General features: G+C 51.8%; 1 protein-coding gene across 1 annotated transcript; it reads left to right on the plus strand.

Annotated features, from left to right (window-relative positions):
- The first annotated feature begins 10596 nt into the window (after positions 1 to 10596).
- MGAT5B (alpha-1,6-mannosylglycoprotein 6-beta-N-acetylglucosaminyltransferase B) lies at positions 10597 to 73296 on the plus strand. Its single transcript, XM_050319470.1, has 17 exons — positions 10597 to 10819; positions 17117 to 17229; positions 33646 to 33790; positions 44104 to 44216; positions 45204 to 45277; positions 46752 to 46922; positions 47763 to 47927; positions 48587 to 48756; positions 57835 to 57966; positions 58851 to 58984; positions 59677 to 59807; positions 61984 to 62139; positions 62811 to 62957; positions 64507 to 64623; positions 70800 to 70874; positions 71318 to 71592; positions 72682 to 73296. Exons 1-17 carry the CDS (start codon positions 10752 to 10754, stop codon positions 72878 to 72880), a joined length of 2385 nt encoding a protein of 794 aa, XP_050175427.1. The 5' UTR covers positions 10597 to 10751; the 3' UTR covers positions 72881 to 73296.
- The last annotated feature ends 41546 nt before the right edge of the window (positions 73297 to 114842 follow it).

A 114842-nucleotide genomic window follows, 5' to 3' on the forward strand; every position in this document is an offset into this window, starting at 1 on the left:
GTGCTGGAGCTGGCAGGAATGCACAGCCCACCACCAGGTAGTGGGTACCCCAAGCATCCTCTCTGCCCCAGCCTGTATCCCACCCATCAGGAGATGGAGAGACCCCTGGGAGCAGCTCCTGCATTCCTGTGGGACAACTTTCTGGGCAGAGAGGATGGTGCTGGGGGAACTGAGCCTGTCCCAGGTCCCTCCCTGGGGCCATTGAGCCTCTCTGCTTTGTGAGATCAAGGCTGGGGAGGGCTGTGAGGTGGTGGGTGCAGGAGCAGGGTCAGGGTGGGAGTCAGTGTCCCCTGTCCCCTGGAGGTACTGTGGGGATGGATGCTGGGATGGAGGAGCACAACCCAGCCTTGGGACTGAGGTCCTCGAGGTGTAACTTGCCCTCTAAACTTGCCCTCCAGCTTCCCACACCCACCACCGACGGAGATTTCTGGAAGGGAGCGAATTGTGAATAACCACGATCACAGCTTTGCAAGACTGCCATAAAATATGAATGCAGGAGAGCATCTGCATAAATTATTCAAGATAATCAGCACGGGGGATATTTCCCCGGCAATTTCATGTGGGCTCCCGGAGCTTGATTGTCCCACCCGCGGGGTGTGTGCAACCCACCACCCCCCGCAGCAGAAAGGGAAGGTCCTGAGCACCCCAGGTCTCCCAGCTCCTCCCCTCCCTCTCCTCAGCTTGCCCACTGCTCTCCCTCCTGCCTCCAAGTGCTTTCCCCCAGCTCCCAGCGCTATTAACACCTCTAATTAGAGCTGCCTATTGATGCGCTGCTGTTTATCTAAGTGCAGCTGATCAAGGCAGGGAAGCCTCCGAGCCGGAGTGAAATCGCAGCTCCCCGCAGCCTGCACGCCCAGCACGGCGCTTCCCTGGTCCGGGGGAACCAGGAGAAAAGAATCCAGATGGGGAAAAAACCCCGTGCAGAACGAGCGTGTGCTGCCTGCCCGGTCTCTGTGCAAGGGGCTCCAGGTACCGGCACTGGTCCTGCCGTGAATGGGCTGTGGGTGCAGCACCCTCGGCAGAAGGCTGTGCCCTGTGGCCGTGCCTGCGGTCAGTGTCGCCCTATCAGGAGTGCCCTGTGTCAGCAAAACCCCGCTGGAACTGGGGGTGCTCCGAGGAGGAGGCGTTTTCTTCTTCCGAAACACCCTCCCAGTGGGGTCACCCAGCATGTGTGGAGGGAGGGATGAGGGGGTGGGTGGGTTTGTGCTTGCTGCAGGACACCCATGAGCGTGTGGGTTTGAGCGCTGGGGCAGGATCCAAACTCCTGAAATCAGCTGGACACTGGATTTTACCCTCACAACTGGGGTGCTGGGAGCCACGATCCTGCTCTCTCCTCCTAGTGCAGGTACTTGGAGGAGCCTGTGTGTTTGCACTCCATAATGCCACCACCCCCTCTTTGAGAGCAATTCCCGGTGCCAGGGCAGTGCTCCAAGGATGTGGCTGCTACTGCGGTGAGGAGAAGAAGGAAGGATTAATGCAGCACTGTGAGAACACAGTGCTTGGGCTCTGCCTCCTTCCAGCGGCTGGGCAGGAGGCTGTGCAGTGACCTGTGTGTGCTGAGGTGGCTTTCCTGATCTCTTCACCATGTTTTGAACTCAGCATCTCCCCCTGGGCCACAGGAGCTGACACAACAGTGACACTTGGCTGCAGGAGTCAGGATGATGGCTCTGCCTGAGCCCCCTGGCACCTCTAACCATCGGAGGTCCCATCCCAGGGACAAGGTAGAGAGGGTGATGCGCTCCAGAAGTGTTTCCCTTCCCCCTTGCCATCGGGTTTTATTAATTCCTCACTCGGTGAAGTCTCTATTAATAATGGCTCGAGGATATGGCTGGGAAGCTGGGTAATGAGATTCTCTACCTGCTGTTCCTGGGCTGCTGTGATTGTGTTTGGAGGACAAAATTCTAGGTGGATTAATTAAAATGGAAAACAAAAGGAAAGGAAAAAAATATAGAGAGTTGTTTGAATTATTTACTAGTTTCCAGGAGACAAAGCAGTAATTGCAAGTGTCTTATTGCAGGTGTTTGGAGGGGGATGCTCCCTCCTCCAGGCAAGGAGCAAAGTCTGGTTATTTACTGGTGTTGGAAGAGATTTATCAATCCTCATGAAGGCCGAGTGCAGCTCTGATTGCTCCTCAGTTTGCTAATTCTGATTCTCTCCTCTTCACTTTGGACATTGAGGAGAGAAGGGCTCCAAGACACCTTTGATGTGGGTAAATGTGGGAACAAGCTCTGCCAGCAGCAGTGCTCTTCCCTCCTGAGTAAGGCAATGTAGAGGTAAAAACCTAAACCATCCTGCCCTGAGGAACTGCCTGTTCTTGTTTGACTTTCCATCCCTGCCAGGGCCCCTCTGGATCACACAAATGCCTTGTGCTGTCACTTTTTGGCTGGCTGTCATTCCAGGGGATGCTGAGCCTGAGGAAAGGGCAGGACAGGAACAAGTGCCCTCTGGGGCTGGCTGTGGTCTCGTCCCTAATGGATGCATTTACATCCCTAATCCATGGCTGGATCTGACCCCAGGGAAACCCACCCTGTGCTGTGTCACAGCTGTCCCACCTATTGGGACCCTGGGAAGAAGGGTTGATATAAAATCAGCTGTTAAAACCCTGTCTCCCTTCACAGACCCTCCTAGCTGATGGATCAGCAGCATTTTAGGGAATTGCTCTGTGCTTTTACTGTTCTTTGACTCAAGTGCTTCTCCCCTTGATTGCCTCCGTCTGTCTCCTTTCAACCAAAGGCCTCGGGAGTCACCTAATTGATTTCAAAGGGAACAGGACTTACTTAAAATTGAGTTTTGCATTCCTCTCTGCCCCTGTGACAGAGCACCTGGTGGCTCCATCCCCAGCTCCTGCAGCAGTTCACCTTCACTGGCTTTTCTGCAGGAGAAGAACAATAGAAAAAGAGAAAAATGGAGGAAAAGGGTACAAAAAATTCTGTTAAGCATTATAGGGTGTGATCAATATTCCTTTGTCTCCACACTCAAATCCTATTCAGATCCTGTGGAGGAGAAACAAGCGGAGCTGTCTCACTGGAAATGAGAAATTAATCTCTAAAACCACTAAAGATTTAGGGCAGCGTAATTGCTTTAAGGTTTGATACTTCAGACTACTCAAACTTTAAATTTTTAACCCAAGGACCTCAATCCTTGGCAATGGGGATGGTGTGGGATGAGGAGCAGTGACACCCCGGCGTCCTGGAGAGAGCCCATGGTGACACTGTGTGCCCTGGGATGGGGACCCTCAGGGTCCCTCATGGTGGTGGAGGAGGTGGGAGAGCTGGGGGCTGCCTGTCCCCGGGAGCATCAGCAGTGAGTAGAGCAGGTGAAGAAGAGCAGGGTGGGACAAGTAAGTGAGTGCTCTCCAGGACCAGCCCTAATGTCGGCAAAGCACCTTTGCAAAACCCCTTTCCCTTCCCTGCTGGATGGAGGGAAGAATTAAATCCCAATCTTTTCCACTGTTGTGGTTTTACAGTGTTTATATGGGAAGGGAGCATGTTAGCGGTGAGGTAGATCATTATGTGCTTATATTATCAGCAGTAAAGCAAAGTTGCTTTTAATTCCTAATTCCACCATTGTCTGACACATTTCTTTGTGAGTTTCCTATTCATCTGTATTTTTTTTCCCTGGGTCTCCACTAATAGAAATTGCTTTGTTGTTAAACTCAATTTCACTCTTGACTGGATTGAAATATGCTTATTTCCCTTCTAAAATAATAATAATAATAATAATAAAAATCTAAAATTATTTCCACTCATTGTATGTGAAAAGCAAGCATTTTTCTTCGTCTGGCCTCTCAGGTTTAAACATCTGAGGGTTTCAGAGGTTTATTTTTTAACAGTCTAATTGCATGATCTCAACCCATAGCTGGGGGGGGTGGTGTTGTAACATTTGTTGTTTCATGAATTTGGGTAAGTCAGGACAATGCATGATTTCCTGTGTGGCTCCCATCGTGTGTGCCAGCAGGAGAAGAGCTTTGCCTGGGCTACACCAGCGTCTGGGGGGAGCTGAGACAGCTTCTGTCCCCTCTGATGGGATAAAAAGGATGGTGTGGGGGACACACAGACCCTCAGCTCCCCTTGGGCTGTGGCTGCACGTGGGGCTGAGGCAGCAAACTCCTTACAGAGCCCACCAGGAAGGGCCGTGAGCGCCGTGCAAACAGCGGTGAGTCTCCTGCAGTAATTAAAAGGCTGGACAGTTCTTGCTCTTCTGACCCCTGACATGATTTTCTTTAATTACAGCTGAAGCTTGACATGTCTTCTCCCTCTTAATTTGGCTAATGATGGTGCAAGCCTTCCTTCAGCATCCTGCTGGCACTCCCAAGACATGTTGCAGGGGGTATAAGAGTCCTGCCAGGCTCGCTTTGGGACCTGAACCCTGGGCCCATGTGCATGTGAGAACCTGTCAGGGGGGTTATAACCTCTCCCTTCCTCCCAGCCCTGTGGTGCAGCACTTTTCATCTTGAGCTCAAACACATCTCCACGCTGTGCACGTTGATGCCACCAGGTCAGTGAGCTTGTTCAGCTGAGGGACACGGGGGACATAAAATCCATCCAGTGGGATGGATGGGGGGGCACCTGGACACTCCTGGTCTGGAGAGGCAGCAGTTGTTGCAGGAGCTCAGGATAATGTGCTAACAAGCCTGGAAGGCTCCTCCAGCTGGATTTTTTTTTGCCCTTTCAATGCTAATTCAATGGCTGAGCAACAGAGTGTCCTCCTGGGACTGCACCAGGCTGGGAACTGCTGCTCAGCTGAGTGTGACAGAGGCAGAGAGGGAGGTAAACCTGAACTGGCAGCTCTGAGAAGTCTGCCCGGCAAAGGGACAGATCCAGCCCTCAGGGCTGACTCTTTCCCTGATTTTTTTCCTGCTCCCCTTCCCTGTGGGGGCTCTCTGGGGGGTTAGCCTCAAATAACCTCACCCAAAGGGAGGAAGGATGCTCTCTTCCCTTCAGGAGGAATGGCTCAGCATCTCCCACCCTGCCCTTTACCCCGGACTTGGTCCCTTCTTTGTTCCTCTTCCCTGCCTGGACTGAGCAGGGCAGAGCTGCCCACGGAGGGAGCTGTTCTCCCTGAAGGGGTCAGGAGTTCCCCCCCTTAATGCACTGCAGCAATACAAATGCATCTCCATTCTCTGCTGCACAGATCTTCCTCCCTCTTTAATTTTTAATTGCTGCTCTTGTTTCCTCTGAGCATCTCCCTTTGCAGCAGGGCAGCCAGGAGCCCTTTCTGACTGATAAAGCTGGGTCAGGCTTTCATTTCACCTTTTGTGTTTTCTTGGTGAAGCCAGGGTGGTCAGTGGGTTTAATTAACACAGTAAGAAAAATACACTAGTTTCTTTAACCAAGAAGAGAAAGGGAAATTCAGCTTCCTCGCTGCTCTCGAAACACATCATCCTATCGGGAGCTGAGGAGGGATCCTCACCTCGATTATTTTCCTTTGCTCTAAGTGGATTAGCAGCTAATGAAAGCGAAGGATTCACGGTGCTGACAGGCTTGCAAGGGCAAGAGCTTCCCAAATTCCCCATGAGAGGCTGTGCTGACATGGCCCTGTGCTGACGGGAGCTGTTGAGTCCAATGTCTGACACCTGACCTGGCTGTGCACCTCCAGCAGGTACCTGAGCACCAGAACCACGTGTCCTGTGCTGTGCTGCCAGCACCATGGGCTGCAGCATCCGTGGTGATCCGAGGGCTGGAACACTCCTCCTGCTCCCCAAGTGGCATGGACAATCCGGTGAGCTCGGAGAATCCAGCCTGGCTTCTGAGGGCTGCAGCCAGCCTCTAACCCTGTACCTGGGGGATGCTGCTGGCTCTGACCTTCAGGCAGTGCAGAAGTGCTGTACATCACCACTGGCCCCCCAGCTGCTGTCCCAGGGAAGGAGGGCCCTGGCAGAGATTGGTGTCTGCTTGGGGTTACCTTGTACCCTTGCACCTTGCTCAGCCATGCAGACAGCCCCAGGGACCAGGGAACAGCCCCAGGGACAAGGGAACAGCTCCAGGGACCAGAGAACTGCCCTGGGGACTCTCACAGTGGGTAAAACACTCCTCAGTGTAGTGTCAAGTGCCCTCTCACCGCTGCCTTTCAGCATCTTCTGGAGGCTGCAGTCACAGGGACTCTAAGCCCATGGATGAGTCTTCACTCCCTGCTGGTTTGATGCTCTGTCACCAGCAAGGCCATTTGTCTGCTTGCTGCTGGAGAATGTCCCATCAACCACAGTCCCTCCTGGTTTCTCCTGGTCCCTTTCTGCAGTCTTGGAGAGCTCCTGATTATCCTGTGCCTGGGGTTGCACAGGTGGCTTCAGGACACTGCCATCCCCTCCCTGCCCTTTGCTCGGTGCTCTCTCCAAACACCGACCTATGAGCGACTTCAGGGCTGTTTTTGCTGCCCCTGGGAACAGGCAGAAAGCAGGGGTGGAGCAGGGCTGCCTGTACCAGCCCTCCAGTGCCTGTGGGAGCCCCCAGCACAGTCCGAGTGGCTGGTGATGCTCAGCAGTGAGGGAGGTCAGTACCAGGCTTGGAGCTTTTCCGCCTGGTTGCTACAGAGATGGGCAGAGGCGTGAATGCAGCGATTGAGGGTGAGCCAGTGACAGAGAGAAGTTGCTCTTTATCAATAAAGAGCTCCTTGTCCCCAGCAATGTCCCTCGAGGGGCACGGAGAAGTTGTGGTGACTAAGTGATCTTATGCCCAGAGCATTTGGGCATTGCAGCTCCTGCAATCAAATTATCTCTCTTATCTCAAGGGCAGGATTGTGTGCGGGGAGAACTTAAGGAAATGGCCTGTCGTAGCACATTACAACTCGGTGGCTTGCTGTGATTCTCCCCCTCTGGCATCATTATTTTTCCATGAAGGACCAAGTAGCTTGAGGCTTGAGAGGAGGCTCCAAGAAGAAACTTGGGCAGATCCATCTCCCAGGCTTTGGAAAGCACTGGAGAAGGGTCCCAGGCTGGAGTGGGGAGTCTCTGGAGGGCCCTGGGATGATTTTGGAGCCCTGGCACACGGACATCACTCACCAAAAGCCAACATAAATCCTGTCAGTGTGGCTTGTCTGGAGGTGCCCACAGCAGAGCAGTGATGAGTGTCTGTGCTATTTGCAGTACTGTGACATTTTAAGCTTTATTTCTGGTGGGTTACAGCCCACCCTGCATTCATAGCCTGTTTTCTCCAGCTGTGGTGATCTAAACCTTTGCATTCTGCCCGGCGATGCCTCCTCAGGGAGCTTTAGGACTCAGGGCAACATGGCTACTCAAGATCAGTTGAAAATTCCCAAGGTCTTCTTCTGGGCCAGGGGTACAGGGTGAGTCCTGGCTGCCAGAGGATGCTCTGGTGTCAGAGCTGGAACTCTGGCCTGCCCCAGTTACAGGCAGTGCTGTGGAGTGGCTGCCTGGGGCCCGTACTGGAGATGCTCTGTGTCTACCTCTGGCTGGGCATGTGCTCTAACTGGTGGAACACTGGTTTCTTTTGTGCCAGCTGGCTGCTGAGCTGGTGCTCTCCATTCCCTGCTGCTGCTGAATTCGGAATAACAAACATGCATATTGTGTGTGTGTGTGTGTATGTGTAGTGTGTGTGTGTGTGTCTGTGTAGTATAACTTCAGAATATTGATTTTTGGGGCCATTGCTTCTCAGCTGCTGTAGAAGATAATTCACTGCTTTATTACCATCCTTGGATTTTAGATTTATCCCTCTAAACAGACAGCGAGCTGGTAGTTAATTAAGCTTTTGTTTCAGGCAGCAGCACAGGGAAAGGACTGTCTGCTGCAGTGCTTCTCCTCAGGGATGAGGGCCCTGGGGGTGCAGTAAATGCCACATTCCCGTCCACGGGGTGATGGATCCTGCACGGATGATTCTGGCTGGAGGCAGGAGCAGCAGAGGTAACTCTGCCTGGCTCCCTGGCCAGCACTGTGAGTGCAATTGCTCCCTGCTGACCCCAGCACCCTGCCAGGATGTGCCTGGAGATTGCCAAGAGCAATTTTATTCAGCGAGTTCTGTATTTTATTTTATTTATTTTATTGTTTTTTTGTTATTTTATTTGATATTGTTTCCTGGCTGGTGCTGCAGGAGGCACCTGGAGGACGCCATGGTAGCTGATCCCATGCTTTCTGCTGCCCAAGAAACAGCCAGACCCCCAGGAGGCCATTTCCAGCCCAGGATCAGCCCTGGGGGGAGGAATGGGGAGATTTCCTCCATGGTCCCTTCTCCCCCTCAGTATCATTGAACCCTAAACCTTAAGAAATCAGTGTGTAGTACTCACCACAGCCCAGCCTCTTCCTGCAATTGGCCTTGGGGAAAAGCTGCCACTCGCACGATCCAGAACCTGTGGGATGCACAGAAGGACCTCGGCATTATCCTTGAGGAGTTGAGCTGGGGGATCTCACTCCACAGAATTCATCCCACAGTGGATCTCTGGTAGCCCCCTTCTCTGCATTCCCTGGGATGGGATGATATCTTTTCCTCACAGGCTCTTGGGAGAGTGCAGCTGGCTCCTGCCACACTGGAGGCAGCGATTTGGCTGCTCCATTGACCACTCCATGCAGTGTGTTTATGTGCATTTGGAAGGTTTCCAGCCCCACTGAGCTGAGCTGATCTCGGAATGAAGGGCTCTGCCTCCTGCTGCCAGCTGGAGCTGGGCTCTTGAGGGCAGCAAGTAAGGAAACACCAGGTTTTAGGTGATTTACAGCTCAGACGGGGACTAACAGTGTCCTGTCAGAGCAGCAGGAGCTGGAAAGCGGGGGAGCAGTCAGGAGCAAGGAGATCAGGAGTGGCAGGATCCCCACAGCCCTTCATCAGCCTGCTGCTCCTCTGCTTGCCCAATGACCAGGTGAAGAAAACCAGGTGGTTTTTGCAGAGAAGGCCAGATGCTCCCAATTGCACCTCAAATGGCAAGGACTGAGCACACCAGCTGGATCTGTCCATGCAGTGGTCACATCCATTAGGTCCACACAGGATGGGCTTCAGAGAAGGGTGTCCTTGCCAAGATGTTGGGCTGCCTCTATTGAAGCTCAGGGAGAGCTGACCTGAGGGTTTGGGTTTAGCTGGCTGCTGTTCCTGAGCCACACTTCCTGCAAGTCCTCAGCCTGTGTGTCCATCTGCCTCAGCCCACTATTATCCTGCTCAGATCCAGTGTGGCAATGACTCCTTCCCTGTGGGGGAACACAGAAATCCTTCTGTATTTATGAAGCCCTGAAGAATACATTTTTGCTTTTCACTTCTGCTTGAAAAAAATTTGCTGTTTCATGGGGAGAAAGTACTGTTTCGTGGTAGATTTCCAGCTGTGGCTGATGATGTTGAAGCATGTGCTCCCCGGAGCTCTGATGACCGAAGCCCCCCTGGTTTCCATCAGGGAGAAGGAAGCAGTGTGAGTGTCTGGGATCCCTATGGAAATCAGAGTATCACGGCAGCATTTCCTCTTCATCAGCCTCGTGGGAAAACACTAGGATTGTGCACAAGCAAGGGAGCCCATGGTTAGTTTACATGGAGGGGATTGTTGGAGATGGGAGAGTGTTGAAATTGCTCAGCACTTGGGGGGGTAGATTGCTGAGCCATTCCAGGCAGTTGGGGCTGGAGGAATGTTTCTTGCCCTGGGAGGAACGGATGAAGAAGTGCTGGGAAAGAGGAGAGTGTCCCCCAGCAGGGAAGGCAGAGGGGCAGCTTTCCCTCAGTGTCAGCCTATGCTTTGTGGTGGTGGGCAGAGAGGGACAGCCAGCCATGGGGTCAGCATGGCATGAGGGGGCCCTGTTGGCACCCCCAGACCACAATCTTCCCCACCCATCCTGTCCTGGAGCCTGGCCAGGTGAGCACACCAGGAACAGCGTCCTCCTCCCAGCTTTCTGCAATCCCGTGCTCCTCACCCAGGGTGCTGCATCCCCTCCCTCATCCCTGGTGAGGGATGTCTCCAAGCTCTGGGCACATTCGGCTCCTTTAAGTCCCAAGCTTTGGGAGGCTTTTTGTGCCTGTCACCTTTCACTGGAGAGCCGGGAACACCTCTGCTGAGCTCAGCAGCTGCTCCTCCCGCCTCAGCTCTCGCGGCCCCTTTGTCTTTCCCAAGGACACCACCCGGGTCCTTTCGGCAGCGACCAGGAATGTCCGGGGACTTTGGGAAGCCACATCATGGGCTGTGACTGTTGCCCCCCGGAAAGAAAAAGAGGGTGATGGGGCTGCAAAGCCGCAGGCTGATGCTGTCAGAGCCAGAGTCCAGACCCCCCGTTCCTAAGAAAAGAGGTTTGCCCTGCTCCTAAAGTCCCCCAAAGCGAACAGCACCCGCGGGAGAGGCATTTCTGGGTTGACTCCCCTACCCCATTTTGCCAAAAAGAGACATCCCCACCTCCCGAGGTCCCCACGCCGGGGGTCCCCCGCCCCGGGATGCGGCCGCGCTCTCCGCGGAAAACCGGCCATCCTCCCCCCCCCAAAACGCCATCCCCTCTCCTCGGGGGGCTGCCGCACGCCCTCCCCGAGCACCCCCCCAGCCCGGGCACCCCCTCCGCGGGGCCGGGTTGCCGCTAGATGGCACGCGGAGCCCGGCGGAGGCTCCGCGGGGCGGTGCGGGGCGGAGCGGAGCCGCTGCGCGGGGCTGCGCGGAGCGGAGCGGCCCGGCCATGGGCTCGGCCGGCGCCGGGCAGGGGCAGGGGTAGGGCGGGCGGGGAGGTGCCCCCCACCCGCACCCCGCCATGCGCCCCCGCGGAGCCCCGCGCTCCGCCCGCTGAGCCCCTCGGAGCGTGTCGGGGGGGGTGCGGGGGCCGCCCCCCCCCCTCCTCCCCGCAACTTTGAACGATGATCACAGTCAACGCGGATGGGAAGATAATGGTCAGAAGATGCCTCGTCACCTTGAGACCCTTTAGGTAAAGTTGCCGTGTTTCCTTCTCTCCCTCGCTCCCGCCTCGCCCGGCTCCTGCGGGTGGGAAGCGGGTGGCGGAGCGTGGGGGGCTGCGGCTGCACGGGGGGTGTCTGTGTGGGTTGGGCGCAGGGGAGGATGGCAAAGGATCCAGGCAGGTTTGCCCGCGGGTCAGCCTGCGGGTCCTGCGGCTGGCGGCCCCCGGTTCACCCCTCCCGCCGGTGTCTTTGGGGTTATCACCGCGCTGTTCGCCGCTGGCTTTTTTGGTACCGTCCTCAGGGATGCTGGCGCTCGGGGGGATTCGGTTCCTCTGGTTTAAACCTGCTGGTGCCGATGAGGATTTTGAAACCCACCCTGAACGGGCAGCAGGGCTGGGGTCGATGTCCAAACCTGAACCCCTCCGGCTCCAGCACACCCTTATCGACCCATTGCTTTTTCCCCTTGGTGTCACTCCTCGTGTTTGCCTCCATGCATTCGCTTTCCCTCTCCAGTCCCTCCTCTCATCTTTCTTGCTTCGCTGTAGATGCTCTTGGGTTACTCCCAGGCTGGAAGACACATGGGAGACCCAGGTAGTTGCTTGGTTTTTCTATGGGGAGAGGCACCAAAAACCCACGGAGAGGATGGTGCCGGGGGACGAAGCTCAAGGTGGGATTATCCCAGCCCAGCGGTTGCCGTCGCACCGCGCTGTGTTTGAAGGTCTGGGGTCACCGGAGGGTTCTGGTCGCTGCCTTTTTCCTTAGCCCAGGCTACCGCCCGGAGCTGGCACGGAGGACAGGCTGTGCTTGTGCCCCTCTCTTGCACTCTGGAGGTGCTGACTGCCTCTCCCCGGGAGCTGCCTGGCTCTGCAGTGCTTGCCTGGAGGGATTCCTGCTGCTGGATCGTGCAGCAGTGCCCTGGGACTGGAGAACTTGGCCAAGGGGATGTCAGAAAGTGGTGGCAGAGGCGTGATGGTCCCCACGGCTCAGCTTTGCTCTGAGTGTGGAGTGGGGAAGGGAAGGATTGTGAGAGAGATGAGAAGACACACATGCCCTGGGCTCTTCACTTGGCTGTTAACTGCTTTCTTTTCACTTGCTTTCTTAACTGGGTTTGAAGTCCATAATGGGGAAGTGACTGGCCTGAGTATCCCTGTCCCCTGTGCCCTGGACATCACTCCTGGGGCAGGGGAAACCCATCTTCAGCAGAGACCTGGACTCAGGGTGGGGGAGCACAGGGAGCGTGTCGCAGGGTGATCAGAAAGTCCCACTGGAGATGAGGATGTGTGTGGATGAGGGGTCTGTAGTGGCTGGAGGGTCCTTGGTGTCTGTAGCAGTGTGGAGGACCTGCACCATCCTGTCTGTGTTCCCTGGGCTGGCTTCTACTCTCAAACCAGTACAGACCAATATCAGTTCCATGGGAACCAGCAGGGCTGCCTTTGTTAACCATCAGGCTTTCCCTGTTTAAGAGGAGAAATTCCCAGGACCTTCTCTTAGCTGTCCCACAGTCTCCAGGACCTCTGCACCTCCTCCATGCTGCTGTCATGGTGAGTGTGACCCCCCCATGCCACAGTCCTGTGTCACCTTGCTCCCAGCCCAGCGTGGGCAGGTGTTGGCACTGCCCTGCTCCTGGCACAAATCAGCACTCCCTGCCCAAAAATCAGCACCCACATTCTCAGCTGATGTGGATCACCTACAGGAGTGGGAGTAGATTGTGACAGTCAGGATGTAAATTGGTTCCTTGCTGCTGGCTGGGCAAAGCCTGGCTGCTCCAGGGAATCCCTGGGTACGATCCCCTGCCTGGTGTAGACTCCTGGCGGCCCTGCCCGTTGTCAAACAGCGAACAGGAAACCTGATCCTTTGCACCAAAACATTTCATTAACCATCCTCCAGACATGCTTAGCAAAGCAGTGTAAAGCCCTGAGCTGTGAGAGCTCCTGCAGCGAAGGGAAAGGGAAGAGAGAGCACATCTCTCCATGCGTGTGTCACGGTGCCAGATTTAGTCACGAATTCACTGTGGAGCCCTGGTCCAGCTCACCCAGCTCTTGGCTTTCTAGAACTTGGGGAGTTTAGGCAAGTTTGCCAGCTGGAAACCAAAGCTGGACTTTCCATCTGTTGTAACCCTGGTCAGTAAGAGAGTTCACTCTGGTCCCTTTTGTAGAGGACAGTGCCCACGGCTGAGCATCAGTTCAGCAGTGCTGTGATGGTGTCAGGCTCTGAGCAAAAAACGTTTGCAGGAGAAGGATCATCTTTTATTAACTTGATTGCTGCTGCTGGTAGGAATGGTGGCTCAGCCTCTGGGCTTAAGAGACTTGGGTGTTGAAAACTTGTCTAATAAAAGATGTTGCCTGTTCCTCATAGCCCTTGTTTTCCCCTGTGCATCTGTGCTATGTTCTTCCTGTGGGTCCCAGCTGGGTGATGCAGCACTGTGGACACAGTCCCAGTGTCACAGCCCTGTCCTGCTGGGTGCTCCTGGCCTTCTCCCCCCCCCACTGCCTCCCAGCTCAGCACTCAGACCCTCTTGGTCACATCCAGCTTTCAGTTCCATGGGCCAAAATCTGCCACGACTGGGGCATCACTTCCAATTTTCACTAAAGACTCAGGGAATTTGGCTTCCTTGTCTTCTGGCACCAAGCCAGAACCCAGAACTGTGAACATTTCAGTTTTGGGAGGATGTGGAGAGGGACTTGGCACCAGAACTGTGCATGGGAGATGAATTAAACGTGACGTGGGATGACAGGCAAGGCCAGCATGCAGGATAGATGTTACTTGTTCATTGGAGCTCCATAGTCTTCAGGGAGTCAGACTTGATTTTGAGGCAGAGGACTCAGTGCCTCTGGACAATTTGGAATATCTGGGGACTGGTATGTTTTACCTACTTCATAGTATTTGTTTTCTGCATGTAGTGTGTGCTCAGTTAAGGCTCGGCCAAGCATTTTAAATCATCTGGAGAAGATCAGGAGAAGTAAAAGAGATGGGGTCCTTGGGCTGAGAGCTCAGCTCTGCACCTTCCCTGCTCCCTGAAGAGCTGCTGCTGGGCTGGATCCACTTCTCTCCCAAACACAATTCCAGTTAGGCTCTTATCCTTCTTTTTTTCTAGGGAGAAAGCATCTTGCATCTCCCCTACTCTCTCTGTAATCCAGTCAAAATGAAAAAGGTTTTGTTTCCTAGTGAGATAGTAGAGCACCTTTATACCTTTTTCTTCCCTTCCCCTTTTTGTTTTCTCCCCCTTTTGTTTCACTTCCCCTCTTTCTTTCTGCTTGGTGTTTAACCACCACTCCTTGCAGAGTATAATTACGAAGATTAAAAAGCGTAAACAAGGGCTTGCATAATGATGAAGGTATTGTCAATAGGAGGGGTGAGAGCAAAGAACAAGATCAGATCTGAGTATTTAATCAGGTGATGCTTTGTTAAAATGTCCCTTGGGGGAGGGGGCAGCTGACAGCAGGACGGGCCTTGAGTGTGTTTTGTACCATGACGTCCTCCCAGGGAAGACCCTCAGTCTCAGGGCATTGCTGGGCTTTGACCTCCTTCAGCTTGTTGTTGTCCTGTCCTGCCAGGGAAGTGCCATGGCCCCCCTCTGCTGCTCTGAGGACAAATTCAGCCCTCCAAAGCCAAGCTGGGTGCTGCAAACCCCCTCCCCATTGTGTTCCTGAGAGCCTTTTCCAGACCCAGCACTGCGCTGTGTGGCTGGGAACAGGGTGTGATAATGGGGATGCACTAATGTCCCCAGATCACCCCCTCTCCAAGCTATTTATGGGACACCACGTTGCTTTGCAGCATCAGGGATGCTCTGCTGCCTCCACAATCGCCTCCCTGCTGGAGCTGGACCACAGCTCTCTGGAAACCCTTTTCTGAGGTCTGCTTTGGGATCGGGACTGAGGTCTGTGGTTATCTCTGCGTGCAGATGCTGCAGCTCGATGGTTTATCAGCATCTGCTGGGGAGGGGATGGCTGTCCTCCATTAGTTACTGCTTGTAGGGCACTCCAGCCATGCCTGCAGCCAGGCCTTTAGGGATGGGAGTCCAGATTAGCAGAGACTTATGTAGCTTGTTTAAACTGCTTTCCATCCTTCCAGGGCAGGCTCATTCAGAAATGAAAGGGACCTGGAGTGCCTGCACAGGGGTGTCAGGCAATTTTAGTGATGCACTTGAGCATCCCCTCTCCCAGGTGGGTCAGATCTCCCGGCCTGGCTGTCAGGGAGTGTTTGTGCTGGTGCTGAGTGTGCTGCTGTCGGAGCTTGTTAATGCTGACGAGCCCAAGGTGTTGCTTTTTCTCTTGATTAGGTGAGAAGGGGGTGGGGAGCTGCACAGTGCTGCTCCCCCAGAGCCCATGGCCAGGTGCCTCTGATCTGCTGGGGATGGGGCAGGGCTGATCCCTGCGAGCAGGGGGATGGACCGGGGTTAGATGCCTGTCTGCTGTGAGCAAGGCTGATCCTCCTCGGGGTAGGGAGAGAAAACCCTTTGTTCTTGCACTGCCACTTCCAACTACCTGTGTTGTCTGTGCGACAGCAGCGTCGGAGCTGATGGGATGGAGGTAGGGAGCTCATGGGGTCCTGTGGAGGTGCCATGTCCTGCCCAGGAGTCTTTCCAGGCAAGGAAAGCCTGGCAATGCTGTGCTGGGACAGTGGGGAGCTGCTCTGTGAGCTCTTCCAGGAGATCTCCCTGGGGAAGCTCAGTCCTTCTTGAACTGCTTGACCCTGTACTTCAGCTCTCCACAACATCTCCAGTTGCTAACAAGGGCTTTGAAGCAGGTCACTTTATTTGCCAGCCCTTTTCAGCAGCAGATAATTGCCATGCTGGTGCATTGTAGCTCAGAGGTTCCTGATCCTCTGCCTTTTAACTGTGTAGTAATGCTTAGATGGGGGCTCCTTTGCAAGCCTTTCTCTGGGAAAGCCTGGTTTGGGTGTTGGGTGGCTGTGCTGTGGGTCTGTGTGCACAGCTCCCGAGCCCTGTGGATAATGCTGCGAGCTTGTAAAGGAGAGTTGCTGGTTCCTGTCCTCCATGGTTTGCTTCCCTTTGGCTCAGGGATGCTGGAAGGATGCAATGCCAGTGGACACCCTAAGGTCTTCCTCAGCTCCCTGTCCCACATGTGATTTCTTTATCAGATGACAGACCTGTTGTTTCACAAGGCCACCTGGCAGATGTCTTTTTTCCTTCACCTTCTTGAAATTTTCCCTGGGTTTGGTGGCTGAGATCCCTGGTGCACCGTGGCTCTGGGAGCTGTTGTACATGGCACCTGGCAGTGGCTCTGCCAGGGCTTTTCCCGTGTGTCTGTTGGAGGATCCTGAACCTCCACAGAGCCTCGGAGATGATGGCAGCATCTCTGAGCAGTGGAAGGAAGCCAGGCATCCATCCCTTGGCACAGTGTGCTCTGCTTTATGCTCCCTGGTGCACAATAAACCCTCCTGCTGGCACAGACCTCTTGCCTTCAGCCTTTTAACTCTCCAAAAAGTTACTGGCCTGAGCAGGAGCAGTGTTGAGAGCTCCTGCTCCTCGTGCAGCTGGAGGTGACTGCGAGCTCAGGTGACATCCTGCCCGGTGTGTCCCTGTGGGAGCTGCTTTCCTGCCAGCCTGGATGAACAAAGCAGTGATGGGATGGTCCCAGGCCACGTGTGTGCTACCAGTGCAGGTCCCTCCTCGTGCCCCTGTGCACAGGGCTGCCCGTGCTGCACACACCGCGCCAGACACAATGGCAAATGCTGGTGGCCTAGTTACAGGGCAACAAAAGATCTTAAAGAAAAAAGAAAAGGTGGGTTTTTTTGGTTTTTTTTTGTTTTTTTTTTAAAACCTTTGCAAGGAAGGGAAGGTACAAGGCCTTTCTTTACTCTGGATTCTCCCAGGAGGAACCATGGGTATTGTTCATTGTAGTGGTTCCTGCGGTCGAGGTTGTAGGGCTGGATCTAGTGGAGCATCGTGGGGGCAGCTGTGGTCTGGCTCAGCTTCCTCCACTGCCCCTTCAGGACCTGCCTGTCAGGGCAGGCTGCAGGGATTTTGGAGATTGTTCTCAGGCAAAACCTGCCTGCTCAGTGCCAGGTTTGGGCAGAAGCCCCCTGGGGCTCTTGTGAAGCCCGTGTGGGTCTGGCCGTGGTTGGGGTGAGGTGCTGGTGTGCTCTCGTGGGACTGGGGCTGCAGAGATGCTCCTTGCCTGTGCTGAATGGAGTGACCCATGGGGATGAAGCAGCTGGGAAGTTGGGATGGTTCCAGACACCCCAAAATGAAGTGGCTCCTGCTGCTGTGCAGAGGGGTTACCCCAGGGGCGGAGGGTGGTGGAGCTGGCCCAGGAATGAGCTGGTTCCTCATCCCACCTCCAGCTCTGCTTTCTCTCCCACAGGATTTTCGTGCTGGGCATTGGATTTTTTACCCTGTGCTTCCTGATGACTTCTCTGGGAGGGCAGTTCTCAGCCAAGCGCCTGGGGGACTCGCCCTTCACCATCCGGAACGAAGGTAAGCGCAGCTCCACGTCCCTCCTGTCCCGTGGGATGCTCCATGACCCTCATGTACCTGATGCCAAGGATGCAGGAGGATGGTGCTCGGATCCTCCATTCCCACAGGTCCCTCCTGACCCGTTTCAGGAACGTCAGGATGGCTCAAGGTCCTGTTGGCCCTTCTTGCCGTGGTGTGGGGCCCTTTGCAGCCACGTGTCCAAAACCTGGCTGTGTTCACATCCAGAGGTGTGACACAGCTGGGACAAGTGCTGGAGTGTGGATACCGACCCTGGCTCGCAGCAGAGGGATGGGGAAGCAGTGGGATTAGACCTTCAGCTGGCAGCAGTGTGGGTTGCGTGGGCTGCACCTGGTCTGCCACGTGGAGGATTTGGCTCAGGTGCTCGGAGGGGTCAGTGGTTTTGAGCAGTTTTGGTCTGCAGGGAGTGGAAATTTTCTTAGGGAAGGGAAAATGAAAAGGCCTTTGTGGTTTTGTGGATCTACTGAAACATAGAAGAGAATAATCCAATTTTTAGCAAGTGTGTGTTCTGTTACATTTTTTAAAACGCCTCTTTTGGCGAGACATGAAGTCAGCTCAGCAGACAGCTTCTGTGGTGGGAGGGTCACGTCCTGCCCTTGCTCTGGGAGGACGCTGCTACCAGCAATTGAGCTTCCCCCTGACTTTTCCTCTGCCATTCCAGCCGACTGAACTGCTCAGAGGGAAATTCCCAGCTTGAACTCCACTGAGCAGGGTGAGATAGGCTTGGTTAGGCCACCATGGTCTTCTCTTCCTCTGTACCAAAAGCATGGAGGGATCTGAGCTCCACAGCCTCACCTGGAATGTGATTTTGGGACATTAAATCCTTTCCTTTTGGTGCTGAGGAAGTGCTAATTGCTTCCTTACAGGAGTAGAAGCTCCCAGACCAACCCCTTCTCCAGACCTGGCTTTCCAGGAGCAGCATCCTGCAAAGACTCCTGAGTTTGAAATTAAAGGTGTCACTGTTACAGCTGCTCTCTGTCCCAGGAGAGCTCCAGTGTCCCCAGGGAGTTTGCAGAGAACTAGAAGAAAGGCAAAGAGGGCCTGATTAACTGTGGGACCAGCATAGCTGAGACGTGGCACAGGTCGTGCTGCAAAGAGATACTGCGGAAGCCACTGGTGTCACCCCAGAGGACCTTAAAGTTGGGGTGAAATGGTGGCAAAAAGACAATTATTCATCTCTTTATCCCCTTTCTGGATGCCTTGGGGTGGAGTAGTTTTCCCATCTGTATTCTTGCCATCAGTTTAACCCAGACCTTTGAGTGCACTGATTCCATCCCTGCCTGTGTCTCCTTTATGGGTACAATGTCAGTGCAGTGCTGGAGCTGGATCACAAGAAACCTCGTTTTTCAGGCTCTCACCTTTGATTTCTCCAGGTTTACTCCTTCAGGTGGTTGAATCAAGGTGTGTAAATGGGTTCACCTTCTTGCACTGAGCCCTTCCAGCTCTGCTGAGGGCTGTGAGCACCAACCTGGCTGGTTGGGGGAGGTGCTGCTTTGCTCTGAGGTGGTGGAGGTTGAATGTTACTTCTGGTAACGCCTGGTTGGTCTCATTTAAAGAAGAAAAGAAATAAATCATGATCTAGATCCTCTGATTTTTCAAGGTTTTGGTCTCTTAGGTTTCTAACTGGCTAAGGCAGGTCCCGCTTTGTTAGAAAGCTCAAAAATTCAATGTAAACCCAGTTTTTTTCCTTTATTCTGTGGATTTGCCAAGCAAATTATTGCTTCCAGATAAATTGCTGCACATTTGGCTGTTGCTGTGTTTCTTATTGGGGAAGATATGGCTCATTCATGGTCTCACATACTGTTTTTGAACACAAAGCATCCTCTCTGCTGTCTCTGGAGGAAGGATGCCAAATTGGAGGAGGGTTATATTCTTTGTCCCCAGGACTTGGCAGGTGCAACCTGAAAGGTTTTTTTCCAGCTCTTTAATACCGGTTTCAGCCTTTCCTGTGACACTGGTACGTAGGGACTGGCTGTCCCACAGGGGGGGATGTGGAGATCACATGGAGGAGGGTGGGAATGCACATCGAAATCAGGGGGATGGGAAAAAAAATGGATATGCTGCTTATTAGCTCTGTGAAGTCTCAAAAGGTCTGTTTGAATAACAAACTGGCATTTAATTAACATGTGTTGCGGATCCCAAGGAAACCCAAGAAATATTCCTGGTGGTTGCTGTGGCTGTTAAATGCACAGTGCTGGGCTGAGGGCGAGCTCAGAGGAGCAGGTTAATTTTGCTGGGCCGATCAGCCCTTGGTGTGAGGAGTGGTGGGAATCGGGCTGGTACTCCCACAAACCTGGACAGGTTGAGGGCTGATGGCTTTGGAGGAGTTCCTGGGTGTGTGGCCTCACGTTTGCCATGCCTGGGTTTGAGTATCACTTGGGACTGGGGTCTCGGTGGGGAAGGAGCCTGATCCCTGCTGCTGTTCCCTGCTCCACCTGGACTCATGGAAAGCAATGGATTTATGGGCCCTTCTCAGCATTATTCATTAACTGCTGGATGTTGCAGGGAAGCTGGCAGCACCCTGTCCCAGGCACTCTGAGGTGGGCTGCTCTACCAGCAGAGCTGGTGTCCTTAGCAGGGTAGGCTTGTGGTTTGTGAGCGTCAGGTCCTGTGGTCCTTCCCGGGGCTGATCCCAGCTTTTAGGGCTGGTTGTGCTGCTTGTTGTTTCCACATGTCCTGCCAAGCTCAGCAGTGCAGGGGAAGCTGCCCCTGTGCTTCCAGTGCCTGCAGGGTTGGGGTGGCTGCAGAGTAGCAAGAGGTGTCAAAAAATCCCTTGCTTAAAAATCATTTGCATCCAAGAGGTCCTTTTATGTTGTGGGTAAATGCTAAAGCTCATGATCCAGTTTAGGCTGGGGCTGTTCCTGTTTCTCCCTGGGTGTCCTGAGCAGCCCAACCCTGGACCTCAGGTGTTGCAATCCAAGGGGAAACGTGAAAATCTCCCTGCCCTGCCCAGAGCTTTCTTGGCTTCTGAGCTGCGCGAGCAGCCGATCATAACCAAAATAAAGATAGATGTGAGGCAGGAGCATGAAAAGGAGAAATGGATAATGTCACAGTCCAGAAGTTAATCCCATTTAAAATTTGATTTTTTGTATGTGAATCCCTTTCTTGGCGGTTGTCTCCAAAAGCCAAGTTTCTCGGTGTGTGCCAGAAATCATTCCTCAGATGGATTCTCTGCTTGGTGATTCGATGCAGCAGAGGCTTTGCATCTTGACTATAAATAAAAAAAGCCTTCTGAAATGCAAGTTATTTTATCCTAATCCGCTGCTGTCAAGTAAACACAGACAGAGGTTCCTTTGTTTTGAAATGGCCACCGAGAGAATTTGTTCTGCAAACAAAGATGTAGATAAAAAAGGGAACAGATAGGTCTATAAATTTTCAGTGTGGGAGATGTTTTGGGAAGGGCTCTAGACTCCAAGAGATTGAGTTTTTTGTGTCCTCTTCTCTCCTCCTCTTTAGAATTTAAGATGTTCCGGTGTTTCTTTTTTCCCACGCATCTTTCTTGGGGTTGTTTTACTGCCAGAGTTAAGGGACGAGGGGCTGATCCTGAAAAAGTACCAAAATCTGTAATCCTGGTGCTGGCAGTGCAGCCAGGAAGGATTTGGCAGTGGTCCCCCTGCCCATGCCCCAGGCTGGATTTGGTGGGGATGTGCATCCTGCTGGTGGAGTTTGCTGCTGCAGGGGATTAGCAGAGGAAAATAGGTTATTAAGTGTTAAAACGCCATTAGATGTGGCTGGAATATTGCCTGGGACGGCTGTAGCTCGTTCAAAAAATCAAAAGCCTCTGGATTCCTCCTGCTGTTGGTTCCTGTGTGGTTGAGTGTGAGGTGCTGGAGGGATTTGCTGCAGACCCAGGGGATGTGTAGGACAGGTCCTGATATCCCAAATTGGCTGGAGTTGAGCTCTGCCCTCCTGCTGGGCTTCTGATTCTTGCCAGAGGGGGGGTCTGGTTTAATTTCAGCTGACCTTGGTGGTGCTTTGGTACAAGGGCTTTGAGAGATAGAAGTGTTTGGGGTCTGTGAGAACTGCAGCAGCAGCTCTCATGCTGAAGTCCTTGAATCCCGATGCCTTTGGGAAGCGGGGGTTTGCTGAGCGACTGGAGTTGTGTGTTTACTGTCTTTTTAACCTGTTTTCAAGTGTTTCCTGCTTCTCAGCTTGAGAGCTCAGCACCTGCCTTTTCCCACCCCAAAACAAGCTTCCCAGCAGCATCTCCAGCTGTTTTCCTGTCAGTGACCACAGCTGGGTTCCTGCGTTGTGTTTCCTCAGCGGCCTTGGAAAAGGGATCAGTGGGGATGGGATGAAGGAAGGACAAGGGTGGTGGAGAGCTGATTTTAGAGCATAAACTGGAAAATATAAGCAAGCAGGGGTGAAGCACATCCTCTGCAAGGCTGTTGCACCTTTTCCTAGGTTGCCAAGATGTCTTTTGGGGTTTGATCTCCTCAGGGCTGCAGGTTATGGACTCTGATGGGATAATAACCAGCTTGTGGACTGGGACAGGGGGTTTCCAGTCCTACACTACTGGGACTTTCTGCAGCAGGGCAAAGGTAACTTGACCTGGAATCTTTCTGGGGGTGGCCAGTGCATCAGGGAACAACTTCTGCTGCAAAAACCTCTGAAACTTGAACATTCATGTTCACTTTTGAGGGAATAGAAAAAAATCTGGAAAAGCTGTGGAGAAAATCTGCTAGGGAAGCCCCCCTTAGGGAAGCCCCCCTTACTGGCTTGGGGTGTCTTGTCCTGCATGCAGGCCATGGGGGAAGCTGAGCACTGCAGCTTCCTTGGGGTGTCACAGTGGCTCTGGTTTGCCATGCTGGGCTATCAGGAGAGGTCCAGAGACAGCAGCCAAGGCATGTTGTGCTGGAAATGGTGTTTAACATGACCTGGCAGGAATCCTGCCCTGTTCTCCACAAACCCAGCACCCCTCCTGTATTCCAGCTACTGGAGTGCTCTGCCTTTCCTGCAGCTGATGCTTGCTCCAGTTCCTGGAATCTCACCTGCTTAAAGTGATTTCTTCCATCAGTGAACACAGAAGAGGTGAGAGGGAGACTGTTCAGGGCTGTGCAGCACAGCTGAGTGCTTTGTTGTTTGTGCCTTTTGTTTCTCTCCAGAGCAGGGATGTTGGTGGAGGGGTGGGAATTGTGCTGCAAAAAAGATAATGTTGAAAGTTGCCCAGGGTTTTGTAGGGCATCTTCACTCTCTCAGAGCTGTAGCCCTGTGAAGCAACAGGATCTCATGTTATTTCAATCCCTTGAATTGCTCCCCGAGGAGCAGAGCAGAGAGGCCAAACAGAAATGTGAGAACCTGCATGATCTCCTCAGAGGGGTCCTTTACTCCTGCTCCTGTCTCTGCTGCTTTCCCTTCTGCTCTAGCAGCATCCCAGCTGGGTTAACATGGCCAGGTAACATTGACATTTGTTCTCACAGAAGATGCAGAAAGGTCAAGCTTGGATTTGCCAATGCTTGGAGTGAGCTTGAAAAACTCCCTGTCCTCCCTCACAGTCAGCTGTGCTGGGAGAGGAGGAGGAGGAGGAGATCTGTGTCCATGAGCCTGACCTGCTGTGCATCCTCTCTTCATGAGGGATGACAGCAGAGGAGAGGACAGCTTGGTTGGGCCCTGTCCTGGCTGCAGTGAGATGCTGCTCAGCCTGAAGGAGCTTTAAAGCAAAACACGGATGTGTTCACCCTCCCATCCCAGTTCCCTCTCTCTTGGGAAAGGTAATTTCAGGACCCGTTTGCAAACTTGGGTCACTGCCACTTATGACAGATTCCAGTCTGCTTCTCTCCAGAGCACACACTTCTTCTGGCAGGAGCTTGAGTTGGGCAAAATACCCAAAAGTTGCTTTGTGGCTTTGAAAATCCCTTTTCTTACCTGACCTGGAGAGCACCCAGGAGCGAGGGCTTCGACTGCTCCTTCCTGGAGACATGGTGCACAGATGTGTAATTCCAGGGATGCTCGCGTTCCCTTTGCTTTCAAAAAGCTGTGTGAGTTATAAATTTATCTTGCAGCCTTTAATGCACAGCGAAGGTGACAGGAGAACCAGTTGTGAAGGCTCGTGTAAGCAAGTGACAGTGACGGGGGGCATCAGCAGAGGAGCGAGGGAGCCGGGCAGGCTCCGCTCAGCAAACTCGGTGCTAATTATTCCCAGTTTCTTCCTGAGTGAGTTATAACCCTCTCCCGGGCTGCCTGTGTCATGTTTTGATGTTGTCTGCTGATCAGCCCTGGGTAACTGCAGCGGTGGTAAGCAGCTTGTCAGGATCAGTGGATGCTGGAGCGTGTCTCGCCGGATGGCGCTGGATGCCGGTCCAGGCAGGGGGATGAGGCTTCTCTCAGGATCTGAATCCAGAATTTGCTCGAGCAAAACTCTCTCTGAAGGCAGCAGGAGTTTTCCCTCTCTGATCACCTCTTCCTGCAGTGCCTGTGGGGCTCTATCTAGACCATTTTCCCAGGTCCCTGTGGAGAGGGTGTGGGTCAGTGGGTGTGTGTCACCTCCTCGGCACCAACTGGGACATGCAGATCCTGCATGTACCCAGTGCTTCATTTTTCTGTTGCTGCATCCAGAGCTGGATTAGAGTCTCCTGTGGGTGCCAGCCAGGGGGAACCCGTGGGGAGGAGTGTGCTGGGCAGCTCTTCAGTGACTGGGGCTCGTTTCCAGCCTCGCTGCATCCATCCCTTCCAAAGCCACTCCAAGCTGCCCGGGAGGCTGGAGCAGCCAGCTGATGCTACGAGAAATTGGCTGGTTGGTGCCAAGTGGAGGTGGTTGGTTCTGGGAGGATCTCCTTGGTGAGAAGCTGTGCTGGGGGGGCTGATGGGCTTTTGATTTTCCTGGGGAAGTGGGGGTAGCTCTCTGGCAGCTCCCACCACTTGGCACTGTTCTCCCCCCTTCCTTGTTGTCCAAGAATCGGTGGGCAGAAGGGAGTTAGTAGAGAACCCAGGATGAGGGCTTTCTGCCTCAAACATTACCTTTTGCCAGCTCCTGCTGGATCCTTGGTTGCTCCAAGAGCTCTTTTAAGTGGGTAGCACAGCACCCATGAGTGCCATTGGCTCCACCGTGCTGGGGTTGCACCCCCATGGCCAACTCAGGGATGTCCTTAACCTGCATTTTTTTGGGAGCAGACCATTGTTTTGTTTGGGTGGAGAAAGTGGGGGTTGATTAAAAGCATGTGTCCCCTCCTGCTGCTGCTGCTGTCCCCCCTCAGAACGTGCACCGTGCTCCCATCCCCAACCCACGCTTGGGAAGGGAGTTACAAATGGAAGTGTTCAACTTTACTGCTCTTATTAAATTGCTGTTGCAGGCAGGGAAATGATTGCTGTCAAAATAAGGAAAGTAAAGGCATCTGCGGGGGTTACTGCCCACTTCTGTGGGAATATGCTGGGTGAGCAAAATGCATATTGAGGGGGGTAAAAAGAAGTGTCAAGGCTGCTGTTTCAGTGTTTAAGACTGAATCCACCCTCTGAACGTTTCTCTTACTGAAGAAGTGCCTGTTTGGTAGAAGTGCTGCTCAGAATTTGATGCCTGCAGGCTTAAAGAGAAGAAAAAAATTATGCCACCAAACCTATGGGAAGGTAGTAGTGTAAATTCCTGAGTCTAGGGGGAGCAGAGGTGAAGAACTCGGTGCAGGGATGTGCACTGGCCCCTTCCCTGCTGTCCCCACTTCGGAGGAGGCAGGAACAGCACCCTGCTGCCCTGGCACTCTGTTATCTCCGTAAGCAACGACTCCCAGGGAATGATTAAATCAATTAATTGATTTTCTATAGCTCATAAGGAAGTCAAATGGCATTTTCATCAATGCATGATGAGCCAACACCCCACCATGGCCAGGAGGAATGTTAATGGCTCTTTATGCTTTTATTACCCCTTCTCACTCCTAAATCAAAATTCATCTGGAGCCTGGGAGGCAGCAGGTACTTCAGAAAATAAAACTAGCACAGTGGGAACCATAGCAGCCTCTGTAAAAGCTGGGGTTTCCCATTGATTTATTTGTTTCTCTGCCTTAAATGAGAGTCCAGGGCTCGGTTCAGCTCGAGCAGAGATTAGCTGAGGCTCATCCTGCAGGCTCTGCTTGGGGCTGCTGCCCCACTGCGCTGCTGCCAGAGGGATCCAGCCACTGGGCTCCGTGGAGATGGATGGGGTTGGAGGAAGGGGATGATTTATTAGCCCCTGGAAGCAGGGTGGCAGGATGCCCAGCACTGTTTGGCCGATATTTTTGGCTGAAGGAGGAATGGTAATCATTTTGGAAATGTTAAGTGAGTGAGTTCTGCTGTTCCTGAAGCAGAAGTTTTTAGGGACAGCTGTAAATGCGGCTGTGGGCTCGAGTGCTGGATGTGCAGAGCTGGAGGAGTGGTGCTGGTGCTAAGCTTCCTGAAACCTTCATCTGGCTGCTTTTGGTGTGTGCAGATGCTGCTTCAAATCCTTCCTTTCGTGCAATTCTTGAGGCGTTGGCTCCCAATAGCGCAGTTTGCTCTGGATCAGCGGTGGGGGCTGTTAGGAGAAGAACCAGTTGAGTCAGTGCTGATGCCCTTGTAGAGAAGCCTCTCTTGTAAAGACCAAGAACCCAAATGAAAGCTGATGCCTGTCCTGTGTGTGTGCTGCTCCTCACCTGGAATTGGGGGTCCCAGCTGCAAAACCAGGGTCTGGTTTTGCCTCTGGTGTGCCAACAGCATCCAGCCCAGTGTGGGGTCCAGCCGTGCCCCAGGAGCTCCCGTGTCCTCTGGGCTTTGCTCCAGCAGCTGCCCTTGATCCATCCCTGTGCTGGAGCCCCTGTGTTTTAGGAAGCAATTTAAAATCGATGTTAATCTTGTAATTTGGAGGCCTCTCCTGCGGTGTGAGGTGTTTGAAGCACTGCAGAAAAGCTTAAAATGCAGTTTAAAATAGTGCTGGCTGGCAATGGAGAAGCAACTAAAAATTCCCTGCTGCTACTTTTTAAAAAGAGAAAGTTAAAGGGGGATGAAAAGGAGGAAAAAAGATGGGCTAAGAAAAATATTAAATGAAAGCTGAGCTGCAGCTTGTGCTGGGGTTGTGTGTATTCATCTCCTCTTCCACAGCTCCCCCAGCCCATCTCCTGGGGCTGCTGGGGAGACGAGAGGATGATCCTGTGGGACTGTCCCCATGTCCCAGAGGCAACACCGGGTGTCTGGTGTGTGTGGGGAGGTAAGAAGTAGTAAAAGCTGGGGGAAACAGCCCTGTGCTTTCCTTTTGCAGTAATGAAATGCTCCTGGCTGGAAGTGTAAGTGTCTGTTTGTATTGCTCAGCTTTGTGCCTTTTCTTATTTGTATGGAAATAGGAAGTGTTTGGGTGGAGATGGAGCTGCAGGCTGCTCCTACAGGCTTTTCCTTTCAGATGCTGGAACAGCAGGAGCTGGTTGGGGTAGAGAAGCATCAGGAGCCCCTTCTGCAGGCTCACCTTGGGGTCCCACAGCTGAAGGGCTGCCCTGAGGGAGGAAGGAGACTCCAGACCCAGCAGGGTTGGTGCAGGAACACCGGGCTGGCACTGCTCTCCACACTCAGTGCAGGCTTGAAGAAGGCTGGTAGGACCTTGGGTGGAGGCTGAGGTGTGTTCAGGACCTCTCTGTGGTTTCCTCTAACCAGTCTCCTCCAAGAAACCTGTGGGGTATTGTCCTCCTGTGCAGCATCACCCTGCTGGGAGGACCTGCAGCGTGCTGGGGTGGAGGAGGCTGAGGCTTTCAAAAGGAGCTAAACCCCCTCAGGAGCATAAAAATAGCACTTTGGGGATATGATCCCTTTAGCCAGGATCCCTTTGGACTGATTCAAACCTGCTGGCCCTGTGGGAGGGGAAGGGAGGTGCAGCTGCTCATGAAGCCATTGGCAGTGCTGGATAACGGAGCCCAAGGATGTGACAGTCTCCAGGAGAGGTGGGCAGAGCAGTGCCAGGCTGTAGGGGTGACAGGATGCCTCCAGGAGAGATTTATGGGACCAGACAGGGTCATTTCCCACCTGCTGGTGCTGCTTTGGGCACCGTGTGTGCCATGGCATGGCCGGGTCCCCCTTCTGAGAACTTCTGTGGCACATGGGTCACCCCTCTGTGGACCCCAGGCACTGCTGGGGGGGAAGGAGGGGCTGTAGGAATGCTGGGGACTCAGCAGCAGGTTGATGGTGCAGCTGGAGCTGTACCAAAGTGTCTGCTTCAGTGGTAGCCCCCTCACTGCTCTGTGTGTGCCTCCAGGTATGTGGCAGCTCCTGGTGCTTTTTTCTGTTGGGGCACTGGCTGAGCAGGTCTGGATTTTCTCTGCATAAATTGATAGCAGTTTAATGGCAGATGTGGGTGGATTTGCTGGTGGCAATAACTGGCTGGGAGCCCGTGCTGGTGGGTGGATGCCCTGGAGGGGTACAGGCACTCAGTGGGACCTCGTCCATCCCTGGAGGAGCTTCCCCTAAGGGATAGGAATGGAAAGTGGCCATCACTGGCAGCCTGAGCCTGGCCTTGGACTTTCTTGTTTCCAGTTAGTGCTGGATCTCTGGGCTGTGATTGTAATGGATTATGTGTCAGGGTTAGCCCTTGGCTAGTTGGCTGTTTGGTCTTTTAATCTGCTTGAATCAAAATCAATAGTGAAAGTAAATAGAGGAACATGAGAGGGGCAGAGAACTGAAAGGCTTTGCTCCCTGGGAACGTGCTGGGGTGGGTGCCCTCATGAGAGGGTGGGCTGGGAACAGCCCTGGGTACCACCACCTGAGGAGCTGGGCAGTGGGGTCTGGGTCTGGCTGCACCATGTTGGGGATCCAACAGTTTCTTCTCTAATAAATCCTTCCAGATAACATTGTCCTTTTTGAGGGGTTTAAGTAGCCTGGAGTTGTTCTTTAAAGGAGGAAACCAAAACCAAGCAAATGATGCTTTAGATTGAAATTAATTCCGCTGGTATTTTCAGTGGATGTAAAGAACATCTGACCATCTCTGAGCAAATTCCCTTCTTGGACCAGAGCATTTGGAGATGGCCAGGCAGGGATGTGCCTGATGTTTGAGAAGGGAGGAACCAACAGCAAACCAGCCATGGAATGGACAGCAGGGATACAGCATGGAATTGCATTTTCAATGTCAGGGAGATGCTTTGGGTGCTGTTCACATGGGTCTGTGGAGATGTGGGTCGAGGCTGTGCTTTGATCTCCCTGCAGTACATCAGTGATGGGTAAGGGAGGCTTTTGCTGCCCTTGAAATGACTTGGATTTGGGTGTAAAAAATTTTTTTTTTCCCATCTTCTCAGCATGAAGGTGATGCTGAGCATTGTGAGCCCCCCTGGAGCGGGATGGGGCTGAGTGACCCAGGGACAGGGAGCTGCCATCAAGGTTCAGCAGCTCTGCAGGGCAAGGAGGTTTGAATCAGTCCAAGTGGCTGAAGGGACCATGCCCCCAAAGTGGTAGATTTGTTCTCCTGAGGGGTTTTAGCTCCTTTTGAAAACCTCAGCTCAAGCATCCAAGAGCCCTACATAAACTTGTGTGACAGGGTGACATCCTACACGCTCCATCCCTGCTTGTGGGGATGGCTTCCCAGTGGGAGCAGTGGTGGGATGGTGTGGGGGGAGGATGCTCAGGATCCCAAATCACAGTGTCTGAGAAAGGAAACTCCTTCCCATTTGTTCCTTCCCCTGTGGCACGACCTGGACTTTGTCGGCGTCACTTCACATCATCCCCACTGGTCCCAGCGCTGCAGGGAGTCCCTGTGCCAGAGATGCTCCATGAAATGGTGCTTTCTCAGCTGCTCCCTGTTCCTGCAGTCGTAGAATCATGGAATGTCCTGAGTTGGAAGGGACCCACAGGGGTCATTGAATCCTTGAGGCATCTGGCATTGAACTGAATTCACCCTCGCATTCAGGGTGAAGCAAAACTCCCCTGCACACTGGTCCTGGCTCCCGTTCCTGGAGGTTCCAGTGGCAGATAGTGGTGGGGGGGTGATGCCTGCCCACGGCTGTGTTCACTCCAAGAAGGTATTTTAAAGAGAAGTGCATCATTAGTGAATTCCCTTGGGTTTCAACCAATCCAAATTTGAGCATATTGGCTGTTGACTATTCCATTGGTTTCACAGAGATACTATTCCTTTTTCCACAAGACATCACCCTTAGGGGATGCTTTCCTTTTTTCCCCTGATTTCATCCAATTACTTAGCTGTATGCTCTTCTGAAGCACCATAAATTATTCTCCTCCCTCTGCTGTGTTTACCAGCATGTCTCATGAAATCCGGTAAGATATGATTGATTGCAATCATTATTTCCTAGTGCTGCTATGAAAACCTCTGTCAGTTCAGTGATTGCCTTGAAAGCGTGGCTGCCACTCAGGAAAACTGTCAAAACCCTGTCACACTTTAGCAAACTCCAATTAATCTGTCGATCGGGTTTACTTGTATTTTCTTTCCCATCGTTGCTGATTATCGAGGGAAATTAGAATATTTTTCCTTGGTAATTAGCAGCTTGGTTAAAGGAAGTGGTTTGCAGGGCTGTTTTACTGGGGTTTCGTGCTGTTGAGTCAGGTTTGGGGTATCCTGGCTGCCTGCAGTGCTGTTTGGAAGTCTCTTTGGGGATCTTCATCCCTGGCTTCAGGGAGAAGCTGGGGGTCCTGGCTGGGCTTGCTTTCCATCCTCTGAATCCCCATCGATGGCTCAGGCAGCTGAGCAGCCCTTTGGCAGGTGTCTGGCTCTCTGCTGCAGGTTAACAAATTAATCCTGGCTCTTGCATTTTTAAAAGGGTCGCTTCAGCACTTTTCCTCCTTTCTTTTGCTTTTAATGAGACACACTTTCCAAGAGATGTAATAATCATTGCCAAAAAATGTCAGGTCGTTGTTAGCCTCCTTAAGCTGCTGGAACAACAACAACATCAACAAAAACCAGGAATAGAAAGAGAGAGGTGTTGATGAGGGAAAGCTTCGACTTCATCTCCGAGTGCCGGGGGAGGGCTGTGGGGGGATGTGCCCCTGCACAGCTCTACTTTTCTGGCAGGGTGCCCTGAAAGATAACGCAGGGGAGGCTGGGATTTTTATTTTTATTTTTTTTAATTACTATTTTTACTTTAGGATTTGGTTGAGTGGTGGTTTTTTTTTTTTAATTTCTTTATTGGAGAAGGAATATCTCGTCTCACTGTTGACAGCCAAGCTCAGAGCCTTGCTGTTGAAAAGCATCCTGGAATCGCTCGAAACCAGCTGGGAAATTGGATGGTGGCAGTGACATGAAGGGAAATCTCAGGGAAACCAGTGGGAGAACTGGGAGGGGCCAGGCTTGCTGCTGGCTTCTCTGGGATCCGAGGGGAAGTGGTTTTGTTCCCCAGTGGGAATATCCTTGTTCCTCATTAGCGACTTGGGAGCAGAACTGTCTTGTTAGCTGTGCTTCTGTGGTGAGGACTCGGAGCAGGCATACTTGCCAGGAGTGTGGATGTGGCCTGAACAGCAGGAAATCTCCATCTCCATCCCCTGGTGATCCCTGGGGACCTTAGTCTGGGCAGTGGGGACTTGACACTGAGCACCCTGGGGTGTCTGGCACAGACATCAGTTCACCTGCTAGAAATGTGAACTCCGTGCCTCAGTTTCCCTGTCCCCCTGCCCAGGCCAGCATTGGGCTCCCTTGGCGGGGCTGGAGAGGCTCCTGGAACCCATCCCAAACTCCTCAGGACCCCCCAGGTCTCTTCTGCAGGGACCAGCTCTGCCCAGGCTTTTAGAGCAGCCACTTAAAATTCAAATGAGCTGCACCACTAAACAGGCCTCTGTAATTCACAAAATGCAGCCTGGCTACAGACTGGGGTGACAGCTCAGTCTGAGCTGCTAAAGCAGCTCTTGGTCATCTCCATTGCCTTCCCAGGCATGTGTCCTCCAGCAAACCATCACAGCCTGATCCCCTCCAAACAAGCTGGGATTCATATCCTTGGGCCAGGGGTACTGCTCTGTCCATGGAAACCTGATGGTTGTGGTTTCAGCCTTTCTGGCCAGCTGTAGGGGTTGTGTTAGGTCCCTTTCCTGACCTCCAGCTTCACCCACCGGCACAGGAGAATCCAAGAAGGTTGAGCAATCTCTGTGTCACTCAAAAACTGAGTTCAAGGTCTAAGCTCTGGTCATACTGGGATGTCAGAGCTGGAGCAAATTCTGAGTGGAAATCCCCATTTGGGGGGTGGTCAGTGCTGGGGTGGGCAGAGGGTGCTGGGAGCTGCTATCCATGAACACAGCCTGGCTATGGGAGGGATGTCACTGGAGTAGGTTCAGTCTGTGAGCAAATGAGTAATGTGGATTTTCTGACCTAAGCTCGTCTTGGAGCTTTTCTGTTTTCCTTGGCTATGCTTTTGCCTAATTTGCTCAGCTGTGTTTGGGGTGGCTCCTGTCAAAATGGAGCTCCAGAGTCTCCACGTTTCCACTCCTTTCCCCCCACAGCATCTTTTAATTGCAAGTTCGTTAGTGCTGCTGCTCCTCAGTGGGACAGGCTGTGACCCAGATCTCACCCAGGGGACTGGGAGACCTTCCTGGTGAGATAGACAAAGGTGGCTCCTGCATTCCCAGACCCACCTAGGGAGGTCTGGGCACCCACCAATTCAAGTAGAAGCCACTGACTTCTTGCCATGGGACTGCAGGGATGTTTGGGGAAGAGCCCAGTTTTGGTCTCCATGAATGGTGGTGGGTTTGGTTTTTTGTTTTTTGTTTTGTTTTGTTTTTTTAATATTTTGAGGAATTGCTTTTGCTCTCCGTGTTTCTTCCGTTTGGTTAGATAGCGTCAGGAAGAATAACACATCGCTGATAATCTCAGCCAAGCGTGGGAGGCAGCCCTTGGTGAGGTCTGGCTGGCCCAGTGTCAGCTGCTTGGAGGGGCTGAGGGTTGGCTCCTAACCCTGTGCTCGTGTGCTGCGTGTCCGGCAGCGGCACGGCCGTGGGGATTGATCCGACGCTTTCCCAGCGCCCGCCGGGGGGAGAGCCGGGGTGTGCGGGTGCTGGAGTGCCAGTGCAACCTTCTTCCATCAGAGCTGGAAACCAACCCCTGGCTCCAGCACCACAGCATCTGCAGCTGGAGTTAGTGGGTGAATTACTGGGGGAGTGGGGATGGAGCCGGGGCTGCGGCTCTACAGCAGCTGGATCCCACCACAGCTGCTCTCATCCCAAACCCAAACCAGCCAGGCCTTGCATTCAGGCCTTTGTGCTATTCGATGTTCTCAGCAGCTTGAATCAGCTCCTGTGGTGAGGAGAAACCCGTGCCAGGGCACACAATGCCATGGGGATGCCCATCCCACCGCCTGAGCTGGGTGCATGGGGCTGTGCCAGGCTGGGGGATCCCAGGGATGCACCAGCACAGCCACACTCTGGCTCTGCACGACTGGTGGTGCCTCTGTTCAGGGATGCAGGAGGTGTTCCTCAGTGCTGATAGTCACCTGATAGCCACCCAGGGTGTCCAGCAGGCGCTCGCCTTCCCAGCGCCGCCCGCCCGGCTCCTGCTGCTCCCTAAATTAAATATGTGCTGCCTCTTGAAAAGCACATGTGAGTGGCACGGCGGAGATAAGCTAAACGGGAGAGGTTCAGGGGATTATGCACTGATTAAGTTATTACCAACGTGAAATGAGCCGCTCTGAGATGAAACAGGAGCTTTATTTTCCGTTCCCTGGCTCCAGGCTGAGGCTGCCTGTCACTAGATGGCAAATCAAACTGGGAGCCAGGGGCTCCTGTGTGTCCCCAGCGCTTTCAGTGCAGCAGCAGGTCAGTGCCACTCAAACCCATTGGACCCAGAGTGGGAAATGGGGCTGGGAACTGGGGGCCTCTTCTGCTTGTGGGGGGGAATTGGGTTTGCTGAGATGAGCGTTTGAGACAGAGCTATTTCCAGTGCTGGACCACCCAGCCCACAGCAGATTTGGGTAGGAAATGAATTCTTCTCTGTAACAGGAAAATCCGGTGCTGCTGAGAGGATGTCTTGGGGGATGACCACCTATTTGCTCAGTTTCCCATGGTTTTTCCTTAAGCATCCCCTGCAGGCTGCTGTCAGAGGCAGGATACTGGGCTAGGTGGGGTCTTGGAGAGTGAAAAATAGAAGTGCAAAATGAAAGGCTGTTTGGTTAGTGCTTGGGAATAAAGTTAGTTTCTCATAACCCCTCGGGACAGGCTGGATAATTCAGGAATTCATACCTGGAGAGGCCAGTGAGAAGGCTGGGTCCGGGGCTGGTATAACTGCTGGCTCTCAAGAGCTGGATTTGGGCACAGACAGGGATATTCACCCTGCTTGGGCAGGATGTTGGGCTGTGGGTCTGTTGGAAGAGCCGGGGAAGGGAAACTGGAGACAGCAGAGCACTGATATGCTCCGTACACCGAGCCCACCTGTGGGGCTGGGGAGCACAAGACCCTGGGCAGCTGTGGGGCTGAAGCTGTGGGGAGGGAGATTTTCTGGGTGGGACACAGCAGTGCCCAGCTGTGACTGTGCCTCACTTGCTCTTTGTGTGCCTGCAGTGATGGGCGCACTGGAGTCCCGAGGGGTGCTGCGGAGGATGAGCGACATGCTGGAGATGCTGATGAAGAGGATGGACATCCTGGCCAGGCTGGAGAATAGCACTGACTTCCACAAAGGGGATGAGGCACGATTCCCTCTGGACAGGTCAGTTGGCTGATGCCCCGTGCAGACCCTGAGGAGCAAAACACCCCGGTGTGCTGAGCTGTTGTGTGCGGAGGGTGGAGCCCACCAGGACAAGGGGCTTGGATAGATCTTGTGTAGTCTTGTTGTTTGCCACTTCTGGAACCCTTTTCCTTTGGGATTTCGGATTTTACTGTGATTTTTTTTGAGGTTTCTTGAGGCATCTGTCCTGGCTGCCGGTGTTGCAGTGTGGGAGGGTGCTGTGCTGGGATGGAGCTGGAGGTGGGACTCGCTGAGGGCTGGAGCAGCACCTGCTACATGGGCTCTGTTCCCTCTGTCATTAAATCCAGAGTGAGCTCAGGACACTTTGTGCCCATACCCTCAGGCAGCTGTGGAACTGATTGTTACTTGAAATCCAGGGCTGAGATGTTTAGCCTTGGAGTTGAGCCAGGCTTAAAATGTGCAGAAGGGCTTATAATAGTACCCTGGCTCCCCATGACACACATTTCGGCCGGCAGCTTAAGAGATGCCATCGGACCTTCCTGTTGTGACATGCTGGTTTGCTAAAGAGTCATTTCCCTGTGCTTTGGGAGCCTTTAAACATTTACTGATACTAATTTGAGTGCCATGCCGAGACCTGCAAAGATGGTGACTGGAAGGGCGGTGGAGCAGAAATGAAAAAAACAAAGGTGGGCAGCACTGGGGACAAACTGCAGTGTGGAAGAGACACCAGAGTGGGTTTTGTTCAGGTGGAGTCACAGGTGACACATGAGAGCTGGATGGCGGGGATGTGACATGCGGTGGTCACTGTTACATGCCACCAGTGCAGGAGCTGTGGTGCATCCCGAAGGCTCCCACCTGGCATTCCCACCTCCACCTCCTGCCATCTCTGTGCTCCACAGTCCACGGGGCTTCCCGTGCTTCCCTTTCCCCATCACCATCTCCGTTTCTCTCCCTGTCTTTCCTTACAAGTCTCTTCTGCGCCTGCAGTGGAAAATAGAGTAAGTGAGCCTGTAATTAGGGGCCGAGCTCTGCCATGCTGCCTGCACACCTGACTTAGAGCTGCACAGGCAGCCGTGGAGCGCCTGGGCTTGCCTTTTATGTAGCATCATTGCAGCCACTGGAAAAAAAAACGTGATTTACCTTGGTAATGGCAGGCACTGGGGATTTTGTCATTATGAGTCTGGCTGGTACCCAAGTGTACGAGATCACCAGTAATCCCGGAGAGGAATGGCCAGGGCTATTGCAGCAGCCACTGCGAGGTGCTTGCTCGCGTTTGATGTTTTTCTTGGCCAGTCTTGTGTTAAAAAGAAGCAGTAACTTCAGGTGGTGGTAATTTCTGTACATCAGCAGCCAAAAGATAAACTTAAAAGCATTTGTGAGGACTGGCAGCAGTTGTTGGCAGTGGGGATTTGGTGTTTCAGATCTGCTGTGTGGCTGGTGACTCCAAGGCCATCACTTGGGGAGAGCAGAGAGGGTGGGAGCTTATGGACCCACATCAAAACAGCCTCGAGTTTTGTGTGTGTGCTCAGATGGGCCTGAGTGGTTGAGATTAACATGTCTTGGTTTTCAGGGATAAAAAATCAGAAATCAGTTTATCACCTTTTGCTCTTTATAAATCACCATTTGCTTCTTATAAATCAGTTGAATTCAGGTCCCTTCACTCGATCCTGCATCCGAACAGAACTGAAACCTCTCCTTTTCCTCCTGTGGCTTCTGAAGATCAGGTTCTGGTCATGGGGCAGAGCATCTCCAGAGGAAGCAACAACTCAGATGGGGTTTCTTGTGGGTGGGTTCTTGCTGTGACAGTCTGTAAAGCACTGGCAGTGTTTGCAAACACATGTGAAGCCTTTCCCAAGCGATTCCCTCCTTCCCTGTAGCCCTGGTCTGTGCTCGGAGGAGATGTGTTGGAAGTGTTGCAGCTTTGCTGGGTTCTAGCGGCTCCATCTCTGCTGCCGCTCCTGCTCCCTCATCCTTGGTGTCCTTTCTTGGCTTGTCCCAGTCCCTGCTACCCTTTGCAGGGTACATGAGGCAGCTGAAAGGGTGTAGAGCCAACACACCCTGTCTGCCACCCTGCTCTGAGCAGAGCCTGGCTCCATGCTGACCCTGCTGGATGCTCTCCAGAGCTGAGTGGAGCATCCTGGGGGGAATCAAATAGCACCTGGTGCAAAACCTGGGCTGAGACCCTGTGGAATGGGGGTGCTGAGGTCCCTGTTCCTTTGGGGGTAACCTGGAGACCCCCTCTGCTGAGGAGGAATGGGCACCTCCAACCCCCCTGGGTATGAGCAGTGCCTCCTGGGCCCCGATCGGCCCCACGGAGATGCCCGGGTGCTGTTCGTCATTAGGACCCCGGGATTCCACCCAGGGCTTCTTTCCTTCCCTCCCTCTCTCTGTCTCTTTGATCACCAGTGACCGACTTGAAGCTGTCAGCGAAAGATAATACAATTAAAGGGTGCTAATTTCAAAGGGATTTTAGTCTTCAAAGCGTCTCTGGTTTGCACGGGGGCCGCCTTCGTGTCCTTCCCGCTCAGCAAAGCCGCCAGCGGGGGCTTTGTGGTTCCACTTGCCCAAAAGTGGATTAATTCTTGTTTTTACAAAGTGCTCCCCTGCTTATTGCTGGATCTCTGACAAAATCAGAAGGGCTTGGTTTTGCAGAGCTCTGGCTGAGAGGAAGGAGGTGAAGGCTTTGGTGGGCTTTGTGGAGCGGTCTGTGAGCGCTGTAACCACTCCAGCAGAGGGCTGGGATGGCTTTACCCCTTGGAAAGTGCAAGGAGGAATTTAAATATACAGGGTGGAATTAATGACCTGCCTTGGAAAGCCTGCCAGCTGCCAGGGCAGGCAGCTTCATGTGGCTGAATGTTGCTCTAAGAGCTTTCTTGCTCCGTGGGGGCTGTCTGATTGAATACCACACAGGTGCCCACCAGCCTCTTGAAACGCTTCAGATAAAGCTCTTGGAAAACCCAAATGTCCAACATCCTCCTTAGAAGAGCTGCCCCAGGGTTCTGTGGGATGTCAGGCTGGGATAAGGACACAGGCTGCACCTGTGAGCCCCGGGTGTTGCTGGATCCCTTCTCCAGCCCTGCCTGGGCTTCCTGCTGCCTGCATCCTGCCTGCATCCTGCCTGCACCCTGCCCGTGCTGGGAAGGGAAGCGATGGATTCCCTAACGAGGGTGAGCAGCCTGCCAGTCAGCTGCAGAAAAATCAATACTGCTGTTAATTGAATGCAACCCTCGTAAATCATCAGAGGGGAAGGAAATTAGGAGTACTTATGGAAGCCTCCTGGAGAGCTGTTTACTGGGCAAGGGAAATATTAGTTTGCAGTGGAAGTGTTGATCTCTCGGTGGAAGGTGCTTGGGAGGGAGGAAGGCGAGCAGGGGGTCTGAAGTGGCTGACCCCAGCTGGCACCACTGACAGTGTTGGGGCTCAGAGAAGCCCTTTTCCAAGAGCTGGGCTGCCCCTGCCCACCTCATCCCACAAGGATGTGGCAGAGGGAAAGGCTGAGGTCTGCAGCGTTGCCATCCCTGGTCATCCCTCTTCCCCACATAGTGGTTAGCCTGCAAAGGGTGTTATTTGCTAAGGACTGATTAATCTTCAAGCTTAATTACTGCCGAGGCTCAGCTAATTTCCACACACTTTAAGTATTTGTTCTTGTAATCATTACATGACTCCATATTCCCCCAGTAATTAAAAGTCTTGCAATATGACACTAAATGGATGATGTTCCTGCATCCTGCCAGCCTGGCTCTATTAATTCCTGAATTGTTGCCATTGGTAAGCTGGCTGGAGTGAAATCACTGCCAAATGCCATGATCCCTGGCTACCCAGGTGAGCCTAGAGTGGTCTGAGACCCCCCTGTGCATCTTCTCCCCGTCTTTTCAGCGCACTGTGGGGCTCAGTGAGGGCACTGGCAAGAGGGGGTGGTGCCACAGGGTGTGAAAGCTGTTTGGAGCAGCCCATGGGGAAAGTAAGAGCTGTCCTGTGATGAAAGTCCAGCTTTGCTGGGTGTTTGTTCTGCTGAGCAGAGCTTAGCTACAGGAACAGCATCAAGGGTGCATCAGGAGACAGGAGCCATCCACCCTGCCACTTGTTTTCCTCGCAGGTTCCACAACCTATTTCATCCTGGCAAGGGTTGTGAGTTGTTTCTTTCCAGCTCCTGAGGGCAACTCCAGCCTGGTCCTGGATGGTTTCAGTGTTAGCTTGGAGGGGATGGGCACAGCTCAGGGGGTCACTGAGGGTCTGGTGTCCCCATTAGGGTCAGGAGAGGACACACATGGGCAAATTCATGCCTGGGCAGCTGAGATAAATTGCTTTTCTCTCCGAGGCAGGATGGAGAGGTGACTCTGTGCCATTAGCAGGGGAATCAGGGTTCATCCATGTGCTCCCACCTTTCCCAAGGGGCTGTGGCCTCATGGAAAAGCCCCACAACCAGAGGGTGATGGGCATCACCAGCACAGTGGGGGAATAGGTGCCCAGGTCACTCACACCCTTCCTGCTCCCAGGCTTGTACCTCCACCAGCACTTCCAGCTGGATTTGCTGATCCTAATTCTGTGATAGGCTTTGCTTTCTGTTAATGTTGTGCCTTTCCATGCCAAAGCATTGACGTATCAGGGGCTGCTTTATCACAGGGCTTGCCAATGAGGCTTCTTGATGCATTAACACCTGGAGGCAAAGAGCAGTTGCTTGTGTTGTCTCGGGTGGCTTGTACAGGGACAACTCTGGGCCCCAGTGCCATCAGGACAGTGCTGAGGGACTGGTGGGGTGGGGTGGGGAGGAGTGTGGCACCAGTGTGCCTTTTCCCAGGCTGTGTCTGCTTTACCCTGCAAGGAAAACCAGATCCCATCAACCCTCCATCAGATGTCCCTGATCTCAGAGCAGCTGGGAGCAAACAGCCCCCTCCAGAGGGATGGGCTTGGGGGCTTCCCAGCTAGGGGGCATGGAGAGGGGTGTCTGGGGAGGCTGCAGTGCTGACAGTGGAAACACAGGCTGCCAAAATAACCCTGCTAAAATTAAACAGAGCGTGACCATGAAACAGCTGGCAAAGGAGATGTGAGGCTGAGGGCTGTGTCTTGCCCAGGGATAGTGATCAAAACTAATGGGTTTGGTCTAACTTTTGGGCATGTCCCGTTTAGTCAAGACTGTGAGGCTGGCAATGCCTTCCCAGCTCACTGGAGGTGGTTTCTCACAGCCTGCCTCAGGCTACTCAAGCCTGTAGATAAATACATCTGATTTATGCCCCAACAAAGTGGCAATCCCGTAACCCTCCTTTTCATGGTCCCTTATATTCCCATAAATAAACCCACTGCTGTCCAGGCAAGTGGCTCAGTTTGGTTCTGCTCTGGGAGTCAGGAGGAAAACGAAGATTTGGGCTTGTGGCTTCAGCTTCGTATTCTACCTGGGAAGGATCTGTGATCACTTTGTAACATTCATAAAATATTTTAGCTAATTGTATTGGTTATACTTTTGCTGGCAATTCCTCCCTGTGTTGTTGAGCTACAGGGTTTGCTTGGAAAGTTGGTTTTCATCATTTTCATCATTTTTTTTCACAGAATTTATTGCCAGCTCACTAGAATGTCAGTGTCCTCCCCTGGGATGTGCAGCTGTGGGCTTTGGGTTAGCTCTGGTCTGGTTCTCTGAGAAAGTATTTGTGTGAGAAACATCACCCACAATCAACTGAAATGAAAATAAATGGAAGTACTTCAGTGAGTTAAACACTCTGGTATTTATTAAGTGATTTATTATGGAACTTGGTGTTGGAGCAGTTCAACCAGGGCTCTGCCTATGCATCATCTGGTATTTGCTTTAAATGAGTTTCCAAGGAATGCTCCCATCCCAAATCACCTCCTTTGGGATATTTTCCCTGTGAGCACAAACATGGCCAGAGCGAACTCAGGTCCTTTTTCAGGTGTTTGTGGAGGGGAAATTGAGCTGTTTAACTCAACCCTGAGCTGGAAAACACTGCATTATATAGAGACCCCAGAAATTACACTGGAAGCCAACACTTTTCTCTGACTTTTTACAAATATTTTATTTTTCACTTTTAATTTTTCATCCAGCTGACTGGCTGGAGCTGCCTGGGAAGAATAAACCTAGGGGAGTAAATCTCTTTATTAGTTCATCTTCTTGGAGATTTAAATCACTTTTTTTAGTGATTTATTTATACTTTTTTTATCCATCACTTGCGAGGGCTTTTCCCCACATCCCTGTGACTTTTCCTGGGCTTGTCCCCCCCAGGCTGTTGGATGAGTCTGAGCTCATGCCATCTGCATGGATGAATGGATGGGCAGAGGAGCCTGAGCCCTCAGGGTGACCTGCTGGAGATGCCCTTGGGGTTCATTTCTCTGGGAGGTATCCCAGCTATTTTAACAGGCAACACCTCAAAAGCTAAAGGAGCCAGGAGGATGGGAAAGGCCCTTTTTCCACAGCTGGGAAGAGTTTTCCATCAATGCTGCCTCTGGGATTTCAGCTCCCTGTCCTGGACAGTGAGGCTGTTGTGGGGTTGGATATCAGTGGGTGATTTGTGTCTTCAGAGTGGGGAAGAGCTGTGAGAGCTCAGCACCAGCCCTGGGCACCCTCCCCTCCCTATTTCTGCTCTGTTTTGGGTCTCTGGGCAAAAAAATTTAATGCATTTAGAGAGGCAAATGGCAGTGCAGACCTTGTAATGAGCAAGTTGAAATCCTGTGGTAAACTGCTCTGTGTGAATGTTGAATTTGTTGACGTATTATCTTCAGAACATCTGCTTTTCTCCATCTGTATTGGCCTTCCCAAAGCCGTGGCTTTCACCAGTTTATAGCAAGAAATATCGGATGAGCAAGCAAATATGTTTAGGGCTTGTATTATGAAGACAACACACAAATAGAAAGAGATTCATCTTTTCATAATGCCACTTTTATAAAAGGCAATAAAAATACAGTGGCTTGTAAAGGGATAAACAGGCTCAATCCGAGCTGGTGCTGTGGGGTTGGGGACAAGAGACAAAGTGAAGGCAACCAAATTAATGCATAAAAAAGTGGAGGAAAACTCAACCTCCGGCTGTATTATATGGCAAATGATCTGCCAGTGGGGAAAGATACATCTTAATGTAGTTTTTGAAAACGAGATGAATACTGTATACAGAGCATTATAAGGCACAGTGTGGTCTGAATCTTAATCAAGGCAGGGAAATATAAATCTGAAAATAATAAAGATGAAATCAATATTGATGGTTAGGAGTAAAAGTACTGTATTTGCTGTAGTAAACGGTTTTAAGGTCCCAGGTTAAAAATTGTTCTAGAAAAGCCGTAGTAATTCAGTGTACTTCCAACAGCTGGCACAGCGCCAGCGCCTTTCGGTGGCATTTAAAGTGTCACTGTGGAAAAATTTAAAAAGCAAGAGGGAAGGGGAAAAAAAAAGGCAAAAAATCTGCTCCCTGGGCAGTGGTGGTGCTGGAAGCGAGGAGTTCTTTCCACTGGCCATGCTTGGATGGAACTGCCTGCTGGGATATCTCCCCTCTGCTTAGCTGTGACTGAGCAGAATAAACCACTTTTCTTGTCCTTCCCAGTGTCTCCCGTTACTCAGAGTGAGGCATCAAGTTCCTACGAGGCACGGGGAAACCTCTTTACGTTTGAGATTTTGCTTTCAGTGTCTCATTTCCTTGTCCTCTGCGCGGGTGACAAATCGCTGTGCTCGTGGGTGATGTAACTTACGCTTAACCTGCCCGTCACCTCCTCACTCCGTTACACGAAATTTGCTGCTCGAGCGATGGCCTTGTTACCCAGCAGGTACAAACACGAGGCCTGTCAGTGCTCCTGACGTTGGGAGCTCTTCACCCAACTCTGAGGTGAAATCTTCGTGTTTGGGCAGCAGCTGTAGCTTTACAAGAGCTGGGCAAGCTGTCAGAGATGCTGGGCCAGATCCATCACCCGGTGGAAACCAGGACCAGAGCTCTGGCTGTGAGGCTGAGCCTGGAAGAAAGCCATTTATTTAGGATAAGGGTCCTGATTTTTGTTTGAATGTGTTTGTGGGTGCTCAGTGCTCAGCCCTGGCTGAGCTGAGGTGAGGAGGTAAGGACCGAGGTTGCTATTGACTTTTGAGATTCACCTAATTACTTGAGTGTTGGGGAGCAGGTTTGGACACAAGTCAGAACTGGGATAGCTTCTGGGAAGAGGCAGAAGCTGGACTGTGGGCTAATCTGGGTGCTCTGAAGTGTGGGAGCAGTGCTGCTGTACCTGTGGTTGTACCCTCTCATTGCTATAAGTGTTGGAGAAACCTGGGGAACATCTTCACCAAGCCAGCATCCCTCTCCTGTTGGAAGCAGGAGTTTGGGCTCACTGGCTCTAAATTCGCTTCATCCATGCAATGTTTGCTCCTAAATTGCCCTTCCCAGCTGTTTACTGAGTGCCTTTGCATCACTTGCAGGGTCTGACAAGCTGCTTGCTGGTGGCAGAAGGGTTGCAGAAATGGGGGTTTGTAAACTTTCAGGCCTGGCTGAACCACACTGCCCTCAGAGGCGGATAATTTTGTCTCCTTAGAGCCGTGCTGACAAACAGAGCTTCTCACAGGTTATTTTTGTGCCCATATTTTTCCAGGGCCTCAGGAGCAACCTGCCTGCTGCAGTGGTTACAGCGGGATACCTGGGGTTTATTCTCTGCAAAGGTTGGAAGTGACTCGGGGGCAATGGTGCCCTCTGCATTTAATTATTATTTCTTAAAAGCCCAAGATGGGTGGCTCCCTGTGGAGTTGTGCAGCCTGAATATTGATGGTCGTAAACCACGCCAGGAGGAAAAATGTGGGCTGCTCACTGCTGGCAAATGGACTTTAAATCAACAACCGAAGCAGTGTCGGTTCATAAAACCAGGATTTTTTTAGCCTTGAGGACAGAGGTACTTTAAATCCCAGCCTTTGGGTTCGCTGATCTGCTGGAGAACAAACATAAAACTCCACCACGGAGGACCTGACATCAGCACATATTTTTTGTGCCACGAGTATTCAAGGTAGCCCTTTTGGTTTTACTCACTGCATATGACGTTTCCTTGTATTATAATGATCTCGGCGGCAGCAGGAGGGAAAACTTACGACCCAAATGCGGCGGGAGGGGAAATTATTTACTGTGATAACCACGCTTGTCGAGATGGGGTGGCTGTTTGTGATGGAAGTGGCAAGAGAGCTCACTCCTTGTCAAGCCTGGCAGGACACCACTGCTGATGGATCGAGTTCTTTTTGCCCTTTTACAGGTTGCACCAGGTTTTAATTGCCACCCAGCCTCTTCACAGCACTCTGTAGTTCAGCCTACACGGTGTGTTATGTGGATGAGTTTAATGGGGCTGTTTACCCAGGACAGTATTGACTGCCAGGTTTAATTCCATAGAGGCATGTGCAGCTATTCAGACTGGTGGAATCTGATCACAAGGTGGGAAGGTGTCTGTGGGCTTTGCTTGGGCTGTGATCCCCAGCTCAGCCCCAGCTCCTGCTGTGCTGCCCTGGCACCCTCTCCCTGCCCTTACTCCTTGGTGGGCTCCTGGAAATCCACTCCCTGAATCATGGAATCATTAGGGTTGGAAAAGACCTCTCATACTATCAAGTTCAACCATTAACCCAGCACTACCAAGCCCACCATTAAACCATGTCCTTAAACACATCTATATGTTTTTGGGCTTTCGTGGACGGTGATTCCTCCGCTTCCTTTGGCAGCCCGTTCTGGTGCCTGACCATGCTTTCAGTGAAGAGATTTTTCCTGATATCTAATCCAAACCTCCCGTGGTGCAACTTGAGGCTGCTTCCTCTTGTCCTAGTTCTTGTTACCTGGGAGAAAAACCTGACCCCCCCACCTTTGGTGGTTGGGCTGGCTCAGGCCATCCATGTGTCCCGTGTGTTTTGCATCAGTCTGCTCCAGGCCCACGAGCTTCCTCAGCCCTCCTCGCTTTTACCTTCTCTCCTCTGTACTTTCATTCTTTTTCTCCTTTCCTTTCTTTCCCTGGCATAGCTTCCTACGTGCACTGCAAAGCCAATAATAACAGCAGAGGGTTTTCAAACACAGCGCATCTGAAATATGAAAAACAGGTTTTTTTCCCAGCCTGTTTAACATTCCCCCACATAAAATGCACGGGCGCATCCGTGTTTATCAGCACGCCGTGAAGAGTGGCACAATTTATATATAAATGCTGATTTACATACATTTTAAATCAAACCTCTTGGAAGGCAGAGTGACTTCTTTGCCTGTTAAATGCTGGACCAGGAGTTCCCATGTTGCATCCTGGAGCTGAGTTCAACCTGCTGGCAGCTTCCAAGGGCTTGAATTTTGCCCTGAGTGTCACCAGTGCGAGACATTAAGTTTTCAGGGTCAGTTTGGTTTCCTCCCCAGGTTGCAGCCAGCAGCGGGGTTGATGGAGAGGATCCAGGCTATAGCTCAGAACGTCTCGGACATCGCAATAAAAGTGGATCAGATCCTCCGGAACAGCCTCCTCAACAGCAAAGGTGAGTGCCCCTGGGGCTCCCCGTGCTCCAAACCTCTCATGTGTTTTGCTGATGCAACAGGAAGATCCAGCCAAGCCTACCATGAAAAATTTGGTAACAATGCCAGGAATGGATGCTGATATCTGAGGTTTAGCTTCTTTGGGAAACTCGTGCCTGCAGGGGGGAGGAGTGGTGACAAATCTGAATAGCTGTCAGGTAGAAATGCCAGGGAATTAAATGCAAAATTGAAGATGAGGAGCAGTGCCAGCACAGACACCTGGGCAGAAGAATGTGGTGGTTTGGATCCAAACTCCCAGGGACTGATGGGATTCAGCACTCAGGAGAATTCCCATCCCACTCTGGCACTGCTGAGAGGGCAGCTGGGTTCTCCAGATGTTTCTCCACGTGGCTGCTGGTTCTTGGGCTTTAGGTAGGAGATCTTTCCATTACTTCTTCCACCTGAAGCCTTTTAAGTTCTGGGCAAAGCAGGGGCTTGTAGGAGGGGTGGAGGCTTTCATTAACCCAACCACAGAGGGAGAAAAGATCCTGTTACCTTTTTAGCTACTTTATGCCTTATTCTTGAGCTGACCCTGGGGGCTGAGTCTTCTTTCAGCAGCTCAGCAGGACAATTTCTATTGCAAGTTTACACCATAGAGGCTGTTGAATGCATCCTTTGATCCTGCTTACAGGATAGGTGGGATCGTGGGGTCTGGACCAGGCTGAGGGCAGCAGGGAGGTGCTATAAATGGACCTGCTGAGATTTAGGAAAGGGAAGCACTCTCTCAGCATGGAAGCAGGGTGTATTTCCTTTGTTTCCTCCCTGATTTGGGGGAAGATGCTTCATATCTTGGTGTCCTGCTCCACTCAGTGGGATGGGGCTGGCAGCTGTGGTACTGATGAACATGCTTGGGGGCTGCCAGACCCACCCCATCCCCTCCCCTCCCAGCATTTCTGTCTGCCCCACTGGCACATCCCAGCTCTCCCTATGCCTAATTTGTCTCTCTGCAGTGATGGAAGGCAGGAGGGACCAGTGTGAGGTGCCCAGGGACCCCAAGTACCCTGACTGTGCTGGGAAGGTGGAGGTGAGTGTTCTGTGTCCGGGAGAGGGTCTTGACCTGGAATAGAAGCTGCTGGGAAGGGCACAAAGCAACAACCCCTGGGGTTAAACTGGGAAGGGCAGTGGGAAGTAGGATGCTTTCTAGAATAAAACTGGTTACTTTAATGTGGGAAAGGTGCAGGAGGAGGAGCAGAGCTAAAGATGCAGAAAGCAAAGCAGGGCTGTGCTATACAGGAGAAGACACAAGGAAGGTGTCCAATCTCCTCTTGCAGCCTTTGCTGCAGAAGTGTAACTATTTTCCCCCAATAATAAGGCTTGTTCCTCTAGTTTTAGTCATACAAAGCACTGAGGCCATAGAGTATCCAGTGGTGTTCAGGCAGCAGCAGAATCAGTTCTGTGAGACCACCTCTACCCGCAGCCCTCCCTGCCTGGAGTTTCTGTGTTTAAGGCCAGAAGCACAGCGAGGAGGAAGCACTGTCACACCGTCTCTAAATACCTGGAACATTCCGTGGTGTCTGGGGAATAACCTCAGCACTGCACAGAGCAGCATCTTGCTCAGGTGGCCAGGACCTCCATCTGAAGTGGGATGTCCTACCTGACCCAACCTGCTCTTTACACCTGAATGCAGCCTGGCATTTGGCCCAGACCATGATGAATTTGTCAGAGAGCATATTTACATGAACTAATTAAAAGCATCTCCCTTTTCCCTCCCCTTCCCAACCTCCTGCTTCAAGCTCAGCTTCTGCAGGGCTGAGTCTCGCTGAAAAGATGTTGAAGGGTATATGAAAATGATATGGGGGGGCTGTATTTTTCTCTTCCCCTGGTGCTAGGCATCCTCTCCTTCCACAATTTGAGTAAATTCAGAATGTAATGTAATTGTGGAAGGCTGTAATCCCATCTCCTCTCCTGGTGATTGCTGTGCTTTACATATTGGGCGCAGCGACCTGTCTCTGAGTAGATTTGTTTTTGTAGTTGAATTAGGAAAGGGCTGGCAAGAGCCGTGGTGGGGGATGATAAATCACTGCTCTGGTCTCTGGTTCTTCTCCTCCATGTGAAATCATCCTTGGGGACTGCCAGCAGATCTGTCTCTGTGCCCCGCTGTGCCCAGGGCAATGAAATCAGCAGCTCCTCTTGCTCCCTGGCTAAGCCAGCGGGAAGAAATCCCTGTGGTGTATCATTTCCTGGGGGTTAATGGCTGTGCCCCCAGGGAAGGCGTGTGTGTTGGTGCTGGAATCAATGCTAGGAACCCAGGGAGTCCCCAGCAAACCTTTCTGGCTGTTCCTCTGCCCTGTGTGCTGTGAAGGCACGGGTGGGTCAACACTAACACTGAGACAGGTGCTGGGTTTGCAGCCTTTTTTCCACTCTCTGCCCTTCATTTCCATCTCCCAGGTAAAGGGGATGGAGAACAGAGGTTTCCCACAGCAGGGCCAGCTGGCAGGGCTGCCACATCCCCTCCTGGCCGGAGCATGATCCCCACGTGTTTCTTTGCTCCCTTGCAGTGGATGAGGGCCAGGTGGACCTCTGACCCCTGCTATGCGTTTTTTGGCGTGGACGGCACCGAGTGCTCGTTCCTCATCTACCTCAGCGAGGTCGAGTGGTTCTGCCCTCCCCTGCCCTGGAGAAACCGGACAGCGGCTGCGCCTTCGCCCCCACCACGGCCCCCTGTGCAGGTAAGGTGGGGACAGCCTGGGTTCTGCCCCTCTGGGAGGGTCTGGGGGGAGACATCAGCTGGAAATAGATGTTCCCAGAGCAGCAGTGTCAGCAGGGGCATGATGCCTCTTGTGGGTTTTCACGGGATCACAGGATGGTTGGGGTTGGATGGGACCTTTAAAGGTCATTTAGTCCAACCCTCTGCCATGGGCAGGAGCACTTTCCACTAGGCCAGGTTGCTCCAAGCCCTCTCCAACTTGGCCTTGAATGTTTCCAAGAATGGGACATCTACCACTTCTCTGGCAAACTCGTACCAGTGTTTTATCACCCTCATCGTAAAAAATTTCTTCCTTAAATCTAGTCTGAATTGACCCTCGTTTAGTTTAAAGCCACCACCCCCTTGTCCTGTCACAGTAGGCCCTGCTAAAAAGTTTGTCCCCATCTTTCTTACAAGCCCCCCTTCAGGTATTGAAAAGGCTCAAGAAGGTCTTCCTGGACCCTTCTCTTTTCCAGGCTGAACAACCCCAACTCTCTCAGCTTGTCCTCATAGCAGAGATGCTTCATCCCTCTGATCATTTCTGTGTCCTCCTCTAGACCCACCCCAACATGTCCACGTCTTTCCTCTGCTGAGGAATCTGGGATATTGTGAGGTGGTTGCTCTGGGTGCAGTGAGGCCTTTGGGATTTGGTGCATGAAGTGGAGGAGCTGTGATGGCTCTGGGGAGTGCTGTCCATGCAGGAAGGACCCGCAGCACCCAGGCTGTGATGGACGAACCTCCCGCAGCCCCTGGGGCAGCTGGGGGGGCTCCTCTCGCGGCCGCTTTCCCTACACTCCCCATGCAGAGCGTGTTCCTTTCCTAGGCAGCTCTCCGGAGCGACCTGGCTCAGCTCCTGGACCTGATTGGCACGGGCAAGGAGTCGCTCAGCTTCATGAAGAAGAGGATCCGGCACTTGGCCCAGCAGTGGCTGCGGGCGGCCCGGCGCCTCGAGCAGAAGCTGAAGGGGCGGCAGCGGGACCAGAAACACGTACGGGCAAATCGCACAGCGGGGGTTTGTGGTGTGGAGATGGGACAGCTGAGCCCTCGGGAGCACGGAGAAGTGGAGGCAGCTGGGATGTGAATGAGCTGGAAGGAAAATTCGTTTATGGAAGCACTCGGGCCTGCGGGGTCGGTCTGTTGCCTGCGGACGCGGCTCCACATGAATTCGGGATGTGGCAGGACTGGTGTGGCTGAACACTGGGGTGGATTTTGGAGTTGGGTCCTGGTGGGTGGGAGACAGTGTCCAGCTGGCAGCCAGCCATCAGCAGGGGGCAGGAGTCTGGCATGTCTCCTCTGAGGACGTGTTGAGGTTGCTGGTGCTCCCCTTGGTGCATTTGTGGTGCCCTTCCCTTCGGTCCCTGTGTGCTGGGAGATCTCCCTCCAGTCTGTGATTCACACTGCGGTGTACATCGGGAATGTGAGCCTGGTCCCAGGACACAGAGCACCAGACAAGGGGAGCTGGCAAACTCTGACCATTTGGTCTTTGCTAGTTGGGCACAGATCACTTGCCTTCATCCCTGACTGATTTCCCTGCGTAATTACAGTGTGCAAAGGACCTGGAGGGACTCAGGGACCATAAGTCATTTTGGACTGGAAAACCCAAATTGTCTCTTTCCCCAGTGCTGACCCCTCTCCTTGTCTCTCCAGATTTTGATCCATATTGGCTTCCTGACAGAGGAGTCGGGGGATGTTTTCAGCCCACGGGTGCTGAAGGGGGGCCCGCTGGGTGAGATGGTGCAGTGGGCTGACATCCTGGCTGCCCTCTTCCTCCTGGGACACAGCCTGAGGGTCACAGTCTCCCTGAAGGAGCTGCAGAGGTGGGTGCTGGGTTCTGTGGGTGCTTGGGCCCCCCCAAGAGGGTCTGCCCCCTGCATGTGTGTGGGTTACCTCGTGGTCTGATGTGAAAGCACAAGATCAGAACAGGTTGCATGTGGCTTTTCCCTAACCTGCATCTCAGGCAGTGCTGGTGCTGTACTGGTGCAAGCGTTGGGGGGGTGCAGACCACCAGCGTCATGGAATTGATCCCATCCTTTCTGCATCCCAAGAAAGTGGGAAGGACTGGTATAAAGTGATGCTTTGCATGGGGCTGCTGTGGACCTGTCTCAGGCAGGCACTTTGGTCCTGGCACTGGATGTGATCCCCTGCTGCCAGCACACAGCATCCTGTCCCCTGACACCTGCCTAGAACTGGGCATGGGAAAGGCTCCCTCTCGCCCATCATTCCCCAGGGATGCTCTCTGTGGGGCTGGTGGCCCTGTGGCTGCAGGATGCAGGTGTCCTGCAGTGGCTGGCTCTTCCCACTGTACATGGCTGCACTCAACCCCCATGGCTTTGCTGGTGTTGTTTGAGCAGTGACTGTGCTCTCTTCCTTCCTTCCTTCCTTTCTTCCTTTTTTTCCCTCCCTCCCTTCCTGCTCTGCCACAAGGCAAGCAGCTGGTGTGGCTGCCAAATAGAACCTGCATCCCTTGCAGGGGGGTGGCAGCCCCCAGGGAGTTCCTCCTCAGGAGGTACTGGGGCTGCCTTGGGGACCTGCAGGGGAATTTGCTGCTGCTGGAAGCACTTCCCACAGAGGGATGGTCTTTTTGTGATGTGGGACATGGGGCGATGCAGGGTGAGAGTCTCCAAGAGGGACCAATATTAGATGGAAAAAGTAAGAGGGAGAAGCGAACTACGTGCCACGTTCCTCTCTGCTGATGCAGTTTTATTACCAGGCTGACATTGCTGCCTCCTGTAGCCTCACAAGGTTTTCTTGTCATCCTGAGTGGAGGGCAAGTGCCAGAGAAAATGCAAATTAGATGGGTTATAAGTCAAGAAGAGCCTGAAGCTGCCTCAGGGACTGGCCAGGCTCTGGGACATGCTAAGCCAGCATCGGCCACATAATGAACCGTGCTGAAAAGGGAGTGATAAGACCGAACAATCCTGAAGAAAAAAACAGCAAAAAAGAAACCCAACCCAGCCCCTGTGGCACTCAGAATTAATGAATGGAATTAGCTCCCGACTAATTAACTCAAAAAAATAATCCTGGTCTTAATGCAAGAGGCAGCAGCTCCTCAAAGAGGCGTGCCCGCATCACAGCGATGTGCGAGGTGTGCTGAGCTCAGCTGAGGTGCTAAAATAATACCCATGCACTCAGGGATGAAAGAAGTTAATGGCTGGGAGGGTTGTGTTGTTGTTGCATGGCTCTTGTTTGTGTTTTTTTAATGAAGAGCCTCGTGGTGGTTGTTGAAGGAGGGGAAGGAGCTGGTGAGTCTTACAGGGGGTTTTGCAGCATCCAGTTCCCTCTGTGAGCGACTGGAGAGCTGCGTTGCTGCCTGTAGTATTTTGCCTCTCTCAGAAGTGTGGGAGCTTCAACGTCAGTTGGCAGCGATGAGATCTCTTCTGACGTGGGTTTGGATGTGTCCCCTGGGATGCCTGGGAACGGCAGCTCTGTCTCTTCCCCTTTGTAGCTGAGATGGGAAGTGAGTGAGCTGGGCTAGGACTCCATGTTTCACCCTTCTCTGTGTCCCAGTGATAGAAACTATCCCCACCTCCCCAAGAGCGTGTCCTGTGCCTGGCTTTGATGACATTTTAAATGCTGGACACCCATGCTAAGTGCCCACTTTCATGTTGATGGGGCTGGGGCCAGTGGAGGCAGGACCTGAGGCTGTAGCCATGTCCCCTCTGTCACTTTGAAGACTGGGCCCAGCACTCACTGGGACCCTCCTGCAGCCCACCAAGAGATGGGTTAATGTGGGTGTCAGAAGCGGGGCAGAGGTACTGCCCAAGGGGAGGACTGAGTGGTTCCAGCAATCCTGCTCAGTGCCTGCAGATCTCTCAGCAACATCCCTGCTCTCAGGCTGGTGGCTCTAAGGAGTGTTGGGAAAAGCTTTTGCCTGACCAGGAGCGAGTGGGAGGCTTAGCAGAACATGTGTAATTAATCCTGAGTCATGCTAATAGTTAATCTTGGGCCCTTTGTTAAAGCCCAGAGGGGACTTTACCTGTAGCCTCAGCTTTTGGCAGAGCTTATTTGATGCTCAAGTGGCTGGGGTTTTGCCTTGCTGTAGACTGGGGCTGAATTTGTCCTCTCCCATCCCAGGTGTCTCTTGCTGAGCTTGTAGCAGCGCAGGCACCAGTACTGGGATGGGCTCAGGGATATTTTGCTCCAGCAGTGTGAAATGTTGAATCCACTTTCTGTGTATTTTTCCTTTGGCAACTCCTGATCCTTTCATGGCTGGGAGCTGTAACTGCTCCTGCCCAGCACAGCCTTCACTGGCTCTCATAAATTATTCAGCATGGATTAACCTCTCTGCTGGTTTGTTTTTTCGTCTGTTCAAATTTCTGAGCTGATTTTTTCTGTGAGTATTGATCATTGGCAAGGGATGGCTGGAAGGTTTTGCCTGCATACACTTCAGCCAGTGGTTATCTGAGAGCTGTTCATTATTAGCATCTGTATTGATTGCAATGCAGCAGTGCCTGGAGGGGGTGGTCAGGACTGGGTCTGGAATGCTGGAGATTGGGCAGATGAGGAGGAGAAATAAGACCCTGGTCAAAAAAACTGGTGATGGAGGGCTGGGGATGAGAACAGGCTGTGAGCGTGACTGGGCCTTAAAGATCTGTGAATTCTCCTATGTCCTACCTGGGGCTAATTTTTCTCCTGTAGCTGAACTAAGTTCAGGTATTTATCCTCTTTTGCATTTCTCAGTGAATTTATGAGGTGCTTCTGATGCATCCTGAGAGGCAAGGGGTGAAACACAGGGTTATCTGGTCCCTTCCAACCCAAACCGTTCTGTGACTCTGCGTGCAGCTCCCTGGGAGGAAAGCAAACCGTTGAGGTGGAACAGGGAGCCAGGAGCTGTTTTCCATCTGAGATTTGTGCTGGGTTGGGAGCCAGCAGCATTTTGAGTCCTGTCTTGAAGCAGGGAGGGAAGAAACATCCGGAATCTGAATGCAAACACTTTATTCTTGCTGAAGACACGTTGTCTTGTGTTGGTAGCTCAGAAGTGCTTGCAGGGAGGTGAGAATCCAGGCCGGCGTTCGTGTGTGCTGCTTGGTAGGGGTGGAGTGGGAAGTGCCTGAAAGCCCTGAGCTGGGTTGATAATGAGGCAGCTCATGAGTAGATGTTGGAAAATTACAAGCAGCACTTTGGAGCAATGGCTGTGCCAGCACAAAAGCCGCAGTAAGCCGAGGCTTCTCCTCTGGAGCACCCATGCTGTGGGGTCAGGCATGAAGCATGTGCTCAGCCTTTGTCCCCAGGAGAGGGGGCACCACAGGCAGTGCTGGGGCCTCTGGCTCTTACTCCCATCCTTAGGTCATGGCAGTGGACATCTTAGCATCTGCAGCTGCTTTTGTGGGGCTGAAGGAGAGGCTTGGGGAGACAGGGCTGTGGTGCTGCTGAAACCACGGGAGTGCTGATCTCAATGACGCTGAAAGGTGCTCTTTGCAACGGTCCCCTTGAAATTAACTGCTCATAAGGCAGGACAGAAAGTCGAAGAAAATGGGATTTGATGCCTCGTGGGGTCAGAGCTTTACAAAGCGTTCCCGGAGCTTAATTGCTCCTGTGTCGAGTTCTGGGCTCGTAACACCTTCCCTGGCAAGGCACTTGATTTTCAGCACATGCTTTTATCCTGTGCTGGCAGCCCTTCCCTACCCAGCAGTAGGTGTGGCCAGTGTGTGGCTTGGGTGACGAGCCACCCTCCCTGTGCTGGGGTGATGTGTCTGGGCTGCATCAGGACTGGCCCCACGGTGGTACCAGCTCAGCTCCCGCTGCCACCCCTGCGCCTGGCACACGGTTAGAGCTCCCATTTTCCTGCGCTCTCCACGCTCACCGAGGTGTGTTCATGCTGCAGAAAGAGCCATTCAGATGGAAACACAGTGTCCAGGCAAATACATTTCTAATTATTTCCTGGCAGATAAAAGCCATCTTTCTGTCTTGCATCTGTTCGCATGAAAACCTGCGCCGTGCCCAGGCTCCCGGTCTCACCTCCCCTCGCCAGCTGGCAAACACAGCCCTGCTGTTGTGTGGGAGAGACAGGAATTGCTTGTGGAAACAGCCAGAAGTGACCAGTTGCGTGTGATCCTGGTGGAGCTGCATGGCATGGCTGTGGGATTCATCAGCTCTGCACCAGTGGGCAGGAACCTTCAGCCTTTAGAGCAGCATCAGGTGCTCCTGGTACTTGAGAGCGAGTGTTTCTGGAAGCTGATGGGGCTACTGGGTTGTTCTTTTTCTGGCCAGGCATTGACGTTCTTGCTGTGTAAGGGCTGTTGTGGGCTTTGGAAAGGCTGGGTTTTTGGTTACTGGGCTCAGGGGGAGCTGAAGATGATGCTCATGATTGTGGGTACTTGACAGCTGCAAACCCTTGCAAAGACAGGGATGATGAAGACTGAACCAAGAGGTTACATGGGCTCTGGACACAACACTGTGTGTCTGAGCTTCCTTGGCTTCTCCACTCTGTAATTTAATCAGGACACACTTCTAGCAGATGTATCTGGTGGGCTGGAAGGGACCTTGAAGCTCATCTCGTTCCACCCTCCTGCCTTGGGCAGGGACACCTTCCTCTAGACCAGGTTGCCCCCAGCCCAATCCAACCTGTCCTTGACACTTCCAGGGATGGGGCAGCCACAGCTTCTCTGGGAAACTTGTGCCAGTGCCTCACCACCCTCACAGGGAAGAATTTCTTCCTGTTTTTTAGCTCTGAAGCAGCTGGGACAGCAGGAAACAGCCTGTCTGTCGCAAGGTCTGCTCAGGCGCCACGAGCATCTGACTGTTCAGTTTCTGCTGCTCTCTGAAGGAGCCCAAGTGTTTATTTCTCCTTTTCTGGGAAGTTTCTTCATTATTTGCTGAATCTCTGACCAGGAAAAAAAAAAAAAGTTTGCTCTGGCACCCTCCTGTGCATCTCCAGGCCTTGGAAATAAAGAAATGGATTTGTGAACTACCCCCCCACCACCACCAAGATGGGTAGGGCTGTGTCATACAAGATCAATGATGGGCCAGAGAAACAGTCCAGACACACCTTGCAAAGGTGAAACCATTGCAGGTGCCTTAAAAATCATGCTGAAATTGCTTGAAAATCCTTGCTTCTAGCAAGTGTTCGTTCTATCAGGGGGAAGAGCTGGGAGCAGAGGGCAGGCAGTAGGATGTTCATCTTGTGGGCTTAGATTTGCGCTTTAAATTGGTTGTGATGGGATTGTCACAGACTCCCCTGAGCTGCTCAGGCTCAGCTCTGGCACCTTTCACCCCTGGATAACAGCCCTCTGTGCTTGCTGGGCTCTTGCAGACATGGAGAAGGTGAGTGAGCAGCGAGGGCAGGAGCTCTCCTCCATTCCCCCCGTCTGCCTTGCTGATGGCAGCAGATGTGGGCAGAGGAGATGCAATTAAATATAATAGAGGATATTGGCCCAGGCTGCCAGGAGATGCCCACGAGATCCATTTAGTGCTGGACTTAGCAGCACCAGGAGTGATAAAGTGAAAGAAACGTTGGGTTAATTTGAAAATAGGTCAATGGGATGTAAAGATAACCCCGCAGTCATCTGATTTCTGAGCGCCTGCACCGCGCCCGGGGAGGGAACAGTCCCCTGGTTTGATTAAAGTCCCTATAAGAGGAAAATAGCAGGACAAGAAGCTGCTGTAGATTTATTCTGGAGTAGGCACAGCTGGTGGAGGCAGCTGGCAGAGAGGCGAGCTCGGCTCTTGCATCCACTGGATTGAAGCCGCTTTGGCTGTGCCTGCCCAAAGAGGAGCGATGAGCTAATCCGGGATGTCGGGATGGGACAAGCCACTGGATCACCATCTGGGGCTCTGGAGGTGCTGAGCCGTGGCCTGAGCTGGTCACCACGCTTGGCTGGTCTGGGAGGGGAGGTTTCTCCAGGAGCTGGGATCAAGTGACTTCCAAAACAGGTCTCTGGGCTGCGCCGGCTGAGGAAGCGGCATTCGCGCTCATCAATTTTATTTGCGTAATTTCAAGCGCCATTAATAGTACATGGCACGAGGAAAAATCAGGGAAATTGCACTCCAACCATGAGTGAAATTGGGTTTAGTAGAAAATTAGTTGACTTAACTGGCAAATGATGAAAGCTTGAATAAAAAATGTTTAAATAAGGAGGAAGGGGAAAAAAAAAATCCCCCCCTGCCATCTCAGAGGTGCAGCCTGGATTTGCATGACTGGAATATTAAAATCAGTGGTTATGAAGTGTTTAGGGAGGATAAGAGGGGTAAATGGAGAGATGCTCTGCTCAGAGACACTGGTCCTGCTCTTAGAGCTATTCCTGCCACACAGCCATGGCACTGGGAGTGTAAATGGATGTGGCAAGTCCTGAGCACCTGGAGAAGGGATGTGTTGCAGATTGCAGTGATGAAAGGAGCTGGGGGAGCCAGACCTGCTCCACCTAATTGGTGGAAAGTTTTTTGGAGGCTTCAGAATTAGTTTTGCTAATTGCTTTCTCCCACAGCCCCTCATCAAGCTTGGTTAGGGCTTTCTTAAATTAGAGATTATTTTGTAATGCAGTGGCTCATGTGACATGTACCAGCTGGAGGATGGGGTATGCTGCAAGGAAAATGTAATGGTTTGGGGATTTTCAGTTAAATACAAGGTTTAGACATTGGCTGAGTTGCTTCGGCCACAGTTGCCATGCTGGTGTAAATCACTGTTTGGCTGATGACTGAGGAAAAAGCAGCATGTATGTGAGCAAATCTGATGTTTAGAATTGCATCTCTATAAAATCTTGGGGTGTTTTTACTGGCTTAAAAATTCCCCTTCAGCCTCCCCAGGAGGGTGTCTCCTCGTTGCCCTATTTATCGTAGCGAGGTGGCTGTGGGAGGTGAGAGCCTTTCTATCCCTGCCATCTTCCCAATCAGTCCTGTCGTGTAAAATTGTGCATAAAAGTGACAAAACTGCGACCTGTTCCCCCTGCAGCCGCCCCGGCTGGGCTGCCCTGAGCTGACGCTGATATTCCTTGTGACAAGAGCAATGAAGCAGCTGCAAAAGCAGCTCTTCGTCCTTAATTGAAATGCTGGGGTTTTCCTGGCTTTGTTGTTCCACATTTACGCACTTTCTGTGAGTCATAGTCAGAAGTTTAGGATGACCCTTCACTGGTCTGAGGTTGGGATGGGGCTGGAAGAAGGTGCTGAGCGCTCAAGGGCTTGCAAGCCATGTAGAATCATGGAATAGTCTGAGTTGGAAGGAACTTTTTAAAGGTCTTGTGGTCCAACTCTCTGTAATGAACAGGGACGTTTTCCCTAGATCAGATTCAGAAGAAGAGGGAGATAGAGCCAGGAGCAGACCAAGAGCCCTTCATTAGTATGGCAAACCCACTTCTGGCTCCTTATGACCACTTCTGACGTTGGGGAAGAGTATGAGAGACTGGAGAGCAAATGCTTGTGATAACTGTGTCCCTTGGCTGTTCCCCAGGTGGAAGAGCCATTGATTTCCTCTGGAAGCAGCCATAGGATTGATAGATTAGATGCTGAAGGGCTAGGGAAGGGATGAGGATTTTGTGGAAGTGCTCATCAGAGGATGGACCTTTGGGCTGTGGGTTCATTTGAGCTTCAGCTGAGCAACAAATAAAACCCAAGTAGGGCTGGAAAGAGGATTCTCATGTTCAGAAGGGAAAATGCAGAGAAATTACGAGAAACAGTAAGAGAGGGCATGTAAGAGGGAAGGATTCAAAGCCTGGGAGTTTTAAGACTTGGCCAGAACTTTTATTCTGAAGAGAAGTAAAAATACTTACAGGCGTGGCTGGGATAAATTCCCATCTCCAAATAGGTGCTAGGAGTAAATGAAGAGCCCAGAAGAAAACAAAGACAGACGTCTTGGCAGGCAGGAGTGAAGGGTGAGATTTCACAGTGTCTGAGCTCAAACTTGCAAAATAAAACAGGAATTCCTCAGCCCTGCTGGAAGGACTGAGAATGAAATGGGACAACTGCGTGGTGAGAGTGAGACAGTCTGGGTGGACCAGATCAGCTCAATGGTCTGGTTTTCCATAAGAATGTTGCTGTTGCTTTTTAGGTGTTTGTGTGGTTATGAGGGTGAGGAATTATTGTCTTTAGGGGGAAAAATTACAGAGCATTAAAACTGAAGAGCGAACCATTTGTATTTCTGAACAAACTGGCACTTGGAAATCACAAGTACATGTAACTAGGATTTTTGAGAAACCTGCTGAAGCTGGAAGGAGTCACAGGTTTTTTTCTGAGAAGGAGGAAACATGGTCCAGACAAGCAGATGGGCTGCCAGTCTGACATCAGTGGTACACTTAGTGGAACAGCTTTGGAGAGAGGGATTCATTGGTTCAGAGAGGTAACTGAAAATGGAAGGAGACGCACCATGGGTTTACCAGCCTTGTATCTTGCTGGATAAATCACATCTCACCTTGGCAGTGAGGTAACTGATGGTCTTGATAAAGAGATTGCAATCAATCAGTCGAGTTTATCTGGGTTTTCTTCCACTGGAGGAGGGAAGAGGGGCTGAGTATGGCTGTTGTAAGGAACTGGTAGGGAATTTTAGGCTAAGCTGGGAGCCTTGCAGGCAGAAAGGTGAGAAAGGATGTAGTTTTACAAGTCTGTCACTGATGTGATTGCAATGAAACCAAATGAAATCTGGTGTCTTCAACAAGAGACATCCAAGGGAGTGTGTGTGCTGACTGAGATGGTGGAGAACCCTGTCTGGGATTGCTGTGCAAAAGCCTCACAGTCCACGTGGAGGAACAGGAACTCAGCTGGAGCAGGTGCAAAGATGGGGAGAGACCATAACTCCCCAGATCTTTGGCCCAGGAAATAAAAACTGGGGAGAGGAAAACCATCTGCATCCCCATCCATCAAAGAGGGAGCTGGTTGGTGGCTTCTGTTCAGTGCCTGGCAGGGAAATGAGTGTTTGTGTTTCAGGGCTTTCATGGTGCTGGGCCCTGATCCCTCTTGCTTCTCCTCAGCCACTTAGGGGTGCCTCCAGGACGGGGAAACTGCCCCTTGACCAGTCCTTTGCCTTTCGACCTGATTTACACCGACTACCATGGACTCCAACAGATGAAGCAGCACATGGGGCTCTCCTTTAAGAAATACAGGTAAGCAAAGCCTCTGCCTGCTCTTACTCTCCTTTTCATTAATTAGCAAGCAAAGACTAATGGTAATGACCTCGAGGGATAGCCCTCCCCATCTAAGGAGCCAGACCCTTTGATTTTACCTTTGATTTTTGCCTGGCTGGTGCCTTGCCGTGTCCCCTGCTGCCGTGGCACGAGGCATTCCACTCACTCCAGAGCCTCACGTGTTTAAGGTAAAAACTCATTAAAAGAGACTGAATTGGGAAGACACCAAACCCTGTATGTGCCTGGGAGGTGTGTGTGCTTCCAGTTCCATGCCTGCAGCCAGGGGTGGGCACAGCTCAGAGGGAAGTGTGAGCCTTATGGATTTGTAAGGAGCCCTGTCCATGGCTCCTTCAGCATCAAGACAAATGTCATCATCCCCTGGTACATCACCAGCCAGGAAAATATGCGATTTAATTTAGTGCTGATAGTCCTGCTATTTATTATGGTTTTTCCCCATCTCTTCCACTATCCTACACAATTTTATTAGAGAGAAAAATGACAGGCTGCGTTATTGCTTTTATTATAAATGCATTTGCTCTCGCATTCAGCTTGTTTTGCTCTTCCCTTGCTTGTTGTTCCCCTTCTCTCCTCAGTCTTGTGCTGGTAATGCCTGCCTCAGCATTCCCAGGATATTGGGAAAAGCATTAATAAGTCTTCAGGAGACTCATTGTTCTCACAACTGCCGGGGAGTTGAGAGTCCTGCAAGGCAAAATTGTTCCTTGCAGGAAGGAGCAGGGAGTTGGGAAGGGCTCCTTAGGATGTTCCAGGGTGCAGACAAGGGACAAGCTGCCTGGGGCCACCAGAAGTCCCTGGAAGTGGGACTCTCTCACAGTGAGGTCCCGGGGTCCTGTTTGCTCTGGCAGGTGCCGTGTCCGGGTCATCGACACCTTTGGGACGGAGCCGGCGTACAACCACGAGGAGTACGCGACGCTGCGCGGGTACCGCACCAACTGGGGCTACTGGAACCTCCAGCCCACCCAGTTCATGACCATGTTCCGTGAGTGAGGTGCAGGGGCACGGCGGGGTGGGCTGGGGGGTCTCACAAGTACCCCAGAGGCAGGTCTGACCTCCTCTGGGAGGTGATGCACAGGCAGTGCCGTCCTCCCTGGCTCTGCTTCTGCTTCCTCCCGTCTGCAAGGAGCTCCCAAGTCTGCTTGGCCTCCTCTTGGGCTGCAGAAATGATTCCAGGCTCCTTCCACCATGGTGGGTTGCTGGCTCCAGCACAGTCAGGGCACAGCCAGCAGCTTCCAGCTCCAGGGAGGGGAAGTGCAGGGTGGTTTTGGTTGCAAAGCCTGGTTTGATTTCAGCTGGGATGCTAAAGGTGAGAGGCAGCTCAGTGATCTGGATTTGCCTGTGGCACAGTCAGGAGACGTGCTTGTCTGCAAGGAGCCCAGTGACCCGTTGTCTGCTGAATGAATCAAGTGTTGCTTTTTCCTGGCTGGATAAAGCCCCTTTGGCAGCCTTAAAAATGCCTCACTTTGTAAAGAGCCACCTGAGTGGCTTCTAAAGCCTGGATTTCATGAGCTGCTTGGATGGGCATTCATGCCATTTTTCCTCCCAAGCTCCAGCAAGGCTCTGGAGCCGGGCTCATCCCAGCCCCTGTGCTGCAATGTGGCTGCCTCCTCAACCCTGGGGAGGTCTCAGAATGCATCTGTCCAGCCACGTGTCTTCTCCCCTTGGTGCCCACAGCTCACACCCCTGACAACTCCTTCATGGGCTTCGTGTCAGAGGAGCTCAACCAGACAGAGAGGCAGCTCATCAAGTCCAACAAAGTGAGCAGCATGGCAGTGGTGTACGGGAAGGAGGCCAGCATCTGGAAGGTGGGTGTCCTTGGGATGGTGGGGAGAGCCCAGGCAGGGGTAGCTGTAGGCACGGCTGGGAGGCAGCAGCAGCAGCCTCTGGCTTTTCTCAGTGTGTTTGCAGAGGACAGTCCTTGTCCTGTTCCTGCAGGAGGGTTGTGACACATCCAGTGCCTCTGAGCAAACAGGGAGAGGCTGGTGAGGCGCCATTCCCTGCTCTTTGCTCTGGGCGGTGCTTGCTCCCAGCAGGCTGCTGAGGTTGAGGATTTCATATCAATGATTTTATGTAATTAATTACAACGATTGCCGTTAATTAATTACAATGATTGCTGCGTTATGATGGGGATGGGTTGTCTCTGCTTTCAAGTGCCCAGTGAAAAGGGATTGTGCTCCCTCCATCTGCCCGTGCCTGTAACACCTGGGGGAGAGGGTGGGTGATTGTATGGGGACAGCACCCCCAAAACATCCCCCCTACATCTCCTACAGGGGCTGTGTGTGCTCTCCCCCTGCTTACCCAGAGCCAGCAAGCTGCTTTTCCTTCCAGGGCTTTAGAAAGGAGCTCATTCTCACTGTCTCTTGATTTATTTCTGTTTTTCCCCTTCATGCACTGCCTGGGGCTGCTGCAGTTGCAGGTACTGTACCTCGCCAGCTGCTGCTGGGCTTTACCTCTGCGCTTCTTCTCGGGAGTCGACTTTGCCTTGACGTGGGCTTGGTCCTCTGGAGCTGCCAGGATGGATGTGGGTTGATGCAGTGGGGGCTGTATCTGCTCCCTTTCCCCATCTTTCCTGATTAGCAGCCGCTAATTAGCAGGGATGCTTGTGGTGGGCCAGGATCCAGCCATACTGTCTCCCTAAAAGACCTGCTGAAACGCACTAAATCTCATTTTAGGGGGAACTGTGATATCTTATCTTATTTTTCTACCATTCCCCCGCACTTCCCTATCCAGAAGTTACATTTGAGCTTAGTTAGGTTAATTTAGGAAGGCACTAAAGAGAGTTAAAACCTCAGAACAGACATTTCCCTCCACCCTGGGTGCTACAATCATTTGTTCCTTTTAGTCAGAATTCACAAACAACATCAGTTTCCACAAAACTGCATATTTGGGGTCATTTATTACTATGTGAAGGGGCTGGAGCTGGTTCTTGCTGGTGGTTGGTCCTTGAGGCCAGGCTGCCTGGGCTTTGCTTCACATCTTGTGCCGCCCCATGGAATAAAATAAGGGGACAGAGGGATTTGTCCTTATTTTGAGTGATCTGAGGTCTAGGAAGGCAAAGAACACCTCCATCTTCTGGAGGCATTTACCAACCTTGGACCAAACGCTGTCTTCCAGAGCAGGATGGTTTTGGCATTTAGAAACATTTCATTAAACCTGCCTTTCCTATATTTCTCATTTCCTACCCCTCTGAACTTCTCGCCTCTGGCTTGCAATAGGAGCTGAAGTTTTAATAAAGTGAGAAAGGCTTAGTTTTAGCCTTGGAGAAGTCCAGGGATACATGGCTGAGGGCAGTTCAAGGAAGCTTTAAGGCAACAGATCCAGTTTTCCCAAATTCCCCTTTTATAACTCCTTTTTCCCTCCTGGTCTCTGCTCTTTCGGGGCCCATTGCAGCACTGGAACAAGCTGAAAATGCAGTGTCCAAGGACTGGTCCCTTTGTGGTTTTTTCAAACAGAAGAAGTTCTGCAGTAGAGAAATTGCTAAAAGGAAAGGTTGCTTTGCAGAGCAAAAGGAGGAAAGGCTCCAAAAGAGGAGAATTGATGACCCCCTTAATTTTCCAGGCAGTGAAACAGGATTAAACCTGACCAAGAAAATCCTGGGTACTTGTTACTTGAAATAAGAGGCTATTAGCAAGGTTTGGTCTTTGCAGACTTCCTTCTGAATCCACTGAAGTCTTTAATTCAGCAGCTCCAGAGTGGAAGTTGCCCTTGGAGGTGGCAGGGAAGGCAGGAGCTCGAGGTGCCACTGTTCAGGGTGGTGGATCCTGCACTCATCCTGGCTCTCTGGGAGCATAGGGAGGTCCAGGATGTGTTTCCAAGGAATGAGGAGGGGAGGGTGTGGATTTTGCTCTGCTGTGGGTTTACCTGAAGCATCACAGGTGCTCTGGAAACAGCAGTGTGAGAGTTAAATCTCCCCCCACAACCGCGGTGCAGTAGGTCAGGCCCGTCTTCTGGTGCAGTTCACCCCTCTGCCTTCCTCCCCAGGGCAAGGAGAAGTTCCTGGCCATTCTCAACAAGTACATGGAGATCCACGGCACCGTTTATTACGAGACGCAGCGGCCGCCCGAGGTCCCGGCGTTTGTGAAGAACCACGGGCTGCTCCCACAGCACGAGTTCCAGCAGCTGCTGAGGAAGGCGAAGGTGGGGGAGAGTCAGCTGGGGCATCCCAGGACCCTGCTCCCCGCCCCCATTACCTGCCTTCCAGCCCTGTAGCTGGGATAATTAACTGTGAGCCTTTCAGCCCGGCTAATTAGCCAGGAACAGAGCAGAACTCATCCTTCCAGATCAAGATGTGTCTGATGAGTTTGTCCTTGCAGACTGTCCGCAGGCGGAGCACAAAGTTTCCCGATTAATTCGTTTATTGCTAAATGGGAGTGTTGTTTTTTGGTTTTGGTTTTGTTTTTTTTTTTTTCCCCACCATATAGCTGTGATAAAAATAAACGGGTTTCTCAGAGGGAATGTGTGGGTGCAGGCACATCCCGGTCGCCTTCAGCTGGTGCCTGAGGGGAATATTCTTGATTCACCAGCCCAAACAGCCTTGGCAAAGGAATGTTGCTCCATACAGAGGCAATCTGGTGGTTGTGACCACCATGGGGGAACTTGCAGCTCCTGGACACCCCATGGCCATGTACATCTAAGCTGTAGAGCAGGGGGAGTTTTGAGCACATGTGAGCTGTGGGGCGTTGAACTCCTTTAGAGGCTTGGTGTGCAGGGGCACAGCAGCAGAGGGGGGTGCTGGTGGGTTATTTGGGAGACTTCCCTGTGGGGTCAGCCATGTCCACTCACCAGCCCGTGGTTTTTCTCCCTGGCAGCTCTTCATTGGCTTTGGGTTCCCCTACGAGGGTCCTGCCCCGCTGGAGGCCATCGCCAACGGCTGCGTTTTCCTGCAGGCGCGGTTCAACCCCCCGCACAGCTCCCTCAACCACGAGTTCTTCCGCGGCAAACCCACGTCCAGAGAGGCAAGTGTGGCAGCAGGAGAGTGGATGGGGTGGGATGGATGGAGCCACCCCCTTTGCACCAGGGTTTGGGCCAGCCTGGGGAAGAGCAGTTGCTAAACTGAGATTCTTTTGGGATTTTTTTTGGCGAGATTTCCTCCAAGTGCACATGTGCAGATACCTGCAGGTGGGGTCCCCTCACCTGTCGTCACATCATCTCCATCCAGAGCACTTGGATGCAAGGGGCTCTGCTGTGGTTTTGGGGTTTCCAAGGAAAAGGTGGTGCAGGAGCCTTCTGCAGACCCCAAACCCCAACTCCTTCCCCACCAACCCAGATCCACGCACACCTCACACCCTTCTCCCAAACCTGGGCAATGCTCCCTGTTCATCCCTTTGTCCACAGGGAGGGGACAGCAAGACCTCCATGTTTTTGCAGGGGTATAAAATCCCTCCCAGGCTTGCTCGTCACAGGGAATTCAATCTAAGTAGAGCAGGAACTCTTTAAAAGTTAAAGGCTTGAGAAAATTGCCTCTTTTATTATTAATAAAGTGGATAAAGCAGTGCAGTGCTCAGGGAGCGAGCTGGGGGACCAGGCAGCTCAGCCCTGCCACAGCCCTGCTTGCCAGCACCACCATGGGGTGGGGAGCACTGGGCTGTCCTGGCCCCCCATGTCTGCCCCGTGAACCCCCTGAATTAGCTGCTGGTGTTATCACCCATCCCAGTGGGTGCTGTGGTTGTGCTTCAGCCTGGAGCTGGGGTGGCAGCCAGGGGCGAGGGCTGTGAAGTGCCTCAGGGTGTTTGTCTGCCGGAGGGGAAGGAGGAGATCAGTCTGTCAGGAAGGAAATGAGAAAGGACAGCAAGCTGGAGAATAAAACACAGAGCGTGCCCTGCTCTCCTCCTCCAGCTGCCAGGGGTTCAGGCCCCTCTGCCATGTTTCATGGTGCCCCCAAAATACCTCCTGTGATCAACAGCCTCTCTCTTCCCTTCCCAGAGGAGATCAGGGCTCTGGCTGCCTCACAGCCATGTGGAGCTGAAAAAAAAGTGGTAGATCACCAAAATCACCTGGCTTTGGGGTACCAGCCTGGGGGCTGCCTGTGGAATCAGGGCAATGTGGCTTCCAGCACTGCTTTCTCCCAGTGCCAGACTTTCCCAGCCTTCAGTGGTGGTGGATTTTCTCTCTGCCTTGTTTCTGGAGCTGGCAAACCTGGGAGACATGGTGCCTTCACACACCTTTCCTGCTTTGGTCTGTTTTTGCCATCCAGACCCACAGATGGCTCAGGTCAAAGTTAAATTGAGCTTTTATTATAGAGATATTCAGGGCTGTGGAGGGATTTCAGTGTTGTTGGGAATGGGGCATCCCAACCCAGTGGGAATTTTAGTACATCAGCCTGAGGTCGGGGGGGCAGCTGGGTTCAGAGGAAACCTTTTTGCAGCAGCACCTCCCTGTGTGCAGTGAGTTAAAACTCAGTGTGTCCATGCCTGAATGATTGCTGCTCCTCTACCATCATGGCTGTGAATGGGACAGAGCAGCTGTTCCAGTAGGGATTGCAAAATTGACACTGCTGTGTTTTAGGTGTCCTCCCAACACCCCTATGCTGAAGACTTCATTGGGAAGCCACACGTGTGGACTGTTGACTACAATAACTCTGAGGAGTTTGAAGCTGCTGTCAAAACCATCATGAGAACCCAGGTATGACTCAGGGCAGGTGTTGGGGTGATCTCCCTGCTGCTGGGTTTGGACAGCAGCAGCAGTTGCTGGTGCCTGGCTCTCCCTCTCAGACATTAGTGGCTTTTCTTTCCTTTGGAATTATTTGCACGTGCTTCTCCTTTGGAATTATTTGCACATGCAAGGCAGAAAATCCTCCTCTCCTGCAGCCTCAGGGGGACATGTGCTTCCACCTTGCTTTGGTACCGAGTATTGTAGGCAATTCCCTGGGGCAGAGCTGTGCCTTTGAAGGATCTTCTGGGCAGAGCTGGAGCAAGGGGGAGCTGAAATAAGGCAGATGAGATTTGGGAGTAGGAGGCTGAGATTTCTAGAGATGTGCAGCAGTGCTGAGATCTGGTGTCATTCAAAGAAAAACCCAGAAAGCATCTCCCTGCAAGAATCCAGAGAGCTGCAGACCCCTGTGCCTGCCATTTCCTCATTTCACTGTTGATCATTAGTGTTCAGATGGAGCAAATCAGTAGGAATAACTTCAAGAGTTGCCTCTGTGAAGGATGAAGGGATGTAGGGAAGGGGGGAACGTGAGGACCCTCGGGGAAGGCAGCACTCCCGCTGCGCCCGCTCTGGAAACGCTCCCTCATGAATATTTACCTCCTGCCCTGTGGCAGGAGCCTTTCAAGTTGTCCAAATTATTAAAGTCAATTTTCCTGCAGGGGAGAAAAGTGCTGATAGCCATTTTGCTTGCAATTTGCTTCGCCTGGGATGAGCCCTCCCCTCGTGAGGACAGGGATGTGCTGTGAAACCAGGGCTCTGCCTGGGGCTGTGGGGGCTCAGGATTCGCAGTGCTGGGCAGGATGTGAGGGGGACAGGGGTGCTGCTGGTCAGAGAGGTGACATCCTAGCTTTTGTCTGCACTAGAGGTGGGTGTCTGTGACAGTTTGGGGGCTGTGTTCAGCTGCTGTGGCCATGCCATCAGCCTGGGTCTCTCACCTTATCACAGGCGATTGCCGCAGCTCTTCACCTCGCGCTCCTTTTCTCTACGAATTCGCGAAGGCAGAACAAACCTAACTTAGGAAAACAGTTGTTGTTTGGTGCATTCGTTCCTGTATCTCGATTAGAATTAAATTAAAAATAATTACATCCCTGCTGCTGTGCTGCTGGGCCAGCTGTCAGCGCTTGACCCTCCACCATCTGGGCTGGAGACGGCCCCGAAGCAAAGGCAGCGCTGTGGGCGGGCGGCCGAGAGCTGTTTTGGGAGAGAGAAGGAGGTTTTCAGCCTTTCCAGAAAAGAAGAAAGAAAATAGTGAAACCTGGTGCTGCCATGCTATTAAAATAATTAAAAAATGATTGGAGAATTAAGGAGAGGGCGGGGGGAAAGGGCTGTGCTGGCTCCTGAGCAGCTGCGCTGCGATGTCGACTGGATGTGCGCCAGGTCATTTAGGTGCTTAATGATAATGTCTGGTTAAAAATGAAAGAACTAGAAAGGACTTCAGGGAAGGATTTAGTGGTGTGATGGGAAGAGCTGATGTGGGGACCCACTGTGTCCATCACCAGGCACTCGCCAGAACATGCCATGCCCATCCCTCTTCAGCCCAAAAACAAGCTCTGTCTCAGCTCTTCTCCCCATTCCCACTCTTGGACTGAGGACCACCCTCCATCGCAGTCCCTTCCCACGAAGCATCCCAGATCCTGGAACTGCCATCAACAGCTGAAGGTCAAAGTCTTAAATTTGCCCCAAATGAATAAATCCAGTTGCTGACATCCCCCCTGCATTGTGACACACAGTCACTCTGGAGAGGAGTGATTCCTTCCCTCCAAGAAGCTAATCCCACAACTCACCTCTCTGGGGTTTTCAAAGACGTTGTATAAATCCTCCCAAAGCAGAGCAGGGAGTGAGTGTGAATAACTTACAGCAACCTCTTTCCCCCCCCCTGCTTTTTATCTTTCAAATAGAAAGGTCTGCTTTATTAGAGATGCTGTCAAGGCAATTAAGCCTAAATATTGACCTACCTTACAGGTTTAAAAGCCTTATTATGGGCTTTGGCTCCAGGAATCCCTGGGTATCTTGTCTTTAAAATACTGTTTGCTACAGCAGGAATTGAAAACAAGGGCATTAGCAGGAGGAACAGCAGAAAGCTGGTGGCTGGACAGTTTAGTGTTGCTGTTCCCAGCCAGGTATTGGAACTTGGAGAAATTATTTTACTGATTCCTTTTTTCCCCCCTGGAGGTTTTGTTCCCCTGGGGTTTTGTTATTGGAATATCTAACAAATTTGTCTGTGTTTCAGAATAACCACTGTCAATTTATTTTTTCTTTTCTGTCAAAACATTTCATTTCAAAATTACTGGAATGAAATACTATGGTTTTGTTTCCCATCTGCCTGCCTTTGTTTGGAAATACCCTGCCAATTTATTGAAAGGAATGGTCGTATCCGAAATGATGCATTTCCCTTTGCTTCACCAACTCAGACAGATTGAACCTGAAACAAAACATTTTTCCCCTCCTTGATGGGTAGAAACACTGGAAAGTGAAAACTGACCTGAAATTGATTTTATTTAGTTTGTTGTTGTTGTTGTTGCATGGCTGAAAAATCGCCCCACAGCTGTGGTTTTGCATCTTCCAGGCCAAAACTCATTAAAACATTTTTGGGGGTATGGGCTGTTGTGGGAAGCTGTGAGATGATCTGCCATCAGCTTTTCCTGGTGGCAGTCGTGCTGGGTGCTGGGAACCAGAGTGCCAGGGACTGGGAACTGAGATGCTGAGTGCTGGGAGCCACTTTGGGAGCTGATTTCGTGAACCTGGCGGTAATTCTGATACGGTCAAGCTGACAACAGGCTCCTGGTTTGGTTCTGGGGGGCATTTGCTGATGCTCAGGAGTATTTTAGTGTGTTACCTGCGGCTGCCCCAGGCTGCCTGTGCTTCTGCAGTCGAGGTCACTGCTGGCAGGGCTGTACAGCACCCCAGTTGATCCTGCTGACACCCAGGGCTGCAGCTCGGGGTGGGATGTGCCATCCCACAGGTCCAGCCCTGCCCCAGCTCCTGCCGGGCTGGCAGAGCTTCCCGTGGTGTGTTTGTGCAAACAGAGCAGTTGGGACGCAGCTGGAATCCTTCACCAACCTAGTTTTGCCTGAAAGAAACTTCTTCCTTCTGGAGAGGGAGCTGAATCACGGCTTGGACGTGGCTTGGGTTTGCAATATGTGTTTTTTTTCCCCCCAGTAAACCCTTTGTGCTCCCCTCTCTTGTCCTTTCAGAGGTGGCACCCGCTCAGGGTCACCCTGCAACTGCTGGGGAAGGCTTTTGGCAAGCTGTGCCCCTGCCATTCATCCCACTTGGAGCAGTTCTGGGTTTCCCTGGTGGCTTGCATCCCTGACCTATTTATAAGGAAAATTGAAAACGTGGAAGCACCAAACCCCCTCTACGCCAGAGATCAAATCCTGGCACGGTGACATGGGGCACAGAGACAAATTGTGTCCCCCTGGGAAAGGTGATGCTGGGAGGTTGTCCCAGTGATGGATCATGGCTGTTATCCACAGGTCACAGGCTGGGGAAGGAGAGGGGTTTGCAAGCACCACCATTTTCTGGGCCTTCAGCTTTTTCCACTGTCAGAAACAGTCCTCGCACAAGCAATTTAATAGACCCAATATTCTGGTGTAGTGAAGGGAGAAGGCTTCATTATATTAAAGTCAAACATACAGGACTATAATGGAAAATTATACATTTCAGACTATGCCTGAAAGAGCGGTGCATTAAACATCACAGCGAAAATAGCTGGTTAAAATGTTCCAGCCTGCTGTTACGTGCCAGCAGAGAATTGCATTATTTTTCTACTTATTTGTCTGATGACGTTGGGATTTTTTCCTCCCATTTTTCCTTTTGAGTGAGGGAGACTTACTGCTCTCTTCCTGCTGGGGACTAGAAAACCAGAGCTCTCGTGGTGGTATCCCCATGGGACACCAGTAACTCCCTGTTTGGCTGATGGAGAGTGCTGGGGCTGGAAAGTTCTGGCTCTGTGTTCCTCACCTGGGGCAAAGGGTGGCAAAGTCCATCTTCACCAACCCCTCCACTGGTGTGGTGTCCTGTGCATTGTTCTGCCAGGCACTGGTCTCCACCTCAGAATCCCCCACTTCCCCCCTTCCAGGGCTCTGGTGACATCCTGAGCTCCCAACACAGGGAATGCCATTAAGGATGTGGCTGTCAAGAGGAGGCCAAGCCTGTCAGATTTTAATTAAAAAATTATCTTCTCAAAATTGGCATTTTCTATCAGCCCTGGATGCACGAGCTGAATCCTGATGAGACCAGGAGAGGGGACTAATGGGGAGCGAGAGGCTTTGGGGGAGAGAGGCTGGAGGAGCAGGGGCTGCAGAGGACTCTGCCCCCAGCCTCCTGCTGCCCTTGGACCCCACAGGGCCCGTGGGAGTCTGTGGGAAGAGGGGATCACATGTGGAGCATCACCTCTGCAGGCACGAGGAGGTTTCCTGCCTCCATCCTGCAGTGATGTGCTGCGTCGCCCTGGGTACCACAGTGGTGTTTTGGGGGAATAAGCTGATTTTTGGAGTTATATCTGCTCTGTGCCTGGCAAAGCAGGGCCCTGGGAGAAGCCCCCCAGTGTTGCAGCCATGAAAGCAGCGCTGAGATGAGACTGAGCACTGGTGATGCTGAGCAAGGGGTGGGCTGTCTCCCCCAGCCTGGCTCTGTGCAACTGAGACGGGCAGTTTTGCTTTGCTTTTTTTTTTTTTGAGGACTCTGCCCCAGTTAAGTGAGAGCCCATCAGGAATTCAGAGGCAGGATTGGTGCCTGTCACTGTGTCAGCTCTGATTAGTGTGCACATCTGTAATTAGGCAGAGCAGCTGTGATTTCCAGCCTGGCTGAGATCTCAGGTGGGATATTTATGGCAGGGAGATGCTTAGAGGGTTCTCAGCAGACTGAGCCTTTGAGCTCGGGTTTGACGGGTACTTCAAAAGGAAATAGCTATTTTGGAGGTGCAGAGCTCAGAAAATATAAGCAGCAGTGTTTTCTGGATTAATTATCTTTGGAGTGGTTTTGCTTATGATCCTTTTGCATGAAGCTCTGCAGAGATGCACGGAGGAAAGGGGGGCTCACAGGACCAGCTCCTTCCATGCCCCAACATCCTGCAGCTCATGTAACATCTCTGGAAAAATAAGGGAGCATGGGAAAATATGTCTTCCCAGGGCAGAAGGTTTCTTAAAAATTAATTTGTTCCAGAGGGAAGTGGGGCATCAGTGACACAGTCCTTGTGGCAGTGCTCTTCCCATGGGGGAAAATCAGTCTGGACCTCGGGGCAATGGCAGCAGCGTTTCATAACCCACACTAAAAATACTCCGTGGTTTAAGCACTGGTGACTCTGTAAATAGCATTTATCAACGTGGAGGTGCAGTGACAGCACCGACATCCACGTGGGCATCAGTGTTTGCTCCATCCTGGCATGCAGGTGGCTGCTGCCTCCCTACCCCATCCCAGCCCGTGCCAGCAGGGACTGGCAGAGATAGGGCTTCCACCCCATCACAGCCAGCTGTGCTGGGCAGCAAACCCTCAGCAGAGTGGCAATGGGAAAGAGAGATGTTTTTCCAGGTATTGTTCACAGCCAGTCCCAGCCCTGGGCTTTTCCCTGGCCTGGTTTGGGGGTTGGGAGTGCCAGGGCAGCGAAGCCTGGACTTTTCTCCCTGAGCAGGCTGAGCCGTGTTGAGGTCAGAGGAACAGAGGATGCTAAACCAGACCTGAGGCATCACTGGGATGCTGTTGCTCTGGATAAACTTGGCATCTTTACCAGTCCTACCAACTCCCCTGTATTTTAAAATTGCTCCCCCCTTGCCCCCAGTGCTGAGTGTTTCTTGGGCTGAAACAGTTCATACTTGAGTTCAACGTGACCTATTGCATGAAAACTGATTTGATTTGATATGATTTTATAACTTACCTTAAGTGGAGAAAAGGGAGACTGAAATGGAACAGTGACTTCATTTTCACCACTACACAGGTTGAACCCAAAGTACTCCTTCTCCCTCTTTCTCTAGTGCTTTAATGGCTTGTGAGGTTTCTCCAGCCATAGGATTCTTCCCTGCTTGCTTTATTGGACAGACATGAGCTGTGGGCTTCAGTGGGTGGGAGAGCCATGCCCAAGGCCACTGGGCTCAGGGGCAGGGCTAGGCTGTCCCTGCTTGCTGCCTGTGCTCTGCTCTTCTCCTTCACAGGTGGACCCTTACCTGCCTTATGAGTACACCTGTGAGGGGATGCTGGAGCGGATCCACGCCTACATTCAGCACCAGGTTGGAAGAGAATCCCTGTCCTTGCTGGGGAACCATCTCTGTACTCCTGGCCAACCTTCCCTCTTCTCCCTGGGGAACATCCCTGCCCTCCCATGGGCACTGTGCAGCCAGTGCCCTAATTGCAGAAAGCACCCAGGAGATGGAGCTGGGGGAGGTTTGTCATGAACCAAAGATGCTGGGGGTTGGTGGAGGATACCTGGGGGTGTTGGGGCTGGGTCAGGGCCTCTCTGCTGCAGAGAACAAGGCAGCATTAGGATAAGAGGTGTCCAATGTGTTTATCCCCCATAGCAGGAGATGCCATCTATGCACGCAGGTGACCTCAATCTGATAAGCAAACTCATCATCCCCAGTGTCCTCCTGTCCTGCCAGCAGGCTCCCTTCCCCTTCCTTACCATCTCTCCCTGTCCCTCAGCTCACTGACCCATTGTCTTCTCTCCCACTAGGATTTCTGCACCATGTCATCTCCTCCTCTGCCTCCCAAGACCAAGAGTCCTGCTATGCAAAGCCCTCCGAGCCCGCTGGTGCTGTCCCCCAACGCCACTCACCTGGTGTGGTCGCCCAGCGCCAGCCGGGACCCCCAGGCCTGGCCCCCCGTGGACTCCCTGCAGGTGTGGGTGTCGGAGAGCCAGCACACCTGCACCGAGACGTGTCGGCGGCACGGGCTGGTCTGCGAGCCCACCTTCTTCAGGTTCCTCAACAAGGAGGAGGTGTTTCTCCAGTGAGTTGTGACCTTCTCAGTGAATTTGGGGAGGGGGCCAACAGCCAGACAGTGTTCCCTTTGCTCCCTCCATCTCCACCACCCATTTTCCTCACGTGCCCTCTAATGGAATCCCATTGAGGTGCCTTCGTGCCCAAGGCACTGCAGGCTGGGAGTTGCTTGTCCAGCTTCACTTAACAACAGCCTTTCCAGGCCCGGTTCCGCCTCTCTCCCGCCCTATTCCTCTCCCCCTCCTCTGTGCTCTCTATGTTTCTCTCATTTTTAATGTCTCTCTCTGTAAAACTGCATTTTGAACACACAGCGGTAAAGTTTTAATAGCGTATAAATCTGCCACCGGGCTCTGTGCTGCTCTGTGGGCAATTAAAATGCGAGCCTTGCCGGTGCTGTCACACTGGTCAGGCAGGCGCTGCGCGTCCCACTGACATTTTTATATGATAAATTAGAGCTGGGACTTGGGTTTCACTCTCTCCCTTCCTTGTCCTCCTCCAGAACTTAAAATGAGCTGGCTTGGGGACTGAGCAGTTGAGAGGAGTTGGTGGGAGGGTGATGCCGGTGCTGCTGCTCCATCTGCATCTGGGAGGGGAGGGCTGTTGAGATCTGCACTGGGCACTTATGCTGCTCCTCGGGGCATTTGCTGATGCCCACCCCACTTTTCTGGCTAATCCCAGCTAGCAGGGCACATGTGGGCACCTACTGAGCTCCTGTCCAGTCCAGGGAATGTTAGCTGCTGTAGGTGGTGTCCTTGGAGAATGGACTGACCTGTTGGTCAGTGAGGGGCTATAAAAGAATAGTAGAATATCCCGAGTTGGAGGGGACCCACAAAAATCAGTGAGTCCAACTCCTAAGATTTATGTGGGGTTTTATGGGTGATCCCGAGCCACCCACTGCTCACGCAAGGGTTGAGCTCCAAGGTCATCCTTTCCTGCGTGGTGACAAGCACTCAGTTTAGCCAAGGGGTGCCAAGCATAGATCAGCAAAGATCTGCCCCCACACTTCACAAAGGCACCTCCCTGGGAAGGACAAAATCCCTTCAGTGAACCCCCAGGCAGGCTCCTCACTGACCTGACCCACCTTTGTCCTCACTGCCAGGCTCAGCATCACCTGCGACAGCACCGAGTACGAGATGAACCATCTGTACCCCGCGGTGGCCGAGAACGTCCACGAGTGCTACCTCCAGAAGGAGCCTCTGCTCTTCAGCTGCGCTGGCTACAACACCAAGTACCGGCGCCTCTGCCCCTGCCGTGACTTCCAGCAAGGACAAGTGGCTCTGTGCCGGGACTGTTTGTGATGGGGGTGTCCCCACCGCGTTTGTGACGCGCACCGAGTGGCTTTTTCTCAAAGCTCTGCAGCGGCTGAGGAGGTGGGAAAGGTCCCTCCCAGGGCTGTCAGACTCTGGGGGTTGTTTTGTCCACCAGCCAACTGTGAATGACCATCTCCTGAACTTTGGTTTCATTTTCCTTCCCGAGGAGCATCGTCCCGACTGCATCCGAACCCACCTGGACCTGGTGGCGCTGGGATGGGGTGGTGGGGAGAGGGGCTGGGGACACCCTTCCCCTCCCTCTGGCAATGGGACAAGCCACCAGCAGACTGCAGTTTCAGGGTTTTCATCCTCTTCAAGCATCCTGAGTTGTTTTATTTATTGATTTATTTTTTTTTTTAACCCTCCCCCTGACAAGTGGTAAATTAAAGGGGAAGCAACACCCAGCCCTTCTGTGGGAGTTCTTGGGCAGAGCTGTGTTGGGGGGTTCACTGGGGGCTGCTGGTGCCTGCCATGAATGTGGAGCTGGGGAAGGACAAAGCCTGAGGACAGCAGCTGGGTTGGATGGACACAGGGGGTTGTGCACCCATGGGGCCCCCAGGAGGAGCCAGTGGGCACGGGGTGGCTCCCAGGCTGTCTGTGGGGAGTGAGGGATGGGATGGGCTCCTGGGAAGGATGCTGATCCCTAGGGTAGTGTTCTCAGCAGGGCAAAGGTGCCCAGAATGAGTACCCCCGCCCCTCAGGCTGCTCTTCACCCAGGCACAGAGCTGTAGGTCCCTTCAGGGATGATGGGAGGTGGTGGTGGGGACACAGGGGCTGCTTGGGGTTTGAATGAGCAGGCAGGGAAGAGGTTGTGCTGCAGCAACCAAAAGGAATTACCAGTGGGCAGCAACCAAGGGGAGAGGGAGCAGCTCAGCAGCTACAAAAGCAACATCGTGACTGTGCGCTCCAGATGTTGCCACCACAGGAAGCTCCAAGCAACCATCTTCCATGCATTGTCTTCACGTCTTCAGCTTTCCTTACTGCCATTCATCTCGCTTTGAGGGAGTTTTCCCTGCTGCCAGTGTTTCCCCTCCCAGCACGTCCCCTGGCTGGGTTGGTGCTGGCTGGGGTGACCTGCTTTGTTTTTGTAGGGTTGCTCAACAGAGCAGGGTGTTACTGCAAGGTTGGTGCTCAGCCCTCCTGTTGAGTGGAAGCGTTCCAGGGTGAGACTTCTGCATCCTGTAAAACACGTGGTGCAAAAGTTATGGGCTGGAAACTTCTTCCCACTCCTTCCCTGTGTGGGAGAGCTCCTGGCCCAGCTGGGGAGGGAGGCTGGTGGGGTGGCATCCTGTCCTGGCACTGTCACTGCAGGGTCCCAGGCCCTGGCAGGCTTGTCCCCCAGGGCTCCTGGTGGCTGATGGAGAGCAGTGGCACAGATGAGTGCACGAGGTCTTCCCCTGTGACCCAGCTGCTCGCTGGAGCTGGGCCAGGCAGCACTGGCACCTCCAGCCTCTCCTCTCCTCTCCGTGGCAGGGTTTGGGAGAACATCCCATCCCTTCAGCTGTGCTGCAGCATCAGGCACAGCCCCGCTCCTCTCACCATCTCCCTGCTCTGTCCCCAGTGAGGGTGACACCACGGAGTGCTCGTGTCCTCTGGGCATCCCGCTCTCTGAGCCTGCAGGCCTGGCCCAAATCCTGTGCTGGGTGAGGCAGGAGGTGGAGACACTGCCATTATCCCAGAGCAGTTTATCATCCCCAGCTCAAAGCTGCGTGGGCAGCCTCCATCCTGCCTCTGACGCCAGCCAAGGGGAAGGATTGATTAAGTAATTTCTGTGTCTTGCAGCCAGCGTGTGTCTAAATAAAAGCAGCGCAAACCTCTCTTAGCAGAGCTGAGCAGCAACACCTTTCTAGGCACCTCTCATCTCAGCCTCCAAGCATCCTCTGGCACAGACTCCTGCACCACCCACCCCGCCTGCTGCGAGTGCTGGGTGGGCAGGAGCCGGCCTGGGGGGCTTTGCCAGCAGGAGCCACCCGCAATTCACCTCCCAGGGTTGTGAGGACCAACTAAAACCTGGTTTTATAGGGGATCTAAGCAAGTTTTAAAGACCAAGAGGCTCGGGATGCCTCTGGAGGCAGCGCTTGTTCCACATGAGCTCCCCTGGCAGTTTTCTCCACCGTTTCTGCTCAGCTGCTTTTAAAATAGCCTTCACCTTTCGGCAGCCCAGCGCTGCCTCCCACCACAGAGAGTCCCAATTATCCCCTGGCAGGAGCATTTTTCTCCAAGCTGAAATAAAAGGCTGCTGGTTCACCTTAGCCACTGCCATGGGAAATAATGATCTGTCTGGAGCCTTGTTGGAGCTCAAGTCAGCCTGTAAATTTGGGTGATGGGGCTGAGAAAGGCTCTGGCATTGCATGTCGTGTCTCTGCCCCATCAGTGGGCACCGAGTCCTGGGCACCTTTTCCTGGGAAAAAGCCTCTCTTGTTGGTCCATCAGTGATGGCTCATGGATTCTGGATGGCACAGGGACTGGAGTGTGGGTGCTGGGGGCAGCCCCTCCTGCCTCATCCCACGTGGAGCCCCAGCTGGGAGCAGGGGGATGCCTTGGTCTGTAAAATCCCATGTAGGGGCAAGGTGGTGGCTGGACTGTTTCGGGAATGGCAGTGCTGGGTGTTAACACCATCTTTGGGTGCAGAATTGACACCAAAATGTTACATGGGGGTAGGTGTGTCAGGGCTGTGGGGCATTATTGGGTAATTATTGCTGTAAAAGAGAAGGGACTTGCTTGGAAATACTTTTCTCTACCTGTTTCTGGCCCTGGCTGTGCCTGAGCAATCCCTGGAGCATCCCACTGCCTTCCCAAGCTCTTTTCCAAGCAGGTCTCCAGCACTTGCCCTGGTCTCTGTGGCCAGGACATGTTTCCAGTTGGAAGGGAGACCTGAGGATACAAACATTAAATTCACAATTTATTAAGTAGGAGCACAAAAGAGACTTAAAGGGAAGCAGAGCCACTGTCGTGTGATTCTAATTCCCACAGCTAATTGCAAGGAATAAATCCCCAGCTGGGAGGGGGGGAAAAGGGGGAAATGTCAAAACTATGAATAAAACCAAACAATTACAAATTAAATGAGGAGCTGTCAGCTGCACCCTCCAGTGCTGGTGGATGGGACAGTTTCTTGAACAGCCAGTGCGTGGGGAGCTCCTGGGGTGTCCTTGGGGTGGGGGTTGGACCTTTTGATGGCATCTCTGGTGGCATCCAGGCAGCAGAACCTTCTAAAGATTTGCAGGGTTTGTTTTTTTTCTAACCTGTTTTCTGGCAGCTGTGAAACCAGGACAGGCGTGTCAAAAGACTTATATTGTTCTGGAAATCCATTTTCCTTACCTAGAAATGGAGCCAGGGGCAATTTTTTGTTTCTGAGCCTCGCTCTTCTTAGTAATTCCACTCAGAAATTCCTTTCTGGAGTTGGTTGGGTTTTTTTTTTTTTTTTAAATCCTGTTTTGAATGCTGATGGCATCAAAAGCTTCCTTTACCAGGGGAGCAGGGGGATTCTGATGGGAGGGCGGGTGTCCCCTCACAGCATCCTGCTGCCAGTTGTGCACCCCTCCCTGCACCGGCATCCTCCCCTGTGGAGTCAGCCCGGAGCAGCAATCTGGGCTGTAAATCACGGCCGGGGGAGGTAATAGCGCTGCTCGGCTCTTATCTGGGGCTTTATTAGGAAATCGTTAAAGTGGCTTTTCCCTCCTGATCCTCTGCTTATCAGCAGCCGGGTGAAATGGCAAAGCGCGTCCCCAGTGTGGACGGTCCAGGCAGGAGAAACCCATTTATTTCCCCTAACGGGTTTATCGGTAGATCAAGCAGGTGCTGAAGATGTAAGCACCGGCGGTTATTTCCCCAGGTGATGGATCTAGCTGCCACACAGCCTCCCGGAGCCAAAGCCTGCTGCCTGACAGGGAAGTCTGATGGACCCGTGGTCGGGACTGCTGGCTCATGCATTTCAAGGTCTTGCTTTAATTGAGTCCTGTCTCCCTGGTATCACACTTGTCTTTTTTTCTTTAATATTATTTTTTCCCCCTTTAGAAAGACTTCCCAAAATAAACTAATGCTTTTAATCTCCTGTCCTTTTCCCTCATCTCTTCCTCCCTTTGGCGAGGCCAGAGCCGTAAAGAACGTGAACAAATTGGAAATCTGTCCTCAGACTTATTGAGTGAAAAGAGCAGTGAAATCTTTTCTTTATTTTTCTTTTCTCCTTTTTTTTTTTTTTTTTTCTTTTTGTTTTGTCTGGTAGAAGAGACTTGGACTGGGGGTGAAACTCCCTTTCCGAGCTGTGGGGCTGAGCGTTCCCTTTTTTATCGGTGGTGCCCAGTGACACTCATTGTGGCTCGTTAGTGGAAAACCGTTAAAGCTCCGGATCGATGTTCTCTCGGGAGAGATAAGGCCCATTCAATATTATTCCTCAGGCAGGCAGAGAAATGCCAACGAGCCATCCACCAGCCAGGGCAGAACTGCTGAGGGTGCAGCTTCTCCCAGCTGGTGCCTGGGGCAGGGGGATGGGATGGGATGGGATGGGATGGGATGGGATGGGATGGGATGGGATGGGACATCCCCCAGGCCAGGGAGTGTGGAAGCTGAGCCAGCCCTCAGCATCCAGATCTTCTGGAAAGGGGGGGGAAATTAAAGCTTGGGAGGATGGGGAGAGGGCACACTGTTTTGGGGGGATTAGGTCCCTCTGTGGAGCTTGGCCTCTGCCAGGACCCCTTGGCACAGGTGCCACTTGCAAAGGACCTCAGGAGGGCAAAAATGGATGAGTAAAGTGCCCATTCCCCACAGCAGGGTGCTGGCTTTGGAATGCTGAAGGACAGGCTGCTGGTGGGGGGTTCAGCCCCTCTCCTCACCATCTCTCAGAGGGCTCCCACCACCTCTCACCCTCTGGAACTCGGCTCCCAGTAGAGACCAGTTAGAAGCAGGACAGAGGTTTGATTTCAGTGTTAGAGCGAGCTGCCAGAGGTATCAGCTTTTCCTCTAAATATAAACCAGAAAACAGGAAATAACGATCTGTCCTAATTTAGTTCCTTTCATCTAAGGATTCAAAGCATCTCACAGCATCACTAAGAAACAAGGGAAGGCTTCGCAACCTGCGTGGAAATGCAGCCACCTCAGAGGTTTGTGTGCAGCTTTTTGCTGAAGGTTGCATTGCATCCCCTCGCTCACCAGCCCCAGTTCCTTCCCAAATTCCCCCAGTTTCCTGTCACTGAGACCAGGACCTGGAAAGTCAGCCTGGGAATGGGTGATGTTCTTGCAGCTCGACACCGTGCACAGCTGGCTCAGTGCTGCCGAGCGTGGAGGAGTGTTTATTTAATCAATTAATTGAATTAATTAATTTTCAGGAGAGTGTTGAGAAAAATAATAGGAAGTGCCAGCAGCTCTGCCAGCTGTCTGGCTGTGCAGCAGTGGGAGCAGGGGTATGATCCATACATGTGGCTCAGGGGAACACAGCAAGCCTGGCCATGCAGTGCTGAGGAAAATGTGAATCACAGAATCATGGAATGGTTTGGGTTGGAAGGGACCTTTAAAGCTCGTCTAGTCATGGGCAGGGACACCTTCCACTAGACCAGGTTGCTCCAAGCCCTGGCCTTGAATGTTTCCAGGGATGGAGCAGCCACAGCTTCCCTCCATCACCAGCCCCTTGGTGCCTCAGCTCCAATGCAGCTCCAAGGAGGATGTTCTTTGGCTGTCCCCAAGCTCTTGCAACGTTTCTGTCCCTCTTGCAAAGGGTTTGGCTTTGAGGTCTAAGCCCCCCCTTGGTTCCTGTCCCCACACTTTCCCATCTCTGCATCTGGGTCAAGCCAGCAGTGGTGACTGGGTGCTGAGGTGGAGCCCAGCTGGCTGTCACTGGCAGTGCCATTGCACCCTGTGTGTCATCACACAGCACTGACAGGCCTCTGCCCTTCCAGCTGTGCCCAGGTGTGGCCAGGCAGGAACTGGGCTTGGGAGCAAGAAGTTCATAAAAGAAACGTGGGAGGCAACGGATTTCCACACTTAATTAACTCAACAAATTAATCCCAATTAGAAGCTGTAATTGGGATTAGAATGGTTAATCATCTTTCCCTCCAAGCCATAACTGCACTATCTGTCTTAACTGAGTTATAAAAGGGGAGGACGTGGAGTGACGTGTCCCTGACACAGGAGCTGCCACTCGGGCACACCCTGGAGGGAGGTTGGGTTGGGTCTGGTCCCCTTGACATGCTGCTCCCCAGGATGGGGGACAGGTGAGGGGACACCACTGTGTGACCCAGTGAACCCTTGTGACTGGATTGCATCATCACCACTTCTCAAAGAACACTGTGAATTCAGCTCCTGTTTGAGGGATCTCCTACCAGAAAACTAAACTGCAGGGAAACTTCATGACTTCTCCACTGCTGTTTTATGCTAAAAGGAGTCTGGCTGAAAACATCTGCTTGTTCTTCTTTTTCTGAGCACATTAACTAAGCAGTGTCCTCCCGTGATGGGTTGGTCTCAGCAGGAATGTGGAGCAGCCCTTTCCTCCTGCTCCACTCTTGGTCACATCTGTTGTCCCACTGATGCCAGTGGGCTCTGGACCCCACGGGTTCCAGTGGTAGCTCAGGACTATGTCCAGCCCTGGTTCCAAATTGTCCCTGCTTCCTTTCCTGCTCCTTAAAGCCCACCCATCAAAACCCCAACACCTCTTTCCTGCACCCCTCTTCTGCTCGTGGAAGCTTCCATCAGTGCTGTTACCTCGGGGAATTTGCTCCTGGAGCCATGGGATGAGAATCATGCCCAGAAGCTGTGACCCCCCCACCTGGGCACTGCGAAAGATGCTGCCAATGCCAGTTTGGCTGTGGATCCTTTCCTGCCCTACTGAGCACTGGCCAGGGGGCTGAAAGGTGAACTCTTGGAGAGGCTTCACCCCAAGAGCTGGCTCCCAGCATGGCCCAAGAGGGAATATTGGATTCCCAGTGTCCAGGATGCACCAAAGCAGTCAGGCAAAGCCCTATTAAACACCCCAGAGAGGACAAACTCACTGACGAAATCACTGCTGCCAATATTTAGCAGCGCAGAAAATACAGGATTATGCTCCTTACATTCGGCTCAGCATTATCCAAAGCTGCAGAGAACTTGTGCTCTGCTGATCCCGGGGTTATCTTCCATGAAAGCCTGTTCTGCTGCAGAGGGAGGGTGATGCTGTTGGCATCCTCCTCCTCCAGCCGCCCCGGCACAGCCGGTGCCTTCGCACCCGCCCACCTCCAGCTCCTCCACCTCCCACCAGAGGCTCCATGGGCTCCGAGGCTGCTATTTCCGTTGGGTGTTTTTGTTATGAGTGTTGTTGAACAGGAAAAATAAAAACCCGAGGCCCCTGGGAGGTATTTTTAGTCTCCTACCGGTGACGAGCTCAGAACCGTCACCAGGACGGTAAATTAAAATTAATCTGCATCTGCCCTGCGTCATTTTTTGCCAAGCTTGTCTCCCTCTGCTACCAGGGGGGATGGTTTTGCAACCCTCGGTTTGGGAGAGCGCCAAGTACCTGCCAGGCAGCCCCAGAACAGCAGTGGGGAACCGGCAGGGACGGGGTGAGGGCGGGCAGAGGGAAGAAAGTGGGATTCTCGTTGAGTTTGCAGGGAGCTTGTGCCTCATCTGGCTGCTCACCCATGGGTGCTGTCTGTGCAGGTGTAGGGAGCTGCACTGGTTGTACTGGTCTGCCTGCAGAACTGCTGGGGGAAACTGGGCAAGATGCTGGGGATGGAGGGGATGCCCTCAAATAGTGGGGAGTTGCTCCCTGAGCAGCACCCCAACCACCCTGGATGGGGAGGGAGAAGGCTTATTGCCATGGAGACTGATGGGAGAGTTGGAAGCTGGCTGCCATAGAAACCAGTTTGGGAGTCCATGGGGGCATCCCACCAGGCTGGTGCCCGGGTTGTGGGGTTGGTGATCTGTGTGGCATGGGATGGCTGGGACAGTTGGACGCTCCAGAGCAGGGCTGAGCCCCACTGCATCCCCCAAATGGGTCATCAGGGGCCAAAGTGGAGTAACACATCCCCAAACAGAGCAGCCCAAGCTGGAGCAGTGCTGGCTGGTGGGGGAAGAGCTGATGGATGTTTCTGGCTCTCGGCCATACAACCTGCCAACACTCAGGGCTGTGAATTGAGCAGAAACACGAACACTGAAGCAGCTGAGGGTGGAATTGCAGCACGAGACACATTTCCCAAGAGAAGTTACACAGAGGCAAACAGGGAAAAGCAGGATTGGGATGAGGGGCCAGCAGGAGCAGTGGGAGGGATGGGGGATGCAGTGGCTTGGCAGCAGTGAGGTGATGTGAACAGCACTGATCAGTTCTTCCTCCCCATCCACTAAAGCATCTTCTGTTTGGGTTTTGTGTGTGTTTTGCTTCCTAAATCACAACTTTGGGAAAACAGGAGAGGCCTCATCACCTCTGGGCTGAGCCTCTCTTTTGCAAGAGGGAGGTGTCCTTAGGGGACAGGGGTGGCTTTTGTCACCCTTCCCACGGGCCATGTTCACTGTGCTTCACAGCAGTTTCAAACACCCCAGGTTTTGCTTCTGGCCCTTCCACCTTTGGCACTGACCTGACTGGCATAGTGGGCTGGCAGGGTCTGAGGGTCACCTGCCCAACACCCACAGCACAGAAGAAGCAGCTCTGTGTCCCCTCCACACCTTTCCCCTGCATTCAGCAGCATCTCCCCACCAGCAGCTGGCAGAGGGATCCTCCATGTGCAGGTGATGAGCACCATGCCACGAGCTGGTAATTCTCCAACCGCCCACTTGCCTATTTTATGAGCACAAAAACACTCACTGACATTTCCAGTCATTATTTTCTGCTCTGAAGCTGCCAGAGCTGCTGAAGCCAGGTCAGATGTGACACTGGCTGTGTCCCCTTGCTCCAGGGAAGGAAAAGCTGCCCCGAATCAGGACATCCTCCCACCCCAGACATGCTCTGCTGGGCCAGAGAATGCTCTGGCTGTGAATTCCAAGACTGACTATCTCCACCTGTGATGGGATGAATTGATGGCAAAGGGATGGGAGCACCTGAGACCTAGGAGAGGAGATGAGGGTTCCTCCCAGCTGTGGTCCTAAAAGCATTTTCTGCCCTTGTTCCCTATTCCCAGCAGTCTGGACACAGTAGACTGGGGTCAACCTGGTCTCTAGTGACCCCACCCCGTGGAGTCAGGGAGGGTGGGAGCACCTGAAGCCTACAAAGGGTTGTTAGAGGTTAGCTTTGGGCTGTGCTGCTGAAGACTGGGGGGGTCTGGGATGTCCTGGAGCTTGGCTGCAGGAGGAGGGATTGTTGGGGGCCCTGAGGCTCCTCAGTGAGTTCATATCCCCACCCCTGTGCCCTGTGGGGAGGGTTGGGGTGGTATTGGCAGCAACATGGGTGATGGTCTGGGGGCTCTCAGGGGTCTCCTGAGTTTCAGAAGCCAGGCTGAGCAGGGCAGGGCTTGTGGCCAGGACCCCAAGGTTTGGGAGGTGGGTCCTTCTGTAGATTAAAGGGCTGTGTTCCCCCCACACCAAGTGCTGGGCTGGTGCCCAAGAGCTCAATTTCCCCTTGCTGGGGCCAAACTCAGCTCTCGTGCTAACTGCAACCTCAGGATGCCCTTTAATTTTTAATGCTTCAATAAAACAGTAATTACAAACACTGGAATGGGTGTTTTTTAAGCAGAAAGTATTAACTTCGTGGGGTTTAATTATTCAACAGAAATTAATGAAAGTGGGGCTGGGTCCTGCTGGCTGTCTTGGCTTCTCCTAGCAGGGCTAGTAACCATCTGCTTTGCAGGGAGGAGGGCTGGGGGTAGGATGAAGCCCATCACTGGTACCTCAGGGCTATCCAGGTGCTTTAGACTGGGTGCTTTAGAAGCCAGGGAAGAGGGATGTGTGTGTGTGACCAATAAACTGGGCTGGGTCAGGGAGAGGAGAGGTCTGGGGGGCAGAAGGACTGCCCCCTCAAATGGCTTTTTCTCTATCCCTGCAGGATTTCGAGCCTGGACAATGCAGGATCCCAGCTGTGGAACAGCTCTCTGGCAGGTCAGTGACTGCTGTGGGCTGAGAGATGCCACTGGAGTCTGTGCATTAACCACAGTGGGGAAGATGAGACAGGAGGCAATTCAGGAGGGGGTGTGATCCTGTGGTTGCCCCCTTGTGCCCCCCCACCCAGCACCTGCACCCATCCCCTGGCTGGGAGGGGACTCCAGAACTCCAAGTCCGTGTTTTCTGCAGTTCTCTGCAGCCTGAATTGTGTTCCCTGGGAAGGTTTTGGGCTTGCTTTTAATTACTCTGCTCAGGCACAGTGTAGTTCTAAAACACCTTTGCTGGGGAATGGTCTGTTGAGACCCAGAGAGCTCCCAGGGCTGCTTAAATAGAGCAAAACTGTTGGTGTCTTGGAAAACCTTGGGGATTTGGGCTGGCTGATGCTTGACCCCCTCCCTGCACAGGGTAGCAGTGGGGCTGGAAAAGCCTTGATGGAGGAGAGCAAGGGATGGGGAAACAGGGGGATAAAATACTCCCTGGGAGGAGGGAATGGGGGCTCAGTGGACTGTCATGCTGAGATGGAACCTGTTGGGGTTCTCCAGTTCCTTGCACCCACATATGAGACCTAAGTTCTTTTCCCACATCCACAAAGCCCCTTCTCCTTGCAGGCACCAGCCTGTCCCCTCATCCTGTCCTGAGCAGCATATCCATATGGCGATGGACTTCAGGGGCTGGCATCGGATGAGCTCCCAGGGAACCGTGTTTGCTAGAAAAGCAGGTTATCCTTGTTAGTATTAACAGTTAACTGTCATGGCTTCATCAGTAAATAAACCTGTGGGATGGTAAGAAGACAGTGAGAGTGAGGGCTCCTGGCGAGATGGAAGTGAAATGCCTGTTTGTCAGGGCTGGGGGAATGAGCTGAAGCGAGTGGAGGAGGTGAGGGCTGGTGGGGGGAGTAGGGTGGGGCTGATGGCTCTGCTGATGAGGTGCTGGGGGTGGGGAAGGAACGTGGAGTCATTTGCAAGGGAAATGAAATTATCACCTGCTTCGTCTGCTGTCCTCGCACCGAGGAGCCTGATGAGCTGTGCTGGGAGGGGGCTGGGCTGGGTGGCCCTGGGAGCCCCCCAGCACCCTGGTGTGGGAGCAGCTCCTCATGCAGAGGGGGCTGCTGTAGCCCTCGAGGGGTCTGGGGGATCTGCTGCCCGTGGGATGGGCTTCTTATCTCCTTTGCCACCACTCTCCTCATCAGTCTCATCTTGCTCCTTTTGGGCTGCATTAGGGGAAGGTCACAGCATTGCAGGGTGGTCAGTCACTCCTGGAATGGGAGTGGGGGGATGAGGGGAGGAGATGATGCTGATCAAGATGAGATCCCTGCTGAAGCAGGTGAATCCTGGTGTGGTGATGCCCAGAGGCCCTTAGTCTGTGGGGTTGCTGTCACACAGATTCATGTCCCCAAACGGGTCTCATCACATCTGAGGGGTGGTTTTGGCTCCCCTGCATGTGCTGGTAATGTGGGGAACTTCTGCCTGTGGTGGGGCAGCAAGACCACCCCTTGGGGCACAGGGCAGCTTCAGCCCCGTGCTGAGGGTGCTCCTCTTCTGTAATGCAAATATTCTCTCATTCCCATCCCATAAATGGGGCATCAGTGGTTCCTGGGTAAGAACACAACTCCCTGGTCTCTGTTTCTCAAGGTGATGTCTGCTGGACTGGGAATAGAAGGGCATTTGGCTCAAACGAGGAGCACTGGTGAGGGAAGGGGTGATTTAACTGTCTCAGTTAATAAGTTGTGGCAGGGCTGGCCTGGGTGAGAGACCCGCCTGCCCCCCGCCTGGCTCCACAGAGAGAGTTCACAGCTCTGTCACCAATCATTTGGGGCATTTTATTTAGGTCTAACTTTGATTTAACTCCAGTAGATTATAAAGACAAAAAGTCATTCCAAGGCACTTTACTCAGAGGGGAAAAAAAAAAAAAAGGCCAAAACCGAGTAGTTTGATGTTGTCAAAATGATTTTCCACTCCTTCAAAATAATCTCACAAAACTAACCCAGATTTTACAAGGCACTGAGGCTTTCAAAGAGCTGCCTGTCTGTGCAGGAGATGGATCTGTAAAATATATATTATTTTTTTCCCCTTAGTACTTTCACAGAACCTGTGCCTTGCCTCACTCCTGGGGGGATCCGTATGGGCGTGATGCTTTGTGGGAAGCGAGATCCAGCCCCACAGCTCATCCCAGGGCTGTGAAGCTGCTGTGGTGCTCCCAGGAATGCAGTGAGATACTCTGGGGAGAGGCTGCAGCGTGTCCTCATGTGCAGGAGGAATGGAAGACCCCAGGTCCCAACCAGGTCTGACAGCAACACCCTGTCCCAGCTGCCTTGCAGAATAGCCTGTCCTTTGTGTTTTGGGAAGCTCAGGCTGGCATGGGGTCTGCGTGGAAGAGAGCAGAAGATGAAAAATCGTGTGTGATCTTGTGCCCTGGAGCTGCGTGGAGTGGCAGGGAGAGCTGGAAGCTTTCATTTAAGAGAGGATTGTTAGCAGGGTGATGGAGAGGCCAGCGCGGGGTTAATTGCTGCCTCCTTTTTATTTAGTTAATTGGTTGGGTTCTGGAGAAGAGAGAAAAGGCAACCCTCTGCTGTGTTTCCAGAGAACAAGCAGGGCTGGCTGGCACTGTGCTCCCAGGTGATGGACCCATTCTGGCCACTTGCTTGGCTCACCACAGTTGTCCCTGTTTTCAAGAGTTAATGGTGATTGTGAATTAATCTGGCTGATCATCCCACAGTCCTACAGCTGATGGAGGTGGGGAGAGCTATGGGAGCAATTCCTACAGCTCCCAACTAAACAACCCAGCTTGACCTGGAGACATGAAGTCTGTAGGTGCATGGTAAAAAAGCACAGCTGTAGGAACATGTTAAACGAAGGTGGTAATGGCTTTGGGTGCACCTCAGTCTGTCAGGGCTCTGGGTGTTTCTCACCCACCTTGGCCATGCCCTGCTCATGAGAATCTGAGTTTCTTGGCAGGAGGTGAAGCCCAGGAGCACCAAAAGGACTTCTGACAAGGTCATGGAGTGGCAGGGCAAGAGGTCACGGCTTCATGCTGACAGAGTACAGGTTAGATGGGATATTAGGAACAACTTCTCAGTGAGGATGATGAGCCACTGGCACAGGTTGACCAGAGAAGCTGTGGCTGCCCCATCCCTGGAAGTATTCAAGACCAGGTTGGAAAGGGCTTGGAACAACCTGGTCTAGTGGAAGGTGTCCCTGCCCATGGTAGGGTTTGGAACAAGATGATCTCTAAGGTCCCTTCTAACCCAAACCATTCTGTGATTCTATGATATGATTCTGCCTTCAGCAAATGAAGATGCATGGATGTTTCCAAAGGAGGCTGCTGTAGGCAGGTGCAAAGTAGGCAGTTACCTTCCAAAAATGGGGACGTGAGGAGAGAGAAAGGGAAAAATAAGCCAGATGAAAGCAGGGACTGTGCTGAAAGTGCCTTCTATTTATGATCACACAAGGTCAACAATAATCCCCACAGCTACGAGCACATAAAAATTGATTCTTTCCTGAAGAGATTGATGGATTCATGGTCAAAGCATATTCCCTGATCCTGCTGCCCTCGACATGGCTGGAATTTATGGAGATGGTGTTGTTTCTCTGTGGAGGACTAAATAGCTTCTCAAAAAGCGACCACTTTCATTTCAGACCTGAGGTCCTGGGAGGTTGCTACAAATAAGGGAAGTGCTTCCTCCAGCTGCTGGGCTGTGTTTCCAGAGGTGAGCAGCTGCCTGCTGTGGGTCAAGGCTCTTCATCCTGCCCCAAAACTTGGTGTGAGGTGAGCAGGGTGATGCTCACCCCATAGTACACACACCCCTACTCTTGTCCCTCATCACCTCAGAGAGGTGAGATTTATGGAGCTCACGTCCCAGCCAAGCCTAGTGCAGGGGTGTGAGAGGCAGACCCTGTGAGCATAAAGGCTCTTCCAGTTTGTCCCAACACTGTCATGGCAGGGAAGGAAGGACAAGCATTTCTAAAGCCTCCAGTTCCTTCCCCAACAATTCCCAAACAAGCTCATCTCGCCACTCAGATGTCAATTGGAAATCTCCTTCACTTTTTTATTGTAAAAATACCCAGCTTCAAAGCCACACTGTTTGAAACCACTTTGTTTTCCACAAGTGGCAGGAAGCTCCCAAACAAAGCCCATTTATTTTTCACAGCTTCATCCCCTCAGCTATTAAATCCTGGGCACTGCTGAATTTCTGAGAAGTTTTCTGAGGCCTGTGCACACACAGCACAGCAGCTGTAACATCCCCGTGAGTGGTTTGTGCTCTGCATCTCTCGAGAGCAGCTTTAGGTATGCTCAGAAGGCGTTTCTGTGAGTCCTTCTGCACAATTTCACGTGGAGTGTGTTATATAAACTGCTGCCACACAAAGGGATCCAGGCACTGGAGAAGCAGCAGGTTTGGGAGGTCAGGCGGGGATGGGCTGGTGGGGTGTGCAAGGAGAATCGATGCCAGCCTTTTTAACAACCACGTGTGTGTCGAACAAAGCTCTTTAAAAGCCTTTCAGGCAGCAGTGGGTTCCCCCTCTGTGTGATGGGGTTTGCCGTGCCCAAAACAGGGATACGTGGAAGTGCTGGCTGCCATGCTCAGAGAGTGCTTGGTGCGTGGGTGGGGGTTCTCCAAGTTGAGGTGTGAGGCTGGATTGTGGCTCCTGGCTCAGGCCATGCAGCCTGTGGTCCTGCACCGCCTCCCCTGCTGAGGGCTCTGCCACGACCATGGAGGCAGGAGGGTCCCAGTGGGCTTCCTCCCTCTCTGGTGTCCAGAAATCCCCTCGTGTTGCTGAAGAGAGATGCATCCCGCTGCTCTGCCACCACAGGATGAGACAAGCAGCAGATGGGGTCAGTTGGAAAGGAGCAGAGGAGCTCGCGGCCAGGAGAGGTGAAAATGAAGTAGCCCTGAGCATGGGCAGAAAAGCCCTGTTCAGAAATGTTGCTGGGGGATGTCAGGGTTGCTTTGTGTTGCTGGCAGTGCTGGAGCAGTGCCACTCACCTGCCAGCTCAGGGGGGGATCCCTGGGTCTGGGCACCTGGAGCTCCATGTGCTGGGGGGGAGCAGTCCCTGTGATGTGTCCCCCAAGCTGCCCTGGAGCAAGGGTCCCTCCCCGTGCCCAAGGACCCTGCAAACACTTCAGGTGGGGGGAAGGCAGGCAGTTGTCTTGATCCCCTCCTTGACCCAAATTTCAGCCTCTTTGGAGCAGTGCTGAGCTTCCTCTGCGAGGGCCGTGCAGACACTTGCTCTCCGCTCGCACGCAAACACTTGCTTGGAGGCTGCTGCCTTTTGCAAGCTTTCCCAGCTGGAACACGCTGCTGTGGGGTTTGTTGTTGCTTCCTCCTCGCAGTGGTGCTGAGCAGTCCCTGCAGAACATCCCTCACAGAGGGATCACCTCCTCCACACAGCCAGCTGCCCTTTGGCTTCATGCTCTTGGGACCCGCTGGGGGGGTGAGAAGCACAAACCAGGATTACAAAGCAGCAGTGGGAGGGAAATGCCAGGGAGCCCTGGGCAGCCTTGGGCCTTAAAATGCCATGGTTTTTCATCCCCTGGTATCCCCCTGCAGCGCCTCAGCTCATAACAAACCCTTCCGCTGCTGAGCAGCAATCCCACACAAATCCTTTGGTATAAAGCTGCTTCCCAGAGGGGTTTTAATAAACGCTGGATGAAGTCTGGTGATGTCTGCTCTAGTTCCCTGTGCATCCCAGCACCAAAGAACCCTGTATTTTCACCTGCCCTCAGGGAGCAGCTCTGGCAGCGGTGAGCGGAGGTCACCGGTGCAGCTCTGTGCCCCCTGCCAGGCTGACAAACCGGCACGTGGTCCCAAATTAACCTCATCCTCCTTCCTACAGGCGAGTTAACAGAAAAAACCATTTTCCCCTTCACCTCCAGCCCCGGCTCCCTGGGCTCCTGCTGCCAGATGGCAGTGAGCAAAGGCCTCTCTGCCCGTCCCTCCCGCCGGCGTGTCACGGCCGCGCGGCTGCCGACGGACGAGAAGCTCCTTCCCAGCCGTCTCTCCAGTGCTTTGCACCATCTGCAGCAGGAGCCCACGGGGCCCAAGGCACTGCCTGAACGAGCAGCATCCTTCCTAAGTGTAAAATTGGAAGCAAGGGGAGCCGGATCAGAGGCAACGGGTGCGTTTGAACCTGCTGCCTTCCCTGCGCGCAGCCGGGGTGGATCTCCGCTGTGTCGCCTCTTTTCTCCATCTCCCTTCGCTTTTTTCCCACTGTCTTCTGATGGGTGTTAAAAGCAGCCTGGCCTAGGAAGGCACGCTGCATGGAGCTTTTATAGGTGGCTGTAAGTCACCTGATGGAAGATCCCCAACACGGATGTTTGCTGCCTGCAAATGCTCTTTTGCTCATTTTTTTTTGAGGCTGTTGCAGCTCCACGGTGTTTTAATCGACCAGGAAAGCTCAGCCTTGGCCAAAGAGCAGCCATGAGCCCTTCTGGTGAAGGGAAGGGGGCACAGGGGGTCCTGCCCATCCCCTTCCACTCAGGCCTGAGCCCCATGACCATTCCCAGCCATGGGAATGCTCTTGTGCACTGTCACCCTGAGCCACATCAGGCCAGGAACGCTCAGGCTGGGGGAATCTGTATCCGCCTTGGCTTATTTCCAGAAGGAAATAATCCAATTTCCCCTCTGTTTTTTTCTATTTGCTTTAGTTTTGAACAGTTATTTTTTTTCAAACTGGGAAATGGGGGAAAGCATCCTGCAGTGTGAGTGGGCAACTAATGGAGCCCAGAGCAGGAAATGCTCAGGAAATACACTGTATAACGTGTGAAAACTGAGAGCTCCCATTCCTGGAGCTCAGCTCTTGCTCTGTGAGCAGCAAAGGGACCAGTCCCTGCGTTGCAGAGAGGATGAGGGGCTCTTCCCTGTTGTTCTCCCAGTTTTAAATGAAATCTGGGATGCTGCAGAAGACAGAGATGGTGCCCATGGCTCTATGCAAAGTGCTGGTTAGGCAGCTCCCACAGGATCCCCAGCTTGAGGACTGGGACACATCACAGGAGGAAAAACAAAATCGTGTCTGTGTCAAAAGCAGGAGCTGAATCTGCTCTGCTGATTTCCCAGGTGAGATCCCTGCCAGTGTTTAAGAAGGATAAATGAGACGACCTGGATAATTACAGGCCTGTCAGCTCCACTTCGATCCCAGGCAAACTGATGGAGTGGCTGATGTGGGAATTGATTAATAAAGAATTAGAAGAGAATAACATCAGTAAATGAAAGGGAAGGAGTGAGTGTCTATCAACAGGTAGGTTTCGCAGAAGAAGCTTTTTGGGGCAAAGCTGGCTGGTTTGGAGAGCGGATTTGTGTGAGGTGTTTCACTTGAGAGACGAATAGAGTTGAAACCAGAGTGAGCAGCCCAGCAGGGCAGGGGATTTTGTGCCACCCAGCTGGATGTCACTGTGAGAAACTAGTTTCCTGTGCCTGTTGTCCCCATCCCACCCCAGCTTCAAGCTGTGCCCCTCTGGACAAACAGAGTCCCATCCAGCATCCCATTGGAGTCACATTCTCCTCCTGCATGGACCAAGCACAGAGCTGCTGAGAGGTAACCAGAGGACAGAAAACACCAGGAGAACACGCTCCTGCCCTGCTCATTCCAGCACTGCGTGTCCCCCCACGTCCTTTTGGCCTCCTTGCTGCCAGGAAGGGGTGTCAGCATCCATGCAGGATCCATCCCAGTGCTGGCTGCAGTGCTTGCCTCCTTTTCCAGTTGCCATAGGAACAGACAAAGGCCTCTAAAGCATCACAGTGGGGTGCGTGTCTAGGTCATGCTGTGGAGCAGGCAACCATTTTATAGTGATAATAAATTCAGGGAATTGGGAATTTGGCCGAAGTAGCACGCAAGGAAAGGACTTGAAAAGGCAGAATGGAGATAAATGAATGAAAATAATTTTATGACAAATGGCCAGACGGCTGTGCTAGACCTAACTGAAATCCTTCTCCAGAGTTCAGGCAAAAGGGTCCGGGAACACAGATTGTAAGGAATTATTTGTCCCTCAAGCCTGGAGATAGAAAGGCAAAGGCAGCACCTGAAAGTGTTTAGGGACTATTGGATTTCAAAAACCTTCGTTATCTTCAGTCCCTGCGCTGTCTGGCTGTGAATTACTGCTGTCCAAAGATTTGCCATCTCTCCATTTGCATGACAGGAACCGGAGAGGCATCAAATCATCAGAGATGAGAGCTGGCCAAGCAGAGCCAGCCCTTTGAAGGTCATGGAGAATCTGCTGGAAACTTCTGCATGGGGCAAGGAGGTGGATGGCTCAGTGGAGCCCTGCAGATCCCCGAAGGTCTCCCAAAGCAGCACAGGGCTGCGGGGTCTGGGAGATGCCCCGGCATTGTGGGAAGCTCCTGGGTCAGCTGGTGTTGGCAGAAAGTTGATTTCTGGAGCTCTCACCCACGTGTTCATACTTGGCTGATCCTCTCCTGCATTGTGGCGTGGAGATGCTCTCCTGCTCCAACCCGGGATGCTGCTTGGGTGCTCCCCACCACCCTGGCACACTTCCTCCCTTTCCTGCCAGACCTATGTGCTCTGCAGCATCTTCCTTGCTTGTTTTCCCCTGCCTGGTGAAGCAGAAGCAAATTCTTTGCCAAGTCGCTCTTTGCTGACAGAGCCCATCCCCTCAGTGTTCACACCAGCTTTAACACACCCAGCTCCTGCAGCAAGAGTGTGGCAGCAGGAAAACACGGGGGCATCAGTGTGGGAGGTGGTGGCAGGTCACTGACTAGAGCTGGCACCCAGGGCAGCAGTGTCCTTGCATGCTCCAATGAGGACGAGGGGGCTGAAAAAATGGGTGGAATCAGGTGGATTAGGCAATCTTTGTGTTTTCCCAGCCCTCAGACCACCAGCAAAGGAGGCTGGTGATGGTGATGCAGCCCCTTGTTCTCCCCAGCCTGGCACAGCACAGCAAGCTCAATGGAGACCAAGCAGGCATGCCCCTCCCCAAACCCTTCTCCGTCCTTCCCCCTAATTGAGATTTGAAATGCATTTTATCTCACCGTGTCCTCTTGGCTTCAAGCAGCAGAATTTCTCATGCTGATTTAATCACCTCGTTATGTCAAACAAGTCCAGGTTATTGTGAGGATGGCTAATAGGTGCCAATTTATACCTCCTGGCAGCGCTAGGCCTGTGCTTTGCCTTAGCACTTGTTTTTTGGCAAGATGAAGAAATCCTTGAGCTGGTGCTTCACACGGCAAACAAGACTCAGATGGGACCTGGGACAGCTGGTGCTGGTGCTTCTGCTTTAAACTGCTGCCCAGTTTGGCTTAACAAGGAGGTGGTAAGAACTGGGAAATTACTGAGCTGGGATGTGGCCAAAGCTCAAGTCAGGTAGGCACCAAAATTTGCAGCAGCTCTTCCTGCTGCTGCCTCCTCGAGCAGGGAAGGGGTGGGGTCTGCTCCCTCCTGGGCTAAGCCCTTTCCAAAGCTGGGAGATGCAAAGGTGCCTCTCACCCTTCCCAGAAATCAGATTTCCACTTGTGTGTTCCAGCAGAAAGAAGACTTTCCCTGTCCTTCTGTTGTCCCATCCACAGCCCTGACTACAGGGCACCTTTCCCTGGGCTGGCTTGAGGCATCTCCTCTCTTTTCTGGGGGCAGGAGGATGATGGGGAGAAGGGTTGGAAAAGATCTCTAAGATCATTGAGTCCAACTGTTAACCAGCAGATGCTCAGCTCCTGGAGCCAACGTGGCTGTTGGCATGTGGGTGCTTCTCCCAGAGGAGGCAGTGGCAGATTTAACATCTCTTTCTCTGGGAGGGCTCAGAGGGGGCCCTGGGTGACAAGCTCACTCTGCCAATGATCTTCTTGGGTGGAGCAACTGATGCCAAGAGACAAGGATGGGCAACGTGTGGGTAGGGGAGCTGGAGGGACCCCAGCTTCTGAAGCAGATGTGACCAGGGAGGCCCAGCCCTGGGGTCTCACTGCTGGCTGATGGTGGTAGATGCCCCTCTGAAGCCTCCTGCCTCTTCCAAGCAGGTGCTCATAGTTATTCCCAACCAAGCTGAAACACAGGGCATCTCATGCTGCTCACAGCCAAGCCCTCTCCTCAGAATAGGATTAGGGAAGGGGAATGTTTGCTCTATTTCAGGTTTTGCTTTGTTCCGGAAAGCTTCTCCAACTGCACGGAGTGTCTGAGGCTATTTTGAGGTCCCTTTCCTTCCCTGCCATCCCCAGAGGCTCTTCGCTGAGCACTGGAATAGAAAACAACAGATTATTGCTACATCTTGCTGAGCTTCTCTCGTTCATAGGAAAGAAAGACGCTCTGGCTTGCTCGGGAGCGGGGGTGTTCCTTGGAAGAGAGTCAAAGCCAGACATGCCAGGAAGGAATTGGATTTTTTTCCTCAGTGTCTTCCCAGGATGCTGCCATAGCCAGTGGGAAGGTGCCCCACCACGTCCCTGCCTGCCCTCTGGGCTGCCCCAGGTCCTGCTAAAATCCAAACCCCTTCTCCATCTGCTCCAAAAGGACGAGGCTTCCCCAGGAGCAGTGGGAAGGACCAAGGGAGCCTGGCATGGAGGGATGTGGAGCCCTCGCTGCTCCACAGTGGTGGGAAACCTACAGGTGGTGGGTTCCTATGAAACTTGCATACCCTACCCATAAGAAACTTGGGAAGGGATGGGTTTGCTGGCTGCAGGGAGTCAGGATCCCATGTCTCCACTCTGTGGCTCTGCGTCATCCATTGTTTCCTGAACATTGTGGGTTGTGCATCTAAACGGAGCATCAGCCATCACTCTGTTTCTTTCCTGGTACCCCTGACTCTCCTCAAATCCCAGTTTTCATTCCTTGACATGTACAGTCAGGAACAACTGTGGGATAGGTGTCTTTCCAAGCATGTGGAGTTGGATGGAGCCAGGACTGGGAAGGATTGAGTGACCCTGGGCAGCTCTTGGCACTTGTAATTTAGGGTTTTTAATCCATGAGAGCTCAGCACCATCCTGAGAACCACAGGGTGGGTGATGGGGAGATGGACAGGTCCCCTGCCACTCTCCCACCATGTCCCACCACTTCCCACTGCATCCCTTGGAGTGCCAGGGCTGCCTCCCACCCTTCTCACGACCCTTCCCAAGGGAGGGAAGGAGTTTAAAGCTGAAGACTTCAGAGACAATTTATTTCAGCCACTTATTTTAATGATGATTTAAATCAGCAGAGCAGAAAGCTTGGTTTGAATGATCCACTTTAATCTTGTTTCTCATTTGTAGGTTTTATTTACCTTCTTAACTTGATCCTTCTTTGTTGGTGACCTGCAACCTGCAGGTCTTATTCTTCTACAACTCTTCTATTTGCTAAACAGAAGAAAACACTTTATGTGTGTGAGGTTACTTAGGCAATTATTGCACATTTATAGCAATTCTTTGTGTTTGCATTTTATTATGTTATAATATAGGGAATGATGCATTTCTTTTTTATGAGATGATTATTAATTTTGGACTCCCAATGTGTGCCATGGTCTATTTGGATGGAAATTGGTTTTCAATTTAAGATGCCCAGAAACAGCATCAAAAATGGGTTTTATTAGTTAAATAGAACTATTTAAAATGTGCTAGCTACAGATGAAAAAATTAGCTTATCTGAGCGTGCATTTAAAACTGATTTCCTAAATAAGATAAGCACTATCCACTGGGAAGGAGCTGAGTGCTTTGGTCCCAATTTTCATATTCTTTTTGGGCTTAAAATTAATATATTACTTTGGTTTTATTCACAGGCAGGAAAGGGCAAATGAGCTTTTCCATTTTTCCTCATCCCAAGTTCCTCGGGTTTGCAATGACTAAATTAGTGGGAAATGTTGATGCAGAAGGTATTTATTTTGCAGAAAGGCTTCTATTTTGCCTGCAGTTTTGGAGGGTGATAATGCTGGTTGGTGCTGAATCCATCTCTTGATCCACTAAAACTTCAGTGGTTTTAGAGCTTCTTTATAGAGCTGACAGCAACCATGTGCTGCTTCATGTTTTTATACAAGCTACTAAAATTACTGTGGGTTACATCTCAACAATAAACTCGATTTTTGATGAAAAAGTGTGCTTAAGGTAAAGAGAAACTGCTCTAAAACTAGAAACACTCCAAAAATAAAGGTGGAAACCTAATGTGGCAGAGCAGGCAGGGAGCACTTCAGCCTCTAATCTTTCCAGACACAGAAATTATTACTATTATTTGCCTTGCCACGGCACTGAGTCCAGTCCATAACTTCTATTTCTCCTTCCCAGGAAAGGGAATTTTTCCCCATTTGCAGGTCAGAGCCGACAGTAATTGCCCACCACTGCCTGGCTGGGGGTTTCACTTTAGCAATCCCACACAAAATAAATGGCCTCGTGTTGTTATCAGCAGTTTTCTGCACACCAGGTCTGGTGGGTTATATTATCTCATAGAAAAGAATTCAGTGGATTGAGCACAAAGAGGGGCAGGGCCACTTTAATAAAAATAATGGATTATTTGCATCATGCTAATAAAAATGCCCCCTGGGCAGGTGAAATCTCTCCTTTTTGGAGAGGCTGGACCTGTTTTCAGGGCACATACTGTGGCTTTGCCCCTAAAGACAGCGATGCTGGAAGGGAGCTCCCAGAGCTGTGGCTCCTTCTGGCACCCTGGGTGTGGGGGAATGATTTGGCATTTCCAGGGATGCGACTCCTGCGGACTCAGCGATGCCACAGGACCAGCCCCAGTCCCCATCGCAGCCTGGGGGTGGTTTGGGACCTCCCTGTGGATCTGCCTGCAGATGCACCATCTGCCTCCATCCCCGGGCATGGCTCCCACTGCAAAAAAATTTAATAATGAAAAAAAAAAAAAGGCAGAAGAAGGAAAACAGGAAAACAAGGCACTTCTGTGCTCTCGGTTCTGCGGCGACTGGCAGCAGTTTAATGTGTATACATCACTAGTGCTGTTTTATGAGCTCCAGTCCTACTGGCATAATTTTTTTAAAATCCCTTTTCCAATGTAATTGCTGTTTGTTTTGTCATTTCTCAGTGGACAATTACAGTTCAAAAATAAGAGTGCCTTTGAATATTGCAGGCGGCGTGCGAGGGCTTCATTAACACACTATTAATACTCCATCGAAACACACTTGAACTCCACCTGCCTGGGGCCTGGGACATGAAAATCTGGCTTTGCAAAGCGATGATTATTTGATCTATTTAAAATACTCACAGTACTACTCTGGTCTCCTGGATACATCTCAACGTCAGCAGTTTGGGAGGCTGAAATATCTCCTGCAGGTTTGTTCCGTTACTTGATCATTCAGAAAAAGTCACTGCAGAGGATAATCCTTATTTATTTCTTTTTCTGGAGAAAGGAGAGGCAGAGACAAAACCTGACTCAGGCTTGACATGGGACGGGGTGCTTTACCTGTGCCAATATTGGGATTAAAGTGATAGGAAGAATAAGAAAGTGATTTTGATTCAAACAAGCATCACTCCAGCCAAAAGCAGCTGGGGTCACCCCACTGAGCCTGTCAGACAATGCCTTCAGGAGTGTATCTGAAGACTTTCCAAGCCCTGAAGCTGCAGTGATGTCAAGAGTGGGAAGATCTGTTAAAAAAAAACCTCAAAAACAAACAGAGAGAGAAAATAAGAAAGTTTCCTGGTTAGCTCAGCTTTAAAATTCTTACTGTAAGGGAACGTTTGCCCTGGCAAATCAGGTTAATTGCTCATCAGAAATGTTCATCCTTAATTAATATTATTCCTTGTTCATGAATAAGCCTGTTTGCTGGGAACTGGTGCTCGGGGTTGTTGCCAGATCCATGCCCTGCCCCTGATGCAGCTCCCAGCAGTGCTAGGGAAGCATCCACCACACCAAGCTCGGGCCTCAGCAGGGAGCTTGGACCTCAACAGTCGTCAAAAAGATGCAAATGTGACTCTGGACTTGTGCCCCAGGACAAAGAGCTTTTCCTAAAGGGAAGGAAGGGCTTTTCTTGCTGCTGTGCAAATAGGGTAAATGTTCCTGGAGCAGGAAGGTGCCTGGTCAAGGCTGTTGGAGCTGGCAGAGGTGGAGGGACCAAGCCCTGCAGTAGGAGCAAGGTGGTGATGGGCTGGGATGAACGGCTGTGCCAGACCTCCAGGAGAGCTTTGGGCATAAGGGGGTGGTTTAGTGCATGTGTAGGTACAAGATTTCGGCCACTTTTCCATGATTTCCTACACGCTCCTATTGCAAAGTGCAACCCTGGGGCCCCAGCATCGCCCTCCTTCACCGCTCAGCATCGCTGGGCAGGGCGAGGGGGTTGCAGTGGATGATCAAGAGGCTGGATGGAAAAGGAGAAGGGAAAAGGGAGCTGCTCGAAACAGCTGCCATCAAGCCATTCTTTAAAACCTAAAAAAGCTTCCTCCAGTCAACCTGACGAGGCTTAAGAGACTGTGTCTAGCAGGGAGGCGAGCAGCCCTGGAATTACGGCGCAGTAATTGCTTGGTACTTACAGTCCAGGTCTAGAAGATCTCCAAGTAATAACTCATTGGAAAGATATTGAGCTCGCATCACAAAGAGGAAATATGGTCTCCAAACAGGCAGCTAATGGCATGCAATTTATCTGATGGCAAATCACCCACGTTCATTACTCTCTGCAGCACAGCCAGGAAGAGAAATACAAAATTAGCTGAAGGAGAGAGGGAAGGAGGGAAGGACACATTTCCTTCCAGCATTTCTGCAAGGTGGCTCCTGAAATCTGTGCAGCAGCTATTTGCACCCAGGGCTGCTGCCAACACAAGCCATGCCAGGAAAAATCACTTAATGTGCATCTTCCTCCCTGGAGACAAGAAAAATATTTTCTGTTGTTATTTTCACACTATTCAGAGTTCTTGTTGAGAAAAGCCTTAGTATTCATCAAGGAAAACGTAGGACTGGTGGAAGTTGCATTGTTCTTGCTCATCTTTACCAGTGCCATGGCTCCAGGGGTGAACAAAGACCAGATACTCTTTTATGCCCTTCCAGCTCCTGAGCGTCACCCTGCCAAGGCTGGGAATGCCTTACAGCTTCCTCTGCTTTACAGTTTCCTTCCTCCCTGCTTCTTTTGCTCTTTTCCAGGTATTTCTGGTTGAGGAAATGTCTTGCTGGCCTCCCCTAGCTTTTCCTGAGGGATGAGTAATGTTTTCCAACCAGTGATGTGGGTGCCTGGCAGGGGGACTGGCCAGCAGGAGATGCTGGGTGAGCCCAGGCGAGGAACACCCCAGCTGAGCATCCCCAGAAAATCTCTCTATCCATCATCCTTGGGAGAAGAGACCGACCCCCACCTGACTACAACCTCCTTTCAGGCAGCTGGAGAGAGCTTTGAGGTGAAATGTAGCTAAACTCACTGGCTGGTGCCAAAAAATCCTCCTTTGTGCCACCAGCTGCCGTTGAAACTCCTGAAGGACTGACCCCTGCCCAACACCTGCAGAGGATCCTTCCCCCAGCAGCAGCCCCCGGGCATTGCTGAGTGCTGGCAGGTTGCACACACTGAAAGAAAAAAAAATAATGCTAATTTTAGTTTGCATTTCCTTGCAAAGCAGAGCAAGTGCCTTCACCAGTTAATTGTCCTTTGTCTTGGAGTTAAAGAGGAAGACTGGGGAAAAAAGCTAACACCTAATTTGCCTTTTCTAGGTAATCAGAAGGACAAAGTGAGTTGGGGTATGTTTGACCGAGGCTGCTGTGAATTTTACCTCCTGTTTTTTGATGGCCAAGAGGAAGTTATAAAACTCTGACATAACCTTGATTTCCTGGGAGGGGATGCTTTGTTTCAAAAAGTACCGTTTCCTTCTCGCACAGCTATGAGAATGACCTAGAAACAACGTGAAATCTTATTTCCTGTTAGTCATAGGCAAAACACATCCAAGTCATCGTTTCATGCTTGGAAGTTTGTCATTTTAATGTGACTGGAGATCCTGGCGCAGTTCTGAGCTGTCGCCAGCCGGTGCCAGGGTCAAACCACTGCTGGGACTTTCCTGCTGCAGTGGCTCAGCCCTCTATTCCCTCGAATTATGTGCCTGGAAAAGCAACCAACAGCTCAAGGCACGGAGGGGAGACACCTTTTCCTTTCCTTGCTTGCCCACCATCTATTTTGGAAGGTGCTCTGCTCCTCTCCAGCGAGGTGGCTCAGCAGCACTGCTGCTATTTTCTGCTCCTCATCCTGTTTTCTCAGATTCCCAAACAACTGCCATTGCCTTCCCTTTGGACTGGTGCATTTTGGTGATAGATAGATGTCCTTGGAGTCCAGAGATGGGAATTAATTTCAGATGCATTTCGGTGATGGACAGATACATTTTGGTGACGGACAGATGTCCTCAGAGTCCAGAATTAATAAATTAGGGTAAATTTTGGGGCAATTTCAGCAGTCTGTTCCTGGACACCTTCCTAACAAGGCTGGCTGCTGGCAGCAGTCCTGCCTGGCTCAGGCCACCACCAGCTGTGGGTGTGAAGTGCCACGAGCCACGGTGCCCCAGAGGCTTCACCACCCCACAGCAGAGACCTTCCAGTTCCATCCCAATCTCAAAGATTCCTGCAGTAATATTTACTTCTCTGGGCATCAGCAAGGGGTGATGCCTCAGCCTTGTTGGGGGAGGTGCAGAGGGACAGCCCAGACCCCGGGGACTGCCAGGGAAGGCAGAGGGATGCTGGTGCCTGGGGTGGCCGTGCCTCCCATCCCAGGAGAGCCAGGTTGGATTCACAAGGGGAGCAATAATTTGCAGAGTGTATGCCAAGCCAGGAACATTAAGGATAAATCACTCATAACTGGGAAGACGATAATAACAGAATCCTCTGGGGAAATCTGTACAGCTGAATAGCAGCTTTTATTAGTTTTTTCTTTTTCACTTGAAAGTCACTTAACGAACCCTCATGTTGAAATCTTCAGAAAGACTCACCTTAGGGGGTATTGGGAAATATTGATAAATAGTGCTTGGCACTTCTGAGGCTCTCAGAGAGCAGCACTGACGTTGTCAGAGCAGCTGGACTGGATGTCTCCGTGTTTTCCCACCCTCCATGGCTCTTCCTGCCTGCCAGGTGCAGGCATGGTCCAGCAGAAGGTCAGCATCCCCCAGCCCAGCACTCACACCCCTTGCTGGAGCCTGATCCTCAGGGAAGGGGCTGTTAGCTCAGCAGGAAGATGCATTTAATCCCAAACTTTCCCAAGTAGCAATATATTAGCTGTAAAACAGCTTCCACACTTTATTTGCTGGTAATTTACAGCCCACACTGCGAGACAGTGTAATATTTGCAAGCAATTAAACAGAGGATGACTCAACAACAGCCACCTCGGGTCAGATTTTCAAGTGTTCATCGTTCATAATTAAGAAGGGATTTGGGAAGCAGTGGCTGCTGCCCCACTTCCCAGCACTGCTCTGTCCCTGGCAGCCCCTACCATCAGGCCTTGGGGGCTCTGGGCAGATTTGCTGATGGAGGAAGAGGAGGTATTTATTAAAGATGGGAGGAATGGTCTCAGGGAGCTCGAAGCAAAGATGCATGACAATCAGAACAAGGGAGGTTTTTGGATGGGGTCTGGGGTGGTCCCAGCCAAGCCTTGCTGGCTGCAGCCCCTCACCCAGGAGACTCTGCTGGCTCTGGCACCAGGGGGACTAATGCAGAAGGAGGATTCCATGACTTCCCTCAGGCAGCTGCCCTATTCCAGCAGCCTGGCACCTCCAGCCCTTCCACTCGGTGCCTCCCACCCCAGACTCCCCGGCCAGCTCGGCTGCAGGCAGTGCAGAAAAGCAAGGAGGATTTTTTTTAAGCTTGGCTAAACCCCCAGCAGAGACCGTGTGTGCAGACCCCTGGATTTTCCAAGCCCTTCATGGGTGAAATTGGGATGCTCCAGCACGAGGCAGGACCGGGAGCTGGCTCTGCCCTCCTGCCAGCTGGTGCTCTGCTGCCAGAGCTCATCACTGTCTGCTCTTCCCAGGAGACACAGAGAGGAAGTGTTTGACTTGGATTTTACATCTCTCAGCAGAGATCCTCGCTGTGCTTTGGGTGTGTGACGTGTCAGTGCCGATGCTGTGACAGCTGAGCCGGGGGGCACGAGCTGGGAAACTGAGGCACAGCACTGAGGTGATACCTTGGCTGAGCCAGTGGCTGTGCCAGCAGCATTCCTGGATGTCACCAGGCTGGGCACAGCCCAAACCTCTGGGCACAAGGCAGTTTGCCTGTTGGATGGTTTCCTGCTGGCTGGGTGGAGTGACCCTGGACTGCTCTTCTCTTCCACCCGAGGGATATTGCACCTTCCCTTCCTTTTCAGCACGTCCCTCTGACTCCTTGATCCTTCAAATAGCTCCATTTGCTCCTCTACTGCTCATTCTCTGGGTTAACCTTGCTCCAGAAAATGACTCTATTTACCATCTGCTCTTTCTCATCACCACGGGCAGCAGCCGAGCAACACCCTGGGAGGAGATGGGGGCTGGAAAGGGGAGAAATGGGAGGGGACCAGTATGGAAGTGGCAGCCCAGGGGGGCACCTGGCAAATAGGGAAGGGTCTCTGGGCAGATAAGGGTTAATGGACCTCCCTGACTGGGAGGGAAGGAGAGGCCAAAGTCAGGTGGTGCATGTGGGCAGTGCAGGGCTGAGGGCAGCCCCAGCTGGGCAAGGCTGGCTGCCCCATGGCTTTTCCATCTGCCCCAAGTTTCAGAGGAGTTTTGATGCTGCTGGAGGCATCCTGGTGCCTTCAATCCAGAGCTACTGCTGTCCCCAGGGCTCTGAGGCTGTGGCTCATGCCTGTCTCTGGAAATGACTGGAGAGTTATGATTTACATCCACTTCTTGTCTCCTTGACTGAGATGCCTTCTCTCTTCTTGGCTGCTGAAATTGCCCTCTAGTGTGTGCTGGCTCCAAGCCAGGCTGCCAGGGGCTGAAACTGGAGCTGGTTTGGGAGCAGGGATGGGATGGTGAGAGCAGCCACCTCATCTCTGCCACAGGATGGGCAGGGGGATTTGAATCCAGCAGGACCCTGGAACTGGCTGTAGCTGACGGAGGAAGGAGGGGTGGCCTTTGGAAATGGGGTTAATAACTAAAGAAACAGCACTGTTGAATCTTTAGAAGGGGGAAAATCTTTTCTCACTCCCCTGGGACAGCTATAGCAGGGCTGGGATCCTCATCCCTTGGCTGGCAGGGGCCTGGGTACCCCAAGGAACATGTTCCCCTGGATCTGGTGGGCAGACAGCAGTGCTGGGCGAGACAAGGCTCCTGCTCATGGCTCAGGTGCACAGGAGAAAATAAACATGGACAGAAGCAAACCTGCCTTGCTCTGCCTCGTGGCCCCTGCTGTAAATAAACAGCATTTTGCAGCCAGGGATAAAATGCTGGAATAAATCACAGCAGCCACCAGAGCAGGTACAGCTCCCTGGCCACAGTGGGTGGGCTGGGACATCCCTGCTGGCAGGGCTCAGCTGAGTTGTCACCCCTCGAGCTGACCTTGTGCCCTTCCCCTCCTGGGCATCCCTGCTTTCCAGACAGCCCCTGATCCTTGGCACCTTGCCCAGCAACTTCCAATGATTAAAGGAAACCCCAGTGCTGGTCTGTATAAGAGATGCTGATTTAACAGTTTTGCCATAAACCATTATTCATTGTCTGGGTTTCACTGGATGACCTGGGCCCTGTTGAAGAAGTGCCATTTCTTCAGCAGTCAGCTGTATTTTAATAAGTTACATTACTGGTAAAACACCCTCAGAGAAAATCCAAGTGTTGTTCCATTCATCAGCCACGGCAAGTTCAGAGTGAAAATATTCCAAGGTGAGGTAATGTACTGTGACACTGTGCAAGTTAATTTATAAAAGAATTAACTGTGTTTAGAAGAGAGGATGAAACTCCTTTCTCCAGCCAGCCAGGATTGGAGGGGCCCTAAAGTGAAATGTACTGGTAGAAATAACAATTCTTCCTTAAAAGATGGGTTGTTTTAGGGGTGGTTTTTGTGTTTTTTTTTTTTTGGTTGGTTGGTTGGGCTTTTTTAAAGTTCAGGTGCTAAAGGTGCAATGAGTAGAACCAGAGTTTAAATGCAAGGTGAGCTTCTTGGGCTGGTCAAGCCAGGGAGCTTTTGGTGTTGGGTAAATTCCCATCAGCTGGGGCAGTGCTACACGCCTGGCTGTTAATTAAGTAATGTTAATGAGAGCTCTGGGATGGTAGAGGATATCAAAGGCTTGCCTGGGCTATGGCATCACTGCAGAGCTGCCCCAGGAGCTCAGCAACACCAGCTCTTTGGAGCTTCAGGCCTCTCCCAGCCCAAGTTCACAGGTATTTGGCCACCACGAGCACCCTGTGTGCTGTGAGGTTCCCAGTGGGGAGGGGACAGGAGCACTGCTGGGTGTCCTCTGCCAGCAAAGGGTGCTGCAAGCTGTGGGTGCCAGCTGTAAAAGGTCTGGTGTGCAGTTACCCTGAGATTTCCACGCTGGTTTCTCTGGCTGAGCTTCCCTGGGTGCCTTCAGGATGTGGGATCTCTCCTGGGAAAGTCCTGGCATCCCCCCTGGGACACATCCCAAGGTGAATCTGTGATGCCTGGGGGGGGACACACATCAGAGCAGGCACTGCTGGTGATGCTCCCCCTTGGCTGCAGGGTTGGGCTGGTCCTGCAGCCCTGAGCTCCCCCTGGCAATGAGTGACGGAGCCAGGGATGACCCTCCAGAGCTTTTATTCCAACTAATGTTTGCAGATTTGTCCCCCTTATCTGGCAGCTTTCGCCTCTGCTTTGCAAACAGCGGTGAGGAGTCTCTATTCTGGAGCTATTTTTCAACATAATGATTTATAATAGATGAAGAAAATGAAACTGCTGGAGGAAGAGAGGCCCAGTCTGGGCGCTTGGATGGCCTAATGAAGTCCCATCCAAGTTCCCATTTGTTGTCAGCTATTAATTCTCCCTCTGATTCAGTCCCCAAATTACTTTCCCTAGAACTGAATCTAAATATGAAAATCAATTAAGAAGGGAACGAGTAGCTACATCTGGGAGAGGAGGCAAATATAATGACAAATCACCTGGTTCCTTTCGAGCATGCAAATTAACATTTAGAGTGTATTTTGAGGAAGGGGAGCTTGGAAATGCTGCTTCACAGAAACTGCTAGATCAATTTTCCGAGCCTGAGTGCTAGAGATTCTTCAAAGTTACTGAGGGCTCTGTCTTGGGATAAAAATATAAAAAAGACAAGAAATCAATGCTGATAATTAATTTAGCAGAATCTATTCGTTCTTTCTCCTTCCAGTCAATGCAAAGAGAAAATCATACAGCAGCTGAATTTCACATTTCCACAGAGATTGTTCAGGGACAAAATGAATAAACGCTCATAAATTAGTTCAAAAGCTCTGCAACATTGTTGGAGTGGGGCTTTTTAATTAACTGGAGGAATTTGTCATCACTTTCCCCCCTGCCCTTGTGAGGGAAAACGACTGCCATCTGACGTGCTTGGGCAGCCCAGCCCTCCCGAGAAGAAACAGCTACAGACCAGAATGTGGAAGAGCTTTAAGCTGGAAGACATCAGTTCCCCAGCCTCTTTTTAAGGGATTTTTTTTGTTTGTTTGTTTTAGGTCACCTGGTTCTCAGTTTGATGTGCAGCCAATGCATTGCCAAGTCCAGCCTCCACATGGGGAGCTCATGTCCCAGCCAGGATCCTTCACGTGTCCTGCAAACAGGAGCTGACTGGGAGTTTGTGGGATTAACCTCCTGGGAACAGACTTCTTAGTAGGGCTTGTTGTGACAGGACAAGGGAGGATGCTTTTAAATTAAGAGGGTCGAGTCTGACTAGATATAAAGAGAAATTTTTTTTTATTAAGAGGATGGTGAAGCTTTGGCACAGGTTTCCTCAGAAAGGTGGTGGGTGCTTCATCCTTGGAAACACTCAAGGCCAGGTTGGATGGGGCTATGAGCAACCTGTTTCAGAGGAATGTCTCCCTGCCTATGGCAGGACTTTGAGGTCCCTTCCAACCCAAACCATCCTGTGATTCTATAAATACTTTGAGGTTTCATATGGTTCCAAAATAGTTTTGGGGGTTTTACAGGGTTGGTAAATAGTTTAGGGAGGTTGCAGTGTTACCACCAGGTGCTGGGCTGGGATCCTGGAGCAAGGGTGAGAGGCAGAGCAGCAGCACATCCTTCGCTCCATCCATCACAGCCAGAGAGGAGCTGGCTCTTAATTATTCAAAACTCATCTTCCCTCTCATTAGCAACAAATGGGAAGAGGATGGATTTTGGTAATGAATCCCCAGTAGGGTACTTCAGTTTAAAGCAAAACGTGTCCAGTTAAATGTATCCTGTGGAAATGGATTTGATTGCTCTAATCCTCCAACTTCAGTTTGGTGGGAGCTGTGGCACATTGCCAGACAGAAGGGCTGTGCAAAAATGTGAAAGATGGAAAATAAGAGGGGGGGAAATGGTCCTGGGCAGGTTTTGCCTTTGGTCTCAGCTTCACCAGTGATGGGAGGCTGGGGGATGAGGGGATTTGGGGACACACGGTTGCTGCATCCGCCTGGCTTTGCCTGGCTCCCTCCTCCTGCCAAGCAGGGTTTGTCTGCAGAGCTGCCTGTGCTCTGGGAAAGGGAAAGGTCTGGTTTGATTTTTCAAACCTGTTTAGTGTGCTGTGGCCTAAACCATGCCTGGCTGAGAGGAGGGACGTGTTGGTGCAATGCTGACATGGGCAAGCCCAAGGTGCTCGTGGAAAAGGGGCTGTGTGAAAACCAGGGCTGGTGAGAGGGGGTTGCTGCTGGTTTTGTGGACATTTGGTCCTTGCTCCATCTCCAAATTGTTCATGAACTGATTCATTTCCATGAAAATATCCTATATTTCTTGATTAATGACACTCAGCTGAGGGTGAGGGGTTGCTGCCTGGGGGGTGGGTTGTGACTCATCCCAGGCAGTGGCTTCCCCAGGAACCCCAAGAACTGATATCCCTGGAATGGTGGCCCATACCTCTAATAAATCCAGGTTTTGCTCAGTGTCCAGGGACAGAAACATGGGATTTTTCTCATGTACATACAAAACTTGTTGCTTTCATAATAGTATGTGCATGAACTGGGGAAAAAAAAAATCAACCCTGCTGTGCCAGGCAGCTGAATCTGCTCGGTATTGGGAAGGAGAAAAGGTGCACCCGGTGGCTTCAGAGTAAGGGATGGCTTCTGGGACAGGAAGGGCAGCCGAGGAAAGGTTCATTTATTATCCTTGTCTTGGCTTTTATTATCAAAGCTCTATTACAGGCATTTTTCTCTTTCTGCTTGCTCGCTGTTTTTCCTTAGGAGTGGCTGGGCTGTTCCCCGCTGTTCGGGAAATGAGGGTGCAGGGTGCAAACCCCACTAGTCAGAGCTGGAGGATGGGCTCTGGGATATGTCCAACCTCTTTTAAACCCAAATCAAACCACATCCCTGGATCAGCAGGAGCTTAATAAGCCTCCCAGGACTGGTCCAGGTGCCCTCTGGTCCCAGTTCACTCGGTGCAAACTCACAGGAGCTCCAGGGCTGTGTTTGGCAGCAGAGCCGAGCTGTTGTTTTCCCTCCCTCATTAACAAATAAACCTCTTGGTGGAGGAGGTTTGTGTGATGGATATTGGCCGTGATCCGAGTAGGGCAGGCGATCATGTTCCATTACTTTATCAGCAGGACGAGGCTCATCCCGGTGACTCCGCGCACCGGCTCCGGGCTGGGCACGGCAGGTCGGAGCTCCAGCAGCATCAGATGCTGCTTCCTCTGGTGGAGTGGCTGGTCCAGCCCTGTCTCCCATCCTCAGGGCTTCTGAGCTGCATCTACCCCTGTCACAGGCCTAGACCACCCGGCAGCTGCTTGAAATGAAGGAATTTCTGTTTCCTTCATCTTAAAAATACATAAATGATCTATTGAAACAGAGGGTGATCAAGGGTTAAGCTTTTTATTGGATGGTTCAGTGGCTGTGTCTGTGTTTGGAGTTTCTGTGAGTTCCTGCCCCCAGTTTGATTAGCATCAAACCCCAGCATGTTTGTCATGGGGAAGGAGAACATCAACTGACATTTTTAGGCCAGGGCCAAATTCATCACTTGTCAGGCAGCTCTGCAGCCGTGTCTGTGCATTTGCAGGGGAAGATGGAAGGGATGCTCCCAGCCCAGGTCTAGCAGGGAAACAAACAAGTCCCACACCACCTACTGTATTCCCTGTCCCATCTGCCACAGTCCCTTTTTCTGCTTTGTGTTCCAGCACATCTGGCCCGAGCCCAGCTGCTTTTTGGGCTGTCTGTCCTGCCTTCTGCTTGGGTTTAACTCAGGAAATGGAGCTCCAGGCTGGAATGCTGTGACCCCTTCTATGTGTGTCTGTAGGCAGGGGATTGTCCTGCATCTTACTCAGAAATTCCCCTTTCTCCCACTATAAATAGTGTGTGAGTGTGTGTATATATACATATGTGTAGACATACAGACAGATTTGCAAGCTGATATCCAATCATGCAGTGCTGAGTTAACAGCTGGGCTCTTCAAGATCTTTTCCAACCTTAATGATTCTGTGCTTCCACGATTACATATATATTTGTATAAATAAAATAGGCAGATTTGCAAGTTGATTTGCAATCATGCAGTGCTGTGTTAATGGTTGCACTTGATGACCTTAAAGGTCTTTTCCAGCCTAAAGGATTCTGTTCTTCCATGCACTGTAAGAAGGAGAAGTGTGATTTTGCAACTGGGGAAACTGAGGCACAAGTTAGCTGGCTTGTACCTGGAGCCAGTGGGTGAAAAAATTAATGTTCCTCACATTTATTCAGTTATCCCAATGAAGGAAAGGCCTTCCCTGGAGTTCAGCTCTGCACAGCAAACCGCACACAGGTGGGCACAGAGCATCACTTTGTTTCCCAGGGACGCTGCTTTGTCCAGTATTATGAGAAAAATGAGATCTGAACTGGGATCTTGTGGGGGTAAAAGGTACCAGTGTGCCTTGGGATTGGGGTTTTGGTTTTGTTGGTTTTGCTTCTTCCTTTATTTCCACGAGGAGTGACAGCAATAGCATCGTGGCTGCAAAGGCAGAGCTTGCTTGGAGAAAAACCAGGCTGGTTTGACACTCTGTTGCCCTGAATGACAAGAATAAAATTTAAAAGAAAAAAATGGAAGGAAAGAAATTCCAGCAGCCACTGCTCCTGCTCTGGCATTGCTAATCCAACAGCTGAAGGTTTATTTGTACTGACTAAGCTGGAGTGAGCAACTTAATTCCCTTTTAATTCTCTTCAGAAGGCTTCAAAAAGCCTAATAGCTGTTTTCCTGTATGCTGTTAACTCTGAGGCAGCCCCTGGCCTTCCCAGGTTCTGTGGATTTTGTGGTGGTGGCCGGATTTTTATCAGCCCTTCCCAATAAAGGGTGGGATTGGAGCCTGGAGCAGGACCAATGGAGCTGCTGAAGGTGGAGCTGTTATTTCCTGCTGCTTTATGTGTTATTCAGGCAGTGACAGCAGGGCTGCCCTGATGGCTCTGGCAGGGGTGGCTCTGTCCCCTGCCACGTGCCATGGGGTCATCCTGAAATTTGTCAGCCAGGGCTTGGCCAAATGTCTTTTAGAACCTCTCCTGGCCCCTGTGGCTCCAAAAGCACCTCAGGGGGGTTAATACACTGCAAATCCCACTTAGGATTTACAGCATCTCTGTGAGCATCTCCAGGCATGCTCTGGATGTGGCAAAGCTTCTCAGTGCTGGTTTTTCCCTGGCAGACTGAGCCCTGCACCAGCACCTCCCATCCCTGCACAGGTTGCCTAAAATATTGGGAAATATGGCAGAGCATCCCACCTCCCTCTGCCTCTGAACTGCCACAGGTTGTTCCAGACCAGCAAACCAGGCTCCATCTGACCCCAGTGGGTGCAAGGCAACCTTTACCTACAAGAACACCTTCACCAAACAGACCATTTGAAAAATAAATGTCAAACCAAAATCTTTAAATCAAACCGAACCCAAAGAAAAAAAAAAAACCTCCAAAACCTGAAATATTTTAATCAGTGTGGCCTTTCAAGGACACTTCTGGGTGTAGGCCCTGCAGAGAAGGGGCTGCTCCTTTGTAGCCTTCTGAGTTCCGTAAGATATTTGGAATGAGAGAAATGGAATTGGAAGTTGCACTTTTTGTATTTGAGGGATGGGGTGTGTAGCAGCTGAGTGTCAGGACTGGGAACAGCAAGGACAGAGGGAAACCACTGAGGAAGGCTTGCAGGAGAACCTGAGTTTTACCCTCCTGTGGTATTTCATACCTGTGAACCTCCAGCCCATAACTAGAGGGAGTTGAGATTTTTGATGCAAAGCACTTTCTTTTTTTTTTTTTACTAGAAAATGGTAATTTCAGGGCATATTTGCTGGGAAAGGGGTTGGTCTTGATGGATTTTGCTGGAGGGATTTATTTCAAACTCTGCCTGAATAATCGTCCACTGGTGTTGGGAAAACGCGTCTTGTCGGGAAGTTGCAGCTGATGTGTCGTAATTCAATGAGCACAAAATCAAATTGCTCTGTTTGGTAACATCCTTATTCCTCATTTTACACGAAAATGAGACATATTTGTTATGTGTCAATGCTGTAAGTGAGCCCAGCTTACTGGACAGCAGAGCTGGTCCCACGTGGACAGTGCAGTTGGGGGGCAGCAGGAAAGCTCCTGGTCTGAATCTCTGAACAGGGAGGACACAGGTTCAGCTCAGAGGAGCCAGGTCAGGGCCTGCCCTCTGTCCTGGGAGCATCCCATTCTGCCTTGGTGCTCATCCCCAGTGGCTCATCCCCCGTGAGGATGCCAAAATAATCCTTCGTGTAAAGGGTAAAATCTGTTGCAAAAGGAGAGCGAAGGATCTGTCAAGTCTTGGCTGCTTTTGGGCAGATGTTAAACAGTTGAGGTGGGAAGGAGTGGATGTTTTTAGGGTGATGTTAAATAGCTGATGCCTTATTGCAGGTGACAAGGTTTTGGGGACAGTGCAGAGCCCAGGCCTGGGGGACAGCTGACCCCACAGCTCACTCTGTGCCAGCCTGCAGGATGGTCCTTGGAAACCCTGCCTGCTGCCCCTCCTTGCTCACCAACAAGGTGTTTGTAGCACATCCTCCAAAGAAACTCCCTCGCTGTTTTCACATGCTGTTTATCACCTAACGAGGAGCAGTTCTCTGCTGGATGGAGGATGCTGCCTGCTTTTGTGCAAGGGATGGGGATTGGGACTCCTGAACCCTTGGCCACAAGGTTCAGAAGTCTCCCCTGCATCTCCCGAGGGTCAGTGATGCCTGGAGGTGGCAGGTCACACCAGGTGTCTCCAAACCTCGCAGAAAAGGGTAAAGTGGGGTGTCCCCATCCAAGCATCCTTCTTTTCTTTCCCAGCTCTGCTGCCGGGATCAGCCCTTCCCAAGCAAAGCCCCAGCTCCAGTCTTCACTGACATCTAGTGGCAGTGCTGACGCTTGGAGCTGGCAGGGGATGGCTGCTTGAAGCCAAAATGAATCTTCTTGCTGGTTCCCATCCCGGGTGGGATCCCGCTTTCCATGGGAAAAGCCACCCCCTTGCACACGCCATGTAAGGGACCTTGGAAATAGTGTCCCTGCCACCACTTTGGGTCTGCAGGTGAGGACACTGAGATGGGAATGGGGTGACTGGCTTTGACCCCTGTACCTGCCTGATTCAGTTCTTTTATTTTAAGATTAGGGGAAAAGAATGGGGGGAGGATCCTCCTCCTCCCTTGTGCTAAGGGAAAAAGGAGCGATGTGTTTGCTAATCTGAGGCACTCAGCAGGAGTCATAAATACTCCAGGGTGAAAAGGCTCTTTAAATATGTGATCCAGGGTTAAAAGACTTGCTCCAGGGGTTTTTAAATATAACAGCAAACCTTTGCTGGCTGCAGCAGGTTGCCTGATCTGTCACCCTTCTCCACACTGCTCAGCCGCAGGGAGCACGGCCGCCCACCTGAGCAAGGCAGGGTTTGAAACGTGCTGCTGGAGGGCATCAGTCATGAGGGCTTCTCACATCTTTCCCACCTAAAGGAATGGAAAATTTTGGCAGGATGGGTCAGCTTTGATCTCCTCAAATTGAGTTAGAAACTGTAAAATGGGGGCGGGTGGGAAGAAGTAGCGGGAGAGGCACCTGTGAAGAGTTGAGGGTGCTGAGGCAAAGGGGCTGGGATGTGCCCAGCTCCACAGAGTCCCCTCAGTGGAGGTGGGTGACCTCCCCAGGTCTTGTAACTCCACCAAGGGCAATGGTTGGTGTTGCTCTGCACCCACAAACCCAGTTTGTAAAGCCTCAACTGGTGCAGCCACCCAGTGCCACCCACCCTCAGCACTCCCACGGGTGGAGGGGCTGGATCTGGCCCTTGCTGCCTGGACTAATTTTACCTTCTCCACCAAAAAAATGAAAATTGGTTAATCTTGTTGCTGTGCAAACACAGTTTTGTGTTTTTCTATAATCTATACTGTTCTAAATTTCCCTCCCAAACTGCCACAGAGCCCAGCACAGCCTCCCCACTGCTGGGAATCGCTTATACAGGAACACATTATTTGATAAGAATCTCCCTGGGTTTTTTTTCTTCCCACTGAACATCCTTATCACTGCCATGGTGTTGTGTGTGCAGGTAGGAAAGTGGTTCCTTCCCATTCATCTGCTGGATTCACTGCCCTCGGAGGACCATCAGGGCACAATGGTCCAGCCATCCCTTTTCTGCAGAGCCAGAGGGAAAATCAGCAGCTCAAAAGCCCCATTCCCAACTCCACGGAGGGAGGGGCAGAGCAAGGAGAGCCTGACCCATCTCCAAGGGGGAAAGTGGAACTCCTGCAGAGCTGAACCCTTCTCCAGGCCCAGGACCCTGATTTTAATCGAATGTTACCTAATTTTAATCGAATTTGTTGATTTTTCAAGTAAATTAACTCCTGGGCAAATTTTGAAGCCAAGAGGCTCTGCTAAACAATTGCTGCACTTAGAGGAAAAGGTTTGCCAGGAGGCAGGAGCCAAGAGCAGCTGGCAGGTGTGGATCCCCACTGCTCACCACGCCAGAGCCCGGCATCGTACAGCCCAAGGTGTTCAGAGCTCGAAGCTAAATGCTTTTTTAATGGGATAACATAGCCATGATATTTATTTGAGGATCATGTTTTGTATGCAGGATGGGGGTTTTTTTCACTATTTCTCTCCTTTTATTTTTTTTTTTCCTTACCACCAGGAAGAAGAACATAAAAGCCTGTAATCTCCAGCTGGCAGACTCCGAGGAGATAAGCCTCAGGTGCCTCCCAATGCTCACGGAGCAGTTTTGTTCTCCCACCTTATCTCCACCTCCAGGTCACGTCATCTCGGGGCTCAGCACAGTTCCTGGGGGAGTGCAGAGCGCTGCTGTCCCATCCCTGCTCCGGGCAGGGGGTCTGAGGGTGGGCTGGGATCCCAAGCCATGCAGACAGCAGCGTGTTTCTCAGTGATAACCCTTCTCCCAGCTCCCAGCTCAGCCACCACACGCAGACGCTGCTCCTGGACCACAATCCCATCCTGGCACAAGCACCCCTGGAAGGCCTTGATAATCATGAAGAAACCAATTTTCCCCACCTCCTCAGGTATTGTAGCTTTCAGTGCTAATTATTGTGTGTTTTAATTCATCCATGACTGATATGATCTTCAAAGCTTAAATGTCTTGCTCTAACGCTTCCAGATTTTTATTCTTTTTTTTTTTTTTTTTCCTTTGAACTCCTGCAAAGGAGCCTCTGGGACCCTGGAGCTCTTGCTTTATGTTTGCTTTTAATCAGCTTGCTTTTCTTCCCAAAAACAAAGACAAATAATGCTGCCACGGTTTCTCCTTGGAAATTTCTCCACATTGAGAAGAAGAGAGGGGGAAAGCACGACTTGTTAACGGCTGAATTTCCTGATGTCTTTCCTCCTTTTTATCTGGTTTGCTGCAAGACAAATGACTCTCTTGATTTAGCTGAGAAGTTGAAGGGCTGTATAATTCAGCAGTGGTCCAAACAGCTGAAGGTCTGGGGAACAAGTGTGATGGGGTGTCACATCCCATCCGACACTGTGGGATCACTAGGCCAGGGAATCCGGTCCTTCTGGCAGAACACCACACCAGAAACGTGGCAAGAGTGTGACTGGTCCTGTGTGATTAAACCCTGGTCACTGGGGCAGTGAAATAACTCTGGTAGGTGGCAGGAGGTTGGTTTGTGTTGCTCCAACACAGAGATGGCAATGTGGGTTGAGGTGGTGCTTGGAGAGGAGGGAAGCATCCATAGTGCCCATGGGTGCCATTCCTTTTTTATTCCTTTATTCCTTTGAACTCCTACAAGATGCAGACATGGGGAGATGTTGGAGGTGGCTGTCCTGGCAGTGGTGACAGGGCTCAGAAACCACAGCACTGCCCCCGTGCCTGTAGGGGATGGCCAGACACGACCCACGCCAGGAGGTCACTTGCAGGGCCCCTTCTCTCTCCTCTTTCCAAAGAAGCCAAGTCGAATATTTTGGGTCATTTGTGTGCTTTTCTCATACTTGCTCCCTGCTGGAGCTGATTTATCCCTGCAGCTTGCAGAGCTACATCCAAGAGGGACATGTTTTGCCTTCGTAGTACATGAGATTGCTATAAATTATTGGCTGCTTTGTGTCAGCCAGAGCCTGACACGGCCCATAAAACCTTCTGGCCGTGTTATTGCACTTGAACCTGGCACCTTGCTGCTGGTGGTGAGCTGGCCCAGACCCAAAGGAAGGGGTTTGCCAGCTCCAAGGATGTTTTGTTCTCCAGGGTGACACCCCCAGCCTTGCTCCTGCAGTCACACACGGACTTTATGAGTCCATGGAGCCTCGGAAGGAAGAGCTCTGCCCTTGCTGTCACTTGTGTCTCTGAACAGCCACTGCTTGCTCCAGGTTTACAGGGGAAGGTGCAGAGGATGGTGCCAGGCTCTTTTCAGTGGTGTCCAATGACAAGACAAGGAGAAATGTCCATAAACTAAAGCACAAGTTCCACCTCAACATGAGGAAGAACTTTCCATGGAGGTGGCAAAGCATTGGAACAGCTGCCCAGGGATGGAGTGGAGCCTCCCTCTCTGGAGATATTCCAAAGCCACCTGGACACTTTCCTGTGTCACCTGCTCGGGATGACCCTGCTTTGGTGGACTGGATGATCTCCAGAGGTCCCTTCCAACCCTGACTATTCTGGGATTCTGATTCTGTACCTTGGCCATCCCTCCCCTGCAAACAGGTGGGCAAAGCACCTCACAGCATGTGTTAGTGAGGCTTGCAGGTGGAATAATAATAATAATAATATATTCCTTAAGCATAGAACCATTGAGGTTAAAACTTGTCAGTCTCCAGGCGAGATTTCTGCATGTTCACTATATTATCTGTAAGTGATGTGCACGGGAGGGCAGTGGGAGGCAAAGGGGGCCTCGTGAGAGCCACAAACACTGGACTTTTAATTTAAAACTACCCTTTCCTGTTTGAGTGTCTCTCCTGACAGTCCATTTTTTATTTCCCCTATGCAGCAGTGATCAGCAGGTAGCAAGGGAGAAAGGAAACCGATGGTCTCCGCTTGATTTCAGTGCTGTAAATTATAGATATATATGGAACAAAGGAGTGCTGAGATATTAATTTCTGTTGTTGAAAATCACAGACCCTCTACTTTAATTTACTGCTAAATAATAAATGACTTTGTGAGATACTCGGCAAAGATAAAGACGCCTCGGTAAATCAAGCAGCTCATAAGCACTTACGGATCAGTCTGTCTTGTATGTGTACTTAAGTGGTTTATATTGTTCTCAGAAAGCAGAAATAAGCAGGCGTTTAACTGATGCTATCTGCCAAAATAAAGGATGAACCCGTGAATCAAATGGCTTCCTGCAAATCCTCATTTGCATTTGCAGAACAGAGTGAAAAGTGGTGCTTTAGGGATCCTGAAACATTTAGATACAAGCCTAAAATGTGTCCCGCAGGAGGCAGACATTGGGGCCGTCATGGAGAGCAGCAGGTAGGTTTATATAGGGTTTATATAGGGTTTATGTAGGTTTTGTATATATAGGGTTTATCCACAGCTCAGCAGGAGGAGGAATGGAGTGCATGGATAAGCCTGGAAGATGACAGGTCCCTCCTCATCCTGCATCTGCAAAAACACCCTGAGAGCATCCATTCTCATGGCACTTCGTGAGAAACTGTGCAAAGGTGAGAC

The sequence above is a fragment of the Myiozetetes cayanensis genome, unplaced genomic scaffold (assembly GCF_022539395.1).
Source record: "Myiozetetes cayanensis isolate MyiCay16 unplaced genomic scaffold, myiCay2020 scf22, whole genome shotgun sequence".
Taxonomy (NCBI): domain Eukaryota; kingdom Metazoa; phylum Chordata; class Aves; order Passeriformes; family Tyrannidae; genus Myiozetetes; species Myiozetetes cayanensis.

What these genes read in the sequence shown, in the direction of transcription:
- MGAT5B (XM_050319470.1), top strand. Translation starts at nt 10,752, where the DNA reads ATGATCACAGTCAACGCGGATGGGAAGATAATGGTCAGAAGATGCCTC. An exon ending in AGGAGGCCAGCATCTGGAAG is followed by an intron (nt 59,808 to 61,983) that starts GTGGGTGTCCTT and finishes CTTCCTCCCCAG; the next exon opens with GGCAAGGAGAAGTTCCTGGC. An exon ending in AAGGAGGAGGTGTTTCTCCA is followed by an intron (nt 71,593 to 72,681) that starts GTGAGTTGTGAC and finishes CCTCACTGCCAG; the next exon opens with GCTCAGCATCACCTGCGACA.